The sequence below is a fragment of the Lepidothrix coronata genome, unplaced genomic scaffold, assembly GCF_001604755.1.
Source record: "Lepidothrix coronata isolate B3197 unplaced genomic scaffold, Lepidothrix_coronata-1.0 Scaffold45, whole genome shotgun sequence".
Classification (NCBI taxonomy): domain Eukaryota; kingdom Metazoa; phylum Chordata; class Aves; order Passeriformes; family Pipridae; genus Lepidothrix; species Lepidothrix coronata.
This window is the reverse complement of record NW_016690225.1, coordinates 5,212,679-5,334,574: the sequence shown is the minus strand read 5'-3', so window position 1 is coordinate 5,334,574 and position 121,896 is coordinate 5,212,679. Positions and strand designations below refer to the sequence as shown.

The following is a 121,896-nucleotide window of genomic DNA, read 5'->3' as shown; positions in this document are numbered from 1 at the left end:
GGCTTTCTCACTCCTGTTTGTCCTATTTCCTCCCTGGTTCCACTCGACGGGGGGAGTAAGCATATGGGTGTTTGTGAGCTTATCAGGGAGCCGGGGCCAACCCACCACTCAAACCCTTTCATAATGGTTGTTGCTGTGATACCAGGGTCTCTTACACCTTCATTTTGCAGGTGAGGCCTTGTGGCCAGATTTAGCCCAGTTCTGGTGTCAGTGAGAGATTTCAGAGAAATAACACCTATCTAGTCAGTGGCACAATAAGGATAAAAAGTCCAGTGTAGATAGGTCTGAACTGTGAGTCTTCATGTTTGGATGTGAATCAGAACAACATCTTCTCTGCTGAATTCAGGGCTCCTGAATCTAGCACTGGCCCTTCTCAGTGCACAGTCTTTGTGGACTTAAGCTGTAATTTCCTTTATTGCTTGACTGTGGGAACGTGGAGGAATGTTGTAGGAGCTCTACTGAATTCTTGTCGCTTTTCTCCAACAAATTTTCCCAGCACAGCTTTCCAGGGTACACTTCAAGATCAGGATTGTGACTGTGTCTGTAAATACAATAATAATATTGCATCTTAGGACTGACACTTCTGATTTGTTTATCTGAGGTATTAAATCCCTTTGAAGGGATCTACAACTACCTGAAAGGAGGTTGTAGCCAGATGGGGGTTGGCCTTTTCTCTCAGGCAATAGTGACAGGACAAGAGGACATGCATGGTCTTAAGCTGTGCCAAGGGAGGTTTAGGTTGGACATTAGGAAGAATTTCTTCACAGACAGGATGATTAGACATTGGAATGGACTGACCAGGGAGGTGGTGGAGGCACCATCCCTGGAAATGTAAAAGGAAAGACTGGACTGGTACTTAGTACCACAGTCTAGTTGTCTTGGTGGTGTTTAGTCATAGGTTGGACTCAATGATCTTAGAAGTCTTTGCCAACATAATTGATTCTGTGAAGACCAGCTAAGAAGAAAACTAATGATTAGATATGCTACAGTTATGATGTCATCTGGTTTTGTTTGGACTACATGGAAGATTTTCATCTCTGTATGCTGGAGTAAATATTTTTTTTTAGGTTGGACATACTGGATGTAATAATCTAAAAGAAACTGAGAGGATTTTTCAAAGCACTGGGCCATTATTTGGGAGAGGTTTTAACCAATATATGGGCACACTGACTTTTAATCCTTTACATTTTTACAGCAAGCCATCTCAGGCTTTTGGTTGAAACTGAAGTCGTTATTCTGAATTCCTCCTTCAGATTGCCTGATATTATGGCACTTTGGTCCTTTGTATATACCTAGTATGCTTAACTTTAATTATACCCTGAAGTACTTCAAGAGATAAATTTATGGTAATAAACACATCCAATGTTTAAATTTTTCATTTATAGAATCCAATATTAATGACAATTTTTCTGATTAAATACTTATATTGAAGAAGATTTCAGAAGTGAGCCTGTTTTTTTTTGCTAAAGCAGTTACACTTGCTTTTCCAGTCAATGCACATATTTATCTGCAGCTTCTGAGCATCAGGGAAGCCATGTGCCTGAAGCCAGCCTCTGAGGTGCTTTCCCCACTAGATGGCAGAAAATACTTTGGACCAGAATATTTAGCAATTTAAACAAAATACAGAATTACTGCACTTAAATACTAGATTTTTCCAATAAGTGCAGAGACTTTATTTATTAAAAGTTTTTATGGGCATATATTATCCAGATTCCTTTGAGTATACAGTCCCACAAATACATGGTAAATTTAAATTGCAAAAGTTTGATTACAAAATTCTCTTGTTACTTATGTGGAATTGAAATCCGAAAGGTTTGTAGAAATTTCTGTATAGAAAAATCTGCTTATCCAAAATAAGCTGCAAAAATGCAATGAAATTGATGCAAATACTATCATTACAGTGTTTCCATTATAATATGTATCATGTTTTGAGTCTGTATATATAATATACTATATGTATTTTAAGTGCTTTGTCGATACAAAGCATATTGAGTTGGCAAGCTTTTTACCCTGTAACAGTTTTCACTAACATTTGCATGGATTTTCAGTTTAACATGGTTTAGGTACAACACTGTGACAAGGCAGTAATCCTTGTTTTGCCAGCTCTTCCTAGTGCATTTGCAGCTCCAGCAGCTGGAATCTTCATTGAATAATGCAGCAAGTATGCGCTTCACATATACACAGAAATCTCCTTCTCTCTTACATACATGCATGTATGTAAATGTGTATCTGTGCTTTGACCTATTTTTCCCTAAGTGTTTCTCTCACTGAATCACAGAATATGCTGAATTGGAAGGGACCCACAGGGATCATCGAGTCTGATGCTCAGCATCACGAAAGCTTCACAGTTGTTAATGCAACTGCTTACTGTGAATGTTTTTCATACAAGTTTGGCTTCAATATTTTCTGCAGACTGGAAACACTGAAAACCTAGCTACCTCTCAGGCTGAGGCTAATAGAATGTATTCTGAAACAGTCAGTGGAAAGCAAAAGGGGGTCAAAGACCTTAAATTAGGCAAAACTTACTTTACTGATTTATATCCACAGAACAGATGAACTGCTGAGTATCACTAGAAAGTTTCCGAAACACTTGGACCTCAGTTTGCTTTAATTAGCTGACAGTTTGTTAACTTGCCTTGTGACTTAAAATATATTCTACATATTATGCAAATTATTTATTATTGAGACTAGTTGAATCACCCATGTTTTTAATATTGCCAGTTCTAACCCTCATTTTTCAGTCCCTTATGATTTTCTGAACTGTAACATTTTTTCAGGGTAGTATTTTATATCCTGGCTGTGCCTCAGGCCAAACTTTTTGGAAATTTTTGGCTAAGATGGTTTAGCCATTTCCAAGAAAGTCTGGGGAAAATGAGTTATTTGTTCCATGTTTTTTAGAAATAAAATAAAGTCTGGGATCTTTTCTCTGAATGGCTCTTGCTGCCTTGTGCTCTAGAGTTAGGATTTAAAATTACACTGAGAAGGAACAGACAGGGAAAGGCATTTTAGAGTCAGAATATGACCTTTGCTACTCATGGGAAAGTGTGTTACAGGCCTTTGCAAAATCTTTCTTGCACATAGGCTGTATAATCTCCTTTGTTTTCCTGGATGAATGTCTCCAGGGAGCATACCTATGCATCACAGGTCTACCAGGGAGGGCATTCCCACAGCATGAATGAGCACGCTGCCCTCTGTTGATGGGACTGTGGCCAGAGATGGGAAAGAAGCAGGCTAGATTCATCACTCCCCATTTCAGATGTCTGCACCTATGTCAGCCACTGCGTGTGTGCTGCTCCCTGAATAGGCTTTCTTAAGCATAATATATGCTCTGTCTTTTAAAATCTGATGCCAGTGGGTGGGGTAACCCAGCTTATATATTTCTAATCTGGTTGAATCTGACCTGAAGACTCCAGTAAGAGAATCAGACATGCAGCTCTGCAGAAGGAAAACTGGGCTGGCTGAGCACAAAAGAGTGCATATTCTCAGCATAAATTGGTTTCAGGTACAATGTTTTGCTTGACAAAGGAGACATCCTGACAGTACCTGAAGGCACCTCGGTACTTCTGGCATCAGGCAGAGTCTCCAGAGTAGCTCCTGCAGCTTAGTGACAATCCTATGTTCCAGTTCCTGAAAAAGGCAGTTTCCTTGGAGTATGCTGGTCCATCTTGAATAAGAATTCCTTGTTTCTTAAGAACTCCTGAACTGCCACATATCTTTAAGAATGGAATAAATCTCTTATTCTGTCAAGGTGAAGTGTTAGAGATTTATTTAGATGAAAGGAAACACCAAAATACAAGACAGCGATATGTTGCTGGAATTTAGCTATGCCGTTTTCTCTCTAGCTTGTTGTGAGCCTTAGAAGGAGGTTGTGTTCTTGTAAGAATTGTTTCATGAAGAGTGCAATCAGAGAAAACTACCCTAGCATTATCCAAAAAACTTCTAAATTCTTGCTTGCATATGGAAGAACAAAGCACAAATGGTTTTTCAAAGGAAGCCCTTCCCTCTATTGTGTAGTTTGAAGATGCCCACTGTATTACCTTAAGCTACTGAAATGATACCCTGACACAGGCAAATTATTTTGTAACTTACTGGAAATTGCCCTTTATTTTGGATTTTTCTGTCACTTCTTCATCCTTTTATCAGGCAGAAAATATAAACATTGTCAAACTTGTTTTCTTTGTTTTAACTCATGTCTCTTGTAGAAGCAATTTGCTGTCTGTTAACTATATTTCTTAAGTGAACTCAACCTTGCCTTCTCAGCTGACATTTTCAAATCTATTATTTCACAAATCATGTGTCTCAGGAAATGATTATTGCATCAATATCTTAACAGCACTGTAGAAGTCAACTGGACCTCAACAGCTCATAGAGACCAATTAGGCTAAATAAACATATTTTATTCCTAAATTGGAAGAACATTCTCTGAATAGTATAATGCTATTACTCTCTACATTACTTTATGGAAGTTTTTCAGTGGGGTCTGTCACACAGAATGGTATTAATGTCTAGAAATAGCCTTTCCTGTGTATGTTTTAATATATATAAGCTGTTTGAATATATATAAATAACTGTTGGAAAAATTGCCTAGGTGGTTTTTTTTCTAGTTTTCCATTTTTAAACATAATACAGAGTGAAAGTGTTAAACAAAGGGAAATTCCTTCTGTGAAATAACTTCTTCTAATGACATTTCCAACTGATCAGGTATCCGCTGTGGTTCTGGGCAGGTTAGCAGATGGTAATGTTGCTTTGGGATTGTGGTTCTATGCAGGTTTTAATGCTCTTGCTGATACCATATAAATATTCCAAGAAGACTTACACTTGAAACCAGTTAAAAAATCAACTGTGTCACTTGGGGGTATAATTGGGCCTATATTCCCTTTGTTGTTGCTGTAAAAGATAACACAGCACTCCTTTAAATATACGTTTCCTGTCTCCCATAAAAATCTTGGCTCTTAGTTTGCTTTCATGTTAGCAGAAGAGATTAGTTCCAAATGACATTAAGAATCAAAGAAGCTCAGCAAATTAAGGTGCCTTGAAGAATATGTCAAATAAATCCAATATAATGGGTTGTTTGGTCTTGATAGCAAAACAAAACAAACAAAAGCAACATCCTGTGTCTGCTAAAATTTCAGTATGGTGCTGGAATGGAGGTCAGAGCTTCCTCGATATGAAAAGGAATCCTGTTACAGGGATAAGTAATCAACCACCTGGGAGAATATAAAACTAAAATGAGAGGTGTCCACGGAGACGCAGCAGCGCTGCCAAGTTAAAGATTTAAATCCAAATAAAATATTACAGTAGTCTCAGGTGATAGCATCCATAGAAGTTTGGACCTCATTAGGGGAATTGAAAAGCTTAGAGCTGTTTCCAGTAATAACACTCAATTTAGTTGGTTAAATTAAAGCCAAACTAATCTCCTTTCCATGAAGTGTTTGGGCAAGTTGTAGAAAACTCCCCCATCAGTTTTCTTGTAGGAGAAAGAAGTCTCATATAAACAGCGCAGCAAGACTGAACCGAAACTCATTGCACCAACCTGACAATTCCCATTTACACTTTGATGTGGTCCTATCTCTTCACCTATTAAAAAAATCTAAGACCTTGCTGTTTCATCTTTCATCAGATCTTATAAAACAAAATTTCTGGAGTGTATTTGTGTTCACAAGTGTCAACTTTACTCTCATAAAAAAAGTGGTGAGTTCATGATTTTAATACAAGCTGATTGAATTTGGTTTGAAGGAACTGGAGTTTTCCTTTTCATGTGGCATCCTCGGTGTTTTTTCACGTAGTCCTCATCAGCTTATAAAGATTCTTAGAAACATTTAACTAGCCAGAGTTAAAATGAAGAGAAGACTTTAAAGGAACTGTTGAAGTAAGGAACAAAACATGTTTGATATATTAGAAACCAATATTAAAATGAAAAATGAACCAAACTAAGCAAAAGCTATACTCCTTCATAATTCAAGGAATATCAATTGCAGAAAATGACTTTGTACAGTGTATCTGAATATCCTTCAGCAAAGATTTTTCTATGAACCATACTGACAAGATGACAGCAAATTGCAAATTTAAAATGTTTATTGGTGATTAAACTTAGTCAGTCTTTATCTACCCAACCTTAAACAATACTATTGCCTCTTGCCCTTTGCAGTTTTCCACAACAATTCTGAATCAAGTGTCAGTGGTACAGCAAATTTGCTTTTCCCATTTTCCTCAGCATTTTTGAATATGTGTAAAGCCAGACTGAATAAGTTGTCTATGTTTAGATTTACCAAGAATTTTACTCTGACTAAAATTAGAGCACTACAGCAAATACGAGCTTGGTATCAACATAATAATTAGTTGTGGACACCATGAAGGCAAAATGACTTTGTTTTGTATGCAGAGTTTTGGTAAATATGTATAAATAAATCTTGAAACATATGACATGTCTGTTGCCCTTTTTTGTTACTTACTGTGTTCTACAACTTATCCTGGATCCAATAAAGTGCTTAAGAGGAATTTGCCTCAGTGAATTTCTGCATGTGTTTAAAGGTTAGCATATGCTGGAGGGCTTTGTTGAACTGGACATCTTGCTTGTATCTTGTGATTTATCATGCTTTTATTATGCTGTCTAAGTTTCTCATGCTTGTCACCTTTGTTTTCACAGCTTAGATAATTTCTTACTTTAAAAATTCACTTTGCTCTTGATAAGTAGTGAAAAATGTCATTTTTTAAAGTAAAAAGTGTCCCTTGAAAACTGTGTAGAGCAGGAACAAGAAATAAAAGATGAGAAAATTAATCAGAACTGTTGAGTCAACAGGACTGAAATCAAGAAACTGCTTTCTTATCTTTTGAGATAAGGAGACATTTTACTACAAACTGTCTCGATCCTTCAGTGTGCTGCCACCATCATGTCAAAAACTCTTCAGTGTGGTCCATTCAGAGCTCTTTGGATGGTTTTGAAAATATGCTAAATGTGTTCAGGGTTGAGGTTAGAGTAAGACAAATCTGAAGAAATGAAGACATTGCACCATTAAGAGATCCAGATCCCCACAGTACTCTTATTGGGCAAGTTATGGTTGCTTTCCATAGGGGAAATAGAAGATTACATGAATAGAGCATGGATGCTTGAGACAGACCTGTCCAAGTCCCTGCTGCTCTGCATTTGTCTACAGGATACACAAATTGTGAAGTTTAGCTAAGGTATGTTGTTGATGAGGGCAAAGCTGTTGACTTTAACTTGCAAAACTTCGGCTTGATATATTAATCTTGCAGTTATGGCCGTGTAGTCACTGAACAGATCACAGTGATTTCTGAAAAAAACCTCCAGTTGCTGACTCAGTATAGATGGGAAACAGAACTTTGGGATGCGCTGTATGGACTGGACTTAGCAACCTGGAGTGTGACAGGAGCAGAAAGGCTCATTCTCAGGCCATGAATGTTCCCTTGCCGGCCAACACAGGCAGACTGTGACCAAGATGCTGCTAGCAATACCCAAAGTGTTGAGTAACCTACACATGTGTCTAAAATCTATGATTAGAAATGCCTTAATTTCTTGAAAAGTTATACAGAAGAAATTAATTAACTGCCTCACTTAAAAAATCAAATAGCAAAGAACAATGCTAGAAAGTTCAAATGCTAGAAAGTTCTGATATTCCATTCAGATATACCCTGCTTTTTTCAGGGTACAACAGAATAGTTCAGGCTTTTCAAAGTGCTTTGTGTTAATCTGTTACATAACAAAGACTTAAGGGCAAAATAATGTTGACTTGTTGATTCAGTGGGGTGTTGTTTAGTCAGTACTCTCTTTCTTTCCATGCCCTTTTCCATCCCCTTATTAAATTTGCTTTTTCCCCTTTACTAAGTCCACTGATACACAGATTGAAGTATCATGAGGTAATCAAATAAATTTCTTTTTAGGAAGCAGTTGATCCAAAGGCTTCTTCAATACTTATTCTAGATAATAAATACTGAAATTAAGCTGTACTTACTTAAAAGCTACCCTACAAACAGCCCAGCCTAGTATTTCTTGTTGAGACAAAATCCAGTGGAACCTATGCCATTGAAAGGAATGCACACTTGGACCCCAAATAATCACAAAATTATATACTGACTTCATTTTATTCCTGAAATTGCTAGTCAAAAGAATTAGACTATACATATGAATCATGTGCCTATGGAATACAGCACATTGTGAAACTAACTTCTCATTTATACTTTATTCCTGTTGTATATAGAGTCTAGAATATTATGGATTTTAATTTTTTTTAATAACCATGTATAGCCCTCTTAAACTGTGAGAGTCTCTTTGGAATATAAGCCTGTTTATTTTATTGTGCTCTGTTTAGTTATTCTAAAAAAGAGTTACAGACACATAATTGTAGCCATCTGTTGTGTTTTAAGTCCAATCTAGCCCAAAAGTCAAAAAAGTCATGGCAACAACTTATAAAAACAATGGCAATAATATGAACTCACTATGGTTACTGGTGAACCTTTATTTCTCCTGTCAAATGAAGTAAGTTTCCTCAGAGAATTATTTTAATGTTTGATTTATTTCTTTATTAAATATGCCCACAGTATGACCAGCTTCTCTATCAAGATTGTCATATAGCTGTCTCCTTGATTGTAAATCTGTGTTTCTCCAAAAACATGAGTTCTATTATTATAAAAAACCAGTTTCAAAGGGAAAGCGCAGTGCTCGCCATATATTACTCTAGCATAAACCAGCAAGCAGGATTAAGATTGTTTAAGAAAATTTATTATTGGTGATGAATAATATTTATCATATCATATATTTTACCCATAGTCTGACAGATTTAAAATTCATTATTTATAGATTTTAGATATTTGATGTATTAGGTTTAATAATTCACTGAGATATTTAGTAAATAGTTTCCTCAATTAATTTAATCAAAATGTCAGTGACTTTTATGAGACATTGTTAATTTTCAGTATTATTCTGTCTTCTAGGCATATTCCATTTGTAAAGGTACCACAGTTATTTTAGCTAGGAGTGATGCATTGGTATTTGTACAGTGAACAATAAATGGCACATGTTGAAAATGACCTCTATATGTACTGGATAAAGTCAGATAGATGCTATCTGCTACCACAGATTGTTGACATGGTATATTTCATTACTTCCCTTTTCTCTATATTTATGAAAAAAACAGATGATAGAAATCCTTGCACGACTGTTTTTTATAAAATCATTTACACAACTAGCTCCTGTTAAACAGAAAAGATGGAGTGTTTGGGGAGCAGTGCTGTCCTTTGAGGAGAATTACAGACTACAGAATTCTAGTGGCTTGTAATTTCTTGAGAAGGGTGTGGTCACCTGAGGCATGAAATGTATCCTGGCTAGACCCATTTCTCTCTTTTGACTGTGGAGAGCATAGCCTTACGATGATCATAATTTGGAGCCTCATGCAGTGCTTTAGGCAGGATGGATATGAGCCCCAATGACAAATTGCTGTCTGTCCTACAAAGTTCCCTAACATTCACCAACAGGGAACTACCTTGTTTCTGTCAAACCAAATTGGGCACTGTAATGGTGAAGTTAAGATGAAAAATAACAGAGATCAGTTTCCAGTTGTCCAAGCCGCCTCCGTGGGAAATAAGAGGATACGTAAGTAATGGGCAATTTGTAGATTGTTTTATTAAGCTAGTAATAATCTAAATAAAATGGCAGGTAGTTCATATTGCTGTAAATGGGAGGTAAAATAAGAAATATAAATGAGTGTCTGTGCAAACTTCGCTGACAAGTATAAATGTCATGTAAAAGCCAACTGCTGTTTCTTCACTTCTCATTTATTGATTTAATTATGGGTGGATATCTTTGCTTTTACTCTTGGTTCTTTTGATAAATATGTCTAGTGAGAATGGGAGTGAACCACTCTCATTAGTATCTGCCTCATACTACCATTAAAAGTGGTGGTGGAGACTTGTTAATTTTTTTTCAAGTTTCTACAAACAGTATTGGTTTGTAACCTAAAGATGACATATTTGCAGTAATAGCAACCACAAAGGTTTGGTCAAAAACATCAACTCTGATTTTTTTTTTCCCGAGAAACTTGAACTGAACAATTATTCACATTTCCCTGTATTTTCTTGAGCTACAGTGAAAAAATTTCCATACAACATAATTTTCTCATTTAGATGTCCTTGGAATCCTCCCCTTTTTTTCTCTCCTACTTTTGCATTTAACAGACTTCTGGTTATCTCCAATTCTAAATAATTTTCCAAGTATTAAGTCTTGTTTGTGTATGCATTTGTGCAAATGTAACTCTCTGTAGCCAGTCTTTTAACTCTTAATACCTGAAGTTATCTGGTTTGATGCATTCCTCTTACTACCTTTTATCAAATAACAGAGTGACTAAAAATCAACTTATTTTATATCATCCATACAAAGCTCTCATTTCTTTACTAATTTATCATACAAATATTTCTCAGACTTCAGGTATTATTTCATTACAAGCAGGTCAATGGGAAAAAGTAGGGCAAGCCTGTGGTTCAGAAGGTGAAAGGTATATGTGGCTGTGGAAAAGCTGTTCTAGACTGGAATCTGATAAGTAGCACTGTTGGTAAGCTCACTCAGTCATCACCCACAGGCAGCTGGGGCTGCCTCATGCAACTGCAAGAATTTCTGATTTTATGGATGTTGTGCCATCCACAGCAAGTAAGAGAAATAATTTAAAAAAAAAACCAAACAAAAGACCTTAGAATATTCTCAGTATTTAGCTCAGGAAACTGAAATACTGAAGGCAACTTCAACGCAAGTAGAATGGTTTGGGATGACTTAAAAACAAGATTATGTCTTTAAAAAATTAGTACTGAAGATCAGAGATTTAAATTTCTAATTAGAGATCTCATTTGTTAAGCAGGTGATAGTAAAAAAACAATTTGAAAAGTATTAGTAAGATTAAAATATTGCAGTAAGATCAAAATGTTGCAGTGTTTGGAACGTCATTTTGCCCTAAATCTCTCTCCCCTATTTCATCTCTTTCAGACTTTGGTTAATATTTATCCAAGCTAATGGTTAATATTAATCCAAGCTAATGGTGCAAACACTCTGGGTGTGATGCAGCAAGCCATAAAAGCGTGTTCATAATTTGGAGTATTTGAGTTATCCTTTCAACTGATTAGCATATGATTGAGTGCTCTGCTGCAATGGGGCCAGAGTACATTTTACTGGTAGTTAGAATGAGTTTGCCTGTCTGCTGTAACACACACCTTTATACCTGACTCCACCCCTACGCAGGATGAAGTTGGTAATTGTGGACAGTGGACAGGATTGTTATTGCATTAAACTGCCAGACAATGCTCAGACCATCCTCCAGTACTGCAAACACACACACCAAAAAAAAAAAAAATAAAGAAAAAGAAGAAGAAGAAGAAGAAGAAGAAGAAGAAGAAGAGGAAGATAGGAATATAGGAATCATGGAACTGTGTTCTGTGAGTTAATAAAGAAAACAGGCCTACTTCCACACTTCACATGAAGGGAAAATCTCCCACTGACTTAATTAGGTGCACTGCCTGACTAAGGCCTGCATGATTTGGCCAACATTTCCTATCATTCCAATGTTATGACAGAAGTCACCAGAACAATTCCAGCTGAGAAGAAGTCATGCTCCACAGTGCATTAGGAGAACAAATGGAAGATGACTGCAGAACCTGAACATATATTGACAATAGCTAAGTGATAGCACATAATCCTGTTACTCAGCTCCTGTTGAACTCTCAGATTTAATGACCCTTCTATTTACACATGACATGAGACAGAAAAGGTTTACTGTCAGGTAAGCAAAATTAAGGTTTTGCTCTAAGCTCTTGTACATTTTGTATAGGAAGCTCTGTTTTGACAAATCCTGTAAAAATAGCATTATATTTCCAATAAAAAACTCTTAGTATTTCATTCTACCTATTACAGATTTTCTGTTATTGATATCTGGTGGTAGAGATTTAGTTTCTTTAGTTTCCTATATGTGTATCATTTTTGTAAGGCTAATATCTAATTCTGGTTTTCCAATAATAACTCCTAATAGTATTTTTCATTATGTCTCTTTTTTTCTTGAGTAGCCTAAATATTGACAATAACAGGTTCACATTGCAAAATGCTTCAAGAGGAAAAACTGTTGGTGATCAAAGACTTCTGTCTCTTGACCGTAGAAGACAGAATTATACTTTATTTGCTTTTTATGACACATCTCCTTTTCTATAGGTTTTATTTCTGAAATACATGGGGTTTTTCAAATTTTTTTTGCTGCTTTTAAAAGGCCTTATAGCTATAGCACAAAGTAACAAAGGTCTGCAGTCAAACACATACTCTTAGAGCAGAGAAACTAGATTAGAGATAGACTCTACTGGTTTCTGCTTTCACCTCGGTAAGCATCCTTTTCTGGGAATTGGAAAAAGGCTTCAAACACCATAAAACATGTGGAATTGATAAACATGATGTCAAGGCAATCAGTCTAGTCAGTCTGGATAAAGGATTCAGATGATGGGGCTGGAGTTTTTTTCCTTTTTTATTGTCACACACAAAGTTAGTTGTTGGTTCCTCTCATTTTCCGAGCGATGAAATATTGCTTGAGCTGCATTTGAAGGTGTTTTAATATACAGCCAAAGCAGAGAAAAAATTATGGGACTGAACCTACAGCAGCACCTACTGCAATAATTGTTCGTTAGCAGTCCTCAAATTTATTGGCTTTTCTAAATCCTGGTGGTTGCACCCCACCCTGATTCCTTGCTCTCAGCACCACAACCCTGCTTGGGAGGTGCTGGACGCCTCTACCCCTGGACAACCTGAACAAAGGTTCTCCTTCCCTCCCATAGCAACAGCTGACTGGAACTTGCTTGAAATCTCACCTTGAAAGCTTCCATCCTTTATCATGATTAAAAGCAGAGTGCAAGTCAGCATCCAGAAAATGATCCACCACTGCATGAAACAGATTTTGCTGTTCCTAGGGACCTCACAGGACCTAGGCTAGATATGGGCATCCTAGACTCAGATCCAGCGTTTCCAGTCATCCCACAGATTATTGCTTGTTCATCAGTTTTTCTGACTGAGCATTATCACTGAAGCATGTTTTCCAGCCTTTTTTCCTCACACAGTTGAAATCAATGCCACCTAATAAATAGCTGGTGAAGAGTGATATTTGAGATATTTGAAACCTCAAATATAGATATTTGAGAAATATCTGTGGTATAATTTCTGTGTATTTTCTATCAATTTTCTTACTCTTTATTTCTCCCTTTACTTTCTCTTTACTTTGAATTTGTTCTCCAAGGACACAAAATAAAAACAAAAAATATTTTTTTCATTTTCATTCATGTGTTTGGCCAAAATTATAAGTCTTTGGTAATGTAATACTGATAATTGTTTCAGGACCCAAAAGAAAATCACAATACAAGTCCTCTTTTCTATAGCTTTTTTTTTTATCTCCCCTGCCATGTAGTGGTAGATTACCTCCTATGATCTTTTCCCTCTGCTCCATTTGGAAGATCCAAAGGCAGTGAAGACTTGTTGAAGTCCCCTTGGAAGGAGGCAAACTTCTGTAGGAGAAAGCAGAGAGATCTGCTGGTAAGGCTCACTCCTTTGTCTTTTTTCTTAGTCTGGAAGTGTGTTGGAGAAAAGAAAGGAAGTGACATAATTAACTTTGATAATCTCTCTGGTTGGTAGATAGTCCTGGAGGAAAATGACTGAATAGTGTTTGTTAGAACAGCATTGTTCTGAGGCCAAATAGAGAAAAAGAGACTGTGAACAATTCTTTCAGCTGAGCCTTTGCTGTACTCAGTTCCAGTCAGGCATAGAAGAAAAATTAATAATTTGAGAAAAATATTCTGTTTGTCCTGAACTGCTTCCATTCATACGTTGTTTTCAGTTAAAAATGCTAAATGCTTCCATACATCTCATTTATACATGTGCCTGTTAAATTACAACAGATTAAGTTACACATATGCTCTTGTGACCTACTTAATTTTGTGCATATCAAGATCCTTCTCTGAATATCTAATTGCCTCCATGTTTTTTCTGTCAAAATTAGGTACCTAGCACTTTTGGACCATACATGTAAAGAGCTGATGCCATTTGTCGCTGTTGGCTGTGGGAGACACACACTCCTGCAACATGAAGAACAACTGAAAGAAACCAAGAAACAAAGGCAAAGCCAGAAAACTGAGGGAGAATATTTGTAGCAGCAAGGGCTGCAGACGTAAAGGACAAGGATGAGGCAGGCAGGGCAGTGTGGGCGGCAGCGGCCGCTGAGAGTCTGCCGTGCTGAGAGGTGGCAGCAACCCATGTGGCATCACCCCACTGCCTGGCTGGCTCTCCCCCCACTGCTGACAAACAGCTGATGTTTCTCAGGCTACTGTGTGCCACTTTTTTTATTTACACAACATACAAGGAGCTTGTATGCAAGTAGGAAATGGAGCTTGTATGCAAGTAGGAAATACAGCTTGGTGCCAGGAATTGAAATTCGGTGTAGCATCTCAGCAGAGGCGCCACATGATGACATGATGCCCTTGTCAGAGCAACATAGAGATGGTCTAAGTATTTTGGTATCTCTGGGTAACAGAGTCTGTAGTACCTGCCTAGGGCATTAGGAGAGCAACACCAAAGAACATGTTTTCTTACGGAAGGTCCACATGGTACAAATTTAGGCAGATAATACAGATGTTATATAATATTATACTTCTGAGAGACCTAAACTACAAACCTTTTCTGGTCATAGATGAGAGGAACAAAAGTCTCCATTAAAAAATATAGAACAACTGAAGTCATCAAAAGACAGTTAATAATGACCTATAAAATTCATGCAATCTTCCAGTCAAAAATATAAAATGTATTTTAAATATTTAACAAAGAAAGACTACTAGAGGCAAAAGTATCTTTTACAAGAGTGTCCTGGCAAGAGGGGCAGCATAACAGTCAATTATTACAAACAAAATCCAGGTTTCTTAATTAAAATACAAAATACTGGCTCTGCTGTGTAGCCTGTAATAAGTTATGTCCTGAGAAGACTGTAATTATGCTGGCGCCTGCTAGTGCTGCCATAGTTAAGTTTGTCACCATTTCCATTATAAACCCCATTTTTAAGCAATTTATAATATAGCTATAAAACATAATTTTAGATTGTAACTTACTTGGAAAATAAATTCTTAGACTGAAAAGTTTCATTTCTTTCTTTCTTTTTTTTTTTTTCTTAAATACAAATAATCTGTTTGGTCATCTTTATGTTTTTTTAGGAGAGCACTAAATAAGCCAGAAGTTTTATGATTTTTAAGCTTTCTGGCCATTCTGTAATATAAACATATTTTCTTTTTTCATCTTCATTAAGAGGATCAGTCACTGCTTAAAAGCAGAGAATTTTAGTTCTTTGAAGGACCATAAATACAAGAAAACAAACTTCACAATTCTTTACAGAATTAGTGAAGACTGATTAACTTTGAATTACGATGAAGAAATGAGAACTTAGTTTACCTTAGGCCTCAGAATAAATCATTGCAAAATGTTTCTGCCATGAGATTGACCTTCCCTTTCCAGTCCCCTTCTCATGCCAGAGGAAGATGTGGTCAGAGCTGGAGGCAACAGCATCTCGAAGGTGGAAGCTTTCCTGGCAACCCGTTGCTTCTGCTTCTTCTAGAAAAGCTCATGGAAGCATACAAAAAATATCTACCTGAAGTCACAGAAAATTCTCATTGATTTGTCCCAGTGTACATTTTATCATCAAAAAGCGATAAAGAGGAGAAAATAAACACAGAAGATACTGGGCATCTGCTCTGAGAAATCACTGTGAGAAGGTACACCTGATTAGGTTATGCAGAAATATATTTATCATGTGTATCATCTAATCTAAGCTATTAATGAACAAAATTCAGGATTTTTTTATGATTCAGTACTGTGTTTCTAGAGAGGCAGATATATTTTTGGATGAGTAGCACTGAATAACAAATAGCAAAACCTATGAAAATATCATTGTGAATCCACTTCCCAAGGAAAAGACTGTTCCGCAGTCTCAGTCAGCATCTGTAACTGTCTTATAATTTGCATGGTTTAACTAGAATTCCTTCAGGAAATATAGTTTTTTCCAGTTTAGAGGTCTAAATGCTAAGGAACAAGGACTGAAAGTAGTAAAGCTAAAGAAGCAAAAATGAAGCTCATATATCTCTTTCATGTTTAGATTAAAATGCAATTTCAGATGCTAAAGTTGCAATGTAAATCATGCTTCTCTTGCCAAAGCCTGCTTTACAAGAGATGTGGATTAGTCTATTTAAGATCATGCAGATCATGTTTTCAGGCCTCTGGCTACATAAAGGGTTTCTAGACCAGCAGCATAAACTGGCTTTTCACTTCATTCCTTTGCCTTGCCATCTTATCAAATTCTGGCTTGAACAGACTGCTGTAGTAAATACTGGTCATGGAGCAGATCATCTTCACAGAATCGCACGGCACATACAGGACAACCAGGGCCTCAGGCCCAGCCAACAGGAGTTCATGAAATATAGGTCCAGCTTGACCAACCTGATCTTTTCTGACCAGGTGACCCATCTAGTGGATGAGGGAATGGCTGTGGATATAGTCTACCTGGATATCAGTAAAGTCTTTGATACTGCCTCCCATGATATTCTTCTGGAAAAACTGGCAGCCTACATCTTGGACAGGTGCACTCTTTGCTGGATTAAAAACTGGCTGGATGGCTGGGCCCAGAGAGTGGTAGTGAACGGTGCTGCATCCAGTTGGCAGCTAGATATTAGTGGGTTTCCCAAGGCTCAGTATTGGGACCAGTCCTGTTCAAAATCTTCATCAGTGAGCTGGACGGGAGGATTAAGGGCACCCTCAGTCATTTTGCCCCAAGTTGGGCAGGAACGCTGATCTGCTGGAGGGTAGAAAGGAATTTAGACAGGCTGGATTGACGGACCAAGGCCAATTGTATGAGGTTCAATAAGGCAAAGTGCCATGTCCTGCACTTGGGTCACAACAACCTCATGCAGTGCTACAGACTGGGGGACGAGTGGCTGGAAAGCTGCCTGACAGAAAGGGACCTGGGGGTGCTGGTTGACAGCCACTGAACATGAGCCAGCAGTGTGCAGAGGTGGACAAGAAGGCCAAACGCATCCTGGCCTGTATCAGCAATACTGTGGCCAGCAGGACCAGGGCAGTGTTTGTCCCCCTATTCTCAGCAGTCGTGAGGCCACACCAAAAACCCCATGTTCAGTTTTTGGTCCTTCACTGCAAGAAAGACTTTGAGGTGCTAGAGTGAGTCTAAAGAAGGGCAACACAGCTGGCGAAGGATCTGAAGCACAGGTCTTATAAGGAGTGACTAAGGGAGCTGGAGTTGTTCCGCCTGGAGAAAAGGAGTCTCAGGGGGAATCTTATTACTCTTTGCAACTACCTCAAATGAGGCCTGGGACTTGGTCTCTCCTGCCAAGCAACAAGCAACAGGACAAGAGGAATACCTTTAAGTTGTGTCAGGGGGAGTTTACATAAAAAAATTTCTTCACAGAAAAGACTGCCAGTCACTGAAAAAGCTGCCCCAGGGAAGCGGCTGAGACACCATCCCTGGAGGTATTTAACAGATGTGTAGATGTGGCACTTAGGGACAAGGTTTAGTGGTGGACTTGACAGTGCTGGGTTAATGGTGATCTTGATGATCTTAGAGGTCTTTTCCAACCTAAATTATTCTATGATTCTATATAGAAAGATCAGTTAGCACATACCAAAGATTTTAGGGTGTGCATAATCTAGCAGTTGTCCCATGCACATCTTTTTCTTTCACAATCCTTCTCCAACAGTAAGAGATTACTAGTCTCTCAAGGACTGCATAATTCATGGTAGTGCTTACTTTCAATTGAAAGTACTGGAGCAGCAGTTCCTTTTTTACTGCCTGAGAGGCCAGCTGATCTCTTACTAAAGGGGAAACTTTGCTAAACAAAGGAAGTAATTTTAAAAGAAGAAAATAACATCTGTCTACAGATATGTGGGGAGGGAAAGAAGAAACGTGAAAATGGAGATAGTGGGGAAAAAAAGATTTAAAGTTTAGAAAGCTGAAAAGAAAGTCCATGTGGGATCAGAGGCAGCATATCCAAGTGGCAGACTAAATGTAGAGAGACATAATGGGAGTAAGTATGGGGAAGTGAGGAAGAGTGTATATAAAATGAAGCACAGGAAAAAGGTATAAAACCCCAAAACTAATTTAGAGATTAAGACACTGCTGCATCACCCCACTGCCAGTAGAGGTGCTAAAGCCACGGCTATGGAACACAGTAGCAAAATGCTCAAGGGAAGAAGTAATTCCTATATTTAGATAGGTAGAGTATTTCAGTATATGAACAATAGTGCAGTGCAGCTATCTAGAAGCCATCCATTTAGGAATTAATTTCTATCTGTATCTGTAGCTGAAAACAAAAAGACCTTCAGCAAGCGACAGAAGAGGTTCCCTGAAAAAGCGCTGCAGCCAGTCTGGGAACAGCACAAGACACTTCTGGCCATGCAGCCAGAGAACAAGGAGACCAGCAGGTACCAGTTGGCAGCTGGGGCACAATAAAACCGTTCTACAAGCTGAGCCAAGAATAATCTTCTTTAAAAGTGCTTTGCTACTTACAAATGTTGCTCTTGTCCAAGTGTTTTGTGTTTGCCTCAGCGCAGTTCCAGTCCTTTTTTTTTTCTTTCTTTCTTTCTTTCTTTTTTTTAAGCTAATTAGAGGGTTATTGTAAACCAAAGGGGATTTCTGGGAGCTCTTTGGGTTTGTAAATCATGCAAATGACAACACTGTGATGTTGGATCATATTATTAATTGTATGTTTTGCAGTTCACATACTCTCAAGCATATGTGTGAAACAAGTTTTTCTTTTTTTTTTCCCCCCAGATCTTGAGCACAATAAGTTTCCAAAAAAGTTCTCAGGCAGATTGCTAAATTATTTTTCTCAATTTTCTTAATGTTAAAGAAAAGTATAATTTCAATGCTGCAGAGTATTCTGTGCTGATAGATTTACAACACTGTGCATGTACTATGAATAAAAAAACTTCACACATTATTATATTTAAAGCTGGAGCCCTTTCTGTAAAAAAGTACTTACCTTCTAGGCTGATTTGTGATTTTGCCTGAGGTTCTGTAAACCTGGATGAAAAACTCTTTTGCTACAGGAAACTGGTTCGTAACTAAATAAATAACACTATAATCTAAGTATTGAACACTTCCACACAGCATGTTATTTAGCAAAGCATTCCTCTTCCTGCAGCATAAAATGGAAATACTCTCTCTATAAATAAATAATACCCTGAATATTATATCAATATGCAACATTTACAAACATGACAATTTATGCCTCAACTGCCAATTTCTGCAGCTAATTCTGTCAATTTTCACACTGTGTCCATTACAAATGGAATTCCCTTTGCATTAGGAGACACATCTTTCATTGATTCAGAAAAATATATTTGTGTTTCTTTCTTATGTTGGTAGGGTGACAATACAATTGTCATACCACATTTAGCCCAATAAAACAAAATAAAGAACTAAGAGGAAGCTATCATACAGGTTTTGTTGATTGGACATTTGGAACGTCCAGACATATACATGTCCAAAGGCTAAAATTTACACCTCAGGCAGTCTATATGACTGTAAATCTAACTTAGATACAGGTAGTATAACAGCTTTGCCAAACTGTGGTGTCAGTGTCACATTTTTGCGCCAGGAGGAGTCCAAACTACTTGCTTTCTTTTTGCTGGGGAATCTGCAGTTTTAACCACTAATTATCCTGCTCTCATGAAACCTTTTTATAAAAGTCTTTCTCCATGTACTTTTTGCAACAATAGCCATGCAGAGACACAACAAGGACAGACTTAAACATTTTTAATGCTGGATCATCTGTTGATGCATAATATTGATCCGAATGTCAAATTTAGCTGGTCATTAAGAAGGGAAAGACCCAGTAGAATAATTCAGAAACCTGTGCGTGCATAGGTTTCTGATTTAGACTGCAAATGTCTTAAAGAACGTCTACATTTTAGTCTATTTTGTCAAATGGTTGCAGAGAATCATTGCTGTGGGGAATCACTCTCAGCTGATGTGATATTGAGAACCGGAGGGATTCTGCCCTCGGTAGCTATCTGCTGATTTTTGTGTATTTTTGAGTAGTGGGCATTGCCCACGAAAACACTTTCACCTTCAATGATTAGAGTGACCTGCTGGGTAGCTTTTCTTCTCATTATTTTTTTTCACCAATTTTTGTCACTATTACAGTGAATGGTGATCCATTGGAATCTGAGATTGGCAAGATCTGGATTCCCAGGTTTCATTACTTCCCTTATGATGTTTGCTCTAACACTGCTTAGGTTAATACAAATGTAGTGAGCTCTGAATTCACTCACCATGTGCATTCATGCCACATTGTTTAAGAAATCACGCAGCTGCTTCCTGTCTCACTCTGCCAGGGGTGCCTGCACGGTGCTCTGCTGCTTTCCTGCCTCTGAGACCCTGTTCTCCAGGTGCTACTGTGTCAGATATCTACTCCTAATGGGAGCTCACTTCTGGAGGAATTTTAGTCTTCCTTTTCTTTTTAAAGGACTGGATAAGGGCTGGCGAGGTGATTTCTTATGTTACTACCAGGCTGAGCATCTGGGGAAGAAAGAAATTCTATCTCTGTGTATCTTGACATGTTGGAATTCTATTTTTTTCTTTAGAAGTATGTTGTTTCATGTTGGAAATACAAAATAGAATATATGAGCAATTGCAGATACCTTTCATTTCTTTAGCAAAGACTTTCAGTTTTAGAGCTTTCTCTCCCCTGTATAAGATAATCATGCTAGCNCGGTTTATAAAAAAGGACACTGTATTTACATTAATGAAAATTTCTTATTTTCTTATTCCAATCAAGGACATTTAGTGTCTCAGTGTAGGGTAGGTTAGTGTAAAATAAATCCTTTGTTTTTAGGTTACTTGTTTAATTGTGGCTATGTCAAAAAATAACAGGAGCTGTTTTCATGGAACATATGATTACTAGTTTATATGTGTTCTTATTCAGTTTCTGTCTGGAAAGATGTTTACTACATAAAAGCATCCTCAAACTTGAGGACACTTTTTGGCTTTTTTAATGCAAAAAGATTAACTAAATGTGGACCTCTAGACACTCTAGTGGGACAATATAGGAAGTTTCTCTAGCTGGAAATTCTGATGGGCTGAGGACTTAAATCCTCTGAGCAATCAATCCATTGGCTTTTACAAATGCTTAGGGAAAAAAGGAAATATATTGCTGGAAAAGAGGAAGAAACCTTGTTGCAGGATATGTAATGGCCAAATTCAAAACAGACATATGTTTGGTGAAGTCCTATGTACCATTGGAATTGTCTGAGCAGAGCAAGTGAAAGGAAGAAAGAAACCAGAAATTAATACTTTTCTTATAACAAATGGATTTTAATGGAAAACCTCAATGAGGAAAGAAAATGTGTTCTGATTGTGATTGCTCTTCTGCTGAGAAGAACAAGACTTTTGCTGAATAGCTTCTTAACTTTAGTGTTAATTCAGCAGGTCTAGTATGAGAGAAATCCTTGGGAGAAGCATTGTTTCATTACATGTGCTGATTTATGACAGAGAATCAGCTGTATTTTAATGATGTCTGAACTAGACTGTAAATATAAACTAGGACTCACAAATATGAGAAAACCTCATTTGTGGTTAATGTACTAGATAAATTGTTCCTTGCTTCTTAGGGTGTGACTATACTTGCTGTCACACTCCTAAGTTTACTCAAGAATTGCGTGATTTGCTGAGTAGGTGTCATGTAAGGGAAAACCTGATGGGATGGATTTTATATACCTGTTTCTTCCCCCAGTGTCATGTTGACAAAAATCTTTTCTGTTCCTTTTTTCTCCCCTTCATCAAAGGAAAATCCCCTCAAGGCTGAAGGCAAATCATAGTAGCAAGGAAAATGACCACCAATAATCTTAGCAGTATGAAATTCATCATGGTGATTTTGTTTCAGTGAGAAGAAAACACCAGTTACTGGCTGTCGAAAAATGCTAAGTCGAACCTTAACTTCACAGGCAGCAGCTTTAAAATCTATTTAATATTTTTATTTCTTCAGTTAAGCTGTTTCCTTCTCCAGTTAATAGCAGGCTATGGGATTAAATCCTAGCTTTTGACATTTACTGGGAAATGTAGTATAACAATTTATGAGTAAAAATGTACTTTGAATAAATTATCATTGCAAATTACAGTTTATGAACGTTGTGACTATATCCATTATTACAACATTGGCTGTGCACAATTTGAAATCTTACTTGCTGAATAAATTTGTTTCATTCAGATTGCATTCCCAACATTTTTAGAAAAGAATGAATCAAGCCTCACCAACAAAATTTCCTACAGAATCTGCTAAAAAATTCACCTTTGTTTGCTAAACTTATCTAAAACATAAACATTTCTTGGATTAGTGAGATGCTATTTTAGTCTGTTATGAGAGTTTCCTATTGAAGTTTACTAAACTATAGACTCATAAGAAGATTCACAAGAGCTTCTGTATTATGCCATGCCTTTAGCTATCCATATGTCTTAAAATTGTTACAGTTAAAATTGATTCTGCAAGCTGTTAGGAAAGAAACAGCCAGTAGCCAAAATTAGGTATAATACTGTAAACTGGGGAGGGAGAGAGAGATTTAAAGCTCTGTCTGGCAAGAGAAGGGTTAAGGACTTTTTTGCTATACCCGTTTCAAATTACAATGAGAAGCCTCTTCTTTCCCAGCAGGGTTGTGCTTACATTAGTCTTTAGATCTCTCTTGAAGAGAGCTGTTATATTTGTGCCTGCTACAGTTGGAAATAACAGTTCAGAAGCTGAAAAGGGTTGAATGGATTTACAGAAGGTTATTTTTTGCGAGTAAATTCATGGCAACACATTAATTTGATTAGTACATGCTTTAGAATTACTTTACACTCAAGCGATTCAAACGATGTTAAAGTTATCACCAGGCTGCTGGACAAACATGTGTTACACCACCAAGGTACAGATCAAGACAAATCTGTGACTCAGGATTTTATCTTGGGAAGAGCGCAAGGTGTACGAAGAACTCAGAATAACAAGGGAAGATAACTCTGGGAACTACAATGTGTCAGAAGAACAGCTCTTGCTAATACAGCTCCCCACCAAAGACCTGGTTATCTAAGGTTTATATAGGAATGCCTAGGTCAGCTGACAAAATACTGGTCTTCTGCTCCATAAATGCAGAAAAACCGATAACAACAGTGGAAAATTGGAAGTCTGAATTTCAGCTTTCTTAGAAATAACTGCAACCTGACACATTCCATAATATTTAAACAGGGTGGGGGGAGAGGAATCACCAAAGATGTTACGTTTAGAGATGACATTGACATGAAGAATAGGTAAATTTTGTTTTTCAGCTACTGGGAAAGCAGACCTCATAGGAACTCAGAACAAGTAGGAGAAAAGATTTTTTTTCTTTGTTCTTTTTCTTTTCAAAGATGAACCTAACTGCACTCAAAGCTTTCGTGGGCTTGCTCTGGAATTGCTGGGTTCTGGTGGGTCACGCACAGGGAAGTTTAGGAGACAATCATGTCCATTCGAGTTTTATTTACAGGAGGCTGCGGAACCATGAGAGAAGGGAGATTCAGAGAGAGATTCTCTCTATCCTGGGTTTACCTCACAGACCCAGACCATTTTCACCAGGAAAGCAGGCTTCTTCTGCACCCCTCTTCATGCTGGACCTGTATAATGCCATGACAAATGAAGAGAATACTGAGGAGCTGGAGTATTCACTAAAGGGATCAATGGCAGGGGAGAGCAGAGGGATACAGAAAGGATACCGTGCCTCTCCAAATGGATATTCACGGAGAATACAATTATCTCGCATGATCCCCCTGACCACACAGAATCCTCCCTTAGCCAGCCTGCACGACACCAACTTTCTGAATGATGCTGACATGGTCATGAGCTTTGTCAATTTAGGTACGTGTAATTTTTTTTGTTTCTACTCTCTTTGACAAACTGTTAGCTAGATCTTGTGAGGGGCAAACCTCCCGGCCAGACTGTAACCTGTTCTAAAACGGCAGGATCAGGCCCGGGCTGCTGTGCCACTGGTAAAAGAAAAATCATACTGATGGTGAAGTAGCTACGTTGTAGGTGGCCATGGAAAAAGGATTTTTCTCACTGTTTATATAAAGTCAGTTTCTATAACTCCCCTCTGCTGGCTTCTGTTTTCTTTCTTTCATTGATGTAATGAAAATTCTAGCCTTAGGCCAACTAACTCCTTTTTTTTTGTAATCTCAAAAAATCAAACGCTTATGCCTATTGCTCAGTTATTTCCCCCACTGTTTTCCTTAAAGCTCACACACGAACAAGCATCAGTTGTTAATATTTTAAAGCCTAGAAAATCATGAAAAGGGAAAAGTTAAGCCATTTAAAAAAAAATTCTTAGGTTATTTAGTGGGTTTTTTTCTGTTGGTTAGAGTCAGAGTTTTATTATCTTTTCAGCTGGATGGCTGGATTTTAAATAATCTAAGGTTACTATTTCTTTGTTATTTCTATTTAATAACTACAGACTGTATTTTATTATACTGCCATGGTGCTCAGAGTCTGCAATGGTTCTTATTTTCTGTGTCATAAATAAATTAAATAACAAGTAAAGTATTAAACACCAGAAAAATGCAAGCAAATAATGCTTTTGAAAATTATATCAATTCAGACACAAAACCTGATAAAACTAAATTAGATTGGCTTCTGAGTATAATAAACATGCTTACCAGTTACAGTGTAGTTAAAAAAAGCAGCTATGGATTTCTTTACTAAAAGGCAACTTAAATCTCATTTAGAAAGCTGCAAATAATTCATGGAATGCATTTACTGTTTTTATAAGTGTTTTAAATGCTGCAGGACTCATAAATTTGGCTAAAAAACCCTTCTCATTTGACCTGAACAGCAAGAAATTTAATTGAAATCTTGAATTTTCTCAATAAACTGGTACAAAATCTGATGAACTCTTGTTTTCCAGGATAATACTTTCAGTACAACAGTACATGTTCCAAAATACTTTCAGATTATCACACACATTCTGTACCTTTTATGTCTATCATGTCTTTGATCCTTGCTGCAGAATTAAAAATCTTCCCAAACACTAAAGTCCTCAATAATTTAAATTTCTAGGAAAGTGACACACTATAGTTTAGTTCTCGTATTAATAAAGTCACTTTTCATTAATTTTTTGGCAGATAAGGAGGTGTTCAATTTTGAGATCTTTTTCCTTAAGGGTAACATACATCCACACCTCTAAATACATTTGCTTCTTGCTCTCGCTCCTGAAATAGCAGGCTAGGAAAAAATGGAATCTGTTTTTTTTGAAAATGTGTTCCTTGTCCTTAAGAAACAGTTACATATTACCCATGAATTACTTTTAAGTCAACATTGCATTCCTTGATTTACCCAGATTATCTGGAGTCAGCTGAATTTAAAATGGCAACATAATACAGGAAAATAGGAAATGCTCTGATCTCCGCAGCATTAGTCAAGGCGCTGATTCTGCAAAAATTTTTCTTGTGTGTCCTGAGAAATACCCTCTCTAAGTATGTCGCAGAGCATTCAATCAGCAGCCCTGAGGACTATTTATGTGGGACCCAGCCTTTGATTTCACAAAATGTCTTTTATTTCAAGAAGACTTCTTCCAGTGAATAAGTAGAAGTCTTTGAAGCTCAATGTCAGATATGTCCTAGGCTGATCCTTCTGCACTTCCTCAGGCAAAAAGCCTGTCTGGAAGAATGCAGGTTTCCACTGAGTGTCTTACCTTGGGTGGGAAATTTCTAATATTTGACTCATTTTTTTGGGAAGCCAGTATTGCCTTAAGAAAGTAATTCTGAGAAGCTAAAGCATATCTTATGTTTCTAAACGGTGAAAACTGGGGGTAAGATGCTGTATTTTTCAAGTGATTATGATTAATAGACACCATTAACTTATAAGAAAATACTGTGTAAATCTCAGGTTTTATTGAGCATCTGTAAAATTAAAACGTGTCTCAGCTCTAAGTTAGTCTAAATCCTAATTCACTTTAAATGCCCTTCCATACATGTTGGATATTGTGGTTTATCACACATTCTGCCATGTAACGTGTAAAAAATATTGATGACCAATATAGATTAGCTTCAACATTTTTATTAAACAATCCTATGTTTCAGTATAATTAACATTAAAATGAAGTAAATCACGGAACTAAGTGATCATTTTATATGATTTATGCAGTATAAGGTTGTGACAGATGAGAGCAAGCTCTTTTAATGTAGAATGGGGAAAAATATGCAGTGATAAGTGAATGCTAACGCTATACCTTAAAATCAATAAATGCTGATGCAGCATAGTAATAACTCAACTGGTTTTAGATTTGAAACCTTGGTCAACTTGCATCAACTTAATGTGCACTGAAAATAGTATTTACCATGTTCATACTTGCACACAATTAATTACAGAAGGTGTAATTATAAAACTCTATTAATCATCATGATATTTTAAATTGAAACTTTTGTATATAGTTGTAGCCAGTCATAACAATTTAAGACATATGTACTAAAACAATAACTATGTAGCTGAGATGTTAGATAGGAATTATTAAGCAAAAAATTGAAAAGACTGAATAAGATTAAAAGGTAAAGTAAAAAAATAGACAAGGACAAATAATTTTATATTAAAGAATAAAAATTGAAACTTATATGCTAATTTTGATTAAAAATCAAGCTGTCAGAGTTGCAACTGCCTCACTTTCAAAAAAAAAAATTAGAAAATAATCATCAAGGGAACTTCAATCATAATTCTGTCAAGCAATCAGGGAGAAAAATAAGAATGCATTTACTTCTCCTGAAGTTAAAATTATAAACACCTGTTCTTTCTACTGGAATTTATATCAGAATTTCCATCTCTTTCTTTCTTGAAAGATACAACAAGACAGAGATTATGTCTTGTCCTGTGTTTTGTATAAGACTGTGTGTGTTGGCAACTCTCCATAAATATTGATGAGTGTAACAGAGGAGTTAACTGGGTTTGGTCCAGCAGTCAAAGAATAAATCCTCCACTAAACACACTGGGGTTTTCAAAGATCTGATTATATCACCTACAAATTCAGAACTTTGTTTTCCTCACTGGCTGTTTTTTTATCCTGTTATTATATTTTATTATATTATTGCAAAGCCCTGACTGTTTAGAGTTCTGGCATCTTCTTTTTGGCTGGTCTCCCAAAATGACATATATAGGATACCCTGTTCCTCAGAGAACAGGCAAATAATATTCATGTAGTCCTACTCACTTTTCCACTCACTCAAAATTTAGTAAGGGAAGGACTTTTCTAAGATAAATGTTAGTGTTCGCACTCTTCACCTCTCACCGAAAGAGGGGGATTTAATAAAAAAACATGTACACATCTGAAGCTTGGAGAAACAGTAGCACTTTTGTAAACTACATTTAAACATTTCAAATATTGATTTTTCCATTGTCGTCAAAGTGATCATTAAATCCACTATGCTTAAGTGTTCCTTTTCATGCAATTCAAATGGTCTGTATTGTCATTTGTTTACAACACATCTGTCAATTTTTCTTCTAGCAGATTGTTTCATTAGATAAGCAAGTCTATTTGCTTTCTTCACATGTTCCTGTTAATTGATATGAACCTTCTATAAAATAGGGGATAAATACATACAAGTTTTGTGGTTTTCTGTTATGTTTTCTTTCTTAGCATATAAAATTAATCTTAAAAACATGAAATAAAATTTGTGACCCTGCCCTACATAATGCTAAGAAGGGTACGATATTATTGAGGTTTTTAAAGTAACTGGTACACTCCAGAAAGACAGCTTTTCTTCTTCACACATAATGTGATTCCACAATCATATAATCCTCAAGACACATGTGCTGCGTTCAGTTCTTAAATCAGACGCTGAAATCAATGGAAATTTTGGTCTGAGGCGCAGAGGGCTGTTCATATTTCTCCATCTTCTCTACCCCAAGTTTGTACAATGTCTTAAAGTTCATATTCTTTTTTAAAACCTGAATCACTAAGCAAATACATAAATTCAAAAGATTTACAGCCCATTGTGTACATTGGAGAATGCTAATAGGGCATAGAACAACTTTTTATACAGCTACTTTGAGAAGTCTATAATATATTGATCCACAACAAATACCTGCACAAATATATTTTTGTTATATATAAAAAAGAAAGGATTCTTAACTGCGATCAGACCTTGAGCATATATAGTAGCTTAATTCTTAAATTAAACTAATTCAGTTTCTACAACCTTCCACTCACAGCTAACATATCATCAGCGAGGGATATGGAGTGCTAAACTATAAAATGCCAGGAGCTGTGGAAGGGGAGCTGGGATCATTAACTTTTCTCCTCAAAGCTTAGAAATGAACATATTTTCCTTCTTTCTTTTCCACCGGATTTCAGATGTTGCTGTCGTAATTTTAACTGAAGGTGAATTTCCTTGTCTGTAGTACAGTTTTAGTTTGTAAAATGCAGACTTCTAATGAAAATATTGACACAGCCTTAACTGAAGTGATAGAAATAGTGCTATTATCTTGCCTTGAGCAGAGGGATGCTATTACAGAGATAAAACTTGTTAAATAACAAATAGACCCCATGTCTTTAATTTTGGAATGGGAGCAATACTGAGAAAAAAATGAGAAAACATTTGTGAAGTTTTTTTGAACGGCAACCCAAAGTCATTAAGATGTCATTTTTCACTCTTTAACATAAAATTTAAAGCAAATTAGATCAAGCAGGTCTCATTTAACCTTCATCCAAATTAGATATCACTTGACATCTTGAAATCCTAAGATTTTTTTTCCCCTTAATAAAATTTTTGTCACCCAATCAGTGAGTAGAATGAATTTCTTGTGACCTAGATATTCAGTCAGACATTTGAAATAAATATTAATGATGAAATAATTTTCTATTATAAAATTAAATATTAATAGAGCTTTTTGCTAAATAAGTTTATTCATTTCTAGAACAAAAGGACTTTACCCACAGAATGACATGCCCTAAAAAATCCTCATCCAATCCTTACAATTCATTAGACAGTTTTAACCAATTTTTGTGCGATGACAGAGCAGGTTGTTAGAGTTTGCTTTTGATATTGAGTAAGAAATATTCTCCATATTCATTTTTGGAATTATGCTACATTTGTTGTTTCATATTGAAATATTTTATATTTCCTTTGAAATCTCTCAAGTTACATGAATCTTATGAATTATATAGCTCTACCTCAAAATAGGTTTGTGTGTGATCCATAAATATCGCCTAACAAAATAATGTTTCTATAACTGCCAATTAATTTTTTTGCCAAAGTTAACACTTTAAATCCAAGTAAATTATTGTATCTAACTAGCCAAAAAAATGTCAAGCTCTCCATTAACTGGGGTATAAAATTGTCTGACTTTCCTTGCCGACAGGTTTGAAAGAAATTGCAGATAACTGAAGAGAAACTGATTTAGCAGATGGTTAGACGTGCATGGTGAAAAGCTATATATATTTATGGATATACATAAATATATTGTTATTAATATTTTTCCAATTGGGAAGAATGGCTGACCCAGTTCTGCTTCTTCTTAAGGAAGCACTCCTTTCCAGACTAAACACAGACTTTGGGTGGGGTTGTGGTGATTGTATGTATTGTACAGTGCATATTTTCCCAGGAAAATGCAATCTTGCAGTGACTCTGGCTAGCCATGAAAGAGAAAGAGGGAGAGTTGTGGAGACGCCTCTGTGTGGAGGGCATTAGGATTGGATGAAGAGCCTTTTGGTGTGCTCCCTAAACTCTGGGTTGTTTGTTTAGACAACAGGACAACTTTGGCACCTATGTGATCTCCCACACTTATTGCTCCTGTTATTATTTTCTCTGAGTGTTAAATTATGCAAAGAATTTTACCATGGCTATCTGCCTACTTACTGCCTGAGTTATGGAGGTAATTACAACAGGGTCAGTTCCTTTTTCTTCTCTTTTTAACCATGGTGGTTCCTTTCAGCTTGCTTTCATAGGTGTACAAACTAATATACTTTTGCAGAAAATTGATTGATTGCAGTCTGATCATTCTAGGTGTCATCTGGTGTTTCCACATAGCTGAGAATGAACAGTTTATGAAGTGCCAATTGCAGCCTCCAGCTAAAGAAAGGCTCCCCAGGGCTTCAGGAGGGCTTTGGTTGCTACCAGACTTTATAATTATTTCCCACACTTTTTCCTATCCTCTCCTCCTTGTCCTTTCCCTTGTCTCTAACTCCCACAGTCTAGGCAGGGTCACTGAACTTTAGTTTTATGTCAGTGACATTTGGCTGTAGAAAGGATTAAAGGCCAAGAAGTGGTGAGATTAGGCGACAGTGCGGGAAACAGAGAGGGAAGGAATGAGAGCAGGCATGAGAGAAAAATGGCAAAGCACAGGTCAGGCTTTACCTCTTCTTCTCAGTAGGTAACAACCAACAATGGGGGCTGGATACAGGCCTGCTGGGCATGGGTAAGGTCCATAACAGAAAAACAGCTCTGCAGGAACTTGTATTACTGGAAGATTTAGTCCTACTCCTCTGTTCCTCACATGCAGCATGATGTTGTATCACTTCAGAGCATTTCCCATGCCTGCAGAGTTACAGAAGTGGAAGTTTATTATGGTAGAGAGAAGAAGTTGCATGCAGACAGAGGGCAAGGAGCATGGTATAGATAGACAATGTACAAATGAAGGGGAAAATGAGTCCAGGTATGGGTTTCTTCTCTCAGTAAGCCTTGAAGGCAAAAGGAGCACTTTTCTTCTCAATCCCATGTGGCAGACAAACTACTTCAACCTCCCCAGGCACTTGGCTTCCTGGGCAAAACTCTTCATCCTTGCAAAATAAAATGCAGCTCCCCCCGTCCTTCAGTATGTGTGTGCAGGGAGTACACAGATGGGCTACTAACATTTGCAGCCATAAATAACTTAGAAGCTAGCTTTTAAAAACCACAGGTTAAAGGATAAGAGCTGCCATGACGCACACAGAGAGGCTGAGATCAGAGGAGCAGCTAAAAGGGGTCAGGAGAAACAATGAATCCCCTTGTTCTGAGTCATATTTATGAGTGCTCCATTGCACCTAAAGTTCATATTTATTGGCTAGGCCATGGGGTTTCCCCATTTGCTCATCTCTTAAAATAACACCCTTGGTTAAACTTTCCTATAAAACACAGAAATGCTATAGCAGGCAGACCTTGTCAACCCTGACAACTACATTATTTAAGTTTGTGGGTGGGGCACACCAAGCAGGAGCTGGTTTGTGTATTGTACTGAATTATGAATTTGTTTCTATACAAAATATGATTATAAAACAAGTAGAAAAGGAAAGGTTTTACAGATCAGCTCTCCACTCAGAAACTTCCCACTCTTATTGAAGGATGTTCCAAAAGGTGCATTTAAACGTTTACTTTCCAGCTCTTTTTGAGCAACAGCTCTGGTGCAATAGATCAAGGACTTGACTTTATCAACCACAACTTGGTGACGTGTGTCGTACCTTACCAAAATGTGGTTTTACTTTTTTTCCCACTGTAATTCAGGACAAACTGAGACAACAATTATTAATGAGTCAAAACCTAGAAAACTAACCAGGACAGCTAGTCTGGTACATGAAATGTATCCATAGCTGGACAACAAGTGACTTTGCAGAAGCAAAATTCCACCTAACTCTCTTTTTCAAGGAGAAGCAGAAAGAGGAAGAAAATTTAACAGGTGAAATTTCTGTTAGGTTTATCTTTACCTTACTTAACAATATTACTTATTCAAACCCCATGAGAACATAAGAGTCTTTTCCAACTTCAATGATTCTGTAATTATATCCCTTTGTGTCTATTAAATGAGATTATTGTTGTTTTAATTCATAGGTATTTGACTGTAGTCAAATTAATTAAGCTAAATTCTTATGCTTTGCTAAACTGTATCCCTATTCCAGAGTAACTATTATAAATTAAGAGCAATTTGGCTAAGCATATCCTTTTAAAAGATTCGTCTTTTAAAAGTGGAGGGGAAATACAGGTGGAGTATGCAACTATAATGCACTGCAAAATAATTTCAATAATATATTGTGTTTGACTTTTACAATTGTGAATGGCACCATTTTTGGAGCCAGAGGTTTTAAATTCTGTTCTGGCAAAAAAACCAAAATTCTGGCAAAAAAATTCTGTTCTGTTCTGGTTTGGGACCAGAGAAGAAAGAAACAGCAGGGATGCTGAATAAGCAGGGACTCTGATTTTGGAGTAGCAGGCAGAGTGCCTGATGGCACCTGGTGCCTGGAGCCATGCTATTCTAGTGGTGCAGTTTGCAAAAACATTACCTGAGAAACTGAAAGAGTGGGAGAACAGTAGTGTGGATGATAATGCTATGGGACCAAGTCCAAGCCCAGCATACAACCCCATGACAGCTGTAGTCTTTGTGGTGATTTATGATGGCAGAGATCCAGCAGGAACACAGCTTTGGGAAAGTTGTTCCCAAGGTTACCTCAGCTGGGATATCTGTCAGTAACTACAAGTCATAACATGCTAGTGATCCCAAAGGTTAATCTGCTGCTCCTGCCCAGGTTACCTTGCTGCTTCATATATGACATGTGTGCAAAAGCTTTGCAGTGAGTCTGTCCTGGCCCCCAACTAGCCTAAACCTGAAAGTCAGAGCGTGAAATGTATGAGCAGCCAAACAGGAAAAACTCGAAGAGCCTCAGATAGAGAATGAAAACAGTGTGCCTCTGTTTTCCAGTCCATGAAATGAGGATGGGCAAATATTTCTGTGTTCATTTTCATTTCTGTGCACTGTCATTCTTTGGCCTTGCAAAGAACTGGTATAGCTTTCTTCTTGCAAAGCTTCTTTTTACTCTAACTGTTCACTCTGTAAAATACTTTGTTCCCAAGAATCTCACAGCACCTTCCATTTCATCATAGTGATCTCAAGCGTTATTTTAGAAAGGGTTAAAAAAAGTCCTTCTAAAAGGACAACAAGTATAGTGTTCTTAAAGTAGACAGTTTACAAAATAATGAAAAAGAAACACTGGAATTTAAACACAAAAACTGAGATTTGTGTTCTGGTGCAATGGAGAGACGATGTATGGATAGCTTACCTCTTGTTCTCAGAATTTAGGTTTGTGCCTCTCTGAGGCATGTGTGCACGCATATCAGTCTGTGTGCATGGTTTTGTATATGTAATATAGAAAGCATGTAAATCTTTTTTCAGTTTCAGTCATTGGGATTTTTTCCCCCTTAAATCATAATATTCTTTCCCATCGATACTATGTGGCTTTACCAGCCCTGACCTTTCAAGCTGCCTGTTTGGACCAGTGTTTATCAGATGACCGTTTGACCTCCTTGTTAATTGTACTTAATTACATCCTGTTGTAACATTTTGAAATAAGGAGGAGAGTTTATGGATCTGTTCCAAAGACCTGAAGACTAAAACAGCAGCAGAATTCAGTGGTATGAGGTGCTGAGTAATCTCGTAGTTAGGTCAACAAAAGCTGTGGCTTGTCCAGTCGATTGCAAAATTGGATCCATGTAGGATCGTTGGTACTCCTGTGAATAAAATCACACGATTTTCTTTGTTCTGAGAAGGGCCTCTCCTCTCTGATTGACTGCTTGGATATTTCTCCAAAGAGATCAAGAAAGGAGTGAAAGACCTATCAACAGTACTGAAAGGGCTGAGGTTCACATATGATGATATAAAAAAGACAACCCTCTGTTGTCACAAGTGGTTTCTCTGTGGTTTTGCAAAACTTCAGAATTCCTTATGCTTCCATAGAATTGCCAGTTCCCAAGAGCTTTTTGAGACTTATGTAATCTTTGCTATGAGATTTTCTGTGTATTGATGATTTCTGAGCACATTTAAGCTTTCATTAAAGAGCAGCAATTATCCCCTGTAGCTGCAGCAAAACAAAAATTAAAACAAATTAACATCCAGAAAGAGCTGCAATTCTTGAAAACGGGCACTCCAAAGGCTCGGAAAGCAACTTCAAATCCTTCTTATTTTACAATGCTTTTCTTATAGCTGATGGCTTTTGAAACACATGGCATTGAATATATTGCTTCTCACTAATGATGAGACATACATGTTTGCTTCCTCTACTGCTGTTGTTCCATAGCTCACTTACCACAAATTCGATTTATAAGATTATAGTAAACTTGATTTCCTAAAATGAATGAAGAGAAAAGGAAATAGAAGCTATAACATTATTATTATGAAGTGAAGGTCCAGTCCCAAGACTTTAAGGAACACAAGGCAAAAGAATATACCTTCAATTTTATTTTATTAAAACTCTGATAGTTGGACTTATTGGAGAATGAAGTGCCATGAAGAATTAATTGTCTATAGTGGTAAACTGCACATAATTACGGCATTATTGTAATGGTTTGTCATCCAACATGAGTTATATTCTAGATAAAAAAGACAAGTTACTTAGGTGAGCCTCTAGACTTACACAGTACTGCCCACAGCGCACCGTGAACCAAACAATATTGTGAAAGCTAAAAGTGCTGTCTTTCCTGTAGCAAAGGTTTAACCTACAGTTCAACTAGACCAAATTACATTTACATAGTTAAATGTTTTTTATGTATTGATTTTAGTTACAAGCCTATATGATTAAAAATAAAACACAGAATTTGCTTAATGTCATAATAAGGTATTTGAAAGATCACAATGTTTAAATCCCCTTTTGGTGTTAAGCAATAGTAAGTATATCTGAAATCACACAATGATGACTTTCAGGGAGGACTGGTTTGTTTTTCAGAATTTTGAGAGGTAGTATAATGTGCCACTATATAGTATTGTTTATCATGGTAATTTAAAATTAGGTACTATTTCGGAAAAAAGTTTTTTCTTTTCTCTGATTCCTTAGTTAGCTCCTTTTTTATATCCTAGAGCTATACACTATGGGTCTTCAAAAAGTAATATTTTTTTATCACTTCTTAAACTATTGAATTAATAATCATGTTTAATAAGGTTGTATATCATAATGAGATCACATTTACAGGGAGAAACACTTTTTTATATATCAAATTTTTAATGTAAGTAAATACATTTTAAATGTTGTTTTATTATATATGTGTGTCTGTGTCTGTGTCTGTGTCTGTGTCTGTGTGTGAATATAAAATCCAGAGGTAGTTGATGCTGTGGAGTGAATTATTTTTTTTTTTTGGAAGGGAGTGATGATCGGGCATCAGACAACTGTTGAATGAACAGTGCTGTGTGTTCAAAGTGTCATACTTTTTCTTTCTACTTTGGAAATTATTTTCTTGATTTTTATGTCATTTTGAGACTCCTGTGTCTCTCTCCCCAGGTCTGTCCAAAGTAATCTACTGTGAGGGATCACGACTTACTGTCACATTACCTAGAGTTAATCTGAGCTCTTTCATGGCACAAATATTGTTTGTGAAGATTAGCTTTCCTTTCCTCTGGCAATGCAGGCATAATACTGGATGGCTAACCCAGAGATATTTTATTCACTAAGAGTCAGTGAGTTTCTTCCTTGAAAGAGGTTCAAATTCATTAATCGTAGTAAGTTTTAAACTTCCTTCAGGAAGAAAAAAAGTCCAGTTTTTTTTTCCTTCTGGTTGAGGGGACCTGTTCCATATGAGCAGTTATATGGGGGTGAAATAATCTCTCTTTGTGAGAATAAATCATTATCAGATTAGACTGACGGAGCTGCAGAGGAAAGGGTGCGTTTTGAATCAGTATTAACAGACTGTTAAAATCACAGCCAGCTCCCAAACTGGCTGTTAAAACACGCTGCCTGAAAGTGCCATTCCTCACCATTGCTGGCCAGCCTCCTGTCTGCTCTTCCTCCTCATCTTCCTCCTGTTTGCTTCCGGTGTAATGTCTGGGAGGGCCTATCTCTGCTGTGCTTCTGGCTCTGTTGCTCTGTTTCTCAGCACTAGAGTCTCCTAGTTGGGTTCTTGGTGTTGGCCAGCAGGAAGAATGCATAGGACAAACCTTCAAAACAAGTGGTAACAGTTTATAAAAGATGAAATTCCAGTCTCTTTACATTTTTAATTCTATGGTGATGACTCTGTCAGTACAGTGATTAGCCTGGTATGTGTTTGTGCAACCAAAGTATAAATCTGAGGACCTCTGAACTCATTTGAGCTAAGCTGGCACACCAGCTAAGCACATAGCCTGTGAGCAGCTATTTTTTGTGGATGTAGTTAACATCCTGTCTATGATGTAGCCTAGTAAAATAATTTTTAATTTCTTATATGTAATGAAACCATTTTCTACTCTCTAAATGTGATGTTTTTGAGGGTTTCCTTCCTCTTCCTTGTTACAGCTAGACTGTTTTTTGTGGAATGTTTGGTCAGTGTATGGGTAATATTTAAATACTCAGATGTGAGCACAGCCTAAGCAGAAAACACTGCCTATCCATTCGTACCCAGTCTGGCATGCAGACAAAACTTTGGTGGAAGTATTTCCAACAAATTCCATGTTAGAAAATAGATGGAGTTTATTAGATGACGAGTGAATGGTAAGTGGTAGAATGACTTGCCACCAGTGGGTGGAAGTGAGCAGAGGGTTAATATGAGCAGGAACTAAGGAGATGTGGGAAGATAGAGTGTGCTTTAATGTTTAGCTTTTCCTTCCCTGCCAGTCGTCCTATGATGATATGCGCCCTTTCACCCTCCTCAGAAGTTATGTTCCATCTGTATACTTTTACAGTGCCAAAACAGTTATAACTTACACCTATTTTCTGACCATTGGATCCCAGAGGTATAACTTTTGTTTCTGTTCAGCTGCAGCTGAACCCAAGAGGGATCTTTTCTTCTGTCATTTGTTAACCTTGAGGTTGTGTTGATCTGACATTCTGACTTTCACACACAGTCAGAAACCTGGCAATAATTGTTAGTTTTCTTTGTGATGATCTGATTATAGAAAAACAAAATTAAACATGGGAAAAAATGGAAGGCTATTGACAGATGGCATCAAAATGTACTGGCTTCACCAAAGATGAGGCAAAATAGACATCGTTGAGAAAGCAGACAAAACTAGAAACCTGAGGCAAGCCAGTGTAAGGATTAGCTAATTTATCTGTATGTATTTGATTTATCATGATGTATTATTTCAGAATGACATGATGAAACTTTGATCTGATCTATTTTTTCAAATAAAGATTTATTTATCACTGATGAAACTGATAATAACTGAAAATCTATCAGATTTAGGTTAACATAGGTATTTGTGATTGGAGAGCCTTTGTAATATAGTGTGACTTAAAATAATGAAGAAACCACAGGGTCCTTACTTACTAAAAATGAAAAAGCACATATGTGCAGTTGTATTTTCTGTGCTTCATGCTACAGCTAAACAACTGGAATGAAAGTTTTGCATTTGGGAGGTTGAAGGATGCAGTGCATTATACTGTTGAAATCATCAGAAAAATTAGATTGCGAGGAATTGTTTAGCCAACTATCTTTTATATCTTATATTTATATATTCACTTCCAAAACTCTATCTCTTTGTTCTAGTTACACTGGCCGTGTTCAAACCAGCATAAGAAAAGCTGCGTGTTGCTTTTCCACTTATTTTGAATCAACAACTGAAAGCCTTCCAGCATTTAATTATTACTGGAGCAGCTGCAGTGCAGCACTTGTTTTGACTTGTTGAGCAAGTGCATTTGACTTGGAAGAAGAGTAAATTGAATGAATAACACATGTTTAGCTATGACATTTTCAGCAAAACATTGGCTATTGAATGAAGACCAGCAATTTCATTAAAACATCTATTTTATTTAATTTTTTAATGTAAAGTAATGAGAAGGTATCATGGATAATCTCACAGTGTACAGATCACCTGGGAGATTATGTGTGAGAAAGCCAAGCACAGTTATGCCTCTTTGATTGAGGCATTTCTTTAGGTCTCTGCTTATAAAAGTTGTTGGCAGGAATTGTTATGTGGTTGCTGGGAACTCTTTCCTTCTCAGAGGGAATGCTGAAAGCTTTTAATTATTAACTGAGTTCTAATTCTTAAAATAATTGATGGAAAAAAGGAAACATCCTTTTAAATATTCACTTTTATTCTATTATTGGTTTGTAATTTTCATTTTTTACCAAGTTGCTGCCTACCACTTACTAAAGTTGAATACATTGCATGTACATTTTAAGAGGATTAGAAGGTAAAAATCACAGAATTTCAAAGTCCACTTTAGTAATATGATAGTGTTTTACACTATTTTGAGTTTTTCAAAAGTGTTTTTTTTTAATTGGTAAGAATCTATCAGGTCTTTATTACTACAACAACAAAATGAAGAAATTAATATTTTAATACTAGATCTGTGCTCTCAAAAGATGTAATACTAAATGCTTGGTTAAGATACATGAATATTCTAACTTATTTTTTAATAAAGTATGGGATATTGAAATGCATTTCTTTGAAGGTTAAAGAAAGAAAATAAGTGTACTATGTGCTTGGAAAAAGGACAGGCAACTTTTTTTTTTGTTGGCTTGATTTTTTTATTATGCTTTTTCTTTTTATTCTTGCTTTAGATTCTGTTGCAGTTGTGGAAGGGTTTTTTCATTGAATTTGTCTTGATTTGAATTACTTTGCAATTCATACAGGTCAGTAATTCTGTTCAATTATGGAAGGCATGTTCTACCATCAAACGTCTCGATTCAATAAACAATATTTCATTTATTAAAACTGTCACTAGCTGCATAGTATTTCATCAAATGATTTTCAAACTGTCCCTAATTTAGTTAATCAAAATAGTCAAATGTTACTCACTGATGTCAGTAGCTGATCTGAAAATAAAGAATTTAGTGAAATAACTACCTTTACAGCAGTGTAACTGGCTTCAGAATATGAATGTTCAAACTTTCTGCTTTGTGTTTTAATAAGAAAGTGTATTTTATGTTAAAGTAATTTATATCATTCTTTCAAAACCACATCTGTAAATCTATAATTACTTTAAATACAACCAATATGATAATAATAAATAAAAAGAAACTCAAATATACAGTACTGCAATAAAGCAGTTCTTAAGAAACAGAACTGTTGTAAGAGAAAAAAAGAAAAATTTCTGCAGACTCGCCCTTTCTAATTAAGCAAAATCCCCACTGATTACGGAAATGGTTTTGCTTCAATTGGACGGGGATCAGAATGTGGATTAAGTTTCTGACAATGACCTTTTTGTCTAAGATAAGGTACGTGTGGAATGTAATTTTGGGGACCTATTTTCAACCCCTGCCTACGTTTTTTTATGTAAGGTATCACAGAATCATAGAATCATTTATGTTGGAAAAGGCCTTTAATATCATTGACTCCATTCTGCCAGTGATACTGGGCTTGGAGCCAGCTATTTATCAGTTGGCTCTTCCTGTTTCTTCCCTCATCATTCTCTGCTACTGGAAGGACAGAAGAGAGCACTGCTTGTGCTCCTGATCCCTTAACCAGTCATCCCAAGGCTCTGAAGTCTCTGTTGATTGCTCTTCTTGTTGCAGCTTCATCATTGGCCACCAGAAAAATAAATAATGGATATTAATCTGAGGGCAGTACCAGAGTAAGAAGCTTTGTCTTCACATCTCTAACCATTTAAGTCTTTGAGAAGACTTCATAGGGAGTCTCCTATGGCAGCGACCTACTTTTTTTCTTTATGGAGTCAGTTTTGATGCAAAGTGTTGACTGACTTAACCTTGGCAGCACCTCCAAGCTAGATGGACCATCATCCTCATTGTTGTTCAGTTCCACTTGCAGAGTCTCACACCTACTGTGCCCTGGCAGCTGCAGGTGTGGTCACCAGAGGAGATGGTGTGCTGGGCAGGAACTTTTTGCCATTGCCTCCTGTCCCTTCAGTTGCTGTGTTCAGACAGTTGGATAGAGGGTAGGGAATATTCCCTATCATACATCCTGTCTGTTGTGCCTGTCCCAGGGAAGGCAGGGTGCAATTCCAGTAGTCTGCCTCACTCTCTCACTCTCCCTGATACTACTCAATCTACTTTACCTTTTTCAGGTGCTCTATCACTGAGCACAGGAGTTCCTCTACCTGGGCACACGTCCCACAGGGGTGCCCACTGCTGCCCTCCGATACAAGCGCAAGAGCAGGGCACACCCTGCAGCTGATACCAGGGCAACAGAGAGTTTCCACTGGAGGTCACTCTGGGCAGCTGCCTCAATCATGATGAGTGCAGAGTTTAGAGAGGTCATGACTCTCTTTTAGCCAAGATGATGACACCGACGAATTATTCTCTGAGGAACTAAGAGACACTTCCAAATCAACTGCCTTTGTCCTTGTGGGGGTCTTCAAATTGCCAGAAATTAACTGGGACTGTCACACAGCTGGTACAACCCTGGCCAGAAGATTCCTAAAAAACCTGGAAGACAACTATATGGAAAAGGTCCTAAGGGAGCCAACTTGGAAAGATGCCCTTCTTGATCTGCTGCTTGTCGACAGAGTGGATTTTGTGAGGGAAGTGGAGATTGGTGGCCGTCTTGGCCAGAGTGACCGCAAAGTGATCGAGTTTAAAATCTCTGTTAACAGGAGGAAAAGTGCCGACTCTGGGCATGAGAAGAGCAGACTTCAGGCTGCTCAGGGGATTAGTAAGGTTGTAAGGTCCCCTGGGAGAATGCTTTTGCAGATGCTGGGGTCCATCAGTGCTGGTCACTTTTTAAACATCACCTCCATGGGGCACAGGAGCAGGCAATTCCTATATGTCGCAAGTCAAGCAGATGGGACAGAAGGCCAACTTGGCTGACCAAAGATCTTCTCTTGGAAATAAGGCAAAAAAGGAAGATGTATGTCCAGTGGAAGCAAGGTTAAGGGACATGGGAAGAACAGAGAAATTCCACTTACTGCTGTAGGAAGAAAATTTGAGTGGCAAAGCTCAACTGGAGCTGAAGCTGGCCAGAAACATGAGGGACAATGAAAAGAGTTTTTCAAATATATTAATGGCAATAGGCAGTATAGAAATATCATTGGTCTGTTACAGGATGAGGATGGCCACTTCACAAACAGGGACGGAGACAAGGCAAAGGTGTTCAATACTTTCTTTGCCTTTGTCTTCAACACAGATGATGGACCAAGGGGGTCTCAGTGCCCTGAGCTGGAGGACCATGACTGTGAGAATGATAAACTCCCAGTCAACCCTAAAATTGTGTGGGATGTGTTGCTCCAGCTTGATCCCTACAAATCTATGGGGCCTGATGAGATTCATCCCAGAATCCCCAAAGAGCTGGCTGATGTCATTGCAAAACCTCTCCTGATGATTTTTGAGTTGTCTTGGGTATCTGAAGACATCCCAGCTGACTGGAAGATGGTGAACGTTGTCCCAGTTTTCAACAAGGGCAAGAAGGAGGACCCTGGAAACTACAGGCTTGTCAGTCTCACTTCAGTGCCTGAAAAAGTTATGGAGAAGATTATTTTGGGAGGTACTGAAAAACACCTGAAAGACAATGCAGTTGTTGGTCACAGCCTTCGTGAGAGGAAAGTCCTACTCATCAAACCTGATTTCCTTTTATGACAGTGTAACCCACCTAACTGGCCAAGGGAAGCCAGTTGATGTCATCTTTTTGGATTTCAGTAAAGCTTTCAAGACTATCTCTCACAGGATCCTTCTGAACAAAATGTCCAACACACAGCTGGATAAACACATCATGCGGTGAGTGAGCAATTGGCTCACAGATCAAGCACAGAGAGTATTAGTGAATGGGGTAACATCAGACTGGTGACCTGTCACTAATGGGGTTCCACAGGGCTCCATCTTGGGCCCTGTGCCCTTCAACATCTTCATAAACGACTTGGATGCTGGACTGGAAGGGATACCAAGCACGTTTGCAGATGATACAAAATTGGGAAGAGCTGTTGATTCCCTGGAATGCAGGGAGGCCCTGCAGAGAGACCTTGACAAATTAGAGGACTGGGCAATCACCAACCATATGAAGTTCCGCAAGGGGAAGCAGTATGAGGAGTAGCTGAGGTTGCTTGGTCTGTTCAGCCTGGAGAAGAGGAGACTGAGGGGAGACTTCATTGCAGTCTACAACTTCCTTGTCAGGAAAAGAAGGGAAGGGCAGGCACTGATCTCTTCCCTGAAAGACCTCGAGGGAATGGCCTAAAGTTGTGTCAGGGGAGGTTTAGTTTGGATAATTGAAAAAGGTTCTTCACCCAGAGGGTGGTTGGGCACTGGAACAGGCTCCCAGGGAAGCAGTCACAGCACCTGACAGAGTTCAAGAGGTGTTTGGACAGTACTCTCAGCCAGATGGTGTGACTCTTGGGGGTGTCCTGTACAGGGTCAGGAGTTGGACTCAATGATCCTTGTGGATCCCTTCAAAATCAGCACATTCTGTGATTCTGTGATCCTTATATGTCTGATCAGAGATGATTTCCCAAAAGACCTCAGTTCTGCAAGGTAAATTCTGAACTTCCCCAAGAAACACGGACATACATGACTGAAACCTGTGCAATGAATTTTCCCACCTCAGCCTGAGGAGGCAGATGGAGAGGGAAAAGAAGGGTTATTGATTGCAAACCACCCCCTTTCCCTTACTACTGTCTACAGAATAGGCAGGAGGGCACCAACGCTCTCTTGCTCTCCTGATGAAAATGGGTAAAAAGAAATATAAAATACTTGGTACTAAAAGGAGAACAAGCAATGGGGCATATAACTCTGAAGTTTTGTAGTTAAAATGCTTAGCTGAATGATTATTTGGTAAATGTCTAATGTCAAATGAATTAAAAAAATCAGATGTGGGAACAAAAACTTACTTAATTCTCATTTTTTCCATCATCCCCTGCATTTCTTCTGAGCAATGGTCCAGGATGTTCCACTGCTGGGCTACTCAGCATACCCACAGTTAGGATATGGGTCATTGAAATCAGCTGATAAGGATTGAAATGTCCTTTGACTGAACAAGAGCTATCTCTTAGTCCAATTCTCTGGAGCTGCAGAGGGCTAAAGGGGAAATGTAGATAAACTCCTCTGTTTTGCTTACTGGCTGGTACAAGACAGTTGACCTTTAACAAACAGTATTGTCTCTCCACTGACTGTATCGGGCAGCTGTCTCTGGTGTCCAAAACAATGCTTGAAGCACAGGTGACTATTTTTAACAATTTCAATGTCTAACTCAAAATAGATTTCCTGAGTCCAGATCAGGATTCTTACCCTTCTATAAAACCTAGTAAATCAATAGCGCTTAGACAAGTAGAATCATAGTCTGCTGCTTTTTTTTTTTCAATCACTGATTTGGGAAGGTATTTTTCTTCCCACTTGGACTTTAAAAGTTCACTTGATTTAAACCCTTTTTTGAAGACTGTAGTACTTATTCAAAGACCAATAGGCAGAATGAAAAGGCTACTACTTACTTCAATATTAATTAGGTTTTATGTTTTTAGGACTTCCAGAGTAAAAAAGATGAAAGATATACTTGCTGAGATAAACTTAATCTGATTTTCTAAAGTTGATATTAATTTTCTACAATCTAAAAGCCTAAAAAGTTACAAAGCTTTAAAATGTATATTTTAGAGTCTGTTATCTGGTCTCTTCAACTGAGAATGACATTCTGAGGAACATACTTCTTAACTTCTTTCAGATGCACTTCATTAAATATTTACACCTAATATAGCTGTTTTATTTCGGTGGGGTTTTTACCCCTGTATGCTTCTCTAGAATCACCTTCCTCCTACCCACATACCCTACAAAATATTTGCTGCCTTATTTTGTGAAAAGTGAGTCACTTTAAACAGTCTAATTTATGCTACTAGAATTTGAATGTTGGAGAGAAGAGCAAGAATGAGGTAAACAGCTATTTGATGTCTGTCTTTTCACAGTAGCACAATAGCTAATTCCTTGGGCCTCTGACCTTTTAGTGTCCTGTAACAGAGTACTTGCATTAATCTGTTGCTTATCTGTCACCTACCACATTTGATATTTCCAGTCTCTGCTTTCAATTATCAGTCATTAGAGGCAGCACTGAGTAATTTCAGGAGAAAACGCCTGGAACCTTTGACCTGTTTTGGTCAGATAACCACAAGTGTTCACTGTAGATAAACTATCATTTAATTATATTCAAGATGTAAATGAGTGTCGTTTGTAGTGTATCAGCTTACTGTAACCTTTATCACCTTGAAGTGATTAAAACTGACTGGTTTACTTAGTACTTATACAAAGAATTTCGAGTCAAACAGTGAAATTCAGTGAGATTAGTGTAAATGGCCCTTTATAGTTACGAAGTCTGTAAGACCCTCCATTTTGCCCTGGCAGGTAGTTAAACAGTGACATTAAATTGATTAGTGAGACTTCACTATTTGTGAATCCAGTTGGGATTCTGGGATCTTATATTGTAAAATCAGCATATTACAGCATATCGTTGTTTTGTTACCGGTTTGCCAAAGCGGCTTTCACTTTCGCCATGTGTCACATACCAATATCTTCAGGAAAAGAGAAACATAAATCAGTGGGGAGAAAGAACACGTCTAACAGTTCCTTATGCACTATGACCTAAACTCATTGATAGCACTTTTTACGCTTTTTAAGCTCAGTCAACATAATCAGACATTTATAGTGAAATTGATAAAATATTGATTACTTATTATACTGTCCATCCATATATGTGCTTTGGGTGGCTTTTAGTAGTCTTTTTTTTTCTTAAATTACATATATATTGTTAATGAAAATCAGTGCATGATATTTTTCTCTTGGTGTAAAAGAAGACCTCTTTTCCAAAATACCTTTTTTGTATAAATTTGACTTCTTTCTTCTTAGGGTTGGACTTAGTGTTAATACAGTATGAACATTTAATCAGTTTGCCACATGGGTGGAAAATATCATTCTTTCCCATTTTACACACAGGTGTTTGTGATATTCCCCTGAGCTATGATTTGTCTGATGTAAGCATAGTGTTGCATATATTAGTTTCAGGTGGTATAAAAATACCATTTATAAAGTTGATGCTAAGAAACCTGAGCAATCAGAGCAAATGAAGAATTTTGTTATAATCAGCATTAATCTTAATATTCTAGTTATTTTTACTTAGAAAAATTGTATTCCTCTAATGATTAAAAAAGTACTTACTGATTTTCTGGTCAATCGGTTTTTAGAGGCTGTAATCGGTCCCACAGAGATGCGTTTTGGCAGATGAACTGAGCAGGGCTGGAATGACATGAAAACACTCTGGAAGTACTCAATACTTAAAAATCTTAACCTGTATTTTTTGTGCTGCCAGGGTTGAAAAGCTCTCGCCTATGAAAAAAAATATTTGAGACATGGTGCCTCCCTGTACTTCATGCCATTTCAGCAGGACAAAGGATCTTAGAGGTTCTCTACTGAGCATTCACAGTCTTCCCTGACAAAGCATTTATTAGATGCAGAGGGGATCAAGCTTTGTGTATTATTTTCAGTATTAAAATACTCAATATCATTAAATAACATTTTTCTTTTTTAACTTGGCTATCATTCTAGCCACTAGTCATTCTTGCAACATCACCACCACCATCACTGCTATTTCACAGCTTACTATATAAGATTTTAATTTGTCTACATCTGTAAAAAATTTTTTTTGCTAACAGAAAAAATTTTTTTGGCTAACAGAAATTTGCAGTTAGAGTTTCTGGCTTTATTGTGGAGAGTGGGATCTCCTCTCTGGTTTTATTGCGGAGAGTGGGACCCAGGGTTTTTCTTGGTGTTCAGTGCCTGTTTCCTACAACCCTTCATTTCTACAGGCAAAGTCCTGGCCTTCCTGTAAAGGGTGTCTCGACCCAAGGAAACTTATGTCCCTTTCAGATGACAGTGCTGTGTCTTCCTTGGGTATACAGGAAAACACAGATAAGTATTATCTGTGTGAGCTTTAATAATTAATTTCAGGCCCATGAGGAAGTGGCTATCAATATTCTTTCAGCAGTCATGAGTGGTCCTGAGAGAACCCCACCAATGCAATTGAAAGGTATTTTAGAAGTTTGTGTCCAAACTATAACATACAGGGAGAGAACTGCTGTTTCTAAACTAATGTTACTAATTAGAAAGTACTTAGTAGAAACTAGACAAAAGGAAACCTCAAATCCAAATAACAATAAATCAGACCAGGATTAGTGGCATTTAAACTTTTATTGTGGTACTATTTATGCAGCGGCATTAGGCACTTTTATTCAGTGTCTAATTCTTCAGTGTTTACTCATAGTGTGTAGTGCTTAGTCACACATACATATGGAGTTGCTACATTAAGTCTGTCTTTAATATAGTCTCATTTGAAGATTATTGACGTATCTGTTCCGCGTCAATTTTGAAATGCTCAGTTATAACCTTAGAAAATTGCAGCAGACTCTTTGCACTAGAAAAAAGCCTCTTGGCTCAGTGCTTTTGCATATGCTAATCTCTGCCAAGTGCTCTCTGAAATGAAAGGCTTTACATGGACATTTAAAAAAAAAAAGCAACAACTCCCAAACCTCAAGTCAGACCTCTGTATATATCCCACAGTTTAGAACTGGTCAGTGGAGCTGCTAAATAGACTGTATCCTGTTTCTCTTCAGCAGCAGCCCATTCATCTTCAGGTACAGAGCAGCCAGTTCACATGCTTCCACCTCTTTTCTGTTTTACTTTTGCAACATAGTGTTCCATGGCAAACCCAAGTAAGCTAAATATGCACTTGAGCCAAGTAAACCTCACAGTTAACAGACAATTTTCCTTTTGTCAGCCAGGAGAAAGTTAATTTTCACTGAAGATAAAGTGTTCTTATATCCTATATATTTTATTTTTGGTGGTTTTTAAGGCAACACAGATTTGTACATAAGAAAAAAAAAGCTAATAAAAACAAAGAGAGTTTACATTTTTGAAAGAGTGAAAGGGAAGTACACTGTAAAGGACAACTATACGACCACAGGTGACTTTAACTAGTAACTACTGCTCTGAAAATAATGTTAAATACTTTTCCTTCAATAGCTCTCAGTTTATTATGTCCGTAACTGTACTCTTATATGGCAAGCTCAAAATGATATTTTCTTTTTCTTTTAGTGCATTTGTATTTTTTAAGACAACATATACTTTATAATAAACAGATATGCAGCTTTATATATAAATTATATAATTATATGTATCTATATGCAAGCACATGCATATTGTATATGTAGACAAAACTTCTTGGGAGGCACTTATATATGAGCATATAAGTATAAATATACATAAATATTGTAATAATTTACACATTATTTATACATGTAGCATTTAGTAATCCAAATGAGAGCTTTTTCAGAACTGACATTGTTCCTCCCTCAGATCTGAGGACTAAAATGAAATAAAAGAGCAGGGGTTACAGGAGGGAGCATTTAGTGGAGCTGGGTGCAGTCATTTGGTTATCTAAACCAAATCCCAGCTCTGAGTTTTAGGTTTGTCCACCATCAGTAAAACGAAACACCTGTCTCACAAGGCAGGTAGAACTTCTCCAGAAGAGAGAAATTCTGTCTTCCGATGAAGCACAGCTTCTTCAAAGGTCAATGATATGTTGTATACTGTGGCAGTGGAAACCCTGCGTCATTTTCCATTCCACATCCTTAAAATCTGAAGTATTAATCCCGTAAGGTGTTCATCAGCCAGTACTGTGGCCTGTAGTTTCCGTTGACACATCAAAACATATATTCCATTGCAAAAGTTGCTCCTAACTCAGTCAGAATGGCAGCAGACAGCGGAATTAGACCCAAACCAGTTATAAACTCAAGTAAATTAAAATCCTCTATTTACTCCCTCTTACATTCTGTAGAATTCTGAATTAGGCAATAATGAGGTTTACTTTTTAACTTTAAATTGTGGCAGTGTCATAAGCAGTGAAAACCTGCATCTGCCCACCCAGGTTTGAGGGGACTTGTCAAGCCAGGACTGTGCTTCCTATGCTGCTGAGATGTCAGAACCACTCAGCCCTGGCTCATGGCTCCTTCTTCTGACACTGGCAAGATAACATGTATGCCATCAGAGTACAACTTGTGTTAATTTATATGACTTAACTGCTTCTTAAATATATAGTTGTTGCAGTACACTTTAGTACCACTTTAAAATTTATTATGTTAAACGGAAATGAACAGCATTCCTCTCATCTGCCTGGTTATTAGTGGCAATTAGTGTTTTCCAAAGTCATCTATAGCTCTGACATTGCTACTGCTGTGCTTATGACTACATTGAAGTCCTAAATCCTTTCACAGCTTTTAGTTTGTCCATATTTCTAGTTACTTTACAACATGCCCCCTTTCAGCTTTTTTTTTTATATTCTTTCCACTCCAACTTCTGGAATTTATATAAAAGCCACCAAGGTTTTTTTTTCTTTTGAACTGAAGACACTGGGCTGGTGGAATTTCCTTTAACTGGAAGTATGTCTGGGCTTGTGGTTTTATTATTTGCACAGTTTTATATTGTCATGTTTGTTTACTCCCAAGCAGAAGGAACGCTCCATTAATCATGGGAAATGGGCATTCGTTTCACATCTTTAATTTACACTGAACTCTTTTTCTCACAGTTGAAAGGGACAAGGACTTCTCCCACCAGCGAAGGCACTATAAAGAGTTTCGCTTTGACCTTACTCAGATCCCGCATGGAGAGGCAGTGACAGCAGCCGAGTTCCGAATATACAAAGATCGAAGCAACAGCCGCTTTGAGAATGAAACCATTCAGATTAGCATATATCAGATCATCAAGGAGTATCCAAACAGGTACCTGCTCAGCATGAACACATAACGTGTTGAATACCATCTCATGTGTTTCTTAAGTAGGGAGACAATAACTGATCATGAGTGTACACCTAGTAAGGCATCCCTGTTATCACCATGGCTTGTGCAATATTAATTCCTAGACAACAACAACAAACGCTGAGAAAGAATTAAAATGATCTTGAATGTAATTTATTCCAGGTTTATGTCCAAGCTCACCAAATAATCTGCCCATGGAGAGAGTGGGTGAGGGTTCTTTGCCTTGAACAGGAAACATGGGTGTCTGACAGGGCTCTGCAATCCCAAACACAGTACTGCTATGCTTCTAGGCAAGAAGTGGCCAGGGTTCAGGGTTTCCAAGTTGCAAACTAAGGATTATGCTGTAGTCTCAGGCATTTTCCTGTCTCTGTGGCATCATGGCTACTCAAATGTGTGTGTGTTTAATTCCCTTGGAGTTTGCTGAAATTCCAGTCTTTGGGAGTGAAGTTTTCTATTTTTCCTAAGGAAGCATGTACAGCACAGCCCATGGTAGGCTAACTTTCCTACACAGACCTGCCAAGGTACTCCTACCTGGACTTTTTCTCATGGTGAAAGTGAATATAGTCCACAATTTGATGGCAGCTAGCCACTAATATAAGTAAACTCCAAGGGTTCTTTCCACATTAGGGAATCTTCAAGTGGCATTAAGATAGAAAAGCAGCTTTCTGAAATGAGGTGTGAGGTGAAACAGCATTATCAGGATGGCCTATTAGTAATCATGACTTGATCTGATCAAAAACTGTTCTGGGTTTCAAGGAACATATAGATGGTTTATTCCACCTTTACTTCCTTGAATGACCCCGGACACGTGGAGCTTCTCAGACGCTCTGCCCGTAGCCTCTTTGCTGAAATTCTTGACTGTGGTTGCATTTCTCCTGTAGACAACTGGTAATTTGGAACTAGATACCAAACTTAAACAGCCTCCATAAAGGTAAAGGAAATCAGCTGTATTCTGCCTGAATGTGTTCACTGTTGCATTTCAGGCTATTTATGACATAATGACTAAATTTTTTATTATGTGTTGTGGGCAATCTTTTAAATATAAATATTTTTTAAATTACAGACAAAATTTGCAGCTGTTTTAAGCATGACAGGTTTTTTTCTTTTCACAGAATAATGGAGAATTTTAAAATTAAAAATGCCATAAAATGGGATGAGAAGTTTGAGGTAATAACATGAGCTAATGGGAGAACCCTGATCCCAGAGCTCTCACTGCCTTCTCAGGGGTCAAGTTTTTGCCCTATGTTTGTATCAATTCTAAAAGAAGTTATTTTTTTCCCTGTCAGATACTTTGGATTTCTGTAGGAAATTGCTGTTATGTAGGCTAAATAATTAGCATTGGTACAGAGACACTTTCTCTATGTATTTTCAAGGATCAGTTCTGGTTTTCTCTGGGTATTCACAACTCATTTTAGTTTCATTTGCAGAGTTAATGGGTAAGAGCATTCTGCCTGTTTTGAGTCTATTATCTTGGCCAATGCCAAAGACACTTTGGTGTGAGTTTCTGCTGCATTGCAAAGTGGTAAATATCACCCTGAGGAGAGATCCACAGGGGAAATTTGTCCTTCAGCAGAATTTCTGGACTGTAGTAGTAGTAGTGCCCTATTCTGATTTGGCTTGTGAGGCGTTGTACATCCTGGCTTTTGAGAGCATTTCATATCAGTCCCAGCAAAACTTGGAATGGAAAGAATCTATATCAGAAAACAACTATGTATTCTAGGAGGAGAAAAGTGTGAAATTATATCATTGTGATATTTTAATATTTTCCAAGCAATTTTACAGTTTTGTATTAAATCTACTGAGTAACACAAAAAATATTTATAAATAAACATATCAAAGACTATTACAGTCAGAATTAAACTTTTCCACTTTAAAATTCTGATAAACTGCTCATTAGAGAAAAAAGTTGGCATTTAAGACTCCAGAGAGTACTATTTATGAGCTTGTGGTACGTTGTTAATTTCTTCAGTGCTTGCAGAGTAGATCAGGTTCTTTGGAATTGTAACATTTTCTTCATGTTAGCTCTAGAAGGGGAATGCAATTGTTTTCTCCTTGTGTGGTCATTAGCACAGTTCTAGAATGGAAGTGATAAAAGACCAGCAAAAGATTATCCTATAACAGAAGAAAAAAAATGGTGACTTGAAAGAAAGCCCCTTCAATTCCTTTTTTAAAAACAATCTTCCTTTATAATTTTTGAGCTCTTTAACCTGATTCTGCAGATATATCTTACATATACATGTAAGTAAACATATGTTTGTCATAGCTTATTTGGCTTTATTTTCCTCAGTGTTAAGCAACTACAGCTTCAAGGGATACAGATAATGCTTTTTTTCAGTATCAGACATTTTAGGTGCATTTACGGTGTTTAATCTAGATAAGACAGTAACTTTCTTAGTTGCCATTGCAATTAAACACCATAAAAATACAGTGACAGGACCACAGGTATTTTAAACCTACTTTTAGACACAAAGCCTACTATTTCTGTCTTTCCTATTTAAGCATATAGTCATTCTGTCTGTAAAGCAACAATATGATTCCCAGATCTGTGTAAGCCAAGACTGTCTTTAGTTGACTTGTACAGTTAAAATTTAAAATAAAACATTTGGTTTTGTATCTTATTGTTTTGATTACTATTTATGGAAGAAAATAAATAGGTTTCTATACCTATAGATTTAGGTTTAAAAGATTAAATGGTGAAAACAGTTTTTAATAATGCTTCCTGCTTTGCAGAAGCATGTACAACAAAACTGATGAGAGTTAAATATCTTGGGTTTAGTGTGGTCATTGTAGCAAATTATTTGCAATACAGATGTTGTTCTGGAACCAATTGTGTTAGGAGATATGTGAAAACAAAACAAATAAATGACCCATGGTAAAAATTTAGTAACACAATTATACTAACTTGTCTGAGCAACCCTTCTGAATTATGGGGAGATTTCATAGGAACAAATTTAAGACTATACCAGGGAACTGAGGGTTAAAATGCAATAATTACTTTATTAATAGATACATAATCTCTGCTTTGATATAGAGATATTTTCTAAACATCAACACTAATAGGAAATGATCTGAACTGTCGTCTATTCATGTTTTGTCACAGCATACCGCTGCTGTCATATGTTATTAACAACAGATCATTTTAGCAATGCTATGCCTTTGAATTTTTGTTGAAATTGGAACAAGGTTTTGACATATTTTGTCTTTTACACTGAAAGGTTTGCAAAAGTTAATCTTCTTAAGACATTCTAATGGTGAAAGATGAATTCTTTATACACAGCCTCAATTATATATTTTGTGTATTTCTATCAGGAAGCTGGATTTTTCAGATTTTCCATAGCTGTAATTTTTACATGCTGAGACTCATTTCAGAAAGGCCTCTTGGGGAAAATACCTTTATTATACGTAACAATTACTTGTTAGCTACAGCACATGTTGTACTGTGTCATGATGAGGATATGTCAAAGGATTATTCATTTAGACTCCAAGAAGTTATTGCCAGCAAGAAAATTAAGGACAAAAAATAATAATATTTGAATGCCTTAACTCTCCATTTTCTTTAACTTAGGGATGCAGACTTGTTCCTGTTAGACACAAGAAAGGCTCAAGCTTCTGATGTGGGCTGGTTTGTCTTTGACATTACTGTGACCAGCAATCACTGGGTGATTAATCCACTGAACAATCTGGGTTTGCAACTCTGCGCTGAGACAGAGGACGGTAAGATTGAAACTGTAGATTATAAAACCCTATATGCTCTTGTCATATCTTGCTAGGAATCTTTTCTGGATGGGTGTTTTGTGTTTTTTTAACTTGACTGGGTGACAATCCACTGAGAGCTTATAAGCAAAGAACAAAAGTCTTATCCTGCTGTAGTTATGGTATGCAAACTTCCTATTATTCTTAGTTCTGGAGAATATGGCAATTATAAAGCTGACTGAATCAAGTGAAATTAAATGAGGTTTGGGCTGAAAACTCTTACATATAAAATAAAGTTCCATTTTAATGTTCTTCCACTAATCATTACATTCAGGAAACTGAGGCAGATTTGCAGAATTTTTGTTTTAGAAAGTTTCTAAAGAATTTTCTGAGATGAAGAATGGAGAAAGTTACAAAATAACCTCAGGACAGTTCAGAAGGTATCTCATAGCTGCTGATACTGATATTGGAGAAAGGTTAACAATAGGGAAATGTGGGAATTGGTTTTCTGTAATTTGAAAAAAATAATATTATTAATTTTTTTTATCTTGAAATGGGTTAAAAATTTGAAATCTTGAGAATTTTAATTAACTGAAAATTAGAAAAACCGCTATCAAAACTGAAATCAGAGCTGTGGGGATTTTAATACAAATTTACTGCGCTACTGCATTATTCACAGTTATGCTCTTCATTAAAATTGAAAATGCATCTCCATGCAAAATAATATTTTTAGAAGAAATGTTCTTTACTTAGACTTCTTTGGAAACTAATAAAAAGAGACTTATAGACTGTTTTTTCTGTGATGGTTCACTTAATCTATACTACTTTACAAGCAAACTCTCAGATTTAGCTCTTTCTTGTCAAAGAGCTTTTTATGTCAGAGGTCAAAGAATCTATGATGCCAGTTAATCTAAACCTTAGCTGACATAATGTTAATGAGTAGCAGAAGAAACCCTGGTGTAAGGATTAATATTTTTTTCTTCTTTCTTTGTTCTGTCTACATTTTCTCATTGGTTTTGATCTAAATTCTCCCTCGGGCTCGGCTGGGCTGTGAACAAAGCATCTCGTACTTTTTCAGCAAGTGCCCTGGCTGCTGGAGAGTTATGCAAAAACTGTCCTTTAGGCATGATGCTTAAAAACAGAGTTGGCAGGCTTGCACCAGAGCAGACAACCATTTCATCTAATATTACCTATACTGTAGGAGTACAGTAAGTGGAAAAAGGAGGCAGCAATGCATTGTAGACCATGTTGTTGATGCCTTCAATCAGCATTTGTAGGCACCACACCTGAGCTTGGGCTGTATGGGGAGTGGATCTCTTAGGCAGCCTAGTTTTGTGAGGCCATCTTAAAGCCCTTAAAATTTTGAGGAGATGACACTTCCATCAGGCATCCAAATTAGGTGGACTGCCTTCTGGCCAACTTTTCTGCTCCAGAATAAACTCCATCCTTGGCTTTTTTATTTTGAGGAGATTCAAATATAGAAATTGTTGAAAATTAAATATACATGAAAGACATTCATTAAGAAACCCTGGAACCACCAATCAGTTGGTTCTAGCCTCAAAATTATATCCGTTCAGTAAACAGCAGGAAAGTTTGTATGGGTAAAAGGAAACTTTTAGGTTAATGCACTGAAGAAATTGCAAAAGAATAGTTCGCGTAAATATTTTCCCTGTCCTACTCCCAAGATCAGGAAGGTGGTAAATAATTTTCTGTTTTAAATTCCAAAACCATAAGCAGCCTTACCTTTTGCACCTCACTTATTTGACTTTCTCAACACAGCTGCTTGGCTGAGGAGGGAATTCCCCTTTTCTCTTACTTTCTGTTCCCTTTTCAGCTTATTCATGCAAGAAGAGTGCCCTTCTAGGGACTAAAGTTTTCAAAACTATAGGGAAGACCTCTGCTGCACCACTTCAGCTTAGCATAAGGAAAATCATCCTTTCATAGTCTTACAATTTTGCTCTTAAGGCTTTGATTATTTTTATTGGGTTGCTGTTACTTCTGGAAGCTATTAGAAATACCAGCAGTTGAATGACACATTTGTGTACAGATGGAACATGAATTTTTATATATGACTCAGTGTGTAGTGGACTTGGTTTGTAACCCAGAAAACCCCACCCACCTTCCCTCCAACCAGTTTTCTGTGAAAGCTCAGAGACTGGTTCAAATCAACCGAAAAAACTTCCTTTGGCTCAAGTGAACTTCAGGCCCTGCAGGTCTGAAGGATGTTTCTCCATGCCTCCAGCTGTCAGCTGAGTTCACAGGAGGTAGAGGAGTTCTGCCTCCGTAACTGGAGAGATATTTATAAGACCTGATCCATTAACCTTTCTATTGCAACAGACCATTAAACTAAATGGTATTCTGTTAAGTAAGAGGATCCCTGTTTGAGATATTTAGGTGCCACTAGGGGCCTGGATAATCAAGTCTGTAAATACATATTAATTTTTAGATTTATTCATTAAAGCGCCTTTAAAATATGGTGTCAATATTTGCTGAGACTCCAGGGTGCTACTATTTGTTATCATTACCATTAAAAATAATTTCTTATAGTTATCTTTCAGAGACTTTTTAGGCAATTACTTGTGTAGATATATTTCTTTGGATCCCTGAAGATGGTGCGTAAGTAATAATAATGTCTACATAAGGAATAAAAAGAAATTGTAACTATTTAATATAACAGTGCGAAAAAACAACTTTGGAAGAATGTCTGGTTGTTGTAATTAATATTTTTCTCCCTTTGAAAATCCTGAAAAAGTACAAAAAGCCGCATGACATTGGAATGTATTTTCCTTTTTCTTTAAGACAGTATTTGGTATCATACATCCCTTTTTAACATGAAATGTACACTTTTTCTCTTAATGTGACATTTTATTTTGAACAGTAAGAATAAAGGTTTGCATGACACATATGGAAGCTGTCAACATATAATGCACTGTTTCTCTTGGGCTGTGGTAAATTAAGGATCATGGTTTTTTGATTCTGTTTTTTAATGTCTCCTCAACATTCTGCAGCATCCCCTTTCAGCCAATTCCCTCCTCTTGACACCAAAACTCTCTGCGGTGTTTAAAACAATAGGTGATCTTTTTCACACTGATGGATGCATGGGTGTCAGATGAATTGCAGCATAAAATCAGTGCAGATGCAGAAACAATTCAAAAAGCTCCATGCAAAACTTCTCCTGTATATATAATATATGTCTCCTAAGACTTAAAACAGTTCTAGTGAATCAGCACATTTTATTAATATTTAGCATTTTTATAATTGGAAGTTAGCAATGGTCTAAACATCACTTTTGCTGAAGGAGTATAAACAGCTACAAGAGTAGTCCTTTTTCTGTTTATGTCATTGCTGAAGAGAGTCTAGCATTGTTTATAGAAAATGGGAGAAGGAGATAACATGTAACAATGACTGTTGGTGACCCACAGAATAAAAGAGGTTCCAAATACAGAGCTCTCAATACAACGTCCTGGGTAGCCCCACACTCATGTAGTTCTTGCCTTTTATTAGATTGCTGCAACTCTCAGTTATTTTCCATCCACCAGCATGTTGGTGGGGAAGAACATGTTGGCAACTCTGAAAAACCAAAGCTGATTAAGGTGATTTTTATTACCATGTAGGTCCATGGAAGGTTTCTTTGGGCATTCCTGCTGTTTGAGGTGGGAAAGCAGCAGGATTTTTTTCCTCAGAGCAAAGAAAAACTTGAAAGAAATAGCTTCCTTGATACAAGTGGAACCTGGGGAAGGCCATTTCTTCCTCCAGCATGTATTTGGGTACACTCTGATGCGTGTCCCTTGGAATAGGTTTTGGATCCTAACCCTCCATGCTGCTTGAAGGATAGGTGAGGTTCTTCTCCAGAGATGATGGGGGAGAAATTAAAAAACATGCTCTTCTTTTTTTGCCTCTTTTCCTTTCAGTCTGGTTCTTCTAAGGTCCCTTTCTCCTACTAAACCTTCAGAAAGGCAACAGGACCATATCCTCACTGTTGCATAGAATGGCTGGTTTGCTTTCAACCCACAGAAACCTGTGGCAGCGCCCTGGCTTCTTCATGTACTTGGCTGCATATTTTACATTGGTCTTGGCCTCACTGTTACCACCCTAAATGTTACCAGTCTTATCACGCAGCTGCCCTTAGACAACCTCGACACCTAACTTACATGACCATTGTAGCCATCAAGTACTCTGGAAGATGATACTGGGTTGTTACCTTTAAATCTCTTGATGGATCTGGTATTTACAAGGCAAAGTATCAGAAGCAAAATCACCTTCGTTACTGTCCTTATAGTGAGGGTACTTAGGATATATGTATTTATATTTATATATGTATGGACTTTGGCAGGCAATAGCTCTGACTAAATTCTGAGCCATCTGGAAGCCATATAGCCATGTTAGCACAGCACTGAACCCAAGCTAATACATCCTGCCCCTCAGCAGGTTTTATTAGTTTGGGCTCAAGCACTGCCTAAGTACAGCTACATACGTTCTGGTTCAGAGCTGACTTTGGCCAAAATTGCACTAGTAAATTAAACATGCTCAGGAATACTGTCATGTGAAACAAGCCGAAGGGGTGATTCTCTCAGTCTCCAAAACAGGGTGACCCCATGGCATCTGTGGGAAAGGTCTCTGTGGCACTGCCCTGAGATGCTGGGGACTCTCTGGTGGAGCTGGCACAGGATGTAAGTGCATGAGGAGCACACTCTCACCCTGAGCAGAGTGGATGATTCAGCTCCAGCACTGTAATTTGCTCAGATAGGTGTAACCATCATTTCCAGCTGGGTCAGAAATATAGTCAACATTGTGTCGGCTTGTAGCAAGTGAGCAGGCCCTTGGTTACAAGGGCACCCTGACTTTAAGCAGAAGAATCAAGGAGGTGAGTGAAAAGGGCTCCCGCTCTGTCTTCTGCCACCACTGCATGCTTGTGCACACTGGTCCTGGCTGTACAACTGTGCAACTTCCCCTCCACCCTGCTCCCTAGACAGATGAAGGATGCATCTACTTCTCAACACCGTTATTTTAGAGATAATGGCATTTGTGTTTCATTCCATTCAAAAGGCTTTTATCCATTTTATTCTTTGGTGGATGACCAATTAATCTAATCTCTCCTTGTTTTATTGTCTTCCTGAACACATTTTTTAGTGGTGAAGAAAAGCCTTAGGACTCCCACAGGCCACTCACAGTTTAAGTACATTAACTTGAAAGGATAAATCAAGTACTCACTTAGTGATTTTGTGTACAATTACATGTGATTTTTTTGTGTAAGCATATATGGTACTGCCACATTATACAGCATATCAGAGTTCCTTATACGTTCCAAGTGCTTTATTCAAGAGCTTTATGAATACCAAAGTCAACAAAAAAAAGATACTTAAAATTCCTTCAGCTGAACTGAATAAAACCAACTAAATGTAAGATTTGACAAACAAAGGCTGAATCTTTACTGCTGACTAAAGCTGTGAGACCTAGAAAAGGCAGAGCATAGCATCCAAGACCACCCATTTGTCAGAATTCCTTAAAGCCTCCAGGGAGCAGAAGAGTTAATAAAACACATAAAACTTTTTTCAAAAACATATTTTATGTTGATATAGATAAATGTGTCCACCAAAGGAAAAGTTTGCTTAACAGTTTATGTAGAGATACAATAGAGACAGTAACAAATACTTTGGAGTTGGAGTGTTGAGGATGTATTATATATACATATGTCACATATGTGTTGTAGGTTTTTTCTTTTTTTTTTTTAAATAAGCCTTCATTCATGCTTAGGTAGCCAAACTCTACCACAAATCTTTTGTTTCAAGTCCCATTGCTCTCGAGAACACTGTTCAGGCATGAGAAGCCACAAAAGTTTCTATCTAATTTTGAAAACTACTTCATGAACTTTCAGACTCAGAGCCTCAAGGCAGTTTTTTTCTCAAATATTAGATGTTTTTGGACCTTGCATACTCTGGGTCTTTCTCCAAAAGGCCTTTCCCAATCCTCATTTCAGATGTCACTCCCTACAAGGAGGAAACCATAGGTGTGGCATTGGAATTTTAATTTTTTTTCAGCAAGCCGTTCTGAAATGAATTCTCATCATCACTAAATTTTTCATTTCTAACTACAGATATGTGAAATTATTACCAAAATAACTGCTGTGACATAGAAGTAGTGGTTAATCTGTAAAACGGTTTTTTGTGGCTTCTTGAGCACTTTTGAAAGTAAATAAGTGCTGCTTTTTCATAACAAAATGAGTGGTTTGCTGCAGTCTGATGACTCAGGACAAAATAATGGATTTTGGAATTACTCATTGTACTGTGTTGCCAGCGTAAATCCTGCCAAGATGCATAATGGCTGAAAGGTCTTGCAAAATTAGTGTCTGATCAATATTTTACATAAAATATTTAGTGCCTGAGAAGAGACAGTCAAGACACAAATCTTACCACTGTCATTGGCATCCACACTGGCGATCTCAGAAAAAGTCAGCTTTCTAAATGTTGTGAAAAAGAAGGAGATGTTTCCAGGTCAGGACTGCAGGGCAGATTGTTATTGAAAGCTTGAAGAGTTCTCGCATTTCCATTTGGAGCAGCTGAGGGGGAAATGAACTTTTAAGATGGAACTCGATCAGTTCATGAAAAGAATTGTACGATATGACTGCATGGGACAGCATAAAAGCAGACATAGTGACACAGCAAACAGCTCTGCAGTTATCACCTTAAGTGTTGTTCCTATTTTGTAGGTAAAAAAAAAAAGAAAAGTACAAAATCATCAAGATTCTTGAGGTAGGACTTTTTTATAAGTTGAACTTCACAATTATTTTTGCAGCAGTGATTCCTTTATTATAAGGGAACAGAATGTGAAGAGGAGAGAAACAGACAGAATGAGAAGAGAAATAATATTCATTCAGTTCAGAGAGTCAAACCTGCACTTCCATGCAAGCTTTTATGAAACTGCTAAGGGCACTTTACTATCAAACATTATAAAAGCCAAAAATAAGTTTAAATGCCAAGTCACACAAACATATCTTGACAAAGACTCAGAATCATATGAATAAAGACTAAGGAGTTCAGTAAATTTGGAGCATAATGCTTTAAATAAGTCTAAGTCTCTGAATATACCTGTCAATATGTAGAAGAGATAATTAATTGTCATAGCAGGATTGAGAAGTGCATGCCAGAATGTGAAGAATAAAAAGGCTTCAGGCAGTAACAGCATTGAGTAAGTCCATCTGTTATGCTTTTTTTTTTAATCCCTAGGTGTAGGGAAAATTGCAGATGCTAGGTTCAGTGGAGTAGGCACAAGCTGATTTCTAGTTTCTTGTACTTTCTTCTTTTCTTCTAAAATCTGAAGAAAAATCTTTGAAATCCTCAGAATTAAAGACATGGAAGGATAAAAACAAACCCATTTTTCAGAATGCTTGACCATATTCAATTCTTGTTCAGAGATGCTCAAGAGAAGCAGAAACCTACACCTTGCTGTTTTGGTTTTACGAGTTTCATCTGGGGGAAGCTCCAAGTGCAGTTAAGCAGGTTAACCTGAGTCACTCAGCTGATTTTAGAAAATACTGCTCTAATGCCACAGTATGGAACAACTGCATGCCTGAGAGACCTGGATTTTCAATTTCCATTGAAGCCAAGAGTTTTCTAAACACTACAAGAAATGATAGACTAAAATAATTTACAAAAATGAAGCCCATGAGTACTTTTTGCTACAAGGGGCAGTTCAGGTTAGAGTAAGGTTTTTCTTACTGTACTCTGAAATTCACACTACAAAGGTAAGGACTACCAGGGCACACAGATGGAGCTGCTGGTGTGGCAGAAAGCTTGATGCATTCAGAGGCAGGATACTTTGAAATACCTCCTATTCAGGAAGGGGCAAAGCTTTGTGTTCTTATACTGAAGGAAATCTTCCACATCTACACCATTTTAATTTTTTTTAATAAAGGGTAATAGAAGGTCTGTAAACGCAAACTTGCTTTTGCAAAGAACCAACCTAAAATGGAGACAACATATGTGGTTTGAATTTCCAAACCAAACAGTTCAGAGATCCTCCTTGGAAGAAATATAGTGTCTCAAGGGCAGTGTATATTTTGATTGCTTCGTCTTCTGAAAGTTGCAATTAAGCTAAGGTATATGATAAATTTGAGAGAAAAAAGTTTAATGATGAACCCACAGAAGCCAATAAAAGTTTTCCTGTTGACTGCACTAGAAGCAGATCCAGTGTATATACCATTCATGAATTAAACAAATGAGTTCTAAAAACTCATGCTGACTGCTTAGAAGATCAAGCAAATAAAGGAATAAAGTCACAGAAGCTCTTTCTCTGTGTAAAAAGGCTGTGGGTTACAGGATTAATTTTTTATGGTATATCTCTATATCCTGGATAACCAAGTAAGCCTTAACTTGTGGAATCTTAATAGTCATCTCAGTGCTGAAGTCCAAAGGAAACCCAGAGGAAACTTAATAATATTAAAAGTTATTTTAAAGGGAGTTCACATTGGTTTGAAGAATATTTTGCTTCGCACACAATATCCACCATTGTAAATTCAGAGAACCTAGATTTAAATTCAGAAAAGCTTCACACATCTTTACAGTCCTCAATATATAAATCTAATAGTATTTTTAAAATGTTCACCAGTAAGGCATGAATGTTTTACAGATAAAATTAAAATTCTGAGAGTTACTGGAACAAAAAATAAAGAAAAATAGTAAAAATATTCCCTCTAGAAAAGAGGGGAAACCTGGAACTTTGTGGTAAGAGGCTAGCTTGTCCATGTTGCAATGAATAGAGAATAGTCTGTACAGTTTTTCATATCTGACTTGCAATAGAAGATTGGAACATATAGAAATTAATGTTACTGAATTATTTAATAGTAACTCAAACACATGAAAAGATGAATTAAAGAAACACAGGACTAAAAATCCATTTAAAATGAAATCAGAAGCTTCAACAAATATATTTTTCCCTTGCAGTCAAAAAAGTAATTATCAAAATTGTTCAGAATATGTTGCCAATTACTCTGCTCCATAACTGCTAACTTTCTCAGTTCTTCTCTTGCCTTTGCTGGGCTCTCTGTCACTGGAAACATCTTAAACCAATTTAAAGTGCTACACCTGAATAAACATGTTGTAAAAGTGTTTATGTATTGAAGTGGGTCAGTTCAAGGTATGGTATTTGGCTGGAACTTCTAATTTCTCTTTTTACTGCAAAAGGGCTGCCAGAAGGAGGAAGTCTGAGCTGAATTAATACATTTGTTACAGTGGAAGTAGAATGGAAACTACTTTAACCACAAATCAAACTGCCTCTTTCATTTAAGCCAGTGATAGAGTTTTTTTAAGAAATATAGACTCTGGCATGCAGCCACTGTAAGTTTGTGTTTGAAAAGGAAACCTATATGCTTATTTCTATAAGGTTTACTCCTATGCTAGTTTGCAAGTTCTTTTTCAGGATGATTGAGTTAACAGCATTATATGTTTGTCAGGCAGATGCTCCTCCGTCGCCCGCATAGCAAACTTTTCCAGTCGGTTTAGAGGAATCCTCAGGCGCCCTGATGCCGCACAGAGCACTCGGTGCCTGTGCCCACACCTCCCCATTTAAAGGACCTCTGTGTCCCCCACCCAGCACAGCTGCACAACTTCACATGACACTGTCTCATTTTCTGACGGTTGAAGGGCTCTGCATAATACACGTACGCACAAAAGTGTTTATGCTGCCAAAATAAATTCTGTTAAGAGCAAGGGTTTATTTGCTAAAATGTCACTGATGCAGTTTCATTGACTTGTTTTGCTTTCCTTTCTTTCGGTGAGGTTTAGACCACATAATATAGTGAGATTACCACACAGTCCTGACTGAACAAATATTTTAAAGAAATATGCAAATCCCCTGGGAACAGAACCAGAGTCAATAATGTACATATTTCAAACTCTCTTCTCTAGAAAGACTGAATGGCTTCCTACCTTTGCTGGTGAATGAACATCAGTTTGAGTAACACTGTACAATACTTATTTTTAAAGCAGAAGCATATTTATTATCTACACTTCTATTTGCTACTGATTTGCTTTGGGGATATAAGGTTCTACATGTCACACTGAAATGATGCAAAGATTAGAAGACCACATTACATGGTCCTTTCTGTAGCAAATAGACCTTAATGGGGCTCATTTATTTTTGAGTTCTATAGATGTGTGCATGAGACTGAATTAAAATATCTGTGTAATGAGTAAGATATATAGGATACAGAGACTGCAATTTTATGCAATAACAAACTATCTGTAAAGCTCTTGAAACTTCTGCAAATGGTTGAAGTTTTTTGTCTTTTAAGTTCTGTTCAACAAAATGCTGTTAGGATTCTTAATCATGTAAATTCAGGATTATGGAGAATTCCTTGGTATGTTTCAGTCAGCAGTTTAACTCCCACTGTGGCTTCAGGCGGGGCAGAAGTTCACCTTTCAACTTGCAATTTCCATTACTTTATAGGTCGAAGTATCAATGTTAAATCTGCTGGCCTGATTGGAAGACATGGGCCTCAGTCAAAGCAACCATTCATGGTTGCATTCTTCAAGGCAAGTGAAGTGCTTCTCCGTTCTGTCCGAGCAGCCAACAACAAAAGGAAAAATCAGAACCGCAACAAATCCAGTAGTCAACAGGAGTCTTCTAGGATGCCAAGTGTTGGGGGTAAGATGAAGCTATGCTTTGCTAGTCTGTTTATAGGAGTTGTGGGCACTTGATCAAATGCAATGGAGTCACAGCAGCTCAACAAGATACTGCTCACCGGCTGAACTGCCAGAAACTGTGCTCCCAGTCCTCTTTTGTTATGTTGGCCCTGAGCATGATCTACCTTCTGTAAGTCAGTTACATGTACCATGGGGTCCATGAGGGTTAAATGACCAAGTAGTTTAAGAAAGGCTCTATCTGAGCTTGAAACAAGTCCTACACATTTGGCAATTGGATGATTTCTTTGCTATTCATAACAAAAAATAGATAGTAAAGGAAGGTTTGCACCCCAACTACTTGTCAAGGAAGCCTAGCAAGGGACAATGTTTAGAATTTTTGTTAAACTGTCTCTCAGCTGAAGACAAGAAGTAACACAAAAATCTGAATACTGAAAATGAGGAAGCTTAACCAATCTGAGAAAATGTATACTGTTTATGATTTTAGACCAGCTGACATGTACTGATGTAAACACACAGTATATCCCTGAATTGAGTCAATTTGGTCCCTTACCTACCTGAGAGGTACTGACAATAATGCATATGAAAATGTCTTAGTCCCATTAGAGCCTGAATTAAGTTTTGCTTCAGTTCTTTCCCGAAATACTCCTTCCAGCTGGAGTCATAAAGCCGCGTTCTAAATATTCTCGCTTTTGAACAAACACTTATACTTTTTTGAAACAGGATGTGAAAATGTATCTTTCTAGAAGCATGGCAGATCTAGTAACAGCATATCAAAACCTCAATATAGATGCTATTCCTAAACCCCATGGATGTCTACATGTAAGCAAATCATTATTTAGTAGAAGGAATTTAGCCTGGGAGTGGAATTCACTTATTTGAGGAGAAGCGTTACGAGCAATATGCATTGCTTATATCCATCTCAGAACCTTGACAGAGGCAGGTTAGAGACTCCTCTAATGTAATACAAAAGCCTTTCCCTGATCTTTTGCAGAAGGATGAATTTTGCCACAACAACCAGAAATTGCTATTGAGTTGCTAAAGAAGTCAAAGAAATTATTTAAATAATTTTTCATATTTCCTGGAAAATGTCTACTAATTTGGAGAATCACATTATTTTGGGTGACAGGTAAATCATCTAAGTACCTGGTACAAACATGATACCTAAATATAAATATCACACTTTCAGATTGAATCCTATGTTTCTAGTGCATGAGGAAATGAGAATTGAACAGATTTCTTAAACCTTCTTGATTATGGCAGGAAATCAGAACACAAGCTACTTGATGGTTTAACCTGGGAAAAACTCAGCCTTAACACATGCTGGCAAGCTGCATTGACATGAGAATTACCTCAGGAAGAGCTGTCTGAAAGTCTCAAAATATGTCAGCCTTGTCCATGCATCCAGTTGTGCTCCAGAGCTGCTGTAAAACAAAAAAATCAACATCTTTAGGAAAATGTGCATAATGAAACAAATTTTCTCCTAACATCTTCAAGGTCTACATAAGCGTAGAGGTACATCACTATATACATTGATCCATGACAAATCTCTTTCAAAAGAGATTGCAGTTCAAGAATACCATACTGTTAAAACAAAATCAGGTTAAGAAGCAATTGCATGTAAAGTTGCATCAAAATCAGGGACACTGACCTCTGACTGAGATGGAGGCAGCAAGATATGGACAGGCTGGAGTAGATGGCAAAGCTGAAGGTAGGTAAGTCACTACAGTCTCAAATGGCAACATTCTCTGCAGCAAAACTTTTTGGAGGTGTAGGTCCTGCACCATGGCAAATCAGCTTCCATGCTCCTGCCTTGCAGTTTGCCTCAACAATCCTCATATCGCAAATCAACAAACTTCTTTTATTTGAGTGCTGCTAATGATCATTGATGGGACTTTTCACACTACAAGTGATTCACAACACTTTTCCTTTTAATAGCTATTGCAACAGTACTCATTAAATACTGTGGATAAGCCTGCTGAAGGCTACAAAGGCAATGTACAGATTCTATCCAGATGCTCCAGTGTGCAAAAAAGACATAGAGAAGAGAACATGTTCTTATTACTCCAATCATTGAGTCTTTGCAGGCTCCATGTGGAGAGCCTGCTATCAGGGAAAAGCTATGCCCTTTACCTCCTCTTCACAAGCCCCAGAAAGTGGGGGATATGCTGCATCCCTCCAAGTTCTCTACAGCTTCCAGTAATGAGCAGCACTTCAAAAGTATGTTTTCATCCCTTCATATTTAAATGCAAAAGTTTTTGGGAAAAAGACCAAAGAATTCTGGCCATCATCTTTATGGAAGATTCAATAGACTACATTCAATTCTTATTCTCTCCCTGATGCAAGACACTTGACACAAAAGACACAACGATGGGCAAAGGTCACTGTGTGATGGAGGTAATTTTTTTCCAAACTTGTTCCATAATCATGTACCTACAGCATGTAAGACAGATGTTGACAGTGAAAAATGCTCACTTATAAAGCCATAGGTTACGTAGTCAGGCCCAGATAGGTGTGTTATCATTTGTATGTCACAGGCTTTGGTTATACCTCTCTCTATGCATCAATCTCAACTTCACTATGAAGTCATGTCTTCATTTTCTTCTTGCTTTTTTTCTTCTTAATTTTCTGTTTCTTGAGGGTTTCCCCCTTTTTTCTCCTCTTTTTTTTTCCTCTTTTGCCCTTGCCTTCTGTCATCTTCCTTTTGCCTCCTGCCTTTTGTATTTTGCCTTTTTCTTTTTTAAGTTCTTGGACCTCAGCATTAGCTTTACTGTATTCTGAGCACATCAAAAAAAAAAAGCTCCACTGGGCAACTCAGCTCTTCACTTCCAATGGACCAGACAATTTTTGAATTATTCATGAAGATGCAGAGTCATAAAATCAGCATCCTTGTGTTGCTAAGAACTTCAAGAGAAGATTACCTCAATGCAGTATAAAGACAGACAGAATTAATCTTAGCATTCAGACTCCAACTGCCTGCTGTGCACAGAGGATTGAACTGATTATTATTTGCCCAGTTTTATTTTTGTCAAACTGTAGAAAAAAAAAATTATTAAAAACCCAAACCAAAACTAGACAACTCATTCCCAAAGGACATGACATAGCTGCTCCTTAAAACCAAAGTTGGCTTAATTTTAATTTTTTTAACCTTTTGTAAAAAGAGTTACAGTGTAATTGGACACTAGAGAATATCCAGATTTAAATATTGAATATTGACTTACACCAGGAAAATGCAAAACAAAGCTACATAATTTTTGTTCATAATGCAGTGAGATAAAACCAGAAAACAATATTTAAGTCTACATTTCCTGTATTTTATTGATTTATGCCACACTAATTAATTAAAAATGTAGTACTTTGGAATAATATATATAGGCATGTTTACATGCCTCTGTTTTCCCTGCAAAAAAGTCCTCTTGAAACTTCTTATATATATATTTTCTTGCCCTCCTTCCACAGCTCTTCCTACTATGCAGAGGCTTGGATTCCAACTGCAGTCTCTGAATAGCTGAAGAACAATATTTTCTAGGTCACAATAGCCTACAGTTCTGATTCTTCACAGAATAAGCATATGGGCCTTGAAGCTACAGTATGTGAAATTGAATCCTTGGCATTAGATCCTATTATAAATGTCACATTTGATACCTACATGAAATGCTACATTACACACAAAATTTGTCTTATATGAAAGATAGAAATCAAGGAAGTGTCACTTTCTTCATAGGTGACTTCGTTAGGTGGCTTGCAGTCTGTATACACAGACCATTTTATCAGGTGTTCTGGTGTGACTACTCATCCACTGCTAGTTAACCTATATTTAAATGATCCAGAGTATCAAGACAATGGTGACATCTGTGGAGTGACTTACATATTTATTATTCAGACTTTCTCCTGTAAGTGTAGGGACTTATGCTACATCCTGGCACTAAAATGTCTGTACATGTTCTCAAATAAAAAAATGTCGTAACAGAGAAAGCTGGCAAAAGCAAAATCTTCAGCTTTCATTTGTTTGCCTGCTTGGGTGCTATCTAAAACCAGACTGTGAGTTTTCTGACTTTCTCACATGCATATCTTTTCCACATTTTTTAGTCACAGTTTTTTTTGCAAAGTGACTTGTATTCTATATGTATGAATTTTAAATTCCCACTAATAATTGAGAGGGAAAAGCTCAATATTTACTTCCTATGAGCACTGATATTAGTTAAAATGAGTGTATAGATCCTCATAAAGAATTATCAGTGAAACACAGTTCTGTTTTTCTAAAGCTAAAGTTCCTTTACTTTTGATTACCTTCATGTTACTTCTAGTGTGTTTACAGAACATGCTGGATTACTACAGGTAACTCAGAACAAAGTATGATTTAGGGGTTTTTGTTATATTAAAGACATACAGATTTTTGAAAACTTGTGATTTCTTAGGGCATCCTGCGTTCCTTCTAATTGCTACTCCAGAAAGACACAGGACTCCCATGGGACGTGGGTGTATATTTTGACTCAGCACGACCTGGGACAACTGAGATTATCTGAGATGGCAGCTATCTGCAGAGATCCTTTAATGACTGTCATTGAAGGGCTAGGAAAACACCATAGGAAAGAATGAAGTGTTCATCTTTAAAAAAGAATGAGGATTTGAGGTATTATAGATTAGGAAGCCTAACTTAATATCCCTGATGGTTATTTAGTACTACAAATGGACATATCTTGATTTGTGGACAGCTTTTGACACAATTTTGGGAGTCGTATTGGGGCCTATGTGTATTCAACAGAAAGTAGGTACACAGGCTGTTTAAAAAACAAAGAAAAAGCCTATTCAAAGAGCATGTTATCAATAAGAGAAAAATTTGTGTGGGTATTTTGAGTAACATCTGGTTGAATCTCTCATGAATCTTTTACCTTTTACTGGTAATTTGGATGATTCAGCACTCCTCCCAGATCTCGTATCCTCTGTTAACTTGCAGAGAACACACTCTATTCTATTTTCCAAGTTACTAACAAAGATGTTAGTCAGTACTGGCATCAGTACTGACCCCTAGTAACCAGCTGCCAAGCAGACTTTGTACCACTGATTCCAGCCCTTTGAGCCCAGCAGCCTAGACAAGTTTCCATCCAGTATAGTCTTACCTATCCCAAGTTATTGATTGGATTGACCAATTTGACTCTAGGATATTGTGGGAGACCATATCCAAAACCTTCCTAAAAACACAGGAAACAATACCCAGTGCTCTTCAAAAGCCCACAAAACTTGTCAGCCCATCACAGAAAACAGTGAGATTGGTAAGGCAGAGTTTGAACTAGTAAATTCATGCTGACTGTTCCCAAACACCTTCTTGTTCTTCATGTGCCTGGACACAGTTTCCACAAGAATTTTTTCCACAAACTTCCCAGAAACTGAGGTTAAGCTGATTGGCCTTCTTGAAGATGGGTGTGACATTTTCCATTTTGAATAATTGGAAAAATCCTCCAGTGTATGAACACTCAAAAATGGCAGGAAGTGACTTTGAAATGAGGTTGGTCAGCTCATTCCCCACCCTGAAATTCATCCTTTCTGTTTACACGGACTCATGTATCTTGATTGTTTAACTAATTCCTAACTCTGTTTCTTTTACTATGGATAGAACTTCAGCCACTAGGGTCAGGGACTCAGAAGCCCTAAGGGCAAATCTTGCGAGTAAAAAAAGAGACGAAGTCATTGAGTACCTTAACCTTTTTGAGTCCTTATCACTAGGTCCTTCACTCTACTAAACACAAATCTGTATTTTTCTTATGTTTTCTTTTTGCTATGAATATGCCTATAGAGGTACTTCTTGATGACCTCACGAGTTTCAACTCAAGCTAAGCTTTAGCTTTCCTAATATCTGTCCCTCCATGCCCAGGCAATGTGTTTATATTTTTTCTGTGTAGTTCATCCCAATTTCACATTACTTTTGCTTCATTTGAATTTGAGTTCAGTCAAGAGTTTTCTAGTCAGCCACAGTGTCTTCGTGCCATACTTGCCTGACTTGCAATGGGTTGCAATGCTCTTGTTGTTGTCATCCCTCGGAATCTTGACTGTACTGTACTATGTTTGCTGCAGCCCCATCACGCTGCTGGTGTCATCAACATCCTCACCCCCAAAATCTGCTTTTTATTCATTGATTTGTACAACTACAACAGACTATTAAGGTGACTAGGCAGGAATATATAAAAAAAGATTCTGAAGCTCACCATTTGACAGTGTGGTTTTGCTGCAAAATTCCTAGTCTGGGTTACACTACTAGAAAACAATCTGGAAATAATATGAAATAACTACTTAATTTGGCACTGTGTTCAGTTGTGGTCATCACATCTTCGGAAAGACATAGAGAAGCTGAAGAGAACCCAGAGAAGCAATGAAAGAAGAGATCAGGACAGTTGAGGAGAAGGAGCTGTCAAATTTGCAGAAAAGTTCCTTTAGGCTATATATTTGGAAGAGTTTTCCATAAGGATAGTGAAGAACTACATAAGTTATCTCACAGTCTGTAGAACTCCCTTCCTTTCATTTTATGTGAGAAAAGGCCTCTATCTCTTAAATATCCTGAAATTTTTCAGGATAATTTCAGAGATGTTCCCATTCCAGCCTCAGGGCTTATAATGTTAAAAAAAAATGTTCCTAAAGAAATGTCTTTTCCTGGAACTGAAGACTTTGTTTCTTTTTCCATGTCTTCCTTGTTTGTTTGGGTCTTATGGGATTTTGTTTGTTTGCTTTTTCTTGTTGTTGTGAATTTTTTTGGTGAACTTTTTTTTCTTTCCAGAATGGTTATTTTGGTCCAAAAAATTCACTTTAAGCATTCTTTAATTGGAAACGGAGGAGACAGCCTGTACTGCCTGCTCTATTGCATACCTCAGTTATGGCATCACTTGAATAGCTCTATAAACCAGCTCTGTGGTGATAATGTGATGAAGGCATGACCCTCTTCCCTTCCTTTCCTATTACTAAGGAGCAGTAAGGAACAAGTACTAGAATTTCTCCAGGATTACGATTGTCATGGAGAAGCATGTAGGGAAGATTCTCTGTGTCCTATCCTGACACATCTCTGACAGTGCAGAAACTTTCAGTCCTTTAAAAAGCACCTGTTAATCTACTTGTTTACATTAGTATTACCAACTAAAGATCATCAAGTAGCGAATATTTCCAGAAAATATGGTAAAAAATGAAGGCATATGAAATGTCCTATTATGTGTTTAAATTACAAACTTTGGGAAATTCTGTTGTTTCAGGACAATTTTTATCATTGTTAATTTATCTTTTGAATTGGGCTACTTTCTTTACCTGGCAATTAAAACTGTACCAGCATACAGATGACTTCCCCATATCTTGGATCAGGCTCTTCCTTGTCCTCTTTGGTTACCTGTGTGCATATTATCAGAGGTCTTACCCAGCTAGCCAGCAAACAGACATCATGTAAACCTGTCTCCCCTAATGCTGTATGTCTTATTTTGCCTGTGTACACAAATTGTATCAATCTGCCTGTGTTCATTCTGCATGTCCAAGTAAACATCACCTTTACAACCAACCCTAGAAATACAAATGACAGTATGGTTTTTATTTCCTTTGTATAGTTTGGTCAGCATCTCAAAAACAGCTAAATCTTGTCAGTTCTAGCAATGCTTCTAAAAAATTTATTAATATTATTTTCTTCCTGTAGATTACAACACGAGCGAGCAAAAGCAAGCATGTAAGAAACATGAACTTTATGTGAGCTTCCGAGACTTAGGATGGCAGGTATGACTATCAGTGCTTTTTCCTATCAGTTCCAATTGGGACTATCTATTTTACAGTCCCCCACTATTTACACCCTGTTTTCTTTCTGGTAATTGGTATATCACTGATGAGAGACAAATTCTTTAAATGCATCTTGTAACAAATCCCTATCAGTATTGCTATCACTCACTATCTCTTTACCTTTTTTAGCTGTTCTCTCAAAGATATTGCATACATTTGTGGCTTTATTATCTGGATTCATTCACATAAAGATAAATTTGAACTATTACTCAAGATATGAATGAATCTGCAGTAAATGAAACCAAAATACCCACACCAAGTAATGCAACTTTTTTAATTTGCGCTTGAATTCAACCTGGTTTAGTGCTGTCTACTGCAGGTCAGAGAGATTTCACTGGGGTAGGATCCTTAGGGAAGTAAATCCTGGATCACAGCTCAGTGGTCTTCATAACATCATAGCTAATTTTATATAATTTCTGGGGAAAACTGGGGAATCCTGCCATACAGTAACAAAAAAAAAATGTAGTAAAAGGTCATGAAATCAGAGGAGAGGCATTACAAGAAAAGAAAATAGACATTGATCTAGGTTTTTTTTCCAGAAAGCAAGGAACTCTCTATAAAGAAAGAACAAGAAGACCATCAGCAACCTATAACCTAGACATATTGCATATGTAGGCAAGAATTCAGAGATGGCTGTCTTTGCATCTCACATTTCTCTGAATTATTTTAAAACAACTCTCCAGGAGCAGAAGTCTACGAGGAGAAAAAGTATGCTATCTCTTTGGTGGCAGCTCATCCTTTATGTATCTAGCTCAGATTCTCATATGGCCTTATTATCCTATCTGATATTTTGTAGTGTATTTATCCTCACAGCAGCCTGAAGAAGCAGGCAGAAGCTGTTTTCCCAAGTCTTCAAAGCATAACAACCCCATCCAGGGCCACAGAGCAGGCTTGTGGTATTGAACTCAGGCTACTGAACAAGCAAGCCATTATGTCTCTGTAGATCACAGATTTTTTTAAAGATATCAACAGCTTTTTAATTTTTCTAAACAGTAAATTCTGATATGCTCCAAGATGTGCAAGGTTCTCAGATGAGTGGCCATAGTGGCCAAGATGGCCATAGAGAAAAAAAAATATATTTTTATCCCAAAAAGTACCTTAAGAGATAAAAGTTTCAGCTAGAAAGCCAAAGCTACACTGTACAGTATTTGATCAGTGAAATCCAGGGTGAAATGACATACAAAAAAAAAAAAAGATACAAACCCCAGGAAGTAGGTACCTGATCCTCTCTGTCCTTCCTACAGCACTTCCATTACCTGGCAAAGGAGTAATTCAGCAAACTAAACACACAACTTCCATTAACATTTTAAAATATTTTCCCTCTTGTGGTCTTTTGCCCATACTGTGTTGCTAGAAACATTCAAAATGCATGATTCATTGACATGCCAACGCGTAATTACTAGCAACCCTCAGTTTCACACAGTAATACAGTTAATGGTATTGAGTATGCTGAAGGAAGAGAATGCATTTTAATTACTTTTGTTGCACCAAGAAATGCTCAAGATTTTTGGTTTGGGAGGAAAAGTATTCTACAAATGTATTTTGATCTTTAATTCCCCTTATGGTCTCATTAGCTGGTATTCAGTACGGATTTTTAAGTTCAATTTAATTTTCATCTCTGTTCTGCATGAACAAAGCAATTACTTTAAAAAAAAAAGTTGTTTCACATGCCACCTTCTGAGGTTCCTTTTGTCATTGAACAAGTCTTAGTTTGATATAGTTCCAAATTCTCAGTGAGAAAAAAAATATTGAGTGGATCTATTTGCTCTTGTTTTAGGATTGGATTATTGCACCAGAGGGCTACGCTGCATTCTACTGTGATGGAGAGTGTTCTTTCCCCCTCAATGCCCACATGAACGCAACAAACCACGCCATTGTTCAGACTCTGGTATGCTTCTGCCTATGTTGTAGTTGCTTATTATGCAGTTGTTAGTGTCTTTGCTCAGGGTCTGACTCTTTTGTTTACTACTATTGAATTTTGATTGTTTCTGGGTAAATGATAACACATTTCGAAAACATGCATTGATGATTATGTTGGGGAGAGGATGAGCTGCTCAGAGTGGCCTGTGTGGTAGGTTCCCCCTCCATTTTAAATGTGATTACACGTGAGAGTACTGTGTCATGTTACTGGAGAATCGTTAGGAACAAAGGGGGCCCCCTGCTCTGACTTCCAAGAGTTTTTCAGCTTATTGAACTCCAGTGTTAACATCTACATGCTATACCTTCCAGAAATGATGACACTTGGCCACTCGGTGGACCTCTGTTGTCAACTGTTGGCAGAGATACTTACACTGTAATTTAATGTGAAGCTTTGCAAACAGATGCATTTGCATGTAAGAAATTGTGTTCAGTCATGCCTGGCTTATAAATGCAATTTAAAAATAAGTGCGTTTGGATCTCTTGCTCAGCCTGGTACATGTAAAAGGGGATTCACAGCCAGCTTTCTGGCTCTGCTTTTCCTTATGTTTTCTCCTGTGCCTCAACAAAAGCAGCCAAAAAGATGATCTTAGTTGAGGCAGCTGGCTAGGCCTCCTCTACCCTGGCAGCATTCAGCTACAGAAATCATGACCTTTAGACTATGCCTAAATGTAATGCTGTGAGGCTGAGTCTGGTTGGTTTGGTCAAAAATTGATTTTTCACCTATGCTGGCTGAAGAACTGGTATTAGCATTGGTATTAGCAGAATGATTAAGAAGCAGAGGAATCAGGGATAATAAACAAGGAGGGAGCAGCAGTACAAAATCAGAACAGGAAAGGGTTGCCATCTCTAATTTGTTTCTGGAAAGGTCAAGATACTCAACTGCAATTAGAGAAACATGGGTTTAAAGCTCCCTCTGATATAAACTGATAATAGCGAAGTATCCTGACCATCGGATTATGCTGACAGATCTGTCCATGGAAGATGATCTTTTTCTTTGATTTTCACATAAAAAATCTGGGCCTTAAAAACCTTTCCTCCTTCAGAAAGGAGTGCAGTTACTACCATCCCGGGACATCACCCCAAAACCCCCGTCAAATTTAATCCCCACACCAAAAAAACCATCCCAAAACCAAAAAAGAAAATAAACAAAAATGAAGTTTGATATCTTTCTGATAGAAACCAAATTCTGTTTGTGAAAATCGTCAAGTATTTCTAGAAGGTTGAATATTAGGAAGAAATTTTTTACAGAGAGAGCAATCAGACATTGGAATGTGGTGCCCAGGGAAGTGGTGGATTCGCCGCTCCTGGAGGTCTTTAAGATGAGACTGGATGTGGCACTTAGTGCCATGGTCTAGTAACCATGACTGTGTTGGATCAAGGGTTGGACTTGATGATCTCAGAGATCCTATCCAACCCGGTTGATTCTATGATTCTATGACAGGGACATTTTTAAAAACTCATCATATGATGAGACCTTTTCCTTTCCATTCAGCTTTTGTTTACTCCCCCTTTCCAAGTCCAGCCACCAATGCAACATTATTCTTCTATGCCAGAATTCAAGTCAGCAAGATTTATAAAAAGAAGGGAAAATGTCAGGCTGGAAAGAAATAGAAGTGTGTTAAAGGGTTCAGGTGAAAGGAAACAGAAAATGCCAGTTGGCAAGGAATACAGCAAAGTGTTCAGGAGACAATGAAGAACAGTTCAGAGATAAAAAGAAATAGACCAGTAAAGCAATAGTTTAGCATTATGTAAACATTGTCCAGAAAAGTTGCCAATATCAGTGAGATCCCCAGGTTAGAGTTCCCTCCTGCAATTATGGACTGTTAAATAAGAATTGGCCCAACGTTAGTTTCTATTATGTGTCTTTTGTGTCCAAAAATGATTAATTTCCAGTTGTTAAGAAAAGTGTGTAGTTTGTCCTATTTTTTAAATTGGATAGTCAAATTTTTCCCCTTATTATGGCCTTTTTGGAATTGTGTCTCCCTCTGCATGTACAGTACATGCATTCAGTTGTGCAGCCAAAAAATCATGAGGCTAATTAAATTTTAACTGCACATAAATTAGATGAGATAACAGTAGTTGAATGCTTTCTGGTTTAAATTATACAAAAGTCAGATTTACACAAGGTGTGCACATGGGGATGGTTTGGGAAACAATTATTCATACACCCCACCCTAATCTAAATGTATTCATCTCCCGGCCATACTGATTACACCATTCTGAAAAAGCCCATTTTTTGGGTTGGGAAATGATTGTTCCTTGGTACCCCTCCAAACTTTGCTGACTCTTTTTTTATTTTCTTTTGTAATAAGAATGGGAGAAATGCTAGGCCAGTACCTCTCTCTCTCCTTTTTTCTTAGCTGAACTTAGGCAAACAGAATATACAGATCCATATAAATACAAGATAGGCTGCATTTAATGTGTTCTATAAGCTTTCTTCATCACCCTCAGATCAGGCTCAGGAGACGCGCTGACTTCCTGCTCATGAGAGGCAGTGGATCAGCAGGTTGGCTCGTGCTGAATTTGTAGCTAACAAACACTTGAAAAGCCTGTGACCATCACTGCCATGGTTAGCGGGGCCACGGAGCTTCCAGCTGGGGTGGCAGAGGCTGGTGGAACCAGGATTTATGACAGGGCAAACATCTGCCTGGACGAGGCACAATCATTCTTTTCTCCAGTGCTTTGCTGCTCATTTGTTAAACCATTTTTAAGTGTGTGTCTAAACCTTTACTAAACTGCTACTTCAGGATTTATTATTGCTCATTTCAAAAGACCTTCTCATGGTAACAGTTATGTAAAAATTGTTTCCTGATAGACTGTTCTCTGTTGTCTGGCAAAGGCTCTGAGCTTATATCACTGCAAGACAGATGGCTCTAACAGATTTACGAAGACTTAACATACAAATGAAACCTATTACTGCTGAAGTCTTCATCCATGCCTTAATAATCTCTTGCCCTCTCTATTACAACTCCCTCTTCTCTGGCCTCCCCAATTTCCAAGTCTTCAGCATGTGTAGAATATTACATTCAACCTTCTTTAAAGTACAAAGAACTTGTATTTCCCCCATTTTCAGATATTTCCACTAGATCTTGTTCATTCTGGGATGCTGTTCAAAACTCTTTTCCTTCTCTTTAACCTTTCATTGATATATTTCAGCCTAGAGAACACAAAGACTTTTCTTCCTCAGCCCTTTCCCCAGACATTTTATCCAGCTGGCACCCACCTTATGAATTGATTTTTACTTCAGTGGAAGTAGAATTGGATCCACTGATATGTAGATAAGATCCTAAAATGCACTCATACTGTCTAAGAGCACATATCTTACCATTTCATAGGCTGAAAACAGTTCCAGAGCCTTTGCCTGCACAGCCTTTGCTGTCTGCAACAGATTTTCCTCCATGCTGAGATCCCAACACAGGAAAGCATTTTTTTGCACATGCTTGGGTCCTGGTGAGACTCAGGGCTTGAGCCTTTGCTTCATGTTAAGCACTGTCCTCCCCAAAGATGGTACGCACAATATGTTTAAATGTTTTCCTGAGCTGCTGCCTAACTCCAACTCTTCTCTAAATTTCATCTGAAAACCGACTTTCTGTCTTGGCCACTTCTCCTCATTTATCTCTCCATCTGCTTTTATTGTATAACTCTGCCCGTGCAATTGAAATCAGAGCAATGCTCTGGAGGTAAGCTGTGCTTTAAAGTTGCTAACCAGGGAAAATTTGTGACCACAGCCTTCTCTGAATTGCAAAGACATGTTTTCCACTGATGTTGTCCTTGTACCTCTCTGTTTGATATATGAGCTATGTATTTATCTATCTTTCAGGTTCACTTGATGTTCCCTGATCATGTACCGAAGCCATGCTGTGCACCAACAAAACTGAACGCAATCTCCGTGCTCTACTTTGATGACAGTTCCAATGTTATTTTAAAAAAATACAGGAATATGGTGGTGCGTTCATGTGGCTGCCACTAGAATAAAAAGATAATCTAAAGCAGAGGGGTTTATTCAAAATTGTAATAAAGTCAAGATATGAGCGTTGCTGATGAAAAGGCAGGCCGAAATTTATTCCATTTCATGTCATCTCTCATTTAATTGTACAGTATAATGTATATAGTAGCTTTTATTTATTTAAAAGTATATAGTTTCTTTTGTATGAGCAAAATTTCAGAACCGTTTATTTTATGGGTCGCCTCACCATGCAGTAGAAGTTCACAAACTAGTTTTTCAATGGACCATGCTGAAATCTGTTTCATTCTGTTTCAATATTTTAAGGTAAAGCCTTTGTACAGAATTTTTTAAAACTAGAAACTCCAGAACTTCTGTAACGGCTTTGTATTGTTAAAGGAACTAAAATACATTTGGTCATATTGTGCCAATGAAAACTGTGGCGAGGTATTTATTTAGAAAAAGACACAGGGAAAAAAACTAAACAAAACTGCTCGACTAAACATATTTTTTCTTTTAGAAGTTCTGCTCCATTAGAAAAAGTGAAATGTTGAACAGTGCTTAAGTAAATAAATAGTAGATAGAAAATAGAAGTGAAAAAATTGCACATAATTGTTATAACTATTTTCTTTAACAAAATGAGTGTAACTGGAGGAGTATGTTACTTTTTGGCTTGTGAGCTGCAGAGTTTGCAAAAGGCTCCAGGCTTCGGAAATTCCGTGTAGACAGACTCTTGCCTTTATCTAGGACTTTCCAAGTTAACACTAAAAATTGAACTACAACATTCTCACCTCTAATCATATGAGTCTCTTATCTACTACACTGCTCTGGCAAGTATTTTTATAATAGCACCACAAGGTAAAATCAAACAAAACCCACACAATCCTTCCCATAATATACACAGTATATACACTATATACACAAAATATACAGAAGATGCAGTATGGAAGGGCTTTGCTTTATTTAGCTCCTACTTCTGGATGTGTTTTGTGAGTGTGTGAGGGAAGGCATTGGGTATGCAATTGTCACTTCTTTAATCAAAAGTCATGTCCCTAGTGGTGGCTGTTTTCAGAAAAAGATGAAAAACACCTTTCATAACAAGGCATTGGGTAATTTGCAGCCTACTTTCAGTCTCATCTGCTTTTCTATCGGGTGGGAATTAGTTTAAATAATGAGACTCAGTGTGGGATATTGTTCCTTTTATTTTGCATTAACTATTGTAACTTTGTTATAATTCTTAAATCCATATAATAACTTTTTAATCTCCCTAAATTTTTGGCCTCAAATCAAATCCTGTGGTTGTGAATTGCATAACCAATTACAGATTACATTTCCACCACCACTACATATATGCTTATTTTGAATTAAGGACATTTAATGCCTTTGGACACCCCTTTGTTTTAGTGTTATGAAAATGGGAAAACAGAAACTCTGTTTTCTCTCTATTACATGACTAATTATAATAAATGCTTTTATCAGGAATTGACTTCACTAAAAATGCTTCATTTAAACCATTCTCAGAGAGCTGCTAAAAAATGCAGAGGACATATCAGTTTCTCCTTAGACAGTCTATTCATGTAACTCTGTCTTCTCCGGTTATTTAAAATATATTTCAGAAAACTCAGATTATTACAGACTGATAAAATCGGTGTGTGCGTGTGACTGTGTGTATGCATGTGAATGTGCAGCTGCCGTTTTTGCAGAAACTAATTTATTTTATCTTGCTTTTGGAGTAATACATAAATCCTTTTTATGCATACACTCAGTTAAAAAAAGAAAATAAATTAATTAGCAGTCTTGATTTCAGTCTTGGGAACTCTTTCCTCTTAATAGAACAGTTTCATTTTACACTTCCATCTCTGTTTTATACTGGCATTACCTACATATCTACATTTAGTTGCAGATTATGCACAAGGGTGTACGGCAAAATATGTCTCCATCTGAATTACCATTTTGGAACAGTTAGATTCCTGGGTTGTCTTCAAAAATTTACTGGTTTCTTTATAAATTGGGTAGGCAGATATGCTTTTTTTGAACTCAATTTATTTTGAATGGAATTTGATGGATATTAAATTTTGGGTACATTAAGTAATATATTTTTAAATAATGGTGTACCATTTTGAGACTAAGAAGCTGAAGATTATTGTTATATTATTCTTTAAAATATGCTGTTGGAATATATTTCTATATTTTGAGACATAATAAACCTGTAATAATATTTTCCTCTGCTGTGATTTTACTTCTAAGATGCATGACAAAATGGCAGTGACTTGATGTATTCTTTTAAAGTGAAAAGCAAGAGATCACCAATTTTGTTACAGTTCATTTTTAGTACAGACGTTTTGCAAAATTGCTTTTATATTGTTACTTCTTAAACTGCAGATAGTGAAACATCTACACTAGTGGTAAAAATCATGCCTTCAAATGATACCTCCAAGTGCTAATACTCTACTCAAAACATACTAGAAAGGAGAAATGGTTTTTAAAAATCTCACTAAATACATAACTGGTCACTTCTTTGTTTGAAATGAAGGACAGTGGCATCACACCTTCTACATGCTCTGGATAAGTGAATAGATGCATGTTTTCATGCAAATTTGTTCTGGTAAGCTCTTCTTCAGTAGTAACTAATACAGGGCTTTTTGTTCTTTTACTTGATCCTATCAAATGCCTGTTATTTTATAGATATTTATGCATAATATATACACACATATTTAATGCAATGTGTACATCATTATATCAAATATATACCCATATCTGTAGTTATGAAGCTATTCTCTAGTTATGAAGACCATTCATTGTCATTCAGGACACAAGATATTTGTTCTTTGTTTAGGCTTTCTGCATCTTTAACAACTGGGAAACCAAAAAAAAAAGAATAATCCCTGTACAGAATTAATGTTACATTATTTATACAAAGCTTTCTGGTAGCTGACAACATAGCAGTACATCTGATCAGTACAAGACTCAGCTAAAGATATCTTGGAGAGACATTGGCATGGACCTCTTCAAACAAAACAATGATCATAGTTTGTTCTGTTTTGCATCTGTCTGAGGGACTGTCCTGACTGGCACGTCCTTAGCAACACCATGACTCTTCCTTCTTCGATGGCCTGTGTAAGCAAATATGCATTTGTGTGAGTGATTACGTACGCAGTAGAAACGGAGACATACAAGGAGCTCAGGTAACTTTAGGAATAAGAAACCAGTCCTTTCTAGCTGCACGAGAGCGCAGCTCTTTATTTTGCATACTGGCACATATAAAACTATAGAACTGTAGTTAGTCTTTATATTATTATAGGAGTCAATTGTCACACCATTTGGGGCTTCATTTTGGTAAATGGTGTATGCATGAGCAATGTGAGTTACACCTATGCTGCAAACATTCTAACTGAATCTCTCTTTAGGGACAACGTAAAGACATTGCTCTTTTAATTGCAATTCATCTATTTCTCTCCAAAAACTACAGCGTGGGTTTAGAACAGTCACACTGCTTTAGACCTTTTCTGTGCAACTATAATCAATGACAATTCCTGACACCTTAAAAAAAAAAAATTTCATTGTTGAAAAAGTTTTACTGAAACGTTTATTTGGGATGTGAAGCTTTGAGAAATCTTCTGTTATCATGATGAGATGTCAGGCACTACTGTTTTGGAATATAATTATCCCTACCTTTTACTTGGAAAAGGTTGGGTTGCTGACTGTGTTTCTCCTGTTTCTTTTTGGTTGGTTGTTCAGGTTTTTTTGTCAATTCCTGTTTCGAAAAATTTAAAAAATGGTTTAGGCTTGTACTCATAAGATTTTAAATTGTTTCAGCAATAACTAAAGGATTCAAATTATCAGGACTTTAAAATGATGTTATTTGCAATCTCTACCAGCTTTTCTGCTCACACATTCAGCTGTGTATAGGGAGAATCTGACATGTGGTGCCTGAATGACAAACCAGACATATGTGAAGTACAGAGCATTATCTTTTACTATCTCGTCTGCAGTCACAGAACTTGCAGAATGTGATTTACAATGTGTTGCTGAATTCTTACTCACAGGGCTTGAGCAAGAACTTGATTAAAAACAAAAGAAAACTAAACTAAAAATTCAACGAAAAACAGCGAGAGGAGGTTTACTTGCCATCTTAATTCAAATAAATCAGCACCAAACGTGGTACATGAGGAGTTAGGAATCTCATGCGAATTAAATGGGCCTTTTGTATTCTGTTTTCCATATTTGCAACACATGACACAGACACTTCTCCTGACTGCTATATTTCCAGCTAAATACTTTCTGTTCTCTTCCTGTATATTTTTGCTTTCAGATAGGCACCATCAATTATTATTATTAATATGAATGAAGATATTTTCATTGCTTTAGCAGATGTTAATGCTTTACAAAAGAAGTATGTGTTATTAGTATTGCTACTTTACAGGTACAGAAAAGTGGAGAGGCAAGGCAAAGAGAAAAGCAGATGAGAGGCAGTATGAGGAAGACAACCAGATCTCCAGTGTCCCAGTGCCCTAAACCCCGTTCTACGCTCTTGGCCAGTGATGCATACACTTGGCACTCAGGTCCCTGCAGCTCATAACTTTAAGGGAAGATAGGCAGTCCTAGGGGTTACCTGGACCTATATTTTGCATTTACCAAGTATTTTTCTATTTTCATGGTTATTTGTGTGCAGGATACAGACCACACTTTTTCTGTGTGGGGGTGGTTATATTTTAAAGCTACTTCTAGGGAACCAACCAGGATTATCTTGCAGCAGATTTGGAGCACCTTTTCAACAGGGTCATAAATCTACACCAGTAGGATTGAAGGCAGTGTTACATCCCTCCCTTTTCTTACATTTTACTCCTGCTCAGTGGGAAGTTCAGCAATGTGTTAAGACTGAGACTGTGTTCATATCTGTGTAGCAGGGGTTCTCAGGCCAGATGTTGGCTGGAGATATGAGAGCAACATATTTTCTAGGGAACAGCTCTCAGAGAATAATACTGAAGCAGAGATATGGGAGCAGGATCTTCTCTGTAAAACTTGTCCTGGTCTCTTCTGGGTCTCCAACTGACTTGTGAGCAGAAACATTTGTGAAAATGAGAAAACTTTTTGACTAAATTGTAAGGAGAAAACTTGCTGGGGGCTCTTTCTGGCATCTCTGCCTCTGTAAATTCTTTGACAAAGGAGAAAGCCAGGCTTGAACCTGGAGCTACTCAACTGCACAGAGACCAAAAGTTGAACGAGACATGGTGGAGAAACATGCCACATATATCAAACTCCCTAAACTGATCTAATTGGAAAATAAAGCTTTTCATGCCTGATACTTTTCTTGGTTGCTGAGCTGTCTTGCCACAAGAACGTGTGTTCCCTTTTATTTGAGCGAATTTTACATCCACCACTGGAATTCCTTACGAAAATTAGTGTTTCTCCCTTAACCTCTGCAATGGCTCTTTTCAGCCTTCTCTGCATGTTATCTGTTTTATTATTCAAGGCTAACAGCTCCCACAGGGAGCTGCTCTTTCATAGACTATGCTGCAGAGATAGAACAAAGACAAGACCTGCCAAGTCAGTTACTTGTTTAATTGGGATGTGAATCTTTGAGAAATCTTTTTGCTTACACTTTCTTTCTTTTTTGCATGCATTTGGATTTTTCTTGGTTTGCTGACTTGGTATGAATTCTTGTGGATAAAGCCACATAGGTAAGCGTATAGAGTTCTACTAAACCTTTCTGTGAAAAGCATTTGTGCATTTCGCAAGAAACAAAACTTCCTAATTGGTTTCCTCTTTAAAAATGGAATTGATATAGCTAGTAAAAAACTTGTATTCCCCATAAAGGAAAGAGTTTTTAAAAAATTACTGAGCCTGGTTACCCTTCATGTTTTGAAATCTCTTAATTTAGTCAAAATTTAGCATTTCTAAGTAGCAGGACCTATATTCTGTACCTCAGAACATGTATCAAAGGACCAGATCTCTATTCTCAGATACACTGATGTACATACAGATCTATCAAAATTAATAATGCCCTTGAAGTACTCATAAGCATATTTCTGATTCTTTCTGTTTACTCGTATTGGACAGTGAGGTAATGTTATTCACACCAGAATACAATTAACTGCTTAATTTCTTCTCCTTATAACCAAGGCCTTATGCTTTTACTCTTTCCTCTAACCCATCTACAACAAAATATGGCTGAAGGTCACTCAAAATGATGGGAAAATAATTTCATGCTTCATAACTGAACTGAATGTGGAAATTCCCAAACTTTAATTAGAATTTTTAAAAACTATGATGAAAACAGTTTTTAAAATGTTTTTAAAAAGATCATTGCTGATCTGCAGAGCCCAACACCAGTGCTGTAGAAGTGGCAGTCAGGGCAGAGAAGCCAGGACTGTGTTCATAGATGGCAGAAGCCCTGTATGGGGCTGTGGCTGCAGGGCGCCAGTATGCTCAGATGAGGAGCCAGAAGCCCACATTTGTGGAAAGGAGCCTGGAAGCTGCAGGGTTCCCTTCTCTAACACTGTGCAGACACGTGGGCTGTTCAGCTAGGAAACAGGAGAGGTATCTCGTAGAACAGTGCACAGTAAAGCCCACTGAAAATGCCTCCATTTAATCATAAAAGTGCTTAAAGATATGGCTCTATTTCAAAAATAGAAATGTATTCATTGTGAAATTCCCACTCTGGTTAAAATTTCTCCTGACATTTCTGAGTGAAGCTTCACTGACATTTTCACAGAGGTTTGCTCATTTTTGGCAGGAAAGAATTTGACCCCTCTCTTCAATCATGTTACACCCCATTTCAACTGACTGTCTCTTTTACCATTCTCTTAGTTTTTCCCATGATGTAAATACACACTGCAGTAGAAGCAGCAATATTCCTCTGGATTTACTTTAGAATAGCTAAGTAGTGTTGCAAAATACTTCCTACGTTTTCCTCTCATTCCTCTGAATCATTTTTCTTAACCGACCTTCGCTGGTTAAAAAGCTGTAAGAAATGAGCCAAATAATAATTGTTAAGGCAGAAATCAGGCAAAATGCATGTATTTACATTGTTTGAATTAGGTAACTAAATGTAATACACAGCTATTATCCTCTCTTTACAGTCATTAGTTACGCAGCACCGCTCTGACTCTGAGCACTAAGGCCTATCAGCCTTCATGAAGAGCAGTCTGCTTGAACTTTCAAGCAATGCCAGGCCAATAAAGCTGCTTCAGCTCACAGATGTGATTTTTGCAATTTTTTTAACAGATTGTTCTACTAGAAGTTTACTCAATACAGTAACATCCTTCAGAAGGGCAGTGGAGTGCAGCCAGGAATGGTAATCTGTCCATTAACGTACCTGGATCATGATGAGAACACCTGTCCCCAGTTTGATTTTCATTATGTACATCTACATTCTTTATATTCTTGATATTAAAAATGGCACTATGGCTTTTCCAGCATGGAAGAGATTTCTGTCAGACAGTAAACCCATCTATGATGTTTTCTGCCTAATGGTTCCGCATTTTTCTCTATAATCTAGTTTCCACAATTGCCCAAAGCCTGCAGAATCCATATCACTCATCATATAAATTACTACAATTAGCTTTCCTGTGAACTACTCTAATTTCATACATTTCTAATAACCCATTTGTTGTGGGGGTAAGTACCATGCTCATTTACATGCAACTAGATATTTTAGCAATTATATTTTTGTTTGCTTGTTTTCCCACCAACTTCAGCTTTTTCTCCTTCACAGTCACAAATCAATCTTTTCAAATTGCAGAAAATTTAATATTCTGTTTATGAAGAGTTGGGTAACCTCCATGATTTTCTCTTAGAAAGAGAAAAGGAAGTGTTTTCAACGCTATTTTTGTATGACAAAGAACAGTGATTCTATGCAGATATTTGAGCTAATACTGCTCCAGAGGCCATGCAACTGTATTGCTGCATATTTCTGGGTTGTTTTCAATAGCAACAGCAATTCAATCAGAACCTACATCTTGACAAGGAAATACACTATATGGTGTAGAAATACATAAAAAGGTTGTTGATCATTTAAGGGTCTCTGAAATGAGTGAACATCCAAACGAGTTTGCAAAAGTTTGTGAATGGCAACTGAAAGTGTGTTTTCCTTTGCATTTCCCCTTTGATGTGAACAGTGGAAGCAAGCCAAGGCATAGAATCCAAGAGTGTTTCAGTGAGTACATTTCTGAAAGGTGCATTCAGTGAGATGCAGAGCATCAACTTGCGTTGAATTCAACTTTTAATTTACATTTGGGGTTTACTTTCTCTTGATCCTGACTTGAATGGTTTGGTATTCTGTAGAGCCTCAGCTGCCTTAGAAGTTCTGTTATAATAGCACCATCTTCTGACTAACTTCCTGTCAGGAGTATTTCCAAGTATTTTTATCTTTGGTTCATTGCACCTCTGAGGATCCCATATCTGCTCACCTGCTTTATGCAGTGCTCCAGAGATGCAGTGAAGTGGTTAACCATGCAGTGCAGAGCTGAGAATTCCTTAACTTTGGCAGCCTGATGCTGAAATGTACACATATTTCCAATGAAAACACCGAGAGAATTAAATGAAAATAGAAAAAGTTCTTCTGACATTTTCAATGCTGACTCAGTTTTGTATGAGTAAGAACCACTGACAGCACTTGTCTTCTCAATCTCTTCCAAGGTCAAGATTGTATGCTAGATATTTTGAAGAGTCTACTACAGTATAAATACAGTCCAGCTAGTAAAGTTTTAACCTTATTTAACCTTTGCTTATGCACAAAGATATAAATTGTCAAATTACTAAAGTGGTTGGATCAATTTTCCTAGAGGAAATTGTATCATTTTCATATCAAACTTACTTAACTCTTGGCTATGTTCTAGTATATATGGGTTCTTTCTTTCCATTTCTGTCTGGACAGTAAAGAAAATACAGTAGTGACTGACAGCTGCCTATCAAAACTATTTAGTCAATTAATTTTGGAAAAGTTATGGATTGATATGTGAAGTCACATATCCAGTTCATTTCATGTAAATTATTAAAACTTCAGACACAGTTTAAAGGTTGGAAAACCAGAGTCATGTATTTCTCTGGTACAAAAAAAAAGAGATGGGCTCAGAAGTTCTGGATTGCTTCCCTGCTTCTGTCATTGATTCACTATGAAACTCTGGAAAACAAATATTCCATGTCTGCATGTATTTGTGCTGCATTGATAAAGGACAAGTTATATTAACTAGGTTTTGTGAGACATTTGGACATTCAGATACATTCAGCAGAGCGGGAATAGTACGATTTGTGGCAGATGTCGTTGGTTTGTGTCTGAATTCTAATCCACCATGCACTTCTTTTTTGATAAACCAAAATTTTCAAAGATATGTTTGCCTCTTTCAGTTCTCATTTGTAATACAATAATAATGACATTTACCAATATCAAAGGAGAATTAAGAGGATAAATATCTTAATAATAATGAAGGGCTCAGATATATTCATAGTCTTGTGTGTGCATATTTGTTATTTGCATGTACAAATGCAAATGCCATATGATACATTTTTTTCATTAGAAAGTGGCACCTTTTTCTAATGTACTCACTTCAGTTCAAGATACTAATTTTTTCCATCTTAAAGACCTTCTTTAGTCATTAACAAAGAAAGTTATTTGCTCAGGCTATCTTTTTTTTCTTTTTTTTTTTGGCATTAATTCCCTTCAAGTGACTTTCCCCAGTCTATGAAACATTACTATTCTTGTTCTCTGAATTTTCTACATATTGTGAAAAAGTACGAAAACATAATGGGCAGAGCTGATGGCTCACTGGAACTGAGAGGAACTTTCTCCGATTAGTGACCTAGTGGGATGATTCTTTGCATCGTAGCAGTCTTTGCAGAGGTTTACATGATAATGCAAGGTGCAGGGCAGGAGAAAACAGAAATAAATGCCTAAATATACATTGCAGTTGTGTGGATCTTTATTTCCCTCATGATACTGACCTATGACTGAATAAGCCAAACAGAAGTATATGTAGTTGGTTATAGTAATATTCTTTACTGTATAGCTCCACTGGGATATTGAGTGTCACTAGAAACTGAAGGGTTTGGGGCTTATGCACATTAAGTGCCATCTACAATTGTTCACTTTGGAAGCATATGTCCAGAATCATGGTGAACTTGCTGGATCAGAATATTCATTGCCATCATTTCTTCATTATTTTCAGACCAAAAAGAAAGGTAGATATAACTGCAGATCTCATCTAAGAGGTCAAGAGAAAGAGGACAGCTGTCTTAAATAGCTTCCAATGAGAAGACTGTGCATTCAATTAAAATATTGGTGACGTGATATCCCCAAAGGGATTTAGCTCTTGTGTTGGTTTCTAGCTATACATATTTGTTCCATCTCCTGCACAACAAATGGTAGACTCAGAACATCCCAAGGGACCAAAAGCCTGTAAGGAAGAACATAGATGTTCACAAAAACATATTTGTCTTAATTTTACTCTTAACTTTCCTGGTTCTAACCCTGTTTATGCTGGTGAACTGTAATGCATACTCAATACATCTACATTAATGACTCTATCATGCATGTCTCTTCAATATTTAAGCACTTGAAGTGCAACTCTATCACCACCACCATCATGGTCTCCAATATGCACCTGTGCCTGTTGTACCAGCACACATTAGGTCGTCTTCTTTTTGCACTGATGATCAAAATTCACCACCTTTCACTCTAAGGCTTGTTTGAACAGTTATTTATCTGACCAGTTTCTGCTCACTTCTTAGCACATCTGTCCTTATGCCAACCTTGCAGGTAACCTTGTGTGACTGCCTATTTTTCATACAAATATCTCTACACCTTTTCTAATTACAGTTCTTCATGACCTGATCCACAAATCTACCTCCCATTTCCTTTGAATTGCTCTCTAAGCTAAACTTTGTAGAGAGGAAAGGTAAGGCAAAATCATTGGCTTTTGGGCAGTACAAAGCTCAAGGCCAAAGTCGAAGAAATGTAACATCTTCTTTTATTATACGTAGAGTGTCAATGAAGATGTCCATTTCACTGTATCACCATCTGTTCTTTCAGACCAGTGTGTCATAAAATACCCTGGAATATTTAAGAAGACCTATTTTTGCATTTATATTACTTTAAACCATGAGATTTAGTACAAGTTCTAAGTCATGATAATTCTCCCTTTACTGATTTATACCCTTCCCAGAATCATCATTTGTTCTGCAAGTTTCATTTCCCCCTTCACACACTATCACTGCAAAATGATTTTAGATGTCTATGTGTTAACATGTCTTCTCAGCATTTGTGTATCTGTGTGTCTTTCCATGTCATGTTTATTGTTCTTGTGCTTTACTTGCATGTATAAACAAAACAAATGTCTCTTGTTGGGGTACAGATTGGCCTTTGGAAAGGATGTTAGCCTTTTTTCCCTCTATCTATTTCAAATAAACAAAGCACTGCTAAATAAAACTAGCTGGTTTATAGACTCAGTATAAAGCTGGAAAGGTCAGAACAAAATGGGATGGTCTCAAACTCTACATTTTGCTTTCAACTTTCTGAATTCCCTGGAAGATAGGTAAAAATCAGATGGAAGAAGCCATGTGTCTCTGGACCATGTATCTGTGCTTGGCTGATTTGTGGCTTCTTCCAGACAGTGTATGAAGTATAGAGTGATCAAGAGTAGAACAAGACTGCTTCCTGAAGTACTGCAAATGTAGCACATACCTCAGGGCTCCCTTGTCCTCCTTCAGACAAGTTTTGCTGTTATTTTGGGATTGTTGAGTACAGGTGTTTGGTCCACATGTATCAGATCAAATTGACGTTGTCTTTGCATGAAAACAATAGTGTTTGGGCTTGTATTTTTTTACTACTGTAAATTGCTTTGCTTTGAGGTGTCACACATAAGACTCGAAGCTTCGGTTCTTGGGCTAGATCTGCAGCTGCGGCATTTTGGAGCAGCTTTATTATATTTGACTGGTATCACCTAGAGATTTGACACTGTCATCTCATTGCAACAATGAAAAATAAAGCTTTCCCATATCATACAGTGCTGTGCACACAGAAAGAAAACTTGAATTCAGAATTTATCCAACAGTAAGCATTTATCTCAATGATAAATAATGGAAAGATGCAAAAAGCTCAGATTTTAGTCCCATGGGTTGTACTGGCAATTGAAAAATCTTTAATTTCTATTATTTCTAATCTTACTCTTGTTGTTTTGATGAAAACTATATATGTTGCAAATTAAGAATTTTAATAAGTGATGGAAATCTGATTAGAATCCCACTATAAACCCTTTTCCCTCTTTGGCTCCAATGACTTTTTCTGGTTTACTGCTGTTGAAATAGATTTTGAGAAGTTAGAATCCTTCCTCTTATGTTTTGGGGTTTTTTTACCCAAAATTTAGATTTTTTCTCACTTCTCAAGGCTCTGACACCCACAGGAAGATATGATTAATAATAAACTACAATGCATAAAAATACATAAAGATATGATCCTCTGTTGTCCTTTTGCCTAACACATTTGTGCTGTCACTGCTACTACTTGCATTTCAGACATTTCAGAAGGTCTGAAGAATAAAAAAAAGTATAAGCATGGCAGACTGCTGGCTTTGCTGGATGGTCCTTGGGGTCTAACCAAGATTTGGATGAAAGTACCTTATGAAGAATCAGACATTATGGATTGGGTTTTTTATAATGTTTTATTGGGTCTGGCTGAGATGGAGTTCATTTTCCCACAGCAGCTCTCACAGTTCTGTGCTTTGCATTGATAGTTAGAAAGGTGCTGATAACACAACAGTGTCCTGCTAAGCAGAGCTGGCACAGCATCAGCACTGTCTCCCCGACATTCCTCCCCCCTGCACCCACCATAGAGGGGCAGAAGGGCAGAGGGGTGGGCAAGATCCTGGGAGGGGACACAAGGGGACCAGCTGACCCAAACTAAGCAAAATGATATTACATACCATATGATGTCAGCTCAGATATAAAAGTTAAGGAAAGGATGAGGAAGGTGGGGGGGCATTCATTGTTTACAGCGTTTGCCTTCTGGAACAACCATTCCATGTGCGGAAGCCCTGCTTCCCGAGAAGTAGCTGAACACCACTTGCTAATGGGAAGTAGAGAATAAACTTTGTTATTTTTCTCTTTACTCGTGGGTGCACAAACATTTGCTTTTGCTTTAGTAAACTGCTTTATCCTGGCCTACGAGTCATTTTACATCTTATTCTCTCTCCCCTGTCAGGCTGGGAAGGGAAGTGATAGAGTGGCTTGGTGAGCACACAGCATCCAGCCAAGGTCAACCCACCACAAATGTCTTTCTTAAGAACCGGGAAACAAGATTGTCTGAGACTAAGTTAAAAAAGTAAGCACTGTAAGTTATATAATGAAAAAATGTTCATAGAAATGTCCACTTACTCTAGCACTATGGAAATAATAGTTATCTGCAAAGAAAACTTATGACATTCATGATGAGAATAAGTCTTCCAAGAAAGCTCTAGCTCAGTACTGGATAATATGGTACTTAGTCCTGTATAGCAGTTTGAATCAGGAGTCTCTTGTACAATAGAAGTTATTACAGCATTTACAATTAGCCTTGAATGGTTTAGAAATAGAAGAGCTAAAATTCTCAAAGATACCCAAGAAAATTAGGGACTTCCATCATATTTTCAAAAGTAGTTTTGATATCAGGAGTTAGAAATCTCAAACTGATAAAGGAAACCACATGTTAATTAACTGCTGCAAAAAACATCATCCAAACATAAATTCAGATAAATGTTAACATAGGCATCATTGAATTCTCAAGTTACCTGAAGTCTAATTTCTTCCAGTAAAGTTCCATAACAGTGTTTAAATACCTCCTCTTGAGAGCTCTAGGACTGGCTGCACTTGCTTAGTAGCCTGACGCCCTATGCTTACAACAAAGCCCAAGCATTCCCCACCTGTTTCCTTGCTGATTCAATGGGTTGGTGTGCAAGCCTGACCTGCCTTAGCTATTCCAAGGTCCCAGCCTTTGCCAGTGTCCGAGCCTCTCCCTTTCAGAGTTTGTTTGGCCTGTCTGTGCTGAGTCATTTCAGCATGCAAATCCAACAGAAAATGGATGTGACAAAAGGTAGCTTTTCTCTCAGCATGCTGACTGGGCTCAACACAACACCAGCCAAATGCTCAGGTCAGTGTAATAGAAAAGGTGGGAGCAAAGCATGGGCAGAAACATCATCTGGTTCAGTCTGCTGTGGAAACCCAACATCAGAGAATGTTAGATTAGACTACATGGAAAACACAGCAACGAAGATGTTTTCTTCACCCCAGTGGTTGTGAAGGTTCAGTTTCCAGTCACTTCAACAATGGAAGATTTGCACATTCATTTTTCTATCTCTCCCTGTTTGCTCATGAGCAGTTTAAGTTGGCCTCCCATTTGGAGGCCTAATCACCTGACCCTATCATATAAACTACTGTGCATCCCAAATTTTCTCTGTGGTAGCAGGTGACTCAAGAACTGAAGTCTACACTGCCAGATCTTTCTGGAATCTAGCTGAGCATTCAGCCCAGCATACTCCACTCTATGGGAGTCTGGGCAACCAGTGTCATCTTCCACCCATGGACTGTTCCTGCAGCTCCTCCATTCCCTCCCTGCTTTCCCAGGTACATGCCAAACAACCTGTCATTCTCAGCCATATATGCCTTAAGTAGCTACTACGAGTGGACTTTCTCTTCTCAAGGATATTTTGGGATAAAATGGTCCTAATATTGTCTGACAGAATTGTTCTTCTTTCAGTAGCATGCTCAAATCATACAGGAGAGAAATACGCTTATGAGGGTCATTACCTTCATGGTTGAAGAACTCATGTGGGAGATGTGGGTTGTATTCCCCTCAAGCTGCTCTGAACCCCAGATTACCACATCTTGGTCTGTAACACTCAGCTTTTTAGGTAAACAAGAACACTGACATGATTACTTTTTACCACCAATACCATATTTTTTGCTAAGACTGCAAAAATATTAGTTACCAAAGGAATTCATGGCATGAATTCCAGCTACACAGGGCCTTCTTTGGTGGATCTTCCAAATTGCTTTAGCACTATCTGCTCATTAGCTCAGTCAGTTCTCCATTCAGTTTCTGGACCCCAGAGACAGTAACTTCACTCTTGCTGATTACTCTTTGGGATAGTGAGATATGCGAACCCTTGGGATTATGGTGCTCAGCTTTTTGGTGATCTTACACTATACAGACCAGGGGCCTGGCTGGAAACAGAACTTACATTTTTTAGTCCCTTAGAAGCTTTTGAAAGTATCACTGCTTGGCGTATTAGCTGAAAAATGTTTTATGCAGAATGTGATACTCCCTGGTTGGTTCAGGATATATAATCTGGACTCTGAACCCTGTGGTCACTGTGAAGCCTTCCATTCACAGACATGTTAAAGAGAGGTAGACCAAGAAAGCTTATTGCATTTCTCTGGCGAATGTAATGTGAGAACCTCACATAGTAGCTGCATCAGACTCAGCTCACTATTTCAGGAGATTTCACTGCAGAAAATAAAGGAATTGCTTATATGACTGTATTTCAGCAATCAGCTTAAAAGTAAAGGAGCCTTTTCTTCTTGTTGTGCATTGTTAGCTTTAGTTCTGTTCTATGATTGTCAGTTAAAAATGTGTTTTTCTTCTGTCTGTAGTGCTTGAGAATTGTCTATAAAAAATTGTAAGACCATGCACATTAGATCTGTAAATGCTCACCAAAATTTTGTCCATTTGCCTCACTAAACACTTGAAATATATCTCATTAAGCAGGATGTCAATTTTAGTCACTGTAACTATGTCTACTCTAACTTAAACAAGGACAGAGCAAGGTATTGTCTTGTTTTTGTGTTCATCGTGCTGTCCATCTCCAAACTGCTGGTTAGTAACTGCAGTGTTTTTCTCTGGACACAGTTTAGGCTCATGCTAGTTAGCACTCTCTCATAGGCTCAGTTCTGGGATGGTATGTGCTAGACGACTGCTTCCAAGAGGCAAAATGGGTGAGGCCATTCTGCATAGGAGATTGGAATCCATAGTGGACTTAGCTCTATGGACATCACCATCTGTCCTTTGAGCCACAGAGTGAGCTTGGTCGTTTTATTCATAGGTGTAGTTTCTACTAACAGAGGGAGATAGAACTACCTCCAGGATGAAAAAGAGTGTCAGCAAGCATGAGATCTTTGTTTCAGCCAGAGAAGGCTGGTCTGTCCAGACTTCTCAGAGTATAGAAAGAGTAGCCAATTGAACATGGCTATTTGAAAATAGTCCAATTCATTTTTTTCCCTTCCAGATTGTTTTCCCACTTATTTTCATTCTGATGTTTTAAGCGACTTAGGAGAGATGCCACTCTCAGGTGAAAATGGTTGTGCATGAACAAAGGAGCAGCAACCCAGGACTGTCCATGCTTCCTGCAGAGACCAGGGAAGATTGATGAAAAAGTAAATGGTTGTAAAGAAGAGGAAAAACAAATATGAACATAATTGGGCAACTCTTCCCTCATTTAGAGATGACTGACATTTTCTAATTGAATCCTACTGATTTTTGAATTAAAGAAAAAAATTAATTATTCATACTGCTTAATATCATGTTTCTTTTTCATTTTGAGTTGCACATGTCATATTGGATCAAATTCATACAACATTTGATCTCAAAATGTTGTTTAAAATTTTCTTTAATATGAGTTGGCACATTAAATTGGCTTAGAAGATCTTTATATTTCTCCTAGGATATGTTCATTAAGCTTAACTGCAATAAACTTTATATCAGTAGCCATATCATTGATTGTGATAGTCATATTGATTGTGATATTGAATTTCACAAGTTATTATTAAAAATATTTCTTTAATCTGTATTTTCTATTTTTGTTCTCCTTTAAATTCTTTTTATTATATCATCAAAAATTATTTTAGATACATAATTTCTCTGAATCATATTGCTTATTTAATTTTTTTTCTTAATGTTACAAAAATAATACAGTCTTTTATACGATTAAGGAACAAAAAGCCACAGTGCCTAAAGGAGACATGAAGGTAAAAGTAAAGTAAAACCAGAATCAAACATTATACTTCACAGAAAAATCTTCTTTCACTGAAAAAATGAAAGATATTAGGAGTCCTTTGTGTTCTACAACCCAATCAGAAAACACCAGGTATTTGAGGGGAAAAAAAAATTGCAAGACTTCTTTGAATAGAATACCAGAGTCTGGATATTTTTATACATACTAAAGGAAGATTTGAAACATTTTTTCCTTAGTCTGGCACTGGATTTAAAATTTGATAATGTATTCCTTGAATCCACTTTTACTGAGGATGGCAAAAATGTGACTTTTGGAGTGCATTTTCCGCTAATACAGCTACTTAAGTTTGCACAGCTGGGAGACTTCTATTTTTTCCTGCAGCCTTTTCTCCCCCCTCCCCCATTCTGACTTGTTATTGTTTGAAATTCTGAGAATGTTCTACACACATTTCCAGTGTACAACATTTGGACACTGATAAACGAATGACAAGTATGATATAAAGCCTCATGGAAGGCCCTGAAGGGTCTACGCAGGGAGAAGAACACATCTGTCTCCAGCTGTGCAATTATTTAGGAGTGAAATGACTTGTCCTGGGTTAGACAGAGATAGTAATTATTTTTTTTGTTGATGTGAAGATCAAAGGTTATTCTCAGGAAGTAAGGACAAGGACTGTGGTATTTAGCAGGAGAGATTTATCCAGGACGTAATTTAGTACATGGTTTGCACGTTAACCTGGTGCTAATGCATGTAGATGACAGAGTAATTGTAAACAGTTTGATGTAAGATAAATTATAATTGGTGAAAAGCAAATTAATCTAATGGTCATGAATCTCCCACAGTTAGCAGAATCTTGAGCAGCTGCTACATTCCACAATCACACTTTGAAAAGAGGGTGCTTGGTCTGAGGATTTCTTCCTGTGGTGAAAATAACTTCTTCCGCTTGTCCCAGTGCAGCTTTCAATTTACATATTTATTTTAATAATGTAACCCTGCTTTTAAGAACACTATCCAGTCTTAGACTAATATAATTCACAAATTTTATCCTATAAAAGTGAATCCTTTAGTTTTGTGATTTGCAGGGTGCAAACTAAGAATACTCTCCCCTCCCTCAAAACCACAGAGGTAGTAGTTTATAAATGACTTTTCATAACTGGGTGTACTATGACCTCATGGTCAGAGATGAAATATAATATTTATTTCTCTACAATTTCCTGATGCTGTTTCCATGAAATAGCATTCTCAGGTTTCCCATTTCTAAATTTGACTTATATATGCAAATACCTTTACTCTGTTAAAAGTTAGTCAGTATAAAACACAAATTTACAAATTGGTGTACAAAGACAAAAAAAAAGCTACGAAATGATGATTGAGATCCCTTACAGTAACCCAAAATTTAATGGATATTTATGCACTAACTACTGTGACATGAAACACTTATCAATAGTATTGACATATGCATAAAGCTTTTTTGGTTAAAAAAATACAGCTTTCACTATCCATAGGAACTCCAGAGTTCTCTTTACTGTCAGAAGCTGCTGAAATTTGTATTGTTTTAACTAAGGAAAAATGTCATGAGCTAAAATGAGATACTGATATAAACCCAAAATAAATTAGTATAAATTTATGCTTAAACATAAAATGTTCATGGCAGGTTCCTATGACAAAAAATAGTCCACCTGGAAGAGGTTTGGCCAAAAAATCAGAGGCAACAAAACTGTTTCATAATTGTAGGTGATTCACAAATATTAATGGAAACATGTTTTGCCATGTATATTAAAATCCAGGCATTTAACTCTTCAATACTTACTAGACTATGGAGAAACAATGAAGAGAATGAAGTTCTAGACTTTTTCCCTTCTTTCTCTGTCTTTGTTTCCATTTTTATATGTTCAAGAAAACTCATCCAAAGGATCAAAATAAATGTTCTTCTCAGGTGGCTTTGCTATGATCCAGCCATCAGATGTCTGAGGGAGACAGGTAGTGGTGGATTGCACAGAGAATACCTAAGCAGGCTTTGACATGGTAGAGAGTTTTCACCAAAAGCAGACTTTGTTTTCTAATTTTGTGCAGGCCTTGGTAAATCTCTCAGCATAGACTAATCTGCTATTGCTGCAAGTGCAGCCAAAACCCAGAAATTCTCCAGCTAATTCTGGCTGCAAGCCAAACCTCACTGTTTCCCCACTGTACTGCCCTCTCATAGAATAAAATCTTACTAGATTCTCTTAAAATAGCAAATGAACTTTGAATTCATTGAGGGAAAATCAGCTCCAACCTGTGAAAGGCTACCAAGTCTTCCTGGAGGTTACTCTTAGCTTAACATATGAAGCCTAAATATAATATATATTTTAGCATCTTTCAAGAATGTGGATAGTTGTAGACTCCAATACTGCTTTTTTTCAGATAGAGGAAGCAGAGACCAGCAGATACAGTAAGGCTCAAAGTGAGGAGATTAGCAGTCATTACAAGATGGAGATAATTAAAATCTGACATATGCCAGAAGCTTCAGCTACTGAAACTGTAGCTTCCTTACTTACCTTGGTGATGAAGAACTTCCACGTTGAAAGATTTGGGTGCTAGCACTCCACAATGTCAAATTGCTCAGAAAGGAGCACAGTAAAATCAATAGCAGAGTTTGTGAGCATGCAGAGATCATTTCTGTTGAGCAAAGGTGGAGTAGCTGCTTTGGTATCTTTAGAAGTGAAACAGCTCTGCGTGCTTTTTGCCTTTGCTGACAGCAGTTGTGATACCATGCCAAAACTACTATTAAGGTAATAAAGTTTGGGAAAGGGTTATCTGTGCTGCCACTGATTAGTAGATACAGAAAAAGTTTTGTCTACATAACTATCAACAATTCATTTTTAAAAGCCTGCTAATGCCTTGTATTGTCTGTAAGATCCTGCTCTCTTTTTATGTACTTCTTTTTCATTTTCAGAATGTTCTAACGCATGTCGTTTTAATGCATTTGTTCCATTTTACAGTTATTACTCAGTTAACACTATTTTTAAAATTTCCCTGAGTAAGACTGAAGAAAAATTACTTTGTACCAATATCTTTCCACAGAGATTTATTTCTCAGGGAAAAAAAAGAAACTCCACACTTGTCTCCTTCAAATGTTCCAGAACAACAAAAGGGTAAAACCTTCAAAGATATTTTGGAAAAAATTAGTTACTCTTTAGCTTTCAAGAGATCACATAATGGATACTTTATACTCAAAAGCACATGGAATAAATGTATTCATAGTCAACCTCTCAAGTACAGGGTGAACATTTGCCATGTATGTTGTGTTTTCCAGGATGAATCTATTCCTAATGATTGTACCTATATCTTGTGGTAGAAACTCATAAAAGTCCACAACACAGTCACTTAATTAAGACTATTAACATTAGCTGGCCAGAGCTGGGGAAAGCAACTGAAGCAGTCCATGCTACTGACTGAGCCAGATTTCACAACTTTGAACAAATCTGTAGAATGTGAATAAACTCCTTAGAAGACAATTTGATCTCAAAAAAAAAAAAAAGAAAAAAAAGAAAAGGAAAAAAAAAGACAGTGGCATTATAAGCATCCAATTTTTGCCTTGCAAACCTCATAACTTCCTGGTGCCACAAAAACATAGTTGTTTCATAATATCACTGGGAAAAGCATATTAAACACAAAGCGTTATTAAACAGAAGAAGCAGCCAAAACATCATCACATTCAGTACTCTCAAAAAAAAAGAAGAGAAGAAAAAAGGCTTTGTTTCCTTCAAGCCATACAGCTCTTACATTTTTTTCCTTCCAAGACAATCGCTAACGATCTGCTAATGAAGACTTTTATTATGCAAGAATGTTTACAGTCATTAGCCTTCAGGCAAAGCGCACCAAAGGAATACAGACAATTACTTTAAAAACACCTGTGGCACTTAAAAAAATACTTCAGTGGCACTTAACTCGTCCACTGCAAACTAGTTCTACAGGTTACTTAGAATTTGACTACAGAGAAAGCCACGGTGTGTGTTGTAGATCAGCCCTCCAAACCATAGGTTTGCTTTTGCCTCTGTACAAAATCCCATGTAACACCACATTCCTCTCAGTGTGAATCACAGCAAGTTGCAGCTGCTAGGTTTGGGTGGATCACCTTGTTCTGTAGAAAGATCAACTGGCTGAAAGAAAGAAGGAAAAACTGAGTGATTTCTTGGCAGCAATTGGAAAAGTGACGTATGGAAATGTTTCTTCATACCAGTCATGGTTAGCTGGTGGAACTTGCTGCAAGATTTCACTGAGACTGGATCCCAGGGAGGCTGGGTATTTACCAGTGTACTTCTAGCACTTAAGAATTAGACTAGTAAAGCCCAGATATACAGATGAGAATGCTAGGACACACAAAACACTAGACATTTCAGGAAATAACCTTGGGGTCCTGGTATACAACATGTTCATGAGCCAGCAGTATGCCCTTGTACCAAGAAGGCCAATGGTATCCTGGGGTGCATTAGGAAGAGCATTGGCAGCCCTACCGAGGCCTCATCTGGGCTGCTGTGTTCAGTGCTGGGATCCTCAGTACAAGAGTGATATGGAGGTCCTGGAGCACATCCAGTGGAGGGCTACAAAGATGATTAAGGGACTGGAGCATTTTTCTTACGAGGAAAGGCTGAGGGAGCTGGGCCTGTTCAGCCTTGAGGAGAGAGTGGACCTCTAAAATGTCTATAAGTATCTGAAGGGGGGGTGTCAAAAGTATAAAGCCAGGCTCTTCCTGGTGGTGCCAAGCAATAGGACAAGAAGAAATGAGCAGAAACCGATGCACAGGAAGTTCCACACATGACTACTGTGCTGGTTTAAGAGTTAACCAGCAGGGGAAATGAACCCAACTCAAAGGAGAGATTATAAATCAGAATAACAATTAATTAAAATAATACAGTAAGTACAATCATACAAACAAACAATTGGTCTTAACCCACAAAACCCAAATGTATAACCCAGTACCCTGGGGCATGAACAAAGTGGTGTTCCTTGGGCCCCGCTTGAGTCCAAAGTAAAGGGAGAGGGGAAAAACCTGCTGGTGGGAGAGCTGTTGCAGTCTGGTCAAAAGTGGTGATTGCAGTCCAGCTGAGGTTGAGAGCGATGAGCTGCAGTCTTCCTTCTGGATCCCACGAGTGGCTGAAAAGTTCTGAAACTCCAGGTTTATATATTCTCCAGTTCAGGCAGGAATGGTCAGTACTTCCCTCAGGGAGTTCCATAAAAGGTAAGAGCATCCTCCTATCTCACAGGCCTCTTAACACCTAGTTTATAGCCTGAGGAGTCAGGCTCTATGGGCAGAGGGTGCGAATAATCTATTGACAACAGTTTCTGGGAAATGGCATGGAAGGCTATAGAATACACAGTTTTGGGTTACACCCATACCATGATGAACTGGTCTCAGTTGTCCTAACTAGGACAACTACACACTGGAATAGATGTCCAGAAATGTTGCTGTGTCTCCCTCATTGGAGATACTCAAAAATCATCTGGATGCAATTCTGCGCCATGTACTCTACGTTGACCCTGCTTGAGCAGGGAGGTTGGACCCACCGTGGTCCCTTCCAACTTTACCTATTCTGTGATTCTGTGATTTGCAGGAGCATCTTCTGACATATGCTGTATGTATTTCAACAGTATTTATAATTGGCTGAAAAACAGTGATTGAATCAATCATATCAGGTGACTGACAGTGTGACAATTTGACAGCTGCTTACAATACAATTTGGAGTATGTTTTGGACCTTACCAAACACTTCTGCAGCAGTTTATATCAAAAGTGAGTTGATATTATCAGAGAATATCTCAAGTTGGAAGGGACCCATGAGGATTATTAAATCCAACTCCCTACTCCTTGCAGGACTACCTAAAACTAAACCATATGACTAAGAGCATCATCCAGATGTTTCTTGAACTCTGACACACTTGGGGCTGTGATCACTTCCCATCAAGTACATATCCCACCAATTTTGAGTCCTAACATTAGTTTTGATGCTATGGTGTTTAATTAGCAAACCATCTTAGTTTCCATCTTCTGTGAACAATATATGTTTTACCCCTTATTGTCACAAAACCTTTGATCCTGATGATAACCTGATTTTGTCTGTTCTGCATGCCTGAAATAGGACCACTGGATGTCAGAAATGGTGTAATTCATGTAGTGAACTTATATCCTGCTTCACATTGCATTAATTAGATCCAGAAAAATCGAGGGGATAAAAATCTCTTAATTTAAAATGTAATGCAATGACAATTCATTCAGAGGTATTGATCTGTGTGAGAGTAGAGTCCATCAAGAGGAATCCTTATAATCACAATGTACTATTGATGCTGTTTTCTGAAATCTACTGTTCTCTTTAATGTTATTACTTTATTGCATCTGTAACTGTTTGGTGTTTAAAGTAGATTAAACAAATTTCCATTGCATCTTCCCTGTAGGTATTCGACATGCATTCATTACTGTACTATTACAAGGAAGCAACAGTTAAACCATTAGTAGAAGCGAAATTTGAAAACTGAAAAAACCTTAAGATTTGGCATCAAGATATCATTCAGTCTCTGTGGTTATAACTATTCACTACACTAAAATATAGCACTGGGAGCCTTCTCCTCTCCTGGTCTTGTAGTATTGTTGGGAACTCTTCATAACTGGAAAAGACAAAAGAAGCAAGCTCCGCTCCAGAGCAAAGCTCTACTTATTTGTATCCTTAAGCAGAGTGTGGCTTATACAGAAGCGTAGTTAGTGGTCCTAGCTTGCATTTTTTTACTCCTTCATCCCCATATACAGGTGTCCTTGAATTCCTCATTTTTAAAGGATTTTAAAGGACTTTAAAGGATTCCAAATCATCAGTTCCAAATCACAGTGTTTAATATAATTTTCCGAAGTTTTAAGAAAATAAAAGTATTTTCAACTCTCCTGCAGTATATCACTTAAATCTTTCTTACAATACCTGAGCACATATAATGGGAGGAAAGTTATACATAATCAAAAACAGGATCTAGCACTAGCAAAATTTTTTTTGCAGCTTTAGATAAGTAAGCCTCCGCACAAGTTTATTGGCTACAACTTCAATGCCACTGCAGAGGGCTGTCTGGTGGTGCAGCATTCCCTATTACAGAAGCATGGTACCAATAGGAAGTCATATTTACCCCAACTTACAGTCTCTAAGGCCCTCAGCTTTGTTAATAGATATCTTTGAGTAGCTATCAATACTTATTTTCAGTTTAATAATTTACTTTTTAAACACCTTTAATTTTTTGTGCTTTTTGTGCCTTTATCTTTTTTTGTACTTTTTACTTTTTGTACTTCAGAGAAGAGAAAGCAAATAGCAGTTTTCATGGTCTGGTTTTGACACGTTATCTCAGTGACTGCTTGGCAAATATTTCGTGGCTAGAAGGAGAGTAGGGGAATATCAAGACTGGTTTTGCCATAAAATTTTATGGAAACACTGTGAAATCTGTGCATTTGTACTAATCTTCAATCTGTGCTGTGCAGTGTAGAGACATTGTCTGGCCCAGCAAGAAACTTGCCTTAGAACAGCACTTCCACTGAGCACTGGAAATTCTGTATTTGCCACTGCGAGGGAAATGGATTGCTTTGTCCCAGTCTGAGAGCAGAATATAAACAATACCACACACTATGAAATGGGCAGCACGGTCTGGCTAAAACAATAGCAGAAGAAAATAAAGACTAACTGATGTGTTACATGAGAAAGGGTAATTAGGTGCAAAAAATTCTTTGGAAATATTCCAAAACTGAAAGAAGCGCTATAAACCCCCCAAAATTTATCTATTCTTTAGCTAAGTGATTATTTGATACGGTTTGTATAGCATTTTTATATTGTGACTCTTGTATTCCAAAAAAATGATGATATATAATATTTTAAAAGTATTACTGTACAGTTAATGAAAACTCTAAAAAAATAATTTGGAGTATGAGTTGTTTATATAATTCAGAGTGCAAATATACATTCCCTGTGTTGTAGCAGAAGAAACGAAGCTTTTCAGGACTAAAATATAGCTTCTCAAGTTGCAATTTTAGAATGATTTTCCGTATATTATATGGATTCAGATTAATCTTAATTTTAAATTGGTTTGAGAGCCCTTCAGTATTAATCAACAGATTTTTCCAAGTAACACATATTTTTTCTACCTTCCTTTCTTTGAGTCCTTGAATTTAATAACACTGGGATTTCCTCCTCCAAAGATGGATCTGCTAAATAAATTTAAATGAACTAAAACGCTATAAAAAAAATGAAATGCATGAAAAAATACAATCTGATAAGATCGAAAGTCTGAATCTATAATCCCAAAAACAAGACAATTTGAAATTAAATCTGAATCGACATATTCTTGAGTTGTTATTCAGAAATGTTAACTTCTTTCTTTAAAAAAATGTTTCCTCAAGCCCATAACCCGAACATGAAGTTCATATAGGAAAATATCCTAGAATAAGACTATTATTATACAAGCCCCATAACTCCTGCGGAATTTCCCTTATGAAAGGGAACTCCAGACTGGCCTGTTGGCTTTCCCGTCATCACTGCTGGTAGAGACATTCAGTGGGGTTATTATTGTGGGTAATGCCCCATATGCTTCCTGCATTAAGAAGGTGAGGGGAGATGAACACCTGCCATGACATAACTCATAATGAAATTCACTTCACAAGATAGAAAAGTCCTAAAAAAAGAGTGGAAAATCTCTACGTCTGAATTTGAAAGTGAAGTTGTAGAGGGGACTTCCAGCCAAAACTCGATCAGGTTTTGAAACAAATGACAGGGACAGACTGGATTTTGCATTTGGAAGAATGCAGAGAAGGTTAGAAAAGAAAGAATTTGCCAGATTTTTAAAACAGGCTGGTGAGTTCTGGTTTTGTATGGCAGCTCTGACAGCCCTCACCAGTTCGTTGGTTCTAAGCACCACACAAACAGAAATGTTCAAGTGTAAAAGTATGTTCCCACGCACCCCACCACAGATGGTTTGTAGACATGGCAGAATGAACTGATAATAATATAACTGTACTTAGAAGCAGGTTTTATGATGCCAAACACTGTAAAAGAAAAAAAAAACAAAATAGAAATTACAGATCTCAACTCATTTCTATGATGAACACGTGGGACAGTGCTATGGCAGTAGCTGGGAGGCATGGCAGGACAGGGTAGGGGGATCTATTTCCTCTAAGCATCTACTGTAACTCCTGCAGCAGTCAGGTGCTGAGCTGACTGCAGATCTCTGGTCTGACCCACCTGTGGCTTTTCATATGTTCAAAAATGAGGAAAAAAAAGGACATGTGAATTGAGTCCTCTTCTGTTTTAATTTTAGTTGGTTCATCATTTCAAACAGAGCTACATGAAAGATGTTTTTTTGAAAACCAAACAATACTTTTACCTCTAAGCCTTTTCCAGATTTGATTTCACAGGCTGAAATTAAGACAGTGTGAAAGTGCCTCAGGTGCACAGAATGGAAATGCTGTCACACTTTTAGTTATAGATGTGCTAGCAACCCAGCTCAAATGTATTGTCACTAATTAAGCAGATGAAACAGAAAATTGACAAAAATTAGCTCAAGTTCAGTGGTTACTTGTTGCAAATTTGTAAATGGCCTCTCTACCGCAGAGATATGTAAAATAATGCTCCTATTAAAAGTTATGTGGAAAATAAAGGTTCTCAGCAAGCTAATTTTACTGTTAACAAAGCAGGGTTTCAAGCTATGGTTGTTAACCATCCACCCACTTTCTTTTCCTTCACCACCTCAGATTTGCAGATAGGAAGTACAATTACAGTCCTTTGTTTCATCCTGAGATCTCTTTACAGAACGAAGTCTGCTTTTATCCTGTGTGCTGTCCTTCATTGTGTAAAGCTAAAGGAGCCGAGGTCTAACTTTAAAGTAATCCTTTGTGGTGCTCTTTTTTGCCCCTTTGCTGCCTCTTTGTTGTATGTATAGCCTAACTGTGTGCCTTCAATTGAACTTTTCCCCTGCCAAATCACACACTTAAAGCAGGAAAAAGGAGGCTGGGGTGAAATCCTGGCTCCACTATGCTTCATGGACTTTAACGGGATTAGGTTTCCACTCTAGTGGCCACTACTCTTTGAGTTGCCCCTTTCAGTCCTGCCCGAGACGTTTTTCCCCTCCTGGAAGTGCTCTGGTGCATATTTCTGGCGTAGATGGTCTGCTGCGGTGAACAGAGTGCCACAAATTTCTGTGATTTATCTGGCTTTGAGACTGGCACTTGACGCAGTAGTGGGATCATGATTCAATTTAGGTACCTCGCTCTTTACATACATGTAATTTCTAAGATGATTCCAAAAGAGTGATGCTAGAAAAACTATGTATTTGTGATTATATTTGCATTTGTATTTCTTCTTATCAGCCTTTTTTTTTTCATCTTTCGGAGCATACCAGGCAGATACACTTTTCCAATGTACTTCATGGGGTGTTCTGGGCATTTGTGGCAGCAGAGAATGCTGCATAAAATAAGAAAGGAGTGTAGAAATAAAGTAAGTTTTAAAAAAAAGAATTAAAATAAGACAAAAACTATCAAGATAAGGTTGACAACAGATGTGGGAATCTTGGTGACTGAGCTTGCCTGTGCAGAGGAAGGTGTCTGCAAGATCAGTGTAGTGGGGTTACAGGGACATAAAATTTGGGATGCTAACGCTGGGCTGTTTCTCATGGTACACTTAGCTTATATCCCTGTGAAACAGTTGTTTCCAAGGAGCCACAGGAGATAGGACTGATGGCAGGCTTGTCAAAAGAGTGTGTGCCTGAAGACTAAACCCTCCCACCTTCCTCTGCCAGTAGCTTCAGATTGTGCTGATTTCCAGGCCATCTTCTTAATTTCCATTACAAAAATACCAGTAAGCACACACTGAGCCCTCAAGGCAGCACATGCTTTGTGTTGAATCAAATCCACAGGGATGTAGAGATTGGAATAGATATGCTTGATCAAAGAATGGGCCGTTTCACATTTCCATATCTTTCCCTTCATTCCTCAGTGAGACTCAAGATGTACCGAGCACAGTCCTGGGAGAAACTGCTTTTTCCTCATTCAGTATCAGCTCCTCTCTGAAAGTGAGGCACCATCTTTCTGAAATCATTGCTGTATAAATGATGCTTAAAAGGTACAAGCCTTCATACTGTTTCCAATGAAATGTGCAGGGCGCTCTGAACTTGTTCACAGAAAACGAGCTTCATTGTCCACAGACATAGCCATAATCTTCTTGCTATCTGTACTCATCCTCAGCTGAAAAGGAGGAGTAGTTCCACTGTGTTCATACTATCTTTTGATACTTTGGATTTTCCCAAAAATATTTGTCCTATTCTGTTCTCCTGACACACTAGAGAGATTATTTTTTTCTTCCAAATCCATCCATAAGATGGATACTAAAAAATACTGCAGACATCTCTGGTGTTTGCATTTTGCATAGGATGTTGAGAAATTGGAGAGGCTACAACACGGTTTGAGAGCTGGAGAAAATGTCTAAACCCCCTCAATCTGCTTAGATTATCAAAAAGAAGACACAGTGGTGACTTGGTCACTGTGTTTAAGTACATCTGGTGAAACGTTTTGACATTGTAAACTCATTCAGAATAGAAGTTTCATGAGTACTAAAACAACTAGCAAATGTCAATGAATTCAGAGCAAAATTTCAGCCAAAAGAAGAAAATCTTTCTGTTTTGACACTTTTAAAGCTAAAGCTTATGTCTGCATTTGAAAAGATTTTAATTTAAAAATTTAACTAAGTGAAAAGAGTAAGATAAAAAGTCCTAGCTAATAATTTTGTATTGACCCAACTCTTTTGTTTGGTAAAGCAAATACAGGGCTGACACATTATGTTGGTAATAACTGCTCTAGTGATACAGCTACCATTGTGTTAATTATTCTAGTGATGAAGAGAAAACCCCTGGGGAGGGTTTTGTACTTTGAAGCTGATGTAATTAAAAAATGCAACAGGACTCTGGAACTAAGTTTTTTTCAATACACAAATAAACACCTTCTTCTACCAATGAGAAAGTTAGAGCATGGCCTACTCATATTTTAATCTGACAGTTTGTCTCATATATACTGAAAAGGAGAGGAAAATTTCAATTATTATGATTGTTGTTGTTGTTGTTATTTTTCAGTCTTAGTAATAATTTAAAGTTTTTCTATGAGCTTTCTATGAGAACCTTCTGATGTTAGCAGCAACCTTTGGATGGAGTTTTCTTACACTCTTTAATATTTTTGATTCGAAGATGATCAGCTTAATAAAAAGTATTTGCTAAAATAATTATTATGAATATTCCTGCACATTAACCAAAATATTTTAGTTCATTTAAACTGTCACATACAGAGTTGTAGAGAATTCAAGAAAAACAGACATCCAGGGTGAGACTGTTGAGGCAATCAGGGAAATGGGCCCCTTAGGAAGACAACTCAAACTTTTTTTCTGAAAGAGGAATCTCATGCTTGGGGTCTAGGTGAAAGAAATAAAAAATGTGAAGTGAAAGAGTACATTTTTAAAATTCTTATGAAGCAAAGTCTCTTGTGCTTATACAGCTCTTGTACCTGCCCTCAACATTTGGGAATAAGTGGCAGTATTTTCTCTCACTCTACAGAATACCAAATTTAAAGACAATAAGATTAACGATCTCCAGCAACAGTACTTACATCTGCTCCATAGGCCAGCCAGCTACTCTGGACTCCTCCAAGTTGTTCTGAAAAAGAAAGCATTTGGATAATTGGACAAAGGTGCTTGGTGGAGCTCTAAAATAATTACTACCATCCCTCATCTTTCCCAGCCCTAAGTATATATTTGAACTCTATCTTTTAATCCTGCTTTTTGCCAGAACATCTTTAATCTCCTGCCCTTCCATACTAAGAAAACTTCATCCGCATGTGAGTTTAAGTAAAAGTTACTATTTATAGCAATTTAAAGTGGTTTATATTGTCTAAATTTTTATTATACTGTCATGATAAATTTGCAGGCTTTTTTTCCAGTGTTTTGCCTTGAATAGAGTCTCATATGTATGCTCTGCTTACACTATCTAACTACTGAAATTGGATGACTTTTTTTTTCTTCCAGTAACAATTATCTCTACCCCTTCATAAACTTTTTTTAAAATACAATTTGAGGTCACTCAGAAGCAGTTGCAAATTTGACATGCATTTTTTTAATTGTTCCTGCCAAGTGAAAAATAAAGACAAATTTTGAAAACGAGAAATTTCCAAATGCTTTAAATCGTATGGTTTTGTTCACAGCAAGTCTAAGGTGCCCTTCATAACCCTGTTTTGCCACTGTTGGTGCACTCATAGTTAAGACACAATATAGTAGTTTGGGTATTTCCTTAAAAGATGCCCTACTCAAGCCCTCTACCTGCTTCTTTTTTGAAGTGTTTCCAGCCTCTTCTGGCAGAATGTAGTGTGATGGTTCTCACTGCCACTCCTTATGAATTCCTGTTTTAACTCCTGAAATATTTAAGAAACTATTAGTTCATGTTACTTTGATTAGTGAGCGAGGAAATAAGAACTGCATTGTATATTCTGATTCTGTGGTCACATAGAAAAAGCAATTATTTGTCCAGCCTGCTATACTCACATCCTAAATATCTGGGTGATGACTTCCTGGATACTTTATGTTGAGTTAATAAAGACATTTGATGTTGTGTTTTGGCTAAGGGAAGGTCTAAAAAGTGGCTGGATTAGTCACTTGCCTTAAGACAGCTAACTTCTTAGTGGCCATTCCACAGGATAAGCTGTTTTCTTAACGACTGTTTCATTTTGTTATAATTCCATGATTGTTGTGGCAGAATGAATTATCCGATGTAGGAAAAAGCCAAAGCATCTGAGTTTAATTAATCATTAACCTACTCAGTGTTTGCAGGGAGCTGTAGCAGGAGTGTGGACAAGGCTCTAAGGCCTCTATATGACAGATGTAAATCACGACAGAGCAAGAAGTCTTCAGGAGTTTCTGAAGTATCAAGGAAGGTCTTTTCTAGTGTGAGACTGAATATAGAATCCTTCTATTCTGATCAAGTCTTGCTGTGCCCAGTTTTGTGCCTTACACATCAGGAAAAAAATTGTTGTTCAAGTAAGAAAGGAATAGCAGAGTAAGATCTTGAAGATGATATCTGGAAAGAATGAATGAATAATGTTACACTTTAAGAAGTGTACCTGGTGGGACGATCTAAAATAAACAGAGGAAGAAAAAGATTTGATTTCTCAATCAGTGAAGCACTGGTGAAGAAGTATTAGGCAGAAACCACAGTATGGAAGGTAAAAGTTACCAACAGAAAAACTTTCCAGTGATTAAGAAGTGAGGCACGTATTCCTGTATAAGTGACAGGAGAGACATACCTCAAAACAAGCTAGGGTTGAGCCTCCAGCACTATCCTGTCTTCTGCCATATGTGTTCTGAATCACGGAAATTTAAGTTTTGATCATCCTCCTCCAGATGAACGCTGTAAATCTTAGACCAGTGGTTTCCAAACTGAAGATAAGACATGATCCCAATGAGTATGAGCAACAAAGTCCAAACTAATGACGTCTCTTTCTGCAGGACAGTATCAATATTGGTCTTGTGACTGGTCTGAAGAAGGGAGGAGGCTAACGAGCCATACCCAGTAATGTGTAGGACAGGGATGATTTACGTTCCTGCTACTCAGTAATATAAATGCTGGTTCTAGTTAAGTTACTCACTCAACTGTCAGTTGCTTGTGTTTCGGTCCCTGATCTAGAGCATAAAATAACAACACTTCAACAGAAGAAGCTGAGTCTGCCCACTTGCTTTCAGAAGGGTTTCTAACTTTCAAGCTCTTCTTTAAAGATAAGGGTTAAAATACTTGAACCCAGAAAATTCATTAGCTACTGCCTGGATTAGTACTTTAACCCCTGAACTACTGGATAAAAAGAACAGATGAAGGCTCTTCACACCAGATATTTTGTGAAAAATTTGACTTGAAGAAAATCAAATGAAGCTATTATATAAATTTATCAGGATTTATGTATATTTTTAGGGTGACTGAAACAGAACATTTCAAGGGAAACCCCCTCCCCCCCACCTTCTTACTGCTGTAAACTATTGCTAAGATGTTCTTTTTAGCACTTTGGTGTTAAATTGTTAACACATTTAGGCATACAAAGTTATATTTAATGTTTCAACATATCTTTGTGAATGTAATGTCTTCAGTCTTTTCTGGAAAGATATGACCTGACAACAGCTGTCACTCTTATGAGAACAATGTCATAAGTTTGTTTAGATATTTGCTGCTGTTTTAAATGTCTCCAAGAGACCAGTGGACAATGCTTCTATACAGTTTATTTTATGAAGGGAGCAAAAAGCTAACTCTGTCATGATCCTAGAAGACAAGAAATTAAATAGACATCTTGTTTTATAATTAGAGTACAATATATGCAAATACCTCTTTTCAATTCTGCCCTCTGGTATTAAAATGCAACCAATTGCAGACTTAACTATTCATAATATGATGATTCTTTTCCTTTTTTGCCCATTTATCAAAGTACCAGAGTATTAGAACAGTTTCTTGCACTATTTATGATTTATAGGAACAAGTTTAAAGTTATACCCCCACCCTATTTGTTGCTTAGCTATTTGGAGAGCAACTGTTGTATAGCCAAATTTAAGTACTAGTAAATGGATTATTGGTTCCAACATATAGAACCTACACATTCCTCAAACAGCTCAAACAAGTACCCACCCACTCTTTAATCCCCCACTGCCCAAAGCAGAGAATGATTGTTTCCTGAGCCATGGATCTGACTACTGTCCAAATATTTTTTACTTTTTTTTAAATTTTTTTCTTCCCTCATACTTATCAGTTATGGGACTGAAAACCAGAATGGTGAGGAAGGTGAGCCCACCACTGTAAAAAGAGAAACACAATAAGCAATATAAGTGCAAGTCTGGGGGAAAAAAAAGTATGCAAAACAGAAACAGAATTTGGTATTTTCTCCTTCTATGTTAGCATTTGTTGCTGTCACTGCTCATTTCAAAAAAAGTTTTCCCAGTCTAAGTTACTTTTTTATATTAAAATAAAGAAAAACTGGCACTAGTAAAGAGCTCTATGTGCAGTTTTTAATGGGGAAAAAAAGTTATAAGAACTTCAAGAGTAGATGAAGGGCTGTTGAAGCCTATAGCTGTGACAGTGCTTGTGGGAAAGTCTGGAACAGCAGGAAGGAAAGTGTGAGCCAAGAAACCTGAAAAATAGTCCAAATACTATCATAAAGTCCTTCTTTTAATAAAGTAGATTTAATTTTCATAATATATTACTATTTGGTTTGTTTCTTAGGGACCCATGTTCATTAGAGAGAATTCCTTGAAGCTGTCAGTCTATGGGATTCCCCTAAACTCCTCAATATGCAGCTTTAGCGGTTTTCCTCTGTTTTGAGAGGGTACATTAATAACCACACACTACTGTAAGCATTAAATAGGCCACCCACTCTCTGAGAAGCACAGTTCACATTTCTATCCACACTTAATGGCAGCTAGCCTAATGGGAATGATGTCAAGGGGTGCAATGAAACACTCTGTGTGTCTCGATTCCTGTCTTGGGGAGGATCTTGTCCTGTTTGAAAGCTATGCATTCAGTCAGGGAATATAACAGAGAAGCTGATTCAGTGCTGATGAGAAGGAATGATGCCACCCGCCGTATTATCAGCAGAACTGGTGTCCGGCCTGTGCTGCTGCCCTTTGGTCATGTCTGCACACATACAACCTGTAAGATATTCTAATTACTCATAGCTCTCAAGTTTATCACTTACACATGCTGCACAGCCACAACCTGTGAGCAACATCTGGAGAGGTGGGAGTCTCATTTTCTGGTTGACTCCAGACTATTCATACTTGCTCTCATAACTCTCTATCCTTCCCATCTGACTCTGGCCAACTCCGCTGGATCTGTCCAGGAGCAGACATGTGGGCATAAATGAGGTTTTTGAGGAAGCATGTGTGTGCTTTTGTGGATGTGCAATTCTTATTACAAGCAGGGGTGGCAGCTCTATTTATTTAAAGTTTCCTGGAACTTTCCACTACAAAGCTCAGCTTCCAGTTGCTGAAATTGAACTATTTGATCTGAAATGTTTCAACAACCCACCTCAAATTCAAAAGTTTGTCAGGGACATGTGCCCCTTACATTTATTTGAAGTTCTCTGGCAAGCCCCTTCAGTAGTTTCCTGAAAATTAAGGACACCAATACTTTACTTTACAAGCAGTACTTTTCCCACATTAAAAAGCACACCTCTCTGGTGAGAACTCATGCCTTCACAGTAGCAAGCATGACTACCAGCTTGGTAGCTAGCATACTGGCAGCTGCTGGTCTAGAGGAATATTCTTTCAGTGATAATGTATGTGTTCAAATATTGCTGAGATTTAAGCCAACACCTCAGAAGTTGCAACCTGACCTGTAACTGCAACTTCGTTTGCTGTTGCTGCAGCCACCTGAAGGAACATGAATTGGTGGCAAGCTGCATTCTAGTGTCTCTTCATTGACAGGACTCCAGACTGTACTGCTGTCAAAACTCATGTGGCTGACACCCGTCCTACAAGTCTTTAGGACATGCCTCAAAATGCTGGTGGCCATCTTTCAGTGATTTAGGAGGGCCAGGGACCATCCTCTAGCTCTGACACCTAGTGACTTGGCTGCATCCATACTATATAGCACTCAATCTAGGGTCCCCAAATATGTGCAGTATATATCTGTGCACCTAATGGAAAAAGTTATACCAAAATTACCGCACTGAGCTGGCTCTCTCTGCTGTACTGAATTCACTACTCTTCCTGATCTGCCCACACATAGTAGCCATTCCTTTGATGTTTCTTAGCATTCAAAAGCCCAATCAGCTACTTCTCTAACCAGAACAGCAGACATATGGGCTTTGCAAATCCCTCCAGGACAAAGATTCTGTGTGGAATAAAAAAATCAAGGTATTTACTGCAAAACTCAGATATTCAGATTTGTGAAGACGGCAAAACCAAAGCATCTCAGAAGGACCAAAAGGGGTCCATCACAACAGACAGAATAGTCCATCCTTACGAAAGGCAATTCTTCTCCATCCAGAACCCAACACTCCTCTCTGCTATCATGCTGCTATCAGCAAATGCTAACAGGGTGACCTATTCCTTCTAGTGATAATCAACAAAGAAGACCACTCTAAGTGTGATATCAAGTTACTTCATTTGTTCAAGTGGAAGAAATTTTGTCTGGTGTAGTGAGAGATCAAAGGGCTGTTACATTAGGTTTCTCTTCTCTTTTATCTTCAATTTTCTTTTTTTTTTTTTTTTTAAATTTCCTTTAAAATGAAAACCCCAGACTTTCTTCATACATAAAAGAATTGTAATCCAATACCGTATTCAGATACTCAGAATTTAGGAAATTCCAGAACAAAAGGCTTTTCTATCCTGTTAGTATTTATATGAAATATGTGAGTTTATAAAATATAAATATAGAAAACACTATATAGTTTGCATTGATGCAAACCAAGATCAGATTTTTTTTCCAAAAGTCTTAATCACAATGTGCATTATTTTCTGTTTCCTAACATGTAATCTTTTATTACTGTCTGCTTTACAAAATTCTCTTAAACCATTTTTTTAATTATTAACTCTCTATTATTTGCCTAAAATAATTTTCCAATTGTTGAAAAAATCCTCAGTTTGATTGTTCCTTCTTTCTAGAATTGCCATTCATGGATAATGAACTAATAACTTAACCATTTTCTTACTTTATTTGGCATTTTCTTCATGTAAGTGTCATGAATTTTAATCAAATAAATTAAGATTTCCTACAAACATACCAGAAGAAAATTGTATAATACAAAGCAATACCAGACTAAAAAGCCAATAAATCATTTCTAATAATTTTTTAGTGTTGGGAAAGAAAAAAACAAACCCCAAATCAGCACATGATGTTTTCAAGCAGAGCAGTTTTCAGTGAGTTTTTATCAACAGCAGCTGTCACAGATGGGTTATGTTAGTTAAGAAGATTCCAAAACAGGAAAAAAAAAGCCCATGCTTATATAAATGAGAAGAATATCAGCTTGATTATAATACTCTTTCACCAAGAGAATATACAATGTTGGGCTCATCTGTGTTTCTTTATACATGAGTAAAGAAGTGTAGACCATAAAAGTATACTTCTGAGCACTTTTTCCCATCTAAAAAACTCGCATCGATTCACATGCTCAGTGATTAAACAGAACACCATATATCATTCTGCGTACCTTGAGGACTTTGTAGGAGTCTGGATGAGTGAAGTGCCAAGAAGATCTTGAAGCAAAGCACTGAATTCTTTAGTTAAAGGATAACACATTATTGCCAGATTAATTTCTGAACACTATAGATATTTTTACCTTAATGGATTACAAATTGATGTAGTTACTAATTTTTATAGGAATTTTTACAGAACTTCAATTTAACAAAACTCTTTTCCATAGAATTAGCATAGACAGTTGCAAAACGAAAGGTATTAATAATCTGAAAATAATTAGAACTTTGTCTGACATCATCTCACATTTTCTGGTTTTAGTAATGTCAATAGAATTAAGTGGAGTGTGCTCTGATTCTTGTAATCTGTGTTATAACACAGCTCTTTGTGAAGTGAAAATGATGATGGTTATATTTGTCAAATTCACTGCATAGTCACATGGAAGAAAAAATTACCATCAGTACACTGATTTAAGAAATATTTCTCTAGCCAAATCTATCAGCATAATCTAATAATAAGCTATCTGGTTTAGTCTTTGCTATCAAGATTATGTTCTTTATTCTGTCTATGTAGTGTAAAGCATATAGATGAAAACTGTAATCATGTTCTTGATCTTATGTACTGAGCACTCATACAATCATAGAATTGTTTGGGTTGGGAGGAACCTTAAAAATAATCTAGTTCTAAACCCCATGGCGGATGGGCAGGGACACCTTCCACTAGACCAGGTTGCTCAAAGCCTCATCCAGCCTGGCCATGAACACTTCCAGGGATGGGGCATCCACAGCTTCTCTGAGCAACGTTTTACTGTCTCATTACTGTTATTTTAAGAAACATAACTCCTTTAGGTTCCAAAATTTGTACTCTTGGCAGTCCAGCAGTGCAGCTTCAGCAGGACAGTATCTAAATGGTTTCATCCTCTGGAAGAAGATAAGGATCCAAGTCACCCGAGGTTAAAGTGGGACCTTGGCTGCATACCCTAGGCAGTAGAATACTATGTGAATGGTGGTACTACTACTGTCACCCCTTATCTGAAGAACAGGCCAAACATTTGCATCCAAAGGGCAAATGTAATGCTTTAGGTGATGACAGCAGCATCTGAATCCATTTTACAGAGCAGGTGAAGCATGTGTGAGGGTCAGAAGTCCGAACACTCTCTTTTAGATGTATCCCTCATAGTCATGTAGGCTGATGTTATGCACACCTTCCCAAGGAGGCTAACTTTCTCAATTGATTCTATAGAGAATGCAGAGTGTTATGAATTCCATTTCCTAAAACTGGCACCTGCAAGTCAGATGTAGTTAAGCCACATCAACACGCTCTTCTCAGAACGTGCCCAAACAAGAGAACATCATTACACTCTACTGGAGTTCGAATTGCACAGATGTGGAGGATCAACTGGAGAAAAACTCATCTCCGCATGCCCTTATACTGCTTTCCAAACTATTTTCTTCCCCGTACACCCAGCATTTCGATATCCTGAATATATTAGAAAGGTCTCTTTAAGTACCCGCCTGACAGAACCATTGGCTTGCTTTCGGCAAGGAGGTGTTGGAGGAATCTTAGGAGAGCAGTTGTTCACTGTAATATGTAGAATAGAATGTTCTTCATTCTATTTCAACTACATTCAAAAAATCCCTGTAACTTTGAACTACAACCCTTAGGAGAACATATTTCCCTAAAATGTGTCTCTTGGCTCTTTCAGGACAACAAACTTGATAAGTTTTCCTGTTGCTGGTATCCTCCATAATCAAATGGTCTAAGCAATTTAATTAATTCAGTTAAATTAATAAAGTTAAAATCATTCTGCAATTAGCTTGAAGTTTGCTGCCTGCTTTTCAGATCAGCCAGTTCCTGTGTTCCTAAAAATGTGTCTGTTATTCCTAACAGCATTGATCTAATAAACACCCACAGTCTGCCTAAAATCCTTCCTCCATATTATTGAAAATCACAGACTAAGGAATCTGTTAGAGATCTATTCTAAGCTTGTCTGTAAGTGTTTTTGGATATCTGCTAAATATACAGTTTTCTAAACTTTTTTAAAGATAAGACGTGGGCAATTCTGTGTGGGAACTATCATATAACACATTGTAAAACTTTTAAAAGTTTAAAATGTTTCACTGTATCAAGATGCCAGAATGATAATAAAGGAATGTGTTAGTTTGTTTTTAATAAAGACAAAAGTAATGAAGAGTAAAGCTGCTTAAGGATTAAAAGGTGCAAAATTATAAATAATTATAAATAAATTATAAATAATTATAAATAAAATGATAATGCTATTTAACTGTAATTACATTCTCAGTCAGATTTTGTATATATTGTTCTTTATGTGCACAACAGCAACATATTTAATACTAAAAGTAATGTTATTTTGATAAAAACTATTTTGCAAATTTATAAGAATCATTTAACATTTAGAGATAATAAAAAAGATAAATAACAACATAATCTGTCCTAAATGGCTCATAAAGCCAATATCTAAACAAAACAACTAAATTAATTTCAAACTGATTGTAAATTGAATTTGTTTGAATGTGAGGTCTTCACGTAGCCAATGAACCGGTAAAAGTGAAATGCTATTGAATGTACATCAAGACAGCATCACAAGAACTTGATACCACTCAAAGGGGAAGACACTATCAATGAATTCTCATTAGGTGAGAATGATGTAAATGGCAACAAATCCAAATAGAAATGTTATTTATTGTTCTTAATCACTGTTAATCCAACACAGAATAAAAATTCAAGATTGCTACTTCTTAAAAAACATTCACAATGAAATAATAAGGGAACCCATCCTTCTGCCTACCAATTTCTTTCTCTTTTTCCTTCATTCTTGTTTGTACTGCGGGAGGATCTTAGCCTAGCTTTTATTGAGCTACTTAGCCCTGACCACCATACTCTTTTTTCTTATTTTCCTTAAGCTGCAATGTAAAAAGGTATAGCAGCTACATTTCCAATCATATATCTGTAGAGGACAAGCTAAGAAGAGCACATGAGAGAGGACCAGCCTTCTCATTCTCACTTCCATCAAGTAAATGCCATTGTTTGGTAGACCGGAGGAGGAAATTCAGGTTGTGTATAATACTTTCACCCAATCACCTCTTCAAAAGCATTAACTTAGTCAGCAGAGTTGTAGTTATTCTGCCAAAACACTATATATCTTTGGCATTCCCAGATAATCAGACATAGAATATATTCCTACAGGTATAATTGGATTCTGAAATAAGTACTTATCGTAGTATAAAATACACTTAGGCAGCACTTTCATTACAGCACTTAATCCAGCTGAAATCTGTATGAGTGCCTCAGAATTCCTCCAAAGAATATCATATTTGCAAAATAGATTTGACAGACGTACAATAGGCCACTAAGTATTTAACAGAGATAATACCTCCAAAACATTATTACTTCCCATATGAAATGTATACAAAAAAAAGTGTAGATACTTCAACATAATAAGTCTGAAACCCTACACATTTTATTGAAGTGCCTGAGGGAGACCAATAATTTCACAAAAAATGCTGAATTTTCTTACAAAGTGGAGGTGGAATATCTACACTCTGGACATGGCTTCCAAAATACCATTTTTTTTTTAATGTGGTTGTAAGACTTTTAAAAAACAGATTGGTAGGAGAAGTATTTTAGTGGGGCTTTAAAATGAACTCCTAAGATTTATGAAAATTATTCTAATGATTTATTTTCAAACCCACTACACTTCATTACAAGACATAACAGAAACATTCTGAATAGGTTTACAATTGCCAAATTGGTTTACTAATTAAGACAAATCTGGAGCTTTTGAAACTTTTGCTGTCTTTCTCTGATTTCAAAATTTTGCAAAGCTATACTTCAGTAAACACTTATTTTCATTTAATTACTTCAGATGATGTTTCTGTCTTTGTTGAAGAGATTGCAAACTATAGAAAGCATATTTGGGTAAAAAAGGTCATAAAAGACAGTCATCAGATAAGATCTTTCATTAAGTGTATATATTTAAATTCCCTTATGTTCAAAAAGAAACATTTAATAATACATGAAACAGATGTTTTCAGCATGGAAAACTGTGGAGATTTTATGCAATTATCAAAATTACATGGGAGAGTGTCCTTTTTCTGTTTATACAACATCAAAATCCTTCAGTGCTAGTGTCTGATCTGCATAACCACATATAGCTGTTCCTTAACTATGCAGTTTGTAAATCTGTTGGCTCTTGTTGCCTAATAACAGCTGCCAGATGATCAGAATGCAGTAATTTGCATCATTGTTACATATTTTTTCTTTAATAGCCATCAGCTGAAGAGGCAGATCTCTATTCAGCGTGACGCCTCCCGGCCTGCAGTAAAGCTACAGTTTCTCTCCACCTCCTCTCTCTTCAATTCAGGCAACTACGCCCAACACAACCCAATGCAACCCAATTCAATCTCATCCAATCCAACCTAATCTAATTCAACCCAACTGAATCCATTCCATGGTAGAATTATGTACAAAAAAGAGAAAGAAAATCTCTTTCCCTGCAGACCTAATGGTGGCAAGTGGAGTCAATGGAAGTTTTGCCAATGACCTCAGTAGGAGCAACACTGTCTAAACTTCCTTTCTTCTAGCAGACCAATAAATTTCTTATTTGCACAGCCACAGACACATATTTGGACCACATATTTTTGCCTACAGTTAGACTAAGTTAACACTGGGAAACGTTACATAGTCATAAATTTGAAAGCATTTAATAGGGATTTTAGGCATATAGTCTTCTGCAAATCAACAGAAATTATGCAGCTGAAACCTGACGTTTGCTCTGAAAGTGCTATTGAGGTACCATTTTCTTGTACATGGTGTGACTGTTAGTAGACATACAGGGTTTTATATCAGAATAATGAATGAAAACTAGACATTGTTTATTTGTAATATATTCTATTGAACATGAAGAACCACCACCTCCCTAAGATCTTGCTTTATGGTGAACTTGCCACCGGCTGCCACATGAGAGGAACCCCAAAGAGGAGATACAAGGACTCCCTGAAACAACATCTCAGCCTGGGCCATATTGATCATCATAACTGGTCTACTCTGGCCTCCAATTGGGAGGCCTGAAGACACACCATCTATAACGCTGCTGATGCTTTAGAGAAAGCACGCAGGATCACCCTTGAGGAGAAAAGACAACGCAGAAAGAATCGTGTCTTGCAGAATATACCACCTAAGGAGTCTTTCTGCTGTGCCTTTTGCAACCAGACATGCCTGTCTCGTATTGGCCTTTTTAGCCACCAACACACTTGCAACAAACGTGGGTAGAGTCCTTCCTAAATCTTCGTTCGCCAAACCTAGCCATGAACGATTCTATTTAACACCTGAAGTAATGAAATGGAATTTGTGGATGGATAGCATGTCCAAGGAAGTAAAAAAACATTATTGCTTATAATTCAACCTCTGACATCTATAATTAAGAGTGGCTGAGGCAGAAGTTTGATGTGTTTCTGGTTTTATTGTCTCTTACTGAGAAAGTTTTGTTTCAGTAATAATTAAGCTTTGGAGGAGGGAGAGCAAATATCTATGTTATGAGTATAATTAGAATATAGACCAATTTAGGCAAAGCTTCTTTCCAAACATCAGTCTACTCAGTATGGATGGAAAAGAGCATCACAGACTGAGATTCCAGATGGATGCAGTCTATTCTGACTGGAGAAATAGAAAAAGGCAACTGTGATGGACTTCTGGGATGATCACATCTGCCCATTAGGGGTTGGACATCTATCTCTCTTTACACAGAGCTACCGAGCAGACATCATTCACGTTAAAACTCTCAGTCCATTACCAACAGTTGACCTTGTGACCTTACATTAAATGCTTCACATCCCATTACTTTCCTCCCAAGTCATCTATTTTCCCAATTTTTTACAATAATGCACTTCAGCTTTGTCACACATTTCTGGCTCCAATTCTGGAAAATGTTTCCACTCAAGAAAACACTCCACTGTGTGCTTTATTTTGCTTATCTCCGGAAATCAAAATGAAGCATGCTGTTACCATTTGCTCTCCACAGAGATAGACTGAAAACATGCTTATGGGCTTTTCTACCCTGGGCTCTGAATGATGGAAGTTATTTTTTCCAGTCTGTTTCAGACAGAAGAACTAATGTAATCATAAATGCATTGAAATTAAATCCTAATAAAGGGTCTTCAGAAGAATATTCTTGTTCCCACTTAAAAAAAAAGGTTTATTACACTTGTAAAAGATATTTGAAGCATTCCAGCTTTCTAAAGCATTGCAGTATATTTCTGCAACAGTTTGCTACCCATTACTGAATTGATTTAATTATACTTTCTCTGTAGTAGAATTACAGTTACAGATGTTTTTTTGCTACTGATTGGAACGTCAGTAATAATTTAATTAGATATTATGACAGTTTCCATGGCTTATATGTTAACACAGTTAAAGTCTCTCTGTAAACTAATTTTGAGAACAAATGTTTCTGTTCAAAATCTTTTACAGTGGAAATGTTTCAAAGGTAGAAAAAGTTAATTACAAGGCTTTTTCCCCCCTCTTCTAAATCCTCTGAAGGAGCAGGAACATTTTCCATGGAAATATGGTCAGTCACTGAAATGTCAAAGAGGTTCTAACTGACTAGTATACAGAAAGCATATGAAATTTAAACTACCTCACAATCTAAGTTAAATCGTACTATTTATTTATATAACTATAGTGACCCTCAGTGTGCAGAAGATATGCTTTTTACTGTGTGATTTTCATGTATGCAAGAACATTGAATGGCTGTATTATATTTAATTAAAAGCAATAGTGGGTCTACCCAGATGTTAAAAGGGCTTGATCTGAACAGTGTGTTGACATCAGATGAATAGGAGAGGCCACCTGCTAGCTCCACTTTTGGCTTTGTGGATGATTTGCATTCCTGTGGCCTGTTGCTCTGCATGATTGCTCTCAGCACTTCACAGCCCCATGAACTGTTTAATATCATGGATACCTTCCAGCCATGCAGGCTATCTCCTTTTGTAACATCAGTGCAAAAGAAAGAGTGACCACTTGCATGAGTCTGATGGGTAGAGCATGATGTTTTCACTTAGCATATACCACATCAAAGAAGAGGAAATGCTTTTCTATAAACCAGATTAAGATAAAAATTAATCCATTCTTGCCTAAGAGTGTTAACAGACCTTTTTTTCTCTTTCTGAAAGATGCTCATCATTTTAATGTGAGTATAGTACAGTTCAGACTGCATCCTTGGTTTTTCACTTGAGCACAGAACATTTCTAGTTTAAATATGTAAAAGTTAAACAATTTACAAAATATATGTACTGTTTGAACTCTGAGAAGGCCTTCAGTAGTATTATTGTATTAATGAATACAAAGGCAACTATTAGACTTCATGTGCTTTATCACTATTAGATAGTGCCAGTACAGTCCTGATCGCTTTCACCTTTCTGAAAAACTACAAATATTTTAAAGCGAGAGGCAAGAAAAATGTATACCATTTTCCAGCAGGTAATTCTAAAAGACAAAAAAAAATTCACATCCATGTTTCTATATATTTATTGTCCTCTCCTGAGATTACATTTGCCACATGGAACTCACTGAAAGTTCCCTGTAAGTTGCCAACTTGAAGGTTATTGAAGGAGTGGAAGGATGCTCTTATCTAAAACTAGCCATAGTTATTTTACAGATTCCCTTGTATTTGTGATCTGTATTTATTTTTGCAGTGATGAGTTGGCTGCATCCCAACAAACTCTCAGTGACATTTTCTTATAGTTTTATACTTCAGTACTAAATAATAAAATAATAATATGCTTGCTTTTCTGTTCGATGTATCCTTTTTATCATGCAGTATAATGATTTAAAGTACAAGACAGAAAAATCAAATATTAATCCAAAACAGATCTATATACAGTATGTGTGATAATTCACTTCTAACATGTCATTACAAGATCTCTAAAATTTTGAAAATTTTAAATCAACTTTTTGCTATAACCGGACAATGAATGACCTTCCTGACAAATTATTTAGTTACTTAAGAACTGGGATAACTGAGGTCAAAGAGGAATTTATATAGCTAAATGCATTTTTAGAAGTCTAACTCTAAAGCACAGATTTTTTGACTCCATACTCAACTAAATGCAGTATAGAAAATTCCTACAGATTTAATCTTATGATTTCAAAGTTGCTCACGTATCACAAATTTTACTTCTCAGCATATTCACAGATGACTCCATCTTAATGCTTAGAGAGAGCAGAGATTTAATTTTGAATTCCAGAGTATAAAATGCACCTATCGCTGATGAGAAATTGGGTTACAATTCCATCCTTTGGCTGAAAGAGTCTGAATCTAGCAGTGTTTCTATCTGCCAGGCTTCAGAGGTTTCACGGAACAGGACCTGTCAGTTTCTTCTGATAAACTAATGTTTTTCATTGCCCAATTAAACATCTTCTAGTCAGCTGCTGTGATTAAGAAAGTTGGTAACTCCACGGCCTGCTGATTGGTATTATATATATATATATATGGCCAGTCTTCGTGAGCGAAGATTTGGGAAAGGTCATTAACCCTTCGAGCCTGCGCAGTGGATTTTTTAGGTGAGACACAGCGTGCGCTGAACTGAGCCCACCCTTTAATCCTGAGGTTCATCTGCCGGGGCCGAGCAAGCTTGGACAGTGGCAGTGAGGTCCCCAGGACGTAGGTTTGTTTAGAGTGACCTTCTCTTAGATGGATTGCCTTACAGGGCTGACGAGCTCCATCTGCCCGGGGGGCTGGGAATCGAACCCGGGTCGCAGCGGTGAGAGTCCTGCACCCTAACCACTAGACCACCAGGGGCCCCACTGATTGGTATTACTCCTGGAAAAATTATAATGATGGCTAGGGAACTTCTGCAGTCAAATAAAAGTGCTCAACTATGACTCAGGCAGGATGTGGACCACTACCACTGGACTAAATAGAAGGTATTTGACTGTTCTTGTTTTCTTGAAAGAAGAAAATTTTTCTTCAGTTTCCAAACTGTGAAACACCATGAGAGAGAAGCATCTCTTTAATCTGTAATTAGGCATCCAAAACTTTAAAAGCGATGAAGTTGAAGATAAT

General features: G+C 37.2%; 1 protein-coding gene across 3 annotated transcripts; it reads left to right on the top strand.

Annotated features, from left to right (window-relative positions):
• Positions 1-22,755: 22,755 nt before the first annotated feature.
• On the top strand, positions 22,756-78,861 carry BMP5 (bone morphogenetic protein 5). 3 transcript variants are annotated; one of them, XM_017814489.1, is made up of 8 exons: positions 22,756-22,972; positions 23,567-23,934; positions 48,424-48,616; positions 52,218-52,366; positions 62,789-62,986; positions 70,646-70,722; positions 72,560-72,670; positions 76,523-78,861. In XM_017814489.1, exons 2-8 carry the CDS (start codon positions 23,685-23,687, stop codon positions 76,670-76,672), a joined length of 1,128 nt encoding a protein of 375 aa, XP_017669978.1. In that variant the 5' UTR covers positions 22,756-22,972; positions 23,567-23,684; the 3' UTR covers positions 76,673-78,861. The 3 variants fall into 3 exon arrangements, with proteins under 3 accessions (XP_017669978.1, XP_017669977.1, XP_017669976.1); XM_017814488.1 differs by having other exon boundaries at positions 22,756-23,351; XM_017814487.1 differs by lacking the exon at positions 22,756-22,972 and having other exon boundaries at positions 23,373-23,934.
• The last annotated feature ends 43,035 nt before the right edge of the window (positions 78,862-121,896 follow it).

Coding starts and splice junctions, on each gene's coding strand:
- BMP5 (XM_017814487.1), top strand. CDS start 23,451: ATGAACCTAACTGCACTCAAAGCTTTCGTGGGCTTGCTCTGGAATTGC. Junction 23,935..48,423: donor CATGAGCTTTGTCAATTTAG/GTACGTGTAATT, acceptor TTTTTCTCACAG/TTGAAAGGGACAAGGACTTC. Junction 72,671..76,522: donor ACGCCATTGTTCAGACTCTG/GTATGCTTCTGC, acceptor TCTATCTTTCAG/GTTCACTTGATGTTCCCTGA.